The sequence below is a fragment of the Colossoma macropomum genome, unplaced genomic scaffold (assembly GCF_904425465.1).
Source record: "Colossoma macropomum unplaced genomic scaffold, Colossoma_macropomum, whole genome shotgun sequence".
Lineage (NCBI taxonomy): Eukaryota > Metazoa > Chordata > Actinopteri > Characiformes > Serrasalmidae > Colossoma > Colossoma macropomum.
Window position 1 is genome coordinate 11,945,745 of NW_023494787.1, and position 118,976 is coordinate 12,064,720.

At 37.8% G+C, this 118,976-nt stretch overlaps 5 protein-coding genes and 1 non-coding gene across 6 annotated transcripts in view; 2 read left to right on the forward strand and 4 right to left on the reverse strand.

Annotated features, from left to right (window-relative positions):
• rbx1 (ring-box 1, E3 ubiquitin protein ligase) overlaps positions 1-3,869 on the reverse strand; it is a 5,344-nt gene extending 1,475 nt beyond the window's left edge. The window contains exons 1-3 of the mRNA XM_036566145.1: positions 3,739-3,869; positions 2,090-2,168; positions 1,621-1,691 (exon numbers count right to left, since the gene is read on the reverse strand). Coding sequence (XP_036422038.1) covers positions 1,621-1,691; positions 2,090-2,168; positions 3,739-3,816 — 228 coding nt within the window. The 5' untranslated portion in view covers positions 3,817-3,869. The remainder of the gene's footprint in view (positions 1-1,620; positions 1,692-2,089; positions 2,169-3,738) is intronic.
• A 204-nt stretch (positions 3,870-4,073) lies between these two features.
• On the reverse strand, positions 4,074-4,145 carry trnaq-cug. The gene has a single exon. It is a non-coding gene; the product is annotated as a tRNA-Gln (tRNA).
• Positions 4,146-12,429: 8,284 nt separating this feature from the next.
• On the reverse strand, positions 12,430-23,605 carry chadla (chondroadherin-like a). Its single transcript, XM_036565494.1, has 9 exons — positions 23,435-23,605; positions 20,846-21,040; positions 20,211-20,366; positions 19,748-19,893; positions 18,111-18,349; positions 16,204-16,457; positions 13,760-14,452; positions 13,079-13,245; positions 12,430-12,766 (listed from the first exon to the last, which is right to left on the reverse strand). The coding sequence occupies exons 1-9, from the start codon at positions 23,603-23,605 to the stop codon at positions 12,430-12,432; spliced, it is 2,358 nt and encodes a 785-aa protein (XP_036421387.1).
• A 2,786-nt stretch (positions 23,606-26,391) lies between these two features.
• Positions 26,392-41,839, forward strand: LOC118805380 (NLR family CARD domain-containing protein 3-like). Its single transcript, XM_036566135.1, has 12 exons — positions 26,392-27,365; positions 29,224-29,309; positions 30,865-30,981; positions 31,239-31,355; positions 31,725-31,841; positions 32,183-32,299; positions 32,717-32,833; positions 34,127-35,905; positions 36,101-36,274; positions 37,146-37,319; positions 38,413-38,586; positions 38,817-41,839. The coding sequence occupies exons 2-12, from the start codon at positions 29,269-29,271 to the stop codon at positions 38,821-38,823; spliced, it is 2,934 nt and encodes a 977-aa protein (XP_036422028.1). The 5' UTR covers positions 26,392-27,365; positions 29,224-29,268; the 3' UTR covers positions 38,824-41,839.
• A 2,357-nt stretch (positions 41,840-44,196) lies between these two features.
• Positions 44,197-56,503, forward strand: LOC118805381 (NACHT, LRR and PYD domains-containing protein 12-like). The gene is made up of 10 exons (XM_036566136.1): positions 44,197-44,472; positions 44,613-44,705; positions 46,102-46,218; positions 50,710-52,494; positions 52,730-52,903; positions 54,109-54,282; positions 54,412-54,585; positions 55,136-55,309; positions 56,111-56,284; positions 56,440-56,503. The coding sequence occupies exons 1-10, from the start codon at positions 44,417-44,419 to the stop codon at positions 56,444-56,446; spliced, it is 2,928 nt and encodes a 975-aa protein (XP_036422029.1). The 5' UTR covers positions 44,197-44,416; the 3' UTR covers positions 56,447-56,503.
• A 2,759-nt stretch (positions 56,504-59,262) lies between these two features.
• Positions 59,263-80,542, reverse strand: LOC118805389 (NACHT, LRR and PYD domains-containing protein 12-like). The gene is made up of 14 exons (XM_036566146.1): positions 80,391-80,542; positions 79,934-80,024; positions 78,332-78,448; positions 77,702-77,818; positions 74,186-74,302; positions 72,965-73,081; positions 71,553-71,663; positions 66,972-68,759; positions 63,531-63,704; positions 61,973-62,146; positions 61,548-61,721; positions 60,494-60,667; positions 59,640-59,813; positions 59,263-59,515 (listed from the first exon to the last, which is right to left on the reverse strand). Exons 2-14 carry the CDS (start codon positions 79,987-79,989, stop codon positions 59,491-59,493), a joined length of 3,318 nt encoding a protein of 1,105 aa, XP_036422039.1. The 5' UTR covers positions 79,990-80,024; positions 80,391-80,542; the 3' UTR covers positions 59,263-59,490.
• Between the last annotated feature and the right edge of the window lie 38,434 nt (positions 80,543-118,976).

Here is a 118,976-nt window from a genome sequence, read left to right on the forward strand (position 1 = left end):
GTTTTGTTTCAACCTGCATCTACTATGACTCTTCCTCACCTTATGTATCTGATCCAGCCAATCAATCACTTCTGAAGAAATTAATCAGCAGGTGGGGCAGACTATGGTTGTAACAAGACTCTGCAAGAAGGTAGATCTTCAGGACCAGGGTGGGTAACCACTGGCGTAGACAGATGTAGTCTGTTCATTAATTTACTTCTAGCAATACATCTGAAGACTTTGGCTGGACAGGTGACAAATTAAACCCTCCTTTTGTTTATGCACTACTTAACAATTTTAAGTCAGTTGACCATTTAAAAAACAATGGTTGACATGACTCTCAACCCATTCTTGCTTATCAACAATCTCTGAGCTCTACTTTCTCTAAGTAACAGAAAAACAAAACAAATGTGCAGTGAGAATGGCACTGGCAGTAAATTAGTTGTGTATAATACATGTCCTCCTCAGCAAAACACTGCACTGAATAGCGCCAGTGTGAGCTTTAGCTTTAGTTCATCAGAAGAAGGCCCAATCCCATTTCACTTCTTGCCCCTACCACTTAGCCCTTAGTTTTGCACGTTCATGCCTAGTGGTAGGGTGTCCCGTTTTTTTTTTAGATACGGGTGAAGCACGAGAACGTAACTGCTGCTCCATTTAAAATCGAACGGGAAAATTCCGACAAGAAGCTGGCAAATAGCTGACTTCAGCTTCATATCACCAAAGAATTTGGGGTGGGCAATAATACATAATTATCGCATCCGCATCCCCCCCTCTTCGAAGGCATATGATTCCTTAAATTTAACGAAAGACCAGCAGCCAGGTGGCTGAACTTTACCGCTCCTCTGCTATCACTGCAAACTGGCAGGGTCGCCTACAGAGCACTGCTAATAGCCTGTAAATTATGTGTTTTTTTTTTTTTTGTTTGTTTTTTTTGTTTTTGAGGGTTGTCCCATTTCGTAGGGAAAATTCCTACAATTACCCCTTGTAACTTAGTTCCAAGGGGCAAGGTGACAAACAAGGGGTAGGGGTAAAAATAAGAAATGGGATTGGGCCAAAGTATTCGTCACTCAAAGCCTTCTCATATGACATGAATACCTTCTCAATTAAAAGATTCACAGTAAATCCAGTTTGTTTTTTAATAATAATGAAATGTTTTTCAATGTACTTCTCTTTGTGCTACTAGACTGTAGTCCATTTGACTCCTTACAGATTCATACATCGTTCTTGCAGCATAATCTGCTGGCAAAACATTCAACTTTGTCAGCAGTATTTTTAATAGGTTGGGCAATGCATCGGCAAACTGTTTAAATTCAAACTGACAATTAAACCAATCAATCAGAAAGAAGCATAGATCAAATAAGGTTTCCTTTGATTGCCTTGCGATACTTCTAGACATGAAACATCGCCATTTTCATGCAACATAATAGGTATAGTTATACATTTTATGAAGGCATATCTTGATTTTATCAATTTGACTCTTATGGTAGCAAATGTGAATTGTATTCCTGTCAAACTTCTGACAAATCACATGTATAATTTAGTGCTCTTTAGTCATGGCAAAGTGTAAAGAAACAAAACACATGAAAAAGATACAATATCATAAAAGAAACAAACAGGACAAATGTGTGAAAAGAGCCTTACATTACACACTCCCCAGGCCACTGTGCACTCCTCTGATGTAGCTGAAGCCTGGTTGGCCTGGCACTCTATACCTGCAACAAACCAAGAGAAACAGATTAGCCAGTGATAGAGTCTATTAATACAATATTCACGTATGTGCTCAAGATGTAGGTGCTCACTTTTTGCCAAAAGAAAACTGTGTGCCTATTTCAAATAAAAATGGCATGTTTAATCTTCTATGTTTTCTTCTACAATAAAATATTCCCACCAGGATACCTGAATACATTGAATACTGTTTGTTTAACAGAGATGCAAAGAGATGCAAACAGAAAAAAATGGTTAAAATAATCATCTGTGATAAAGAAACTGGACAGTATTCATGTTAAAATGTAACATTCCTTTATCTTGCCCACCAAACTACTATACCCAAGTTGCAAGGAGACAAAAATAAATAAATAAATAATACAATGAAGGGTGAGCGAGTACTTACAGAGGTCCATAATGTGATTTCTGCAGATGGCACAATTATCCACCACAATATCCCAGGCCCAGAGAGCCACTGCATTCCACTACATCAGAGAGAGACATGTTAACACTACTCAAACTGACAAATACACAGGTTAGATCTCAAGGAATTCCATTCATGTTGCAAAATTCTGCATAATTCAACCACTGATACGTGATCGAAGTCATTCAGAGTGGCCTGATGTGAAACCTTGTATTCTAGAGAAATTTAAAGACTCAGGTTTTCTTTACATTGGTGGTGATAGGAACCAGCAGGCCCTATGTCTGCAATTCAAATCTAGCTATTTTATTGATTACCCAAAACCTGTTAACCTACACATGTCTGCTGGGTTTTCATATGTAATGTTGATAGCGGTACAATAGTGGTAAACCTGAAAAAATAAGTTTCCTTTAGGCACTACTTCGCCATACAATAACCTTTCCAATGTTAATTCGTTTAAAAGGCCAAAGCCTCACCTCAAAACTATCATAAAAGAAAATCCCAGTGTAACCATTATATGTGAGGTAGCTTCTAGCATTAAAAGCTTTAGACGTCTGATTCCAATCAATCCTATTTCGAACAATTCTGATTTGTAAAGTTTCTCTTAAATGGAGTATTTTACATTAACGTTAGTCCTCGCACATCGTAATAATTAAATTATGCTGAACTTTTAAAATCTCTGTGGAATTCTCCTTTAAATTGAACCGGCAAAGACAAATGACACCCAAAACAGTACAGACTGTAAATCGGTGTCACGCTAACCTAAAGAAGTCAAAAGCAGCATGAAGATGAGAGATTTTTGGTTGTTAGGCCGCAATGTTGGATGGACAGTACGGCTATGTCCAACAGTGGAGAAAAACACAAAATGATCCTGAATGAATGAGAAATCGGAGGATTATGTAGAAAGACAGGCAGCCATTTAGATAGACAGACAGGTAGCCCAAGGACTACAACTGAAAATTACCCAAACTGGCTAAACTGTTACATTTACAGAAATGTTTCTTTTAAGTGCATTGTCCCAAGTGAATAAACTACTGCACTGATCCCGAAGGAAACTAATAGTCAACCATACAAGCAAACACAAAATGTGCACATAATAAACCCAGGTTAATCTTCAGATATGTATTTCGAAGATCTAAAACTGACAAATTTACAAAACACATTTGAAGCACTGGAATAATGTCTAACGCGTAGTTAAATGATGCGGCGCCACCTAATCGTCCAGGATTTAACCTGCTTTAAGAAACAGTTAATCCCAACAGTTCTGGAAAAGTCTGGTGTGGGTTCATATTACAGAGTTTTATCAGTATTACAGAACAGGTGTCAGTTTGACAACATCAACGAACAAATATCCTTCATAAATTAGGCTTTGGAAGAGAAAAAACAGTGCAAACTCACGCTAAAAAGCTAATGCTAACGCTAACGCTAACGTCTTAGTACAGAAAAGAGCGGCTAACGCTAACACATTGACATATAATGGAGAAGCTAGGCTAACGCTGACGCTAACGCATTCAGCCGGCAGGAAGGAACAAGGATCACTAATCGGCTGAACATACCGCTACCGCTGCTCGGTAATTTGTCCATTAGAAAAAAACTGTTCACGGTCCCTCGTTTCTTTATTCGGTATTTTTTACCTTTTTCACCTCGAAGCGCTTCTTACTGGCTCCACTGTTTGTCCCACTCGGGGTGTCTACGTCCATTGCAGCCGCCATGTTTCTCCGCTGAAATCTCGCGAGGAGGGCGATGACCAAGTTAAAGAGTGGATCTAACCAGCTCTAGATCTGACGATACCGCCAGTCTGGGTGTGTTCTTTTAAAAGATATAGATTTAAAAATATTTTCTCAAATTCTCTCTGGCTCACTTCCCGCACACTAGCTTTGCTCGTATTCTAACTGAAAAACGTTATAGAATATATTACTGTGTGTTTCAATTTTGTAAAGAAACGAGGAAGAAAAAAGTGAAATTAGTTAGGTTCCACCGAGATTTGAACTCGGATCGCTGGATTCAGAGTCCAGAGTGCTAACCATTACACCATGGAACCACCTAACACCATACTTCAAATTGTCTCTTGATATGGTTACATATGGCTTCATTATCTTTGTCTTTTTATGTTTATTAATACGCTGTGCGTCGCTGTTGGGGAGTCGAAATTCGGCATAACACCGGTTTCCAAAGCAGGAATTAAGCCACTTAAATGGAGATTCTCAATGGACAGGAACATATAAACAATGACTAGGCTTAATCAAGATGGGGGAAAACTGCGCTATATGTCCAAAAGTATATAGACACTCCTTCAAACGTAGTGAATCCTCACAGCAATGTTCCAACGTTTAGTGTAAGCCCAGAAGGTAGAGACTGTTACTGCAGCAAATGGGGACAAACTCCCTATTGGGCAGTTTATCAGGGATAAATTTTGTTGTCTCCCAATATTATGTTTACTTTAATAGTGTGAAAAATCATTTTCAGAAAAATATAAAAAAATATTGACGAATTTTATTTATTTTTTTTATTTTAACAGATCGTAAAACTGTTTGTTAAAATTTAGTTTAGCAAAGAAGTATTTCTAGGTCACTGAGTTAGTACAGTACTAAACTTAGAACAGTGTCTTACAAGGGACATATTGATCATCACAATTTTTAAATTCAGTACATTATATACATTACTACTTTATGCTTCAATAAAAGTCATAAAAGAACATATTTATAACAAAATACACCAATAGTAGCAGCCATGACGGCAGTCAACATTCAGTGTCCTTGCAGAATAAACAGTTATTGTATTGTACTACTGCTGTAGTGAAAAAGCTCTACAGCAGACAAGAGAACAGTTAGACTGAAGACGTCTTCTGTTTCTTTTCAGCTCTGAGAAACCTTCTCACTTTTCTCTTACAGATGTTTTCACTCTTTTGTATCTGACTCATTTCACCCCAGTCTCAGCTGACATACAAGACGTCTATAATCTCATCATTTTCTTTTTATTGCTCTCTTCTTCATCTCTGAACTGAATGAAATGCTTATTTTAAGATTATGATTATGTTAGATTACACTAATCTCCTTTTTTTCTACTAAGTGCGGTTTACGGCTAAATGAATTCAGTAATCAGCGATCCATCATCAATACAGTACATACTCAGCTGTCACTGTGTCTTAAGATGTCTTAAGATGTCTTGACAGTAAGAGAAGCTTTCTCCTGAGACAATACCCAGCCATCACCATGTCTTGAGATGTCTTAAGACATGTCTAAAGACACATTATGAAGACGTCTTAGGACATCTTGAGGCATGTCTTAAGACATGAAGACATGTCTTTAAGACATGTCTATAGACACGGATCTTAAGATGTCTTGGCAATAATAACATCGCAAGACGTCTCAAGATGTAGGATGTATAATACGTATTTTTAAATTTTACCTACATTTTTTTAAATAAATCTTTTACTTTTAAATATTTTAAGGGAATTTTAAAATGTAACATTATTTATAGCTAAAATTATAGTAATTTTTTTTTTCATTTTTTTGTTCTATGTAGGATGCATAATGGTATCATTTATTTTAATATATTGCATATCATTTTATAAACATACAAGCATTACATACATTAGTACATACTACATTTATACATTTCAGAACAAATTTAACAACAAAAGTAATAATAATAATAATAGGCACATCGTTCCCAGTCGGTAGCTTTCTCTACAATAAGCCATTTTATATGAAACCACTAAATGATTTTGTTTACATCGCAATGACAGAATTATGCCAAGTTTAGAAAAATGTGGAATTCTCCTTTAAATGTTTCTGTTGCATTAGAAACGTTTATGGAATCAGTGATATGATGAAAGTTTATTTGTGAGTTCATACCATGCCTTCAACATGGTGGTAGTATGAGGGAAGACTCTTATGCAACTATTTTGTAATACAGCGTTGCAGCAAAATTTAAAAATTTAATTCAGTGCTTTTAAATACCTTTTTATAGTAATTAACCCTTAATGTTTTAAAAATGTGGTAAAATGTGTTAAATAATTTTTTTTACATACTATTTTACCGTTGCTTCATTTTTTAATGAAGGTATCATTTTATCAACTTTTAAAATAATAATAATAAGGAGAACAAGAACAATAATAAGTATGCATAAATTACAGTAAAGTAATTTAAAGGGGTATGGAAAATCACTATTTTACAGTTTTGTATTTCCTTGTTAATCTGTTAAAAATTCAGAATACTTCTATATTCAAATAATTTACTCTGCAATCCAAAGCATAGCCCATGGAAAAGCACCCACATAGCTTTCAAAAAATATAGATTACAGTTATTGTTTATTGTTTTTACAACTGTGTATATGCACAGTACAATAGCGTCATCACACTTGATATGTTCTACAGACGGAGAAAAACAAGTTAACTGACTTTGTGTAGAAATATGAAATATACTGCAATAAATACACAGTTCCACAAACCAATGAATCTGATTTTAAGGTCTGCTGTTACTCCGTATATAAGTTATGCTGAGGTTATTAACAACATAGTACTATGAACAATTATAAATGATAGGAAACAATTTTAAGACAAATTAATATGGACTAAAAAGAAAAACTGACCAACAGAGTAATACAGAGGTCTGAACCCCAGCAGTACTCATAACATACCTGAGCCAGATAATGATCAGCTATCAAACAATTAATACCAGACTCAGATGTGCTGGTAGCTGGAATAGAGTCAAGCTGTGGACATATGTGGACACAGGAAACAGGACACAGATAACTCAGTGTGCATATGTCCATGCCGTAATGCCTGAACACTAACATTACTGATATCGCACTGCTAATGTTACCGATCTCTCCTTTCAGAGTTAAATCCGTGATGAGTGAGAGAACTGTCAGATTCACAGCCCATCGCTTCTTCCTCTGTTTTTTCTCAGTGTTGGTCTTCTTTGTCAGAGATATGAGGAAAATGCATCTGTTAAAAAATCAATTTTAAGACAATAAATTTGAAATTACTTTTGGATCTGCATACACAAGCAGGCTGAATTTAAATGGGACCTGTTATGCTAATTTCCAATGTTCATAAATTTATTACGACTATAATACATTTACATGCTTCAGTGTTCCAGAAACACATTATTTTTCTCATACTGTAATTGTTTACTCACCCTCTGTCTGAAACGCTCTGTTAGAGATCCAGTGTCTTTAAGCCCCTCCTTCCTGATGAGCCCAGTATGCTCAGATTAGTTAGCTCGCTCACTTGGCTCTGACTGATCAAGCACCAGAGCGGTTCCGCCAATACATGGCCTCCGGTAGATGCGTTGCGTTGTGTGAGGGCGTGCCGAGCTCGCTGGTAGGTGGGCAATAAGAATTGTGTTATGGGATTATATCATCTTGTAACAAAGGAAAAGGGCTGGGGAACTCCAGCCCTCAGGCAGCTGAGAAAAGTGGTTTCTGTGGGAAAGAGTTTCTCCCTCTGGTATATACTTTCAGCTTTGTATCTTACATGCACAAAAAGCTACATAACACAGTAAATAAAAGGGAAAGCATTATATATTCCCTTTATAAGTAGAATATAATGTACAGTATACATAATTTCACTCATCTAAAATCAACTCAGGCATTTAGTACACAAAGAAATGTGACAAGGCTTTAAATAATACCTATGCATGAACTCCAGTGTGGCACCCAGCTCACACGCATAGCTGATGTTCAGACAATGATGTTCAGTGTAATGAAAGAAGCATCAGGATGAGGCCACTTGTGTAAGAGCACAGTTGAGTGTTGAAAATGATATGGACTGCCACCATACTGGATGAGGCCCAAAGAGAGGATGTTCCTTGGGAAGGATTGAAAACAACAAAGTTGATTAGATAATTCACAATTCTATTGTTTTCATCCTCTAACATGCCTCAGTCAACACGTGACAGAAATGATCATTTGCTATTGAGGCAGGTGTGAGCTTAGTACTGATATCTGTATCTGTTAAAAGCTGTGTTAAAGGAGAATTACATGATTTTTAAGCACAATTTCATCATTAAGATGCAAAAAAAATAGTTTGACACAAAATGTTCCACTGTGGAAAAACTTACAGAGTCAGAGTTGTTCATAGTGGCAGTGACAAGAACCAGATGTTTGAAGAGTTCAATGCCTCTAATCTCTCACAGAGAACTATTACATGAAATGATTATTAATAAGAGCTGAACTCCATTAGAGCATGTTTACCACATGCTTTATGCTATAAATTGTAGGGCTCTGAGACTTGCAGTATTACACATTAAAGCACTGTGAAGAAGTAAATTCATAAATATTGACACAGTGTTGGTGATATTGCCATATCGATATTTTGAACACAGCTGTAATGGCAAATAACATTAATAAATTGAATGAACAAAGCGCAGATATTTGAATACTGTAACCCGGCTTTACCTAAACATTCTGCTCTTCTGTATTACCATAAATACTTCATGAATTATATTTGTTTGAAATACCCACCAAATCTAAACATCTGTCTGACATTCTTATAGTTTCATTTAAAAAATTAAAACTTGAGTCTCACCAGTTGCTCAGCTTCAGATGATTTCTGATGAGAAACATCTAAAACAAAACAGACACATGAGGTAAATGCAGCAAAACAACAACAGTAAGGCATAACAAGAAATAAATTATCAGATGTGGCAAGAAATAAATTATCAGATTTAACTTTACATCTTGCTGACTTTCCAGTTATACCAGGTTCAGCAGCAAAAAATCTTGGTGTAATACTCGATCCAGATTTATTATTCGATCAACACATAGGCAGTATCACTAGGACAGCTTTTGTACATCTTCGCAATATCGCCAGAATAAGAAATGCCTTATCGCTGCACGATGCAGAAACCTTAGTACATGCCTTTATTACCTCAAGGCTAGATTACTGTAACGCATTACTGTCAGGATGCACCAGCAGGAATTTAAGTAAACTTCAACTAGTTCAAAATGCTGCAGCCAGGGTTCTCACTAAAGCTAGAAAATTTGATCATATCAGTCCAGTTCTATCATCACTCCATTGGCTGCCTGTTAAATTCCGTATTGATTACAAAATTCTTTTATTGACGTATAAAGTCCTACATGGGCTCGCTCCTGAGTACCTGCAAGACCTTATTTCCCATTACGAGCCACCACGATTACTCAGATCACAGAGTGCTGGCTTTTTAATAGTTCCCAGAATTCAGAAGGTTTCATCTGGGGGAAGAGCCTTTTCTTATAAAGCCCCCAAACTCTGGAATGATCTTCCAGAAAATGTTCGGGACTCAGACTCAGTCGCAATATTCAAATCTAGGCTGAAAACTCACTTGTTTAGTTTAGCTTTTGGTAGCTAATGTTTCCCCTTGGATAAAGGCAGCAGATCCAGGGGTCCGTGGACGCAGGGAATTATAGTAAACTGAGACTGGTGCTGTCGTCCCGCCGCTCGCACGCGATCACTCAGGTTTGTGGACAGTGGAGCGGAGGGATGCCAAATTGTTTCAGGGTGCTCCCGTGTCTGTGTGCCCTTTTGGTTCGCTCCTTTTAGTTAAGCTGTTATAGTCAGATCTGCCAGAGTCGTTAGCCACACTCTGGAAATGTTTTACATACTACTATACATACACCCATACAGAACTAAACTAACTCCATTTCCCTACCTTTCTTCCGAGAAAACGACTGCCCACCTGTCCGGCCGGACACTGCTGGATGATTGTTTGTAGAGCTCTCCGGCTACCCGCTTCAGACCAGTTACCCACAACCCAGTCACCGCCACCTGCCTTGGACTGGCTGCCCACTCTACACTGAAGTCTCCTAACTATTACTACCTCCTAACTATTACTACTACTACTATTAATATTAGTAGAATAATAATTTTGTACGTAGTTTGACCAGAGGAGGATGGGTCCCCCCATGTGAGCCTTGGTTCCTCCCAAGGTTTCTTCCTCAGCTCTGAGGGAGTTTTTCCTTGCCACTGTCGCCCCTGGCTTGCTCACCTGGAGGATTTACATTTTATGTTGAAACTTTGTTCTAAACGGATTTCTGTGAAGCTGCTTTGTGACAACATCAGTTGTAAAAAGCGCTATACAAATAAATTTGATTTGATTTGATTTGATAACAATGAAAAACACAAAACAAACTGGTCATTATATATTACTAATAAATGTAGCCGAGTAAAACATAGATTATTAATCTAAAGCACAGATAATACATTTTAAAAATACTCTAGAAAGTACAAATCCACCAAGACGTTACTAGAGTAAATGTAACTGAACAAATTAAAATCATTACTACCCTCTCTGAACTACACAGACTGACGGACTATGTTCAGTTTCATTGTTGTATTGTTCAGTGCGCTGACCCTGCTGCGCTGCGATCAGTGTGCTGACCCTGCTGCACTGTGTTCAGTCTTAGGTTTATTTCTGAGGCAGTCTTTCATTTGGAGCGCGTGCTAAGCGAGATCTGACGCAGCCGCGAGGCGTAAACAGACACGCCGCTTAGCCGCTAGCTAGCTAACTACATACGCTAACCTACCGCCGGTGTCTTCACTCGGCAGATCAACCCAGAAATACAGAAACAAAATTTTACTCCAGCTGACTGTCAGTGAGGCTGCTCATCTCATTTTGTCACTACTCACCTTTTAAAAGCAGAGTGACCGCTGCAGTCGGGACTCCAGTCGTAAAACCAGTCTCCACTCCACTCGGTCCAGTCAGTAGTTATCGTTAGTCAGCTACGCAGCTGAAAATCCTCGTTTCTGGGAGCTGAAAGCGTCACCCGACAGGCGGCGCTGTCTTAGTAAGGAGTGTAAGAGAGTCTTATCAGGTTTAACACTCGCTAAACAAACTCGATAGCCCGCGGTAGCGACCTGAGAGACCCGCTCACTGTAACGGCCGCGTTTGGCTTTAAACGGAGGAACGGCGGAGAGCGCTCGCGCTTCAAAACCGAACGTCCAAGCGGCGGAGTCCCGCGCTCTGATTGGTCTAAACTCCCGCCAGTCTTTTGTTTGTCCTCCCATAGAGCTTTTTTTCTGGTTCGCACGGCTCTGCTGTACTGAATGAACTGTGCTGCTTTGTTTTTGTTTGTTTGTTTTTTTAATCTAGACACAGAGTAGAAAACTGCAAACCCTTGAAATACATACGACAGCTGTGCAGCATTATCATACAGCATCACTGGAGGCCATGTCTTAATATATTAAAGTCAAAGTATGAAGTTGGACATTTAAACAAAAATCTGTTTATTATGTAATTTTACGTGGTGAAACAATATAGATCTTTATATATTACTACTTAAATACATTTGTTTATTATTGTTCGTGTTTTCTAAGTCTAACTTTGGGCAGCCCTGATCTGCTTAAGAAAATAAACAGAAGTGTAGATGTTGAAGAGAGGGAACCAAGTGCTTTTTTTTGCATTAAGTTTTGGTGGTATGTGATCTCTAAAGTACTCAGGTTAGCTGTTAAGTACATTTACTTCCTATTAGCTCAAAGTTGTTTTATCTTGGTTCCTAGCTTGTTGTCTCTGGTTACAGTTGTACATTTGAAAATAGATCAATGTTGTTTTAATCATAGCATGTTTTCTGCAAATGAGCAAAAGGCTGTGACTGACTGTGATTATCTCCTTTGGTAAATGTTACAAATTAAAAGTTATTCTACCATGAACTTCAATGATATAAGGAAATGAGTTTAAACATTTTAAGGTAACGTAAATGGTTTAAGAATTGGTTTTTTCTTTTGCTATTTTGCCACTGTAAACACATTTCTGCAATAATCAAAAAACAAAACATACAAAAAAAAAGAATCACAAAAGTACAGCAAGTAAAACCTTAGTGAATGTTCTTTTAGTAATATCACACAAAAACCGTAACATTACAGGAGGCTGTTTCTTGAGGACATACTTATATTCTCTCTTATATAGTTATATTCTCATTATATTGTACATTGGGCAGTGCTGTGGTAATCCTGGTAATCCTCAGTAGTAATTTTCAGTTTGGCAGTATCACAGGAATACCACACTCATACCACAGGACTTTTTGTAATGGACCACTCTTTGGTCTCAACTGAACTGTCTTAAGACACAACATCTCTATGTCTTAAGACAGAGCGATGTCTTAAGTCATGCCTCGTCTTCAAGACACACAAAATAATTACTTCTTTGTCTTAAGACGTTAACTTTCATGTCTCAAGACAAAGACAATGTCTTCACTCATACGTCTTAAGACGTTCTTGAGACGTCTTGGCATAAAAAAATGTCTCAAGACATCTTATAAATACTGTCAAGACATCTTAAGACATCTTAAGACACAGTGACAGCTGAGTATGAATCTTAAGAAAGACTTTTTGTCCTTTGGAATCATTGTCTCTTCTTGTTCTTTCTCTGTGCGGTTTTCAGAGCTGATTTTAGGGGCCTGTTGGGTTCAGTTACTGATGGTTTCACCCTTGGCTTGTTCTTGGTTGGTTTAGGTTTGGATTTTTTTGTGTTGGAAGGCTTAGTTGTGGCTCCATTCAGTAGTGTGAGCATGGATTTGGAGGACTTTGGGGTCTTGATAAGGCTGGTGGAGTTGGTGATGGCATGAGGTTTCTCAGTGCTACAGTTCTTAAAGATGTCCACTTCTCTGACACTCTGACCATGAAGCTCAGCAGGGTAGCCACACGTTGCAGACATAATCAGACCAGTCTGCTCCATCCATCTGAGACAGAGAAAGAGAAAGAGAGAGAGAGAGAGAGCCAGTGTGGGTTATTTTAGCAATTTTAGTGTTGCTAGGCACCGCCAGTTGAAGTGGACTGTATCTGAGTACCTATGCTGAATTTGGGTACCCAAATATATATTTTTTTTATTCAATATCTAATTACTTCATTAAATAGACAACATAGTTTCCAAGATTTGACTATCCGTATATATCATTTTTTGTGCATAACTTAGCATTTATGACACAATGAATGAATATAACATGACTGGTGGTCCCCAAATGTTTAGAAATGGCCCAGTATGTGTGCCTAACCTGCAGAGCAGCAGAAGATTGCAGTCACACATTAGAGGGTTGTGGTCCAGTGTGAGGTGTCGCAGTCCAGTCAGAGGTGAAAGGTCAGGCAGCTGCTCCAGCTGATTGTCCTCCAGAGCAAGAGACTGTAGAGATGAACCCAATCCAGCCAGAGCCTCCTGACTCAGCTACAGTGAGAAGCATAAATATTGGAATAATGTTTTTTATATATATTTAAAAAACTGTATTCAAGATCAAAAGATGAGCATGACACAGCATCATCAAAATAACATCCAAAGAATTAGAAGACAGTCTACAGAATGCAGGGGTGAACATGTCAAAACATGTAATTTGCAGAAGATTAGAATGACTACAATAGCCAAACTACAAGTCTCACACCTCTCATCATTGAAATTCACAAAATGAGCCAGAACAGTTCTGGGGCAGCATTTTGTGGATAGACGAGGTCAAGATAAATCTATCAAAGTGACCGGAAGAACAAAATGTGGAGATGGACTACAAATGATACTAAGCACACTACTTAATCTGTGAAGCATGGAGGTGGCAGTATCATAGCTCAGGCATGCAAGGCTGTTTCTGGAACTGGCTCATTGGTCTACAAACTCCTTGTAATGCCTTTAGTTTTTTTTTACACCATTTGAAAAAGACTATATTCAGCTGTGTGTCACATATGCACCCTACCTTCTTCAGCCCCTGCCCATCCAGGTACAGATGCTTCAGACTCCCTCCCACCGCCTGAAATGCCTTTGGACCAATCCAGCGAATTGGATTCCTTGAGAGATGGAGCTCAGCCAACAGAGGGGCATGGCCTAACAAACCATTTGGCACATCTGTAAGCTGATTGGCTCCTAGATGTAGGACCTCGAGGTTTGTGGCAGGGTCTAAAGCCTTTGCTGAGACAGTGGAGATGCTGTTATTGGTAAGGTAGAGTCCTCGGAGCATGGGGATTGGTTGGAGAAGCCCTGCTGGCTCCAGCTTAGCAATGAGGTTTCTCTCCAGGTGCAGTTCTAGTAGTTTCGGAATGTGTGCTAGCGTAGCTGCAGAGGGGAAGTGGGTGAGTTTATTTCCATCCAGGTGGAGGTACATGAGCTGCTGCGCTCCAGCAAAGGCCTCCTTGTCCAGAGAAGAGAGCTCGTTGTTTGACAGGTAGAGGTACATGAGCCCCTTCAACCCACGGAAAGCTCCAGCCTCAACTTCATGGATCTTACAGCCATCCAAGTGCAGGGACACTACCTCAGGGATACCACGGAAGCTGTTGCCAGGGATATAGTGGAAGTGGTTGCCACGCAGGTCCAGCAAGTGGGTGCTGTTGGGGAAACCACGGGGGACTTTGGTGTGGCCACGATCTTCACAAGACACATGCTGAGCCTCAGGCTAGTGGAAAGAGAGAGAAAGACAGATAGAGAGAGAAATAAAGCATAGAAAGAGAGATAGAGAAACAAAAAAGCATGATTCATGGTGCTACTGAAAGTTTAGAGAAACATCTAATTTGCACAGTAGACTTGCTTATGTGTTTTCTGACACTGTATTTATAAAAAGCCTGAGTATTGTCTGTACTTTTGTCCATTTATATAGACAACAGGGTGTAATACAGAGTCAGAAACCACTCAAGCGAGTCTTTTTGTCCCTGTTTACACTTGACATTAAAGGGGATTTCCACAGATTTTTCGAAATTTCTGCAAAATTCAGGTGTAAACAAAATTATTCAGAATGAATACTCTGATGTGATATGGTTAACCACTCAGATTTCTTTACAGGGGTGTTGATAGGAACCAGGATTTACGATATCTACAATGCAAATATTTTTTATTTACTATCAAAAACAACCAGTGAAACTACGTGTCTTCTGAGTTTACATGAAATGTTAGGAACAGTGGTAAAGTTAAAAAACAATTTTTATTTGGGTACTAATTTTGCCTCCCAGTTCCCTGCTTTATGTGCTTTAAAAATGTGCCTTAAAAATATGTTTTATGTGTAATGTAAAAAAAAAGGTAAATGAGTAAAAGTACACGTTTAATATTTTTATAATACTTTTATAATATAAGTACTTCCAAAATAATATCTATACTAAAAGTACAGTTACCTATAGTATAGTAGTAAAGTACAATTACTTAACTGTTTTTCCACCTTTTCTATTTCTTGTTTTGGTGTTATAAGGGGCACTTACAAGTGCCCACTATTTGCTTTTAGTGCAGGCCTTAGCAAAGACCACATCAGGGTGAACTCAGCAGTGATTTCTCACCCTAAATTTTGTGAAATACTGGCTAGGACCAATCAGAGCACTGGGGTCTATTTACAGCTGTCTGACCAAAATGGCAGAAAAGAAGCTAATCAGGTCATTTATCTTGCCAATGAGCTGCCACTGTAGAGCTATACATTAACAAATGAGCTATTTTAACCCATTGACTTCTTTTTGCAGTAGTCAAAAAATGCATTTCCTGCTTGCTTTGGGGGTCCCACGGTCTTTGCTCTATGCATATATTTCCTTCAATAACACTGACAGAATATATTTAGAAATGTGCATGGAAATGTGATTTACTAAACGGGAAACAAACTAGATTTTCATCTTCATTGGTGATCAAGCAGGTTATCATTTATAAAAGTATCTTTATTGTGTTTAAATGGTACTGTTTTTTTATGTTAAGAAAAGGGGGGGGGTTACAGAAGCCCTCCCCTTTCACCCCATCATTGCTCACTAGCAGCCCTACATAGAGCCACAACTTTTCACATACAGAGAGCCAACAGCGTCCTAGTCAATCTAATATTCATGTTAGTTTATTTGATTATATGAATTAAACATTTCCATTGGTCACTGGGGCCTGCAGAATGAGGCAACTGTCCATATCTTAAATTTTATATATTCTTTTGGTTAATATGCTTGCCTCCACACAAATCTGAACAACTTTTGCTAAATTAATCAGATCATATCATTAAAAAGGATTATTTCTTTACTTAATTTGTTATATTAAATCTATAGTCCTTTGCGTGAGTACCAAACGCACACGTTTAAATCTAGCACCCTCGAGAACTCGACTTCAGGCACCATTCAGGAGAGGCCCATATCTTCATGCTGTCTCCCACTGAAAGCCTCACATTCTCTCTTTCCCTCTCACTCACACCCTCACCTCACACAGGCAGTTCTCAGGGCAGTTGTCCTTCCTCTTTGGCTCAGTAATGGTCACAGTCCTCTCTTCCTCCTCTTCCTCCTCTTTCATCCCTCCATCCCGTCTCCTGCAGCGCAGGTCCTGCTCCAGCACACCCTCTAGTGGCTCGTCTGAAAGGTGCGGTGGTCCAGCGCAGTTTCCTTGGAGTTTGACCCCGCCATCCCGTGCCCAGACGCGTAGGTCCAGCAGCATGCATGTACACCGCACCGGATTAGCTAAAATAAAAAGAAATTTACAAAAGCTATTGTTGTAGCAGTCTTTTTCAGTTTTTGTTGTAGTCAGCACCAAACATACAGTGACGTAAGACTGGAGGAGCTGAGGTTTTTAAAGCACGCACTATGTAAGATGAAAGGAGTAGCATTACTGAATCAGAAGAAAAAACACTCTAAAATATGGTGCGTGTGCGCTGATGCAAGTCATGTGTAAAGCCTGAAATAATAATTTAAAACTCAGAGGTGTCAAGCCAGACTTTGTAGGAGTTTTTCAAGCCTCATCATACAGCTTTACGTATTAATATCATAAGCACAGACTAAAAACGAAGATATGGTTCGATGTTTAGGTCTCTAATGCTAAATCAACATTATACTGAAGAACATATGATGACAATAGTATTCACTTACATCCTTGGCAGACACATTCTTTGGTTCTCTTTTAATATTCTAAAGAACTTCTTAAAAATCAGATTCATCCGAAGCACGACAACATTACAAAATGCTCTTCCTCAAGTTGCATGCAATTACATAGTTCCACCAAAGAGGTCTCCAAATCCCCAAAACGTACGTAGTGTAGCTTAAAGAAATAGTGGCCTTATGCTAGGAAAAAAAATGAAGCGGAGAAAAAGAAAAAGCGCCGAATTGTCACAATGCACAATTCAAGTGTTCTCAGAGTTTCTCCAGAGCCAAAAGAAGAGCTGAATGAATGTGAAATAACTGTGTTTGAATGTGTCAGAAAACAATCAGTTAACTTGTTTTACAAAATCTTCAACAGTGGAGGTGGTGGTACCTGCTCATGGTGGAAAGTGTTACCCAGTCATAGGGGTTACCTGCTAAGAGTGTAAGAAATTACTTAGTTACTTAGTGGTGGGAACCACATAATTTAGATAAAATAGCTAGTCTACTAGTTAACACTATAGTGAAATTACATCATTTTTAGTATGTGTATAATGGGATGTTTTGGCCTACTTTAATGACAGTTCCTAATACTGGGTAATGATCAAATTTGATTGATGTATCCAATGATGTGGCTACCAATTATACAGTATGCACATAGTGGTGTAAATATATGTATATCTTTTAGTTTTTTGGATGCTTTTATTACAGTATGTGGAATACCCAGCTGAAATACCCACAACTCATAGTCGTGAATACATTTAAATTTTATATTGCTCTGCTTTCTAATTTCATATAGCAGCTCTCTTCTCTCAGGTTTTGTTTCTCTCAGGCTTCCTCTCTAATTGTGGTTTAAAACCAGATGCAACACCATGTTTCAGTAAAGCAGAACATTTCCAGCACAGTTTCATTTTCAGTCAGTCGATATTCAGATTCCCACAAGGAAGCTGCATGAATAACGAACAAAGTCAAAACTAGTAGTAAACCTGGGCAAGTTTCTTGAAAAACTGGAGTTTACCATTTGTGACATATTACCACCTAGAATGTTCTCTGGTACCACATGAATTCAGCCAAGCAATGTGGCCTACCAAGTTAACAGTAAAATTGTCAATGACATTTTAACTTCTATATCACACTGTGCTTAAATGATTGTAACATTAAGCCTACCTCTACTGAATAAGCAGCCTGTATCAGTCACCAACCAACAGTAATTTGGTGTGTGGTACTGTAAGTATTAAGAAATGTATGTTGTGTTGTTACCGGTGAGGTTGATGGTCTGGAGCTGTCCAGTTCCTATCAATGGTTGGAGGTAGTGTAGCTGGTTATGACTCAGGTCCAGGCGAGACAGGAGTGGAGAGAGAGACAGTGCTGCTGCAGACACATCCTGCAGGGCCATGTGCGCCATAGACAGGTGCGTGAGTTTGGGCATTGACACACTCATCTCACCCAGGAATGTCATGGGGTTAAAGCTCAAATCCAGATGGGTTAGCCCCACTAGTCTGAGAGAAACAGCAAGAGAGAAAGACAGATAGAGACAGTGAGAGAGAGGAAGTGAAGAACATTATCTTATCTTATATATCCACATAATGGATTTCATTTTATTACAATACTTTAAGAGTTTTTTTGATGCATTTTGAAATCTCTAATTTCACCAAAATTCAATTTAAATATTTAAGTGTGATTCAGAATTAATTCAGCAGTTATCAGGTCACTGTGGGAGGAGTTACCTGGTCCTGGTGGGATTTACCTGATCATGGCAGGATGAGTTACTCAGTCTTTGTGGAAATAGTTACCTGGTCCTGGTGGGAGTTACCTGATCATGGCAGGATGAGTTACTCAGTCTTTGTGGAAATAGTTACCTGGTCCTGGTGGGAGTTACCTGATCATGGCAGGATGAGTTACCCAGTCTTTGTGGAAGGAGTTACCTGGTCATGGTGGGAGTTGTCTGATCATGGTAGGATGAGTTACCCAGTATTTGTGGAAATAGTTACCTGGTCCTGGTGGGAGTTACTTGGTTATTGTGGGAGGAGTTACCTGGTCATTGTGAGAGTTACCTGGTCACAGTGGGAGAGCTTATTTGATCATGGTGCAAAGACTCATCTGCTCTTGGGTTAGGAGTTACTCACTCATGGTGAAAGGTTTTACCTGATCATTGTGGGAGGAGTTACCTGGTCACAGTTGAAGGAGTTACTTAATCATGGTGGGAGGATTTACCTAATCATTCTGGGAGGCGTTACCAGATCATTGTGGGAGTAGTTACTTGGTCACAGTGGAAAGAGTTTCCTAATTGGGGTGGGAGGATTTACCTGATCATGGCAAGAGGACTTACCTAATCATAGTGAAAGGACTTATCTACTCATAGTGGGAGAAGTTACATATTCATGGTGGGAGAAATTAACTAGTAATGGAGGGTCCAGTTACATTGTAATGGTGGAAGGAGTTACCTGGTCATAGCAGGAGAAGTTACCTGATCGTGGTTGCAGGAGTTACCTGATAATGCAGGGATGAGTTACCTGGTCATTGTGGCAGGAGTTAGTTAATCATGGTGGGAGGAGTACCCTGATTATAGAAGGGGGAGTTACATGGTCATGGTGGGAGGAGTTTCCTGGTCATTGTGGGGAAATTTATTTGAACGTGCCAAGAGAAGTTACTTAATCATGACTGGAGATAACTGGTCATTGTGGGAGGAGTTACCTGGTCAAGCTGGGAGGAGTTCCCTGGTCATGATAGGGGAATTTACCTGATCTGTTTATAATGGGAGGAGTTACCTGATCAGGGTAGGAGATAACAGGTCATAGTGGGTGGAGTTACCTGGTCATGGCAGGTTATGACTGGTCATAGTGGGAGAAATTACCTGGTCATGGCAGGATATAGATGGTCATATTGAGAAGAGTTACCTGGTCATGGTGATAGTGGGGAAGAACTGAAGCTCGTTGTGACTGAGACTGAGGTGGGTGAGGGAGAGAAGGCTGGCAAAGGCCTCAGTCTCAAGATTATTAAGAGAGTTATGGTTCAGACGCAACGACTGTAGATTCAACAGGCCCTGAGAGACAGAAAGAGGTAGAGATGTCACTTTAATGTTACAGCAAGAAATACATATATAGATAATATAACAAAATGTAAGGGGTCTGAGGGATGAAGAAATGAGCGTAGGGTTCAAGGGGTAAATATTTTTGGGAATGTCACCAAAGAAAACACACAAATATCTCACAATTTCTTTGTTTTGGAGACCAATATCTGAATAAACCAGCCTATAAACCAGGACTGATTTTAGGCTGCACTTTGCAGCTATGCACCACTTTTGTAAGAAGCTTTGAATGAAGTGTACTGGTAGATTTGTGGAAGTATTGGAGTACATACTTGAAAGGCCATATTGGGGATATAAATGAGCTGGTTATGGGTGAGAGACAGGAGGCTCAGTGATCCCAGTTGAGAAAATGCCCCTGGTCTGATCTCATCAATACGATTCCGATCCAGGAACAACTGCTTCAGCGATGACAGGCCATCAAATGACTCCTAGAGAAAGAAGGAGAGAGAGACAAGGCAATAATGACAGAGAAAGACAGAGAGAGAGAGAGAGAGATGCAGTTTTTTGATTTGTAAGTGGAACTAGACAAACACACACTAGACTAAATAAAGTGGTATAAATTATAATAAAAAAAATTATTTTTATTCTAATTTAATTTCCTATGCTTTACAGCTTTCATAGACATTTTTAGTATTACCTAAAGCTGTGTATCATTTTGGACACATCTAGAATTTCTTAATTTTTACAGCTTCCTAGCTTTCAGATAATTGATTAAAATCTAAAAAATTGCACAGGATTAGCATAGTGAATTCATATTATACATTTATCTGAAACCAGATTGGTTTTATATTGTTGAAAACACTGATTCCAAACTTTTGAACAGTGATTCCAAACTTATCAACAATAGTGTACATGTAGAAGAAAAAACATATAGCACATACACCTTAACACCTTCATAGATGCGTACCTGGGGAAGGATCTCAATGTTGTTGTTGGTGAGGTCGAGTTGAACGAGGCGTGAGAGACCCCTGAAGGTTCCCTCTTGTATGGAGTGTATTCTGCAGCCCTGCAGGCCCAGGTGTGTGAGGTATGGTGTGTGTGTGAACTCTCCCCGCACCAACTCCCCCAGGTTGTTCCTCTTCAAATCCAACTTCACTGTTATCTGTGATGAGACTGTGATCATTAAGAGGCTGGTATTGAGAGAATTCCTTATCTGCACTTTGTGGCCAAATGTAAGTGGACCCCCTAACATACACATCCATTAGGGCTTGCTGAACATCTCATTCAAAAACCTTTGTGCTTCAGCACTCTGTGGCACCATTCTATGAACTTGTGTAAGCTACCAATTTGCAGCTAAGCTGCTGTTGCTCCTAGATGTTTCCACTTCACATTAATAGTACCTACAGTTAATTAGCGCAGCAGAAATTTGACCAACTATTGAGCTTTAAATTGGTTACAGCGAGGGAAATCAAGTGTTCAGACACTTTTGTTTTTGTTATTTATTATACTTCCAGTGTATATGTCCACTTTAAAATGTATGAATTCATAAGCATACTCATATTTACACCGATCAGGCATAACATTATGACCACCTCCTTATTTCTATGCTTATTGTCCATTTTATCAGCTCCACTTACTACTGTATATAGGTGCACTTTGTAGTTCTACAATTACAAACTGTAGTCCATCTGTTTCTCTGCATACTTTGTCAGCCCCCTTTTACCCTGTTCTTCAGTGGTCAGGACCCCCATGGACCCTCACAGAGCAGTTACTATTTGGGTGGTGGATCATTCTCAGCACTGCAGTAACACTGACATGGTGGTGGTGTGTTAGTGTGTGTTGTGCTGGTACGAGTGGATCAGACAAAGCAGTGCTGCTGGAGTTTTTAAACACTGTGTCCACTCACTGTCCACTCTATTAGACACTCCTACCTTGTCAGTCCACCTTGTAGAGTCAGAGACGATAGCTAATCTGCTGCTGCACAGTTTGTGTTGGTCATCCTCTAGTCCTTCATCAGTGGTCACAGGACGCTGTTGGCTGGATATTTTTGGTTGGTGGACTATTCTCAGTCCAGCAGTGACACTGAGGTGTTTTAAAACTCCAGCTGCACTGCTGTGTCTGATCCACTCAGACCAGCGCAACACACACTAACACACCACCACAACCTCAGTGTTACTGCAGTGCTGAGAATGATCCACCACCCAAATAGTAACTGCTCTGTGAGGGTCCATGGGGGTCCTGACCACTGAAGAACAGGGTAAAAGAGGGCTAACAATGTTGCAGAGAAACAGATGGACTACAGTCTGTATTTGTAGAACTACTGCATCTATATAGTAAGTGGAGCTGATAAAATGCACAATGAGCATAGAAACAAGTAGGTGGTCATACTGCTATGCCTGATCGGTGTGTATGTAAAGGTTACATAAAAAATAAATCAAGTTCTAGATATTGTGGCGCCACCACTGAACCTAAGGTTTGGGCCAACAGGGAGAGCAGAGAGAGCATGTAGAGGACTCACATAATGCTGTCCATCTCTCCACAGCCTTTACTTAGTTTAAATAAAGTGGGTAAATGTTGTTGATTGTTAAGCTGAAATGTGCATGCAGTTTGTTTTGGGTTTATCATGTACTGTTATAGGTTAACTAGTGTGATGAAATGTTTACCCTCTTTGTGTGGTGTTTGGGTGTTGGTGACCTTCCCCTATTCCCCCATGTGTGAGTAGTTTCTGTTCTGCTGGTCAATAAAGAGCATTTTCCCTGAACAGAAAATGGCAGACTCTGCTTCTTTTCCTCTGTGCCGAGGCTACAATATTAATGCTGCAAAACATGTTCTTGTGCAAACTGTGTCTGTTAGCATTATGAAAAATGTTACAATTGGCTGGGAAGATTTCTTGGAACAAGTTACAACTGTGGTGAAGGTGAAGAAGCTGTCTCCGTGTTGTAACACTTGAGTTCCCTGCTAAAAGAGAAGTATTTACACAAATCAGAGATCTTCTGGAACAATGTACTCTGATTATACAAAACAAAAAGAAGCCTTTGCTAATAATTCAGAACTAAAACTTCACTAAATACAAGAGCTCGCAATGTTTGTTCTATTTCAAGCTACACTTGTTACAGAATTGAATATGATTCATTCATCTTCCCACCAGCAACTGAGCAGATTCTGACGATATCAGTCCAGTACTGATACTGGTATTGTATCTGGGCTATCTCTACTGCCAGTGTTCATCATATAGAGGTCGGCTGGATGTATACTTATTTTAATGCACCTGTTAACAATGGCGGAGACTGAAACACCCATTAAGAAGGGATGTTCACATATTTTTGGCCATGTGGTGTGTCAAAGATGGTGGCCACTTTATTAGAAACCCCCAGCTTGTAGCTCCATCTTGCTAATGTATAATTAGAGCATAATTAGCATATGTACAATTAGAGCACATCAATATAGTCGACGTATAAGATAACTGGAGCACTTAAAGTGGGCAGAGAGTGGAAACACAAGGTAGGGCTTTCTAATAAAGTGGCTGGTGAGATGGTGAGAGAACAGTGAAAAGAACCTCATCAATGGTGGCCGGGACCTGGGTGAGGTTCTTCCCCGTGCATGATACAGTGAGCTTTTTGCTGTCACAGGTGCAGACACGAGGGCACTTCCCACATTGCGTGAGTGTGGGCAACAAAAGCAGCACTGCTGTCAGCCACAGGATGGCCACAGACTTCATCAGGTGCATCTATAAGCAAAAATGAGCACAACATGGATGTCGGTGAACTGTTTCTAAGTAAGAAACAGAAAATTTGTCCTTAAAAAAAGCCATTTTCAAGGGTAAAATACTGCACAAAAATGACGTCCCATAAGGCTCCAAGGTTGTGGTAGAAAGAGACCGCAAGATTGCAAACATGTTATTTTGGTTTTGCTTCTGCAGTCTTTCTTTACATATGATGTAATAAAAGTATGTAATAAAATCTTGGGCCTGCTGACAGGGCCTGGCCATTTGGGGGTTAAGGTCAACACCTTCTTCTAAGACCCTCCCACCTCACAAAATTCAGAAGCAAAAGAAAGTTTGAGAAGCAGAAGTGAGTTTCCAAATGCAAAATCGCAAAATACGCTCCTAGAAAAAAAAAACAAAAGCAAGACCTGGCAAAATGCTAGCCAAAAAAAGGAGTAAATAAACTGAATATCTTTGGAAAATGTAATTCTTATTATCTTATTATATATTTATTTGAAACTTTTGCCAAAAAATTAACTCCATAAACACTGTGGCTGGAATACTAAAATATTTATCCTTTAACATTTCAGGGAAATTATTACAACATTCATGGTACATCATAATAAGTCACAACATGATAGCTGTTCTGTGTCCTGTAGAAGGTTATGTGAGGTAATTTTTACTCTCAGTGCAGATGAGTCATTCGCTGATTTTCTTCTATGTTTACAGACAATATATTTACCTGAGCTGCAGAGACAGAAGGAAGAGAAAAAAAGAGCTAAAAAGGAGAGAGTGAAGAGGAGAAAGACCCTTACAAAGAAACTCGCAAGGAAGGCACTTCCAGGTTAAGGTTTAAAACATGAAACATCACTTGTGTTAGTGATTAATGCTAGTATAGCTCAGCTCTGCGGCTGCTAGCAAACATAATAATTGCATAAAGTATCTAAAAGTATAAAAGTATCTAAGTGAAGTGCAGCAAAGTTTACACGATAAAGTAGAATGCAGTATTAGTGGCATGTATGTGAAAGGTGGTCTGGGTTTGAGTGAGACTCCTGGCCTGAATCACTTTCCTTGTCTACTATAACACCAAGGTAACACATTTCTCAGTAGAGTGAATGTGGCTGGGCAGAACTGTGGATCTTTCATCCTGCATATCCACACAATAGGCAACTTCTTATGGAACAACTAAGTTAAAACACTTAAAAATGTGTTCTATTTTCTATGTAGCAGGACATTGGTCAATGTGAGTTAAGTTGCAAGTTTCAAAAATGAGCAGGTGAATGAAAGCCATTAAAGTGTGATCATTCATGAGTTTTAGTTTTAGTTGTTATGAAGTTCCAACCAAATCTGTTTTGAGAAATTAACAGCATTAAGGTTTAAACTCTGCACCTGAACTTAATGACCTTAATATAAGGCATTTTACAAACTCTCACTCCGTCTCTAACCTTAAACATCTTAGAAAGAGAAATATATACATACCTTTTGTGCGGCTCCTTCAGTGCTGCAGAAGTTGAATGACTTGAGATGCAAGAGAGCAAGTCAGAAAGAGGTGGGGAGGGGAGAGGGAGAGGAAGAGACCCTTGGCTTCACAAAATACCTTAATTGCCACTATTCATTCTAATGGTGTAGAGTACATGAATTCAGAGTTCTAACGTCTATCTTAAAATAGACAAATTCAATTCTATGTAATTTAAATTAATTTAATTTCAGTTTTGAAAAAGCAAGAGTAAATAAGTTGTTTATTGATTCCTTTTTTATTTGTGAACAGTCAAAATTTGAAAATATTCCTGAGTTGGCTATATGAAATCAAAATTTAATATTACTACTAAAGGACAAAGATTTATATCATATAGTTTCTGTGATTGTTATTGTGCTTATGTTTGTGAGTTTATACATAAGCTCACAGTAACCAACTAAAACACACTGGGAATTCCAGCATTGGCTGTGGCCTTACATCTTGACTGAGAAAAGGCCTGAAGAAATTACATGTATGCTAACCATACACTAGAAGACTTTGAGAAGAATTTGTAAAGACTTTTGAAAGACTAAAACCGGCCCCCCTTTCACATCTGAAGACAATGTCACAGTTTTTAGTCACAGACTATTATTTTGCTAAGATTGAGGATCTTGTAGGGTCACTATTTGCAAGACTGCAGCTAGAGTTTTGAGTCTATTTCCCATCATGCACCTGGTGGAAATTTACAAGCAGATAAACCCTTTCCTTCCACTATATAGTGATACAGATGGGAAAATACGTTGGTTGAGCATGTAAAGATCTGGGGCTCAGCACAGTTCACTGTGGCATTATATACTCTGGCAGATCATCACCCAGAATTTTTTTAACTAACCTGTAAAATGTGCAGTTACTTTTTTATTTAACATAAAGATTTACACATCAACAAACATGCAGCGATTCAGCATTGTTGATTGGGTGTCATGAACTAAACTATAAGAAACGAAATAAGAAATCAGTGTAACAGGCAGCAAGTGAAAAAAACATTGATGATTCTTCAGTAAAGCCATTCTTAAAGTTCTCTGCGCATTTCCTTACATCAATGTTACACTCAGTGAACCTGAAATACTAAAACAGGCAGTTAACAATTTTTAAGTTAATATGATTGTTGTTTTAAAGCGGAGCAGATTATTTGCCATTTTTTACAGAGATTTCAGGCACTGACACATCCATTTTCTCCCTTGCTCTCTCTCTCTCTCTCTCTCTCTCTCTCTCTCTCTCTCTCTCTCTCCCTCTCTCTCTCTCTCGACCACGGCCCGCGCATGCGCTTGCCCGCTCGCACTGGCACATCACCATTTGCATGAGCCAAGAAACTTACGATAATATTAAACGTGGTTGCTTTTGTCGCAGCGTCAAGAGGAGAAAAAGACTGATTTAAGACGGCCGTTCTGACCACCTCACACTAAACGATCGAGTTAACTCCAGCAAGCCTCTCATGATTTTATTCCGACACTGCAAATTTGTCTGCGACAGTGAAATCGCTTGAAAAGTCGTTTGGTGTAAAGCCGGATTTAGGACCCTGACATAAAATAACGGACTGTCACACAATCTGGCATTAGACGTTGTACAGAGACTGTAGAATGTGAGGTATTGGTAAAGCGCAATAAAGCACATTTTCACATTCCTAGAGTGTTTTTTTTTCCTGTTACACGTTCGCGTTACGTGTGAACGTGAAGAATGTGGCACTTTCTATAATCAGGAAATAATGTCATAGTAAATAAGCAGAATCTCTTGCTCACACTCTAGTCTCAAAGCATCAATACTTCACATTCTGTGGTTTCTGTGACGGTGTATAATTCCAGATGGAATTCAACTGAATCATATTTGTGTTTCGCAGAGACAGTTCACCGATTTCCTCCTTTAATACTGAAAGTGAAAGTTTAGTGCTGCTGAGCCGCCATTTTCTTCAGGTACAGCAAAACGTTTGTCAAGAAGCTGCTGATGAAAGGTGACATATTTTACTGATTTTACTGGTAGAGGAAGAGGAGATTCGACGTAGTGGAAAATATTTTTCTTTGTTGTGTCTGAATGTGTTTTTTTTCAACGCTTGTGAAAAAAAGACAGTACGAAAACAAGAGGAAGGGAAAAAAGGAACAAACGCAGTAACGAACGTAGTTCCTTTACATGACAACAGGAATCAGGCTTCGTTTCTGGTTGTTCATTTTCAGAAACATTTACACTCATTCAGGAGTTCTACACAGCAGTAATTCTGAACTGACGGGAACGGTTTGCATCTTCATGATAAAGTGAAGCTTATTTTTAGATATTCTGGTGAGTATTTCACAATAATTATCCGCTTACTGTTTGCTGAGTTTTAGGTACCTTGAAAATTATATATAAAATGCAAATAATATTAAAGATATAATACTAAATACTAAATATATTCCACTGATTAAAAAAAAAAAAAAATCACATAATAAAATCATGAAAATGTAAACAAAGTGTTTCAGGGTGGTTTGATGTGAAATTCTGGAGAAATGTACAGAGAATGATTCACAGTGGTGGTGATAGGAACCAGATGTCTGAAGAGTTTATTGCCTCTAAAAGCTTCATCACAGACAGTTATTACAAGAAATGGTTTTGAATACACTGCTTCTACTGTAGTTTTCAGATAAGCTATTGGCCTAAAAATCTATTTTTCTAAACATATTCATGGTGGAGAAATACATGCAGAGCATTATAAGGCAAAGTAGTCCCTAAAAAATTGTATTATTTCACGTTGACCTCTATTTTATCATTATAACCATTATAACCATTACACATAAAAATGACGTGTAGGTGCACTGGATGTTTTGGATAGTAAATTAAATGGCAATATTTGCATTATAGACATTATGTTCACTGGTTACTATCATCACCACTGTTAAGAAATCTGAATGGGAGAGTTTCTTTATAATAAACCATTTCACATCAAACTACTCACAACTGAATTATGCAGAAATTTTGAAAAGTGGGTGTAATACCGATTAGACTGTAAGACCTATACACAGTACTGTACTTCAGCCAATTTTACTGTTTTCTTCTGTATTTATTATTTTGCTTGTATTTGCGTGTTTGCATTTAAACTGTTGAACACAGCCCATATGGCCCCATTCTTCCCACAGTAAAGTGCAGATATAAGTAGATGGCGTTTCTTAAAAAAAATCATTGGAGCTTTTATTACTATTGGGTTCTACAGTCAAAAATAGAGATTTTTGGCTGTGAACATTTCAGGTGGACTTCATGTGAAATGAGGGATGGTTGTTGAGAAAAATTCTTTTCACATTATATTGATGGATATGTGGTGCTTAATGGGCTCTTTTGTTTGACACATGCTAACATGGACTCATTCCACTTTGGATATGTTAGAACAAACCTGAAGCAGCTGAAATGGGATATGCTTCAGACAATGATCCAAACCATTCCTTTATATCTACTTAAACATGTTTCAGAAATCTAGCTTGTAAAATGCACTAGTGGTTCCTGGCCTACACTTTGCTTAAAACTACGTGAGCTGAATCGAAGAGAAAAGTCCACAAGCGAGGACCACGGTTTCTGATTTATATTGAGAGATTCTGCTTGAGATTCTGGTTTAAGAGATGTCTCAGTGCTGTGCTCTTTACAAACAGCAAAGCACAAACTTGATTGGTAATGAAACAAATAACTTATATTATGATATTTATACTTATAGTAATTAGGAAACTACAGCAGTTAGTGTTCATGGATTTGATATTTGATGATTAAAATTTGTATGTGCACTGGTGGCACAGTGGAACAGTGGGTAGCGCTGTAGCCGCACAGCAAGAAGGGACTGGGTTCAATTCCCATGGAGTTTGCATATTCTCCCTGTGTCTGCATGGATTTCCTCCCACAGTCCAAAGTTATGCAGTCAGGCTGATTGGACACACTAAATTGCCCTTAAGTATGAATGTGTGTGTGAGTGTATCTGTCTGTGTGAGTGTACCTGCGATGGACTGGTGACCTGTTGATGATGTGTGTGTGTAATATGTGCACTGGTAACTAAATACTGTAAAAACAATGTTTTGAATTCACCAGAGGAGCTGCGTTTTCCCTCACATCTAACCTAATAGAAAGACTTGAAAATTGATCTGCAGGATTCGGTGACAAAATTGTTTTTGCTTTGTTTTAGGAGTGAAGTCCATTCTTTATGTGGAGACTCCACTAATATTCAAAGATGGAGACCCCTCATCAGGACTTAAATAGCTTAAGCCAGAGGTGAGCTATGATGTCATACAGATTTAAAAATGTATATCGTTGTTATATTGTCCTGTGAGTCGCTTTGTATAAAGATGTCTTAACAAAGTGTCAGAAGTTGATATTTTTATAAGCATCAGCTGTTCGCTACACACATGGTCCTCCAAAGTATTTTGTGATGACATTTGCTGATTATACTTACATGATACTTTTATGATATGTATTACTTCTGTGATATTTTCATATTTATTTAAATAGAATTTAAAGGCTAATCTAAATCTCTGAAGGAATGATATGATCCTTTGCTGTCTAATTCAGCTCTTTATACAACAGTAAGGATCAGACTCTCCAGTAGGCATATGTGCATAAAACCCCTTTTTCAAAAAAAGTTGGGACACTGTGAAAAATGTAAATAAAAAAAAATTCAACTCATTGAAAAATACTTCAAAGACAACATTTCAAATGTTGAAACTGAGAAATTTTATTGTTTTTTTTGAAAAATATATGTCCATTTTGAATTCAATGACACCAACACATTTCAAGACAGGGGCATGTTTTCCACTGTGTTGCATCACTTCTTCTTTTAACAACACCCTGTACGCGTTTGGGAACTGAGGAGAACAATTACTGTAAATTTGAAAGTAAAATGGTTTCCCATTCTTGCGCAAGATTTCAGCTGCTCAACTCATGTTCTCATGAATCATGTCTGTTTTGCCTGAGGGCCCGAATATCACAGCCATCCACTATTGGTTAACGGCCTTGTCCCAACATACAGAGATTTCTCCTGATTCTTTGAGTCTTTTAATGATATTATGCACCAAAGCTCAACCAAAGCCCAAATTTCTTTGCTATTTTACATTGAGAAACGTTTTTCTTGAATTGTTGCACTATTTGACCAGACAGTCTTTCCCAGAGTAGTGAACCCCTCCCCATTTACACTGGAAAGACAGCCTCTCTAGGATGCTTTTTTATACCCAGTCATATTACTGACTTGTTGCCAATTAACCTAATTAGTTGTGAGAAGTTCCACCAGGTGTTTTTTTTTTTAGCATTATACAACTTTACCAGTCTATTGTTGCCCCTGTCCCAACTTTATTGAAAAGTGTTGCTGACATCAAGTTCAAAATGAGCATATATTTTTCAATAAACAATACAATTTCCTACTTTTAACATTGGATATGTTGTCTTTTTACTGTTTTCAATTAATTATAGAGTTTCAACTGATTAGAACATCATCATACCTGTCTAGTTTTTTTAAATGGGGTTATACCTGAAGAGTGTTTGCTAATAATAATAATAACAACAACAAGAACAACAGTAACAAAAATAACAATATGTTTCAGGTTAAGTGTGAAAGAAGCAAATGGGGGAAAATAGAAAACCAAAAACCTTTAGGAAAAAAATAAACAATAAGAGAAAGAAAATTTTAAATAAGAGGGGAGAAATAAACATCAAGTACAGAAAGAAGACAATGAAAAAGTGAACTTAAATGAATAATTCCTAAAATGATTATATGGTCTATGTAAACAAGAAAATAAAAATAATGCAAATCACTTTTATCTGTGCTTTTGTGCAGTCTAGTCCTATTAAAGATATCAGACTCTGCAGACCCCAGCTGTGAATCCGTGAGGAGTGATGAGTCTGTGGATCAACCAGCAACATTCAAAGATGGAGACTCCTCATCTGGACACAGGTAACAACCAATCAGAGTTTAACTGTTGCTGAGAGAAAGCAACAGAGAGATGTCTCCTGCAATTAAAATGTAGATCAAACTGATTTCAATTAAGAACGATTAAAATGATGTTTTTAACAAGAACCTTTAAGAATCATAAAATGACAGAAAACATTTTATTGCCAACGAACACTAATCAAGATGCCAAAAATAAGAGACATTTACAAATAGTGAAAAGCCAATAATGAAGATTTAAATAACTAGTGTAAATTTTATAGTCCACAGCAGGTAAAGAGATCAGACTCTCCAGTATCCAGCTTTGTGTCCATGAAGAGTGATCTGTCTATAAATCATCCAGTAACAATCAAAGATGGAGACCCCTCACCTGGACACAGGTAACGACTAATCAGAGCTGAGCTCTTGCTCAGAGAAAGACTGGATTATCTTGTAGCTCTTAGCAGCAGAGATTTTTTTTATCTTTGCTTTGATAATGTAAATCACATGTTTTACCCATTTAAAATGTAGATCAAAGTGCTTTCAATTAATAATGATTAAAAATGGTGTAACTAGAACCTTCAGAAACATTAAAAACCCTGAAAATATTTAATGGGAAATAAAAACTAATCATCAATTACTGCAAAAATAAGACAAATTAAAAATAGTGATGGAACTAAAACAGAAGTCATCATAATTTTACGATGGGCTAGTTAAACAAAATTAGCCAATAATAAAGATCATTTAAATAACTTGTGTGAATTTTACAGTTTACAACAGGTAAAGAGGTCAGACTCTCCAGAACCCAGCTGTATGTCCATGAGCAGTGATAAGTTTATAAATCTTCCGGTAACGTTCAAAGATGAAGACCCCTCATCTGGACACAGGTAACGACCAATCAGAGCTGAGCTCTTGCTCAGGGAAAGACTAAATTTTCTTGTAGCTCTTAACAGCAGTGTTGATAATGTCAGTAGCATGTTTTATACATTTGAAATGAAGATCAAAGTGCTTTTAATTAATTATGATTAAAATGATGTGGTTAACTAGAACCTTTAAGAAACATTAAAAACTCAGAAAATATTTAATAGGAAATAAGCACTAATCATGAAGTGAAGCAAAAATAAGACAAAAATAGTGATGGAACTAAAATTGAAGTCATTACAATAATAAGATGGACTAGCCAGTAATAAAGATTATTTACTTGTATTTACATATATGAATTTTATAGTTTACAGCAGGCAAACAGATCAGACTCTCCAGAACCCAGCAGTGTGTCCTTGAGGAGTGATGTGTCTATAAATCGTTCCGTAACATTCAAAGATGGAGACCCCTCACCTGGACACAGGTAACGACTAATCAGAGTTACTATTGACTCTTATTTTTTATTTCTATTTTGATAATGTGAATAGCATGTTTCACACATTTAAACTAGATTAAGTGACAAAGTGCTTTCAGTTAAGAGTGATTAAAAATGGTGTGGTTGCCAAGAACCTTTAACCCCAGAAATGGCCAGGGCCCGTGGGTAGGCCAAAAGATTTATTACACACTTCTATAACCTAAGAATAACTCAGCCAGTTTCCACTGAAGCCCCTGTAGTTACTGAGTAATAAGAGTCTGTATGAAATAAAAGTGCATAAAAATAAGACAAATTTTTAAAAAGTAGTGTAATTAAAATTAAAGTCATTACAAATCATTAAGATAGGCTAGTTAAACAAATAGCCAATAATAAAAATTATTTTAATAACTTGTATAAATTTTATAGTTCACAGCAAGTAAACAGATCAAACTCTCCAGAACCCAGCGGTGTGTCCATGAGGAGGGCTGCGTCTATGAATCAGCCAGTAACATTAAAAGACAGAGATGCGTCATCTGGACTCAGGTAATGACTAATCACAACCAATTACTTATTGACTCTTATTTTTTAAATTCTGTTTTGATAATGTAAACAGCATGTTTCATGCATTTAAACTGTAGATCAAAGTGCTTTTAATAAGACGATCAAGTATGGCAAAAATAAGACAAATTTAAAAGTCCTGTTTTGCTTTCAGGGATGTTTTTTTATTATTATAACATGTCTTTATATTAGAGAATAATAAAGTTATTTTGCTATAATGCTATATTTATGAATCAGGAGCTCAAACAGGAGCTTTTAGCCACAAAGAATATGTGAAAAACATACAATCACTGACTTGTACAATGAAAACAATAGAGGAGATCATCAGAACAGAAGAAGAAATCATAACAGATCACAACCAACATACAGTGACAGCATATTGTAAACACATCTCATAACTTGTCCTGTTACATCTTCAGTTTTTACATTGATTAAGATTGTAAACAACACAAATTGGGAGTTCATTTGCAATTTCCATTTTAATGAATTTTCATAAATCATGTTTTTATTGCACATTCCAGGCAATATCAATCAAACTAAAGTTGAGTTGTTTGATTAAGTAATAATAACTCAACAAAATACAGGTAACTTCCAAAATTAAACTGTATTTAATTTTTTATTTTTATTTTGTTTTTTGGCAAAAGCAGATAACTTCAAAGGTCATTTCATGTTTCAGAGTTAAACAAAGCTATGTAATGGATACATGTTTCTTTTAAGTGCAAAATTTAACATTCTTTAACATAAAACAAGCAGGTAAAGTCCTGAAAACTGCATCAAAAACATGAGCAATGTTAAAGATCTATAAGATCATATCTCAAAAAATCTTAATCTCAAATGGCTCACTGCTCCTTGTGTAAGTGCACTATGTGATTTATGAAATTTTGGCTTTTACACCCAAACAAGACTTTACGTCTTGTATGGAATTGTCAGTGTGGAATTGTGGAAACATGGCTGATTGTCATTTAAAACTCTGCCTAAAACATTTCGCGGCAGTGTTGCGTCACCTGACCTGAATACTGCCTGCTGATTCGCTGAATGTATTTATCGGGTTCTGCTCGAGAACAGCGCTGGTGCTTGACTGTTTCTGCTCTAAAATGTTTGTTTTTTTGCTGATGAACTTTTCATATACTAGAGAGAATATACAGAGAGTACGTGATAGATGATATGTTAGTGAAAAATGGGAAGCAACTGCTTTGTTTGGGGGAAATACAAATGTATTGAATCAGCAAAATGTTCATCTTGATCCTATGACTCACCACATGTCCCACCATCTCACAGACAAGGCCATGCTTCAATGCACATCCCAGAGAGTTTCAAATTAAATCTGAAAGAGAAGTTTCAGTGTCTGAATGAGGTGACAACAAACCAGGGAAACCCAACACTTCTCAGTGAGATCTACACAGAGCTCTACATCACAGAGGGAGACTGTGGAGAGGTCAATAATGAACATGAGGTCAGACAGATCGAGGCAGCATCCAGGAGAACAACAATAGAGGAAACACCAATCAAATGCAATGACATCTTTAAGCCTTTATCTGAACAAGACAAACCCATCAGAACTGTGCTGACAAAGGGAGTCGCTGGCATTGGAAAAACAGTCTCTGTGCAGAAGTTCATTCTGGACTGGGCTGAAGATAAAGCAAATCAGGATGTCCAGTTCATATTTCCACTTCCTTTCAGAGAAATGAATTTCGTGAAAGATAAAAAACTCAGTTTGGTGGATCTTCTCCATGGATGGTTTAAGGACATTAACGAAACAGATATTTCAAAATCACACAAAGCTCTATTCATTTTTGATGGTTTAGATGAGTGTCGTTTAGATCTAGATTTTCAGAGCACTGTGAGTTTGTGTGATGTGACTGAATCAGCCTCAGTGGATGTGCTGATTACAAACCTGATCAAGGGGAATCTGCTTCCCTCTGCTCTCATCTGGATAACTGCCCGACCTGCAGCAGCTGATCAAATCCCCTCTGAGTGTGTGGATCGAGTGGCAGAAGTACGAGGGTTCAGTAACCCACAGAAGGAGGAGTACTTCAGGAAGATAATCAGTGATCAGAGTCTGGCCAATAGAATCATCTCACATGTAACAACATCAAGAAGCCTCTACATCATGTGTCACATACCTGTGTTCTGCTGGATTTCAGCCACTGTTCTAGAGAGAATGCTGGGTGAAGCAGAGAGTGGAGAGATCCCCAAAACTCTGACTCAAATGTACACACACTTCCTCATCATTCAGACAAAAATCATAAGAGAAAAATACACAAAAAAACAGAATACAGATGAAGACATGCTTCTCAAACTGGGGCAACTGGCTTTTCAGCAGCTGATGAAAGAAAATCTGATCTTCTATGAGGAAGATCTGAGAGAGTGTGGCATCGATGTTGAAGAAGCATCAGTGTACTCAGGTGTGTGTACACAGATCTTCAGAGAGGAATCTGGGCTGCTCCAGAGTAAAGTGTACTGCTTTGTCCATCTTAGCATTCAGGAACATCTTGCAGCTCTATATGTGCACCTGACCTTCATGAACCAGAAGAGAAACGTGCTTCAACAGAGTCAGTCCTCTAAACTGATGAGCCTCTTGAGAAAAGAAATTACAATCTCAGATGTACACAGGAGTGCTGTGGATCAGGCCTTACAGAGTAAGAATGGACATCTGGATCTTTTCCTTCGCTTTCTTGTGGGTCTCTCACTGGAGTCCAATCAGACTCTCTTACAGAACTTAGTGACACAGGCAGGAAGTAGCTCCCACAGCAAAGAGGAAACAGCTCAGTACATCAAGAAGAAGATCAGAGAGAATCCCTCTGCAGAGAAATCCATCAATCTGTTCCACTGTCTGAATGAACTGGGTGACAGTGCTCTAGTTGAAGAAGTTCAGCAGTACTTGCAGACTGGCAAAACAAAGAAAAGGAAACTCTCTCCCTCACAGTGGTCAGCTGTGGTTTTCATACTGTTGTCATCAGAAGAAGATCTAGATGGATTTGTTTTATGGAAATATGGCAGATCAGACCATGTTCTTCTGAAGCTGCTGCCTGTCGTTGCAGAATCCAGAACAGCTAAGTAATACTGAATATCATTATTCAACTTTATATTCATTCAAATATGAAAGGAAATTTAAAACACACAAAATCCAATTGCCAGCATATGTCAGAACATTTTGTATAGTTTGATTATTGTGTTTGCCTGTATTGGCTGTACAAGATCAGTTAGTATCAGTCAAGTTAATGTTAGAATTTTGTGTGCTGTTTTCTTCAGTCTTTTACGTTGCCGACTGACAAAGAAAAGTTGTGCAGGTCTGGCTTCATTGCTCAGCTCAGAATCCTCTCATCTGAGAAAGCTGTATCTATCTCAGAATAAACTAAGAGATTCAGGAGTGAAGCTGCTCTGTGCTGGACTGAAGAATCCTCTCTGTAAACTGGAGTCATTGAGGTAAGATTATCTTTTAGAGAGTTAGAGTGTGGTGGAGGTGCTAATCTAAAAATTATCATCATATTCAGTACTTAAGTTCATTTATGCTGAGGGGAATCCTCATTTTCAATGAAGCCAATTCTTACAGGTTGAATAAAAAGCAACAAGCTGATAACAGATAGTCTTGTATGACAGTAAATCCTTGTGAAAAAAACAAAGCAATGAAAAAAGACTGTAAAATAATATGACAATAAAATAGTAAAATAAGTCTTACAAAATAATATGGAAGATATGAAAACGCTAAAAGCAAACAACAACAAAAAAAACTAAAATAATTATAACCAGAGCAAAAGAGAATTAAAAGTAAAAGTTTAAAAACTCTAGGAGAAAAAAAGCAAGTCAAGCTTTAGCGTTGCTACTGTGAAAACTGGATGAGGTAAATCTTTGCCTAAAATATTTTATATCAACATATTTATGTGAATTTTTGGACATCCATGTATTCAAATAGCTAATTGAGATAATGGATCAGATAGCGTAGGTTTGGTTATATAAGACATAAAAAAAATTATGTTGATACTTTACATTAAATATCCTGCCACAGCCCATAAAGTCTGTCATTGTCATGTTTTTAACACATAATGCATTGTAGATAATACAGTATTCATTCATGATTTGTTCTTGCATAGTTAGTAGGTAACTGAGGAGCTGTATTGTAAAGTGTTACTGATTTGTGAAACAAAATCTTTGAGCTTTGAGCTGCTGCAATGAAAAGTGCTCTATAAATAAAGCTGTGTTTTATGACTTTAGTCAAACCTTGTTGATGAAGTTCCTGCTGAACTGTTCTGTGTGTTCTGAACTGAGAGTGAAGAATGTGTCATTGTTCTCTCTGCAGGTTGAGGGGATGTAATGTTACAGTTACAGGCTGTGCTGCTCTGATTTCAGCTCTGAAATCAAACCCCTCACAGCTGAAAGAGCTGCATCTGTCTAAGAACAAAATAGGAGATGCAGGAGTGAAGCTGATCTCTGCTGTACTGGAGGATCCTCTCTGTAAACTGGAGGCACTGTGGTAAGATCATTTCTCTGTGAGTTGCACACTGGTCCTCAGTAAGATATGTACTTTATTTGTGACGATTCTCTAATCTCTATTTGAGTCTGTAGCTTCAGAATCAATATTTTGAGGATGTTTGTTTCAGTTCTTCAGAGACTTTATATTTTCTCATCATGTGGTTTGTTGTGTTTTCTATATTCATATGTGCCATATGGGAGCTGTAACAGATGACTAAATTCATCCTTGTGATTTCAGTTGTAAATCAATTTAGTAAACACACCTACTCATAGAAAGATTTAACTTTATTTTTACTTCCACCCTGTAGAACAGTGAAAACATAAAATCTGCATATCTAGATATTTATATTGCACCCCATATTTCAAATGTAAATCATGATCTTAGAGAGTTATAAAGTAGTTAGCAATGACACACATATAACTGTGAAATAAACACTAAAAAGTAGTCATAAGATTAAAACTGAGTGCTAAATGAGGACAGCAGTAACCTGTTTTTCCTCAATAGCCAATTTGACTACAAATTCTCAACACACCGATGACTGAGTAGCACTGCAATATGTGTTGAGATGTTGAGACCAAGAAAAGACCAAGATCTTTAATTTATGGACTCGAGACTGAGCTCAAATACCAAATGTTCAGCAACTATAAACTATTCAGTGTGGTTGAAACACTGCCCTTACTAATGAATGCAGCAACAGAATAATGTAACATATAAGCCTTACATAGTACTAAAGTAACTTATTTTAATGCAATTATTTTTATATTGAGTTATGAAATATGAAAGACATTCTAACTTGCTAAAATAGTCAAACATATAAATAACCAGAATAAAAATAAAGTATTACAGTGCCCTTGAAAATAATTGACACTTTACTAATTAGAGGCCATAAAAATGCAGAAAGGCCATAAGATATTTCACTATAGTTTATTAGCTTGATCTGCAAAATAAGTGAAGAAATGTTAGACATGTAGAGCATGTAATCAATCTAATATCAGTTTCATTCAGTGATTTAAGTCTTCATCCACAGATGCATGTTCTTTTCGCTTTCTGGGCTGTATACTTCTAATCAGACACAGACATTTTCTCTCTGCAGGCTGTGGGATTGTAAAGTCACAGATGAAGGCTGTGCAGTTCTGGCTTTAGCTCTGAAATCGAACCCATCACACCTGAGAGAGCTGAATCTGCGTGAGAATCCCCAAATAAAGTCAGGACGTGAGCTGCTGTTAGCTCTTAAGCATGATGAACATTACAGACTAGACGAACTAATGTAAGTAATAATGATTTCAGAGAAATGTGTACACATAAACACACACAAACACTGCAGGCTGCTTTCCCAGACAGAGATTAAATCTGATCTTAGACTGAAATGCCAACAATCATCCACAGTTTAAAATCTCTATGATTAAGCTGTGTATAGGAAACTGGATCTAAATCTCTTCAGTGAGTAACATGGTTATTATTATTTACTAATTCTAAAGTTTTGTGCTTCCTTTTCAGAATGTGATGTTGACAATGTGTGTTGTTGATCACAAAAGAGATGACATCATGAGAAGATGGAAGTGATTTCTGAATGTGAGTGAGGTGCTGCAGCAGCAGAGGGAGACACAGGGGGCCCGATATATAAACTTTTTGAGGCAGTTTCAGGTGCAGTTTGGATACATTTTGCCTGCATGTTATGTGTGATACTGGAGCCTGAACGTAAACACAGTTTATGGGCTGTGGGCATGGAAAACCATAGGATGCACTTCCTTCTCTTCCTCTTGCGTATGATTTTGAGGGAGGGCCATGCAAAACGGGGGAGGATTGCACAGAAAATGGGGAAGATGTTGGATATGTGGCTGATTATATATTCCTCTCGATTTACCAAATTTTGAGCAGCTCACAGTGGCCAGTTTTGCATGTATTTATCTCTATGAGACTCGTACTCGACATGTACTGAATTCATATCTATCAATCCAATAGCATTATTTAAACTGTCAGGAACAGGTGCTTTTTTCATTATTAACTCATATATTTAATGCAGCACTAAGACTCTTTCTTATGTAAATCTATTTTTACTCTGACGTGTTGGACTACTATAGACAATATGAAAATGAATAAAACAGCAAATAGAAAAACACAGGATTTGACAAGTGAATGCAGTACCTATGCAAATCTAACCTTTATTCAATTTTACTGTGCCACACTGAACCTGACTGTTACAGACCGTTTAATTATTGACTTCAAATCTAAAGGCCTACATAGCCTAATGAAGAACCTGACTAAGTATATTACATTTTAAGTATAGGCCAGTTGTATCATTTCAAATGTCTTTAAAAATGCCTATTTGGTTTGTAGTAGCTTTATGAACCCTGCAATATGTGTTCATTGCTAGGGCTGCAGTTTCTTTGTCGCAAAATTCATGAAACAGCCTCCAGATGTACCTGAGAGAGAAGACAGGCAGTGTGTGCACAGTCTTTGTTTCACAAAGTCTGTTTGTGTAGCCAGAGTGAAGTGACACCACTGTAGTATGTTTTGGTGGGAAATAACTTTATTTCAAGACTCGTCATGATTGAACTTTCAGTTTCTGTTTGTTGATGGCCCCGATATTTTGCCTCTAGAAGAACACACACTTGATACACAGGATATTTCATGTTCAGTGATAAACGTCATGTAGTAAGTTCACCGAAGTTTATTTCTTTTTAATGTTGAAATATTAAACATATATGTTTTGAATATGTGCTGTTCTAACACTGCGGCCACTCCACCATACTTCACTCTTTAAGTACACATATTTTGTTTAGGAGTGACAGACTACAAGATCCTGTCTCGCGGGTTTTTATACATTTTATACAGAATTTAGTTCTACACTGCAAAAAATTGTTTATTGGCAAGTAGAATCGTCTTAAATCTAGTCAATATGTCTAATTTTCCTCATTTTAAGATGGTTGTAGGCTTATAATTAAATTATTTAATTTATGTATCAACATTTTTTACTTGTTTTGAGTAATTTTATTAAGCAGAATCATCTCACTATATTGGCAGATAATTTTGCTTATTTTAAGAAATATGCCTGAAACCTGCAAAATCATCTGCCAATAAAGTGAGATAATTTTACTTAACAGAATTACTTTAAACAAGCAAAAAATATCTAAAAATAAGTTTCAGAATAGGATAATATTTGTACAACTGTCTCAAAATAAGAAACAACACATATTTGGACTAGGTTTAGACTGATTACTCTTTAGATATCATTTTTTGCAGTGTAATTTTTTTTTCATTCTTTATAACTACTAAAGTGTGTGCAATTACAAGTTACTTTTTTAGTATAACTATATACATAAAAGTTTAAAAGTTTTTAATTTTTGTTTTATTTTGCTTTAAAATTTGGGATTGATGGAATTGATTTCATATCCACTTTTGTTGAGAGTCTAATTGGAGGTTCTTTAGCTTTTATTGGAACAGTGTTGGGTGTGATTTTCAGATGTAATTTCAAATTTGTATTTCTTAAACTTTCTTTTCGGATTAAAAGTGATGAAGACAGATGTTTGGAGAACTGGAGAGGTTCTGACTGTTATCAGTTCTGAGCTCATACAGGGAGAACATGAGCATCAGTTTCACTCTTGTACTCCGAAGATCTCTGCCGTTCCTCTCTGTGCTCTAATTAAGCTCATTTGATTAGAAGTCTGTCACTGCTGCTGTGTCTCTTTATTACACTGAAACAACTCTTTCTTTCTGATTTGGTCGTGAAATGAGGAAATAATTTTTTCTGCTGTAGTTTAGTGCTGGAACTTTGAAGCTAATGTTGCTAACAAATAAAGAAGTAACATGAGAACTAGTTCATTAAAAGTGTCTTAATTAATCTACTCATTTACTGTTTGTGTTACTTCTGTTAAAGCGATAATTTCCATTATTAATTATACTGCAAACTCATGACCTGCTCAAAGAATTAAGTATGTGGCAGTTCGCCTTCTCTGTTCTATTCTATCCTTCTTTGTTCTATTATTAATTAAATATAGGGTTTACATGATTTGTACATCATTGTGCTTATTTTTATTTACATTTTGGACAACTTTTGTTGTACTTGTTAGTTTTCAAGTTAAATATTACATGAGTAAACACAATTATCAGTTAATTAGCAGTGTAATGACTAATCAGTAATTAAGCTATGAACTAATATTAAAATAAACTGTTAGTCAACAGTGCACTTAATTACTCATTACTGAATACATAATCAGTTATTCAGTAATGACTAATCCTTAATGAACACAATATATAAATAAGAAATCTTTTAATATTTTCAAAATCTTAAAGGTTTACAATAAAATACTTTAAATTTGTTGTAACACTTGTTGTACAAATGTACACAAATGTATTAAACTCTCTGTAGAAAATGCCAAGAAAGTGTAAAACTGCATCAAGACAAAGTTGTGTGTGTGTGTGTGTGTGTGGTGGGGTACTTTAAATATTCTAAAGTATAACATTTTTATTATCATTATAATATAGGTTTCAATTCAATAAACACTTTTTTGATCACTGTATGATCCCATATATGTTATAGTCTTCATTATTCTTCTAAAATGTAGTAGATAAGTCCAAACTTTTGACTAGTAGTACATGTGCTTCAGATTAATGTATAGTTATACAAAAAGAGTGGCAAAGAGGTGTGTTACAGCTGAATGTGAATCTAGAAGTGTAGGTCTATGAAAACTGACACCAGGGTAGAGAGAGCTGCATTATATTTCAGGTAAAAAAAAAAGCTCAGGTGAAAATAAATGTGTTTCCTCAGTATCAAACTCCACTTGGTGACATGAGAAGGATACGACAACATTATATTTGATTTGTATCACACAAATGGACAGCAAATTAAATTAAATAACATTTTTCTAGGATCTCGTTTGTCGAGGTAAGAGCTTTATTTGAATACTTCATTAGATTTTATGAAGAACAAGGAAAGAGTAGTCCAAATTAATCTGACCCTACTTGATTTTCAGGGAGTTTCTTTTATATTCAGCAAAAATATGAAACAAGTCAAATTTCATATATATACAAAGTTAACCCCTTAAAATCACAGGCGTATTACATATGGCTTATTATTCAGTAATTACAGCAACTTTAATGCAAACTGGCTGAGCTATTCTTAAGTTGTAGAAGTGTGTTGGGCCTGCTGGTGGGCTCTGGTCATTTAAGGAGTTGAACCAGAAAAGCAGGATGAGTGTGAGGAAGAAAGTTCTTCATTGTTTAAACACTCAGAGTAAGTAACAAGAAGATTCCTCATCTGGACACAGGTAATGGCTAATCACAGGTCAGCATTATTAAAAGCTCTCTGTAACGTTGATCCATCTGACATTTTACATGCTAATTATTCTAACCATGATTGTGCTTTGTGTCTCTGTTTATGTCAATAATTGTAACTAATAAGTTACTGCCAACTAGCAACTCACAGCTCACTAGCAACTAAATGAGTCTTTTAAAAGGCTAGTATCAGAGAGCATAACTCGCAGAACTCCCCAAATCTGAACCTCTGATCACTATGCTGATGATTAACAAGCACAGTCACTTTAGCATATTGTGAAATTGTTAAATAATTAATTGTTATTGAAATTAATAAAATAAATAAAAACTTTGTTAATGAGAAAAATGTATATAAACTGCTATAAACCTAAATCTGACTGGGTAAATAGTACTTAAAAGTTATTACAACACTATAGCTTGAGACTACTTAAGCATTGTCTTTTATGTTTAAAGACTGCATGTCTTTAAGACACTAATGAACTAATGAAGCAGGTGAAAAAGTAGAGCTTCAAAACTCTTCATTCATTTGAGGTTTGAGTGTCAGCGTTTAACTTACCAGGCTTTACAGTTCACAGTGCACTTGTTCTTCAGTTTCTGTGGTCATGCATGTTTGTTGTGGAATTTGGAATTATTATTTTATTTATTTACTTTTAATTATGACAGATGTTGTTTAAATCGAGCTAATATTCTTGTTGCTGCTCAGCTTAAAATAAAGTATTGCATATTTACACAACACAGGTCTAGGACTATAAATTTACTCAGCAACATTTTAGATCACTCATCACAAATTAAAGATGAATTGTTTTTAGTAAGTCATTAACTACTTGTTATTTCTATATTAATTAAGTGTTCTTTGAGCACTAATAATTTCTTGGGAACTGATTATGTATTTAGTAATTAATAACTAAGTACACTATTAACTATTAATAATTTGAAACTATTAATAAAATAAAATTGTAAGGTTGTAGCGTTCAGATACCTTTTTAAAAAAAAACAATCATATTTTCTCCCATAGAACAACATTAAATAATGTGTTAGTTTATGACTGGTTGCACTGAAGGAGTTTATAAGTGGAACTTATTCAGTACAGTGGCTTCAGGTTAGTGTCTAATAAACATACCGTGCTTACATTGGAAAATAACTTGATGGTCATTTTAATATGGTTGTCAGTCAAAAAAATTCTGAGTGGCAGAGAGATTACAAAGTGTTAAAGCTGAATATAAAACTAAACTGTAAATCAATGCAATGTGACACCAGTGTGGAGAGAGCTGAAGCATTTCTCAGGTAAAGAAAAGTTCAGGTGAAACCGAAGGCGTTTATGCAGTGCCTGAAACCACTTGGTGATTTGAGAGGAACAATATTGTTTTTTGGAAGCCATGGAGACATAATGATATGAGATATAACACATACAAAAAGACAATGCATTCAGTTAAAGAGACTTTTTCTAGGATCTTGTTTGCAGAGGTAAGAGCTTCATTTGAATGCATTAGTAATTTTCATAAAGAAGAAGGAAAGAGATCAACATCCAAATCAACAGCTGCTGCATTAACCTGACTCTCATTAAAGATACTTTTTCTTCTCCATGAGTAAAAAGAAAGATGAGTGTTCTGACTCTGTGTTCTTTTGCATCATCTGAGCTGCTGCCTCTGTGAATGTGCAAATTTTAAATGAGTTTAGCTGCTTCTGCATTTTAATTTACTGCTAATTCATTATGTACACAATTTTGTTTTTCATTATAGCTTTAATTCTTTTTCGCTACTCTTTTCTGAGCTTGCTTGTTGCACTGCGTTGTCTGACAGGTTTTGTAAAACCAGAAAAACAGGATGAACCCCGCTGAGGAGTGTGAAGAAGAAAGCTCCTCCTCCATGAAACACTCACTGTAAGAGATTAAGATTTTTTTTCTCTTATTTCATTATAGAGCTCTGTAATTCTTAATTCGGTGAGATAATGTAATATTTTATTATTTTAAATGGAAAATATAAATGGCTGATGCAATGTTTCTATTATGTTACATTCCAGTTCAGTCCAGAAGGACAGATCAGACTCTCCAGCACTCAGTGACTGGTCTATGTATCATCCACCAGAAATCAGAGCCTCCTCATCAGGACACAGGTAATGGCTCCTCAGGTTATGGTTGGTTTTTAGAGTTTAAAGGAAGCTAAAGTAAGTTAGCAACTGACTATAGAGATTGGTGGACTTTTTGGCTCTTGAAAGAAAGGAAGCTTCTTGAGTGAGAAGGCTAGTATTACTGTGAATTAACACCAGATGTGACACATCTGCATCATGTAAGTGAAGCACAAGTGAAGCAGTCAGTTGTGTTTAGAATCCACACTGCCTCCAACTCTGAAATACCAGTTCCTTTTTCCTCTTTTTTACCAAATGAAACATTTTTGGCAGATTTAAAGTTTGACAGCACAAACAGATCAGTTTTTATTAGTTGTTTCCAGAGAAAGGTCTCCTCATCCCCCCACTCCACTCTGCAACTACGAGACCAACAATACCATCATTGTTTAAATAAATTAATATTTGAAATATATTTTACAATGCTGTAGATATGGGGAGTGTGTGATTTGACTGGATCACTGTGAAGTTTACGCTTTACTCTAACAGTACTCAATGTAGAAAAAAGCAGGGCATGTCAGAAGACCTACCAGATGTGAGATGCACATCTAGCCAGTGTAGACTCAAATATGGATTAAAAAAACATGCCTGACAGGCCTGACAAAATATAGAGTAAATATTTCTTGACGTACATCATCGGGGTGTTCAGCTGGTTTTATTAGCTTTAAATGAGTGAATTTTTAGGCACACTGTAAAAACAATTTGGAGATTTAACTTTAAACAGTCAGTTTTGTTGTGTTGTGTTTTGTTCTGTTAATTTACTATTACATATTCAGTGAACATGACATTTTGAAACAAATTGTTTTATAGTGGTGTAGAGTTGCCTTTTTTACAAATATTTCAGACATTCAGACATTTTTTCCTTTGCACTCTCGTTCTCTCACACTCTCTCTTGCTCTCTCTCTCTCTCTCTCTCTCTCCCCATCACTCTCTCTCTCTCTATTGTGCCACACTCTCACATGCACACTCCCTTTCTTGCTCTCTTTCTGCCTCTCACTCACTCTCTCTCTCTCAGAGGAGAGAGGAGTTTGAGGAGTAGGTAAATGTGACCATGGAGGATGTCCAAACAAGCCAGGGTGAAACGTGTGACAAGTTAACCATATAAGACCTGGGGCTGGTTGGAAAATATTCGGGTCCAGGAGTGTTTATGTTGTAAAACTACTCATAATAAATTGTAATTTAATCTACCAAAGGAAAAGAAACACAGCAAATTTAAATGTTCAGTTTATGTTCTGTTCTTATTTATGTGCTCAACTTGGCAAATAATCTCTACCTTTTGTTGAAAGAAGATTTCATGACTGTAAAATAATGTGGCAGCCATTGACAGTGATGAATTTAAAGGCCGTATTAAATAAATCACCGGAGTGATTTCTATATTCTTTTGTAGTCAGAGCCGGGGAAAGAGGTCAGACTCGTCCATACCCAGCTGTCCATCCATGAAGAGTGACAAGTTTAAGGAAACCTCACAAGTGTTCAAAGATGGAGGCCCCTCATCTGGATACAGGTAACAGCTAATGATAAATTACTGATTGAACCCGCCTGAACCCGCTTTTGCTGTTATGAAGAATGACAGACATTTCTAAATTGATGGCACTTTTACATCTAGAAATCATACAGTTTCTCAAGGTTAAAATACACCCACTCTTGCAAATGTATTGTGTAGAATATTCACTATATACTGCATATCTGTGGCAAACTGTGAGTTTTAGAGCTAAGTTTCAGTTTGCACCATAAATGTCAAAACTCGTCAAAATGTCAAAACAATGAAGAAAAACACCTGTGTATTAGAGGTATTTTCTGCTAGCACCCCTTTGAGATTCAAATGGTATCTTAATGCTAAGCTAAATGCAATGCAACATCTGAAGCTTGTCACAGGCATGCTAGCAAATGTTTTACCTTGTGTGCATTAGCCTTTTCAGTAAAGAGCCCTGGCATAGCGCTCCCACCACTATCTTATATTTCTAAAAACTGACTGAATTGTCTGTGTACTGTTATAAATTAATAAGTAGTTATTTTCTATTTTATGTATTGTGATGCATTAGCAATTCCCTTAATGAAGACTTCATCTTTTTTAAGTGATTATTACAAATGTTTTCAAACATTAATGATCAGAGACAGAAGGATTGATTGGTTATGTATTGATATCGGCCGATTTCAGCCCAAATATGCAACTGGCTAATATTTCTCTAACTTAGCCAATCATGAGAACTGATTAGGGATGTAAAACATGTGAGCCATATTTTGTGAGTTAAGGACTGCTACAGCCCTGCGCGAGGCCCCTAGGTCACGGGAACCTGAAGTTCCTCCTTCAAATGCTAGATGGAAATACAGACCTTTTGACTAAGCCTATTAAGTTAAGTGTCCCTTATTAGTCCCACAATGGGGAACCTCCGCATTCTAACTGAAATGCTATGAATGATGGTGAGTATGTTACAGTGACTGTATTTAATTGGACTTCATTCACTTATTTTTAACAAGCAACAAGCAGAAGCAGAACTTTGAATTTCCTCACTGACCTGTGGAAATACCTCAGAATTACTCATTACACAGCTTCAGCTATCTCTTGTAAGAGGTGTGTTTATGCATCATTTAGATGCAGTGCTAAAAAGATGAAAGTTCAGAGTGTTTAGACAGAAAAACACCTTAGACTTTGTGTGAAGGTCCTACCACATTAAAATTGCTTCTATTTTTTGTCTGAAAAAATTGTACTTGATGTGAACAGTCCTTAACAGTCTGTGCTGAAAGGTAATCGGTAATTGCTTTGGGCCAGAAAAACTCTAACTCTATTAATAATTATAAAATAAAGTTGAAACTTTACTATGTATTTGTAAAGATATACTCTGTTTCTTTTTAGAATTAAATATAATGCATTTACAGTATTTTAATAATTTGTATGTCACTAGGTAAATAGTGTAGCGAACACTGCCTGAAACTTTACCCCCAAGCTGAGTGTTTACCTAATTTATTAACAACCTAAAAGTTAAGGGCCTTTTGGCTCCAGCGAGTCTGGAGTTGAAAGTGTAAAGTGTAAATCTGTCGACTCAACACTCCCAACTCCAAACTCAGTCAAATTTACGACTGAACCAAGAACCAGCACCCCTCTCCCTCGACCCAGGGGGCAACAGAACAGCTCCCTGGAATATTGGCCACATGGCCCTCCAAAGTCCTGTGGACAACTTTATCTTTAAGTAACAGAAAGTACATTTCTAAGGTATATGTCCACTCCAAACTGCAACCATTCGTTAGAACTCTTTTTAATTAAACTAGGCATACCAAGAACGGAACTGATACGACAATCTGGACTGCAAATTTAAACTTTCTAAATTCCCTGGGGATCTCAAGCATGGACCCATGGCACCCCCAAGGGGTGAAAACGAGAATTACCACATCACCACTGTAAGGACATGTACTTATAAGGAATCCAAGAAACTTCTGGCTTTGTCAGCTTGATTATCAACATTTATATAATCTGTAAGCAATACTACTTGTTGTATTAATCTTGTTGTTGTGTATTACCTAAATATTACCTGTATCATTTTCTACTATTAAGTGCTAGAAATACGTAGTGTATAACTTTGATAACAGACAGACCCAACCATTTAATTGCTATGAGTTTAGACCATTGACCAATATGTATCCTGAATGTGGTTTTCTTTTCTTTTCTTCCTTTGTTCCTTTTCTTTTATTGTCGATTTTATTTCTTCATGCATTGGGTCATATTCAGATATTATAGGCAAATATTACTTGTGTTCTTTAGCATATGTTGTGTATCAGGTAACAAGGGTTAAACTCTCTCTTAGAAACATACCTGAATATCCTAGTTGTCCATTCCTTGATTTTGAAAGTTAAACCAATTTGATGATATAGGAATGTTTCTTGTTTAAACTAGCTGAAACAAAGGAGGCAGTGATTCTGGGGAAGGCATTCCTAAAATTATGCACCACCAATCAGAGTTGGAAACAATGGGTAGCTAGCTAACCTTAGGTGAGGAGAACCTATCAGCACTCTGGCTCCACCTCCAAAGGTTAGGGCCTCCAGCCGAGCAAAACCAAAGTGCACCGCAAATTTCAGTAGTTCAGTTCAGAGTCCTGCGTTCTCAACAAGAGGATAGCTAAATTTCTAAGTTTGTGCTGGCCTTGGTCAGAAAGACAGCTCAGAGGAATTAGAACACTAAATTTTCAGATCTGAAACCTTTGTTTGTTTTGTAACTTGCCTGTTCATCTACACACCTTAAGTTTAAACCACCCTCAGAGAAGGAAGGTGGATATTTCTTGTCTGGCCAGGGAGAATATATCCATAACTTTCGATTCTGCTAAAGAGAGGTAGTTAGTTAAATTAGTATCACCAGCCTCAGAACCCTGATTGCAACCTGAACCTCGCCAGTGGAGTGGGAGCGGTTCTGACGCCACGGAGACCCAGCATCACACCCAGAGCCACGCACTGATCTGTGAACAGATCGACCATCGAAAAGCTGCCCAAGCTCCATCCTCAGACAGCCACGAGACGCCTCCGCCCAATCACTGACGGAAAGGCGCGTGCCCGCACGGAGATGCAGTACCCACGGCCAGCGAGGAGATTAACCACCGCGTGAGTTCCAGCCTTTGATCGAGTCTGTCCTGAGACGACCCCTCCTGAAGTCAGCCTCTGACTCCAACGTAAGCTGATTCCATCAATTTGCAGTCAGGGCCCTGACGCCAATTTATTTAATAAGAGAACTTTTAATAGGTATATCCAGCCATATAGTTATTCCCGTCCATGCTTAGGTTAATTCTCTAGAGGCTCTCCCAAGCGAATTCCCAAAACCACACTGCCTCATAACATTTAGCCGTGAATCACTCTAACTTACTCGAGCTATTTTGTCTTTCATTACTATCACTTTGTTTTGTTTTGTTTTCTTGTTTTATTTTCTATTGTTTATCATTGAATGTAGTCCAAAAGTAGTTTGATATTTAGCCAATAAATTCCCTTTTCTGAAGCATCCTTGGTGCGAGCATTTCTTCCTCTTGCCCTGGTCTGTAGACTTCGAATAAATCTGGGTTACCCCACACCCTTATATAAGGTTCTAGCAATAATAACATTAAAAATTGCAAAACCCGTTACAATAGTTAATAATTAAAATGCTAGCACTTATTAAGGCACAAATAACAACTGTATAATTATTATGATAATATTATTAATGCCAGGCATTCCTCCAGCTCTAATGTTTCTTTGAACCTCATCTCTCAGAATACTCTGGGAGATCATGTGCCTGTTGACCCTCCACAGCACTCTAATCATTGTTCACAGTTACCTGAATACTAATCTGGTTGACCTATTCTTGTTGTCACATTACTAGAGGTAGTTTCCCTGTGAGGTATTGTTTCTTCTGGTGAGAACGAGTGTTTTTTCTGAATGCCTTTTGTCATGTTCTGACAATGGATTCTGTGACTTTGTCTTTTTGTCTTTGCTTATTTGGATCTGGTTGCCTGGTTTCGTTAGTTATGGTTGTCTGTCTTTATTTTTCATTTTTTATTGTGAGCGTCAGGCTGGTTTGGTTTTGTTACAATTAACTGTCATTAACAAACCATTACATAATGCATGTGTTGCAATTTATAGGGACCCATATAAGGCCAATGAACATTTCTATGTGTGATGTTTTAATAATTTACAAACTTGAGAATTTAACCATAATATTTGAGAGCTTAAATACAAGAAGCATGAAGTCTATTGAATAAAGACAAAAAAAGCCCAGAAGTCCCTGAAAAGGTTCTGAGGATCCCTCACTTCTGTACATACAACAATTTCTGAATTACTGAAACTAGTAAATATGCTATGCAACAATACATAGATTAATTTCATTAAAATCTGAATTGTCATCTACTGAAAATGTATACCGAAAGGTATACTCTGATAAAGGTAATGTTCACAGTATTGCACATTATTTAAATGGAGCTGTACCTGTCTGTCCTGTTCCAAACAAAATCAAATATTCCTTGTGATGGCTTGTTTCTTACAGATTTGACCCTGCATATACTGGATCTAAACTTCAAGCGGACTTTAAATTGACTCTGAAACAGCAGTTTCAGTGTTTAAGTGAGGTAATAGTAAATACCAGAAACCCAAAATGTCTCAGTGAGATCTACACAGAGCTCTACATCACAGAGGGAGACAGTGGAGAGGTCAATAATGAACATGAGGTCAAACAGATCGAGGCAGCGTCCAGGAGAACAGCAACAGAGAACAAAAAAATCAAATGCAATGAGATCTTTAAGCCCTTATCTGAACAAGACAAACGCATCAGAACTGTGCTGACAAAGGGAGTTGCTGGCATTGGAAAAACAGTCTCTGTGCAGAAGTTCATTCTGGACTGGGCTGAAGGTAAAGAAAATCAGGATGTCCAGTTCATATTTCCACTTCCTTTCAGAGAACTGAATTTGATGAAAGATAAAAAACTCAGTTTGTTGGATCTTCTTCTTACATGGTTTACAGACATTAATGAAATAGATATTTCAAGATCACACAAAGCTCTGTTCATTTTTGATGGTTTAGATGAGTGTCGTTTGGATCTAGATTTTCAGAGCACTGTGAGTTTGTGTGATGTAACTGAATCAGCATCAGTGGATGTGCTGCTGATAAACCTGATCAAGGGGAATCTGCTTCCCTCTGCTCTCATCTGGATAACCTCCCGACCTGCAGCAGCTGAGCAAATCCCCTCTGAGTGTGTGGATCGAGTGACAGAAGTACGAGGGTTTACTGACCCACAGAAGGAGGAGTACTTCAGGAAGAGAATCAGTGATCAGAGTCTGGCCAAGAGAATCATCTCACATCTGAAGAAGTCAAGAAGCCTCTACATCATGTGTCACATACCTGTGTTCTGCTGGATTTCAGCCACTGTTCTAGAGAGAATGTTGGGTGAAGCAGAGAGTGGAGAGATCCCCAAAACTCTGACTCAAATGTACACACACTTCCTCATCATTCAGACAAAAATCATAAGAGAAAAATACACAAAGAACCAGAAGACAGATGAAGACATGCTTCTCAAAATGGGACAACTGGCCTTTCAGCAGCTGATGAAAGGAAACTTGATCTTCTATGAGGAAGATCTGAGAGAGTGTGGCATCGATGTTGAAGAAGCTTCAGTGTACTCAGGTGTGTGTACACAGATCTTCAGAGAGGAATCTGGACAGTTCCAGAGTAAAGTGTACTGCTTTGTTCATCTGAGTGTTCAGGAACATCTTGCAGCTCTATATGTGCACCTGACCTTCATGAACCAGAAGAGAAATGTGCTTCAACAGAGTTTGTTCTCTAAACTTAACACCCTGATGAATAAAGAAATTACAATCTCAGATGTACACAAGAGTGCTGTGGATCAGGCCTTACAGAATGAGAATGGACATCTGGATCTTTTCCTTCGCTTTCTTCTGGGTCTCTCACTGGAGTCCAGTCAGACTCTCTTACAGGACTTAGTGACACAGGTAGGAAGTATCTTCCACAGTAAAGAGGAAACAGTTCAGCACATCAAGATGAAGATCAGTGAGAGCCTCTCTGCAGAGAAATCCATCAATCTGTTCCACTGTCTGAATGAACTGGATGATCATTCTCTAGTTGATGAAGTTCAACAGTACCTGCAATCTGACAATCTAAATGAAAGAAAACTCTCTTCTTCACAGTGGTCAGCTGTGGTCTTTTTGCTGCTCACATCAGGGGAGAATCTAGATAAATTTGTCCTACAGAAATATAACAGATCAGATGATGTTCTTCTGAAGCTGCTGCCTGTACTTGCAGAATCTAGAACAGCTCAGTAAGTAATACTGAACAAAACTGTTACACTCACACAATATTAGAAATGTAATGAGAATCCAATACTTCTCTGTTGCTCAATTCTTTATTCATTCAAATTTTGAATATAAATTTAAGTAAACAAAATCTAACTAATTTTGCATGATTTGTTCATCTTTGTTTGCCTGTATTTCCAGCATCGTTTAGGATCTCATATCAGTCAAATTAATGCTAGAATTTTCATGTTGTTTCTTCAGACTTGCGCATTGTAATCTGACAAACAAAAGCTGTGCAGCTCTGGCCTCAGTTCTCAGCTCAGAATCCACTAGTCTTAGAGAACTGGATCTGTTTATGAATAATCTAGGAGACTCAGGAGTGAAGTTGCTCTCTGTTGGACTAATGAATCCTCTGTGTAAACTGGAGACACTGAGGTAAGATCATCTGTCTGAGAGATACACATAACCTGGTCTTTAGTTAAGACATATTTTCTAACAACACTTTCATGTTTGTTAATAAAGTTTTTGTAAACATAGTACTTTTTTTTTTTTAAATATTAGTGTCCTATTTTCTTGAGCATCATGCAGTCCTAAGGTCCTGAAGCCTGGATTGTGTAACAGCCCAAGCTGCAGCTGAACTTTTCCAATGTCAGGCAGTGTCTGAACATGTCTATGATAACATGTTCACCAGTGTTTCCCATGCACATCTTGGGAAAACTGTTTTGGAAAACAAAAGAATCACATTTTTAAGGCTCAAAGTGGCCACAAAGTGAGAACCTTACTCCGGTTAATCCATCATTGTGGATAATCAAAATTAAACCCAGATCAGGGCTTTAATCACAGATTTGATTATCCATGTTTAAAATGCATTGGTGCTGCACAGTTTGATTGAAATTAAAAACCTAGACTAACAATGTGATTTACTTGAAACTGCTTAATTTAATCCTTGTAGGTGCAACCACCTTAAGTCAAATAAAACAAACGAGACTAAAGAAATAAATAACAAACATCATACAAAGCTTAAATAAAATAAATAAAAGCAGATACAAAATAGGTTATACTTTATTTTAAGGTTTGCTTCTTAACAATTTATAAACTGTGAGTAAGCAATTAGCAATACTCCTCTAAACTGAAACATCATTTGTAAGTTAGAAATGTGATATAGATTTATTTATATGATGTTTGAAGTTATCTCTTTATATTATAATGAGTGACATGTAGAATGTCTGTCAACAGAACCACCTTGTCAGAAATGGGAGAGAACATTTTGCCTTTGAGTATATCCTAAGAGTGAGCCTGGGTAAAAACACCACTGTTTGCAATTTTGAATGCCATGCCTCCTCCTCTTGTGCCACTGTATGCATGCTAGCACAGGTTTGTTAATTTTTGACCACCAAAATAGCAACTGGGCACAAACAAATTAGTGATACACTTACATTGTACCACTAAACTGTGATTCTGCTTGCATGAAAACAGCAATATTCATGATTACATAAAATTAATAATCTGCATGTTACAACATTAGTACATACTTTAAATAAAATGTATTGATGTTTCATAAAGTATTTAGTTTGAATATTAAACTGACCTTTGTGTCCTGAACTGAAAGAGTAAAGAATGTGTTGTTGTTCTCTCTGTAGGTTGGAGAATTGTAACATGACAGATGAAGGCTGTGCTGCTCTGGCTTCAGCTCTGGAATCAAACTCCTCACACATGAGAGTGCTAAATCTGTCCAATAATAATCTACGAGATTCAGGAGTGAAGCTTCTCTCTGCTGCATTTAAGAATCCTCTCTGTAAACTGGAGACACTTAGGCAAGATAATCTCTCTGAGTGCCACAGATGCTTTTTAACTGCAGTCAAACCTTGTTTATGAGGTATATGCTGAACCGAACTGTGTATCCTGAACTGAGAGTGAAGACTGTGTCTTTGTTCTCTCTGCAGTTTGTGGCATTGCGAGATCTCAAATGAAGGCTGTGCTGCTCTGGCTTCAGCTCTGAAATCAAACCCATCAAATCTGAGAAACTTGAATATGTCTCTGAATAATTTAGGAGATTCAGGTGTGAAGCTGCTTTCTGCTGGGCTGGATAATCCTCTCTGTAACCTGGAGAGACTGAGGTAAGATCATGTCTCTGAGATGATCTGAGGACCAGGACATGTACATTAATATTGCCTAAAAGTGAGATTGTACATTCGTTGTACATGACAGATTCAATAATATTAGTTTTTTTTTTTTTTTTAAAAAGATGTGAGCATTGAATATTAGCCCCCTTTCACAACGCCCAGAGGACTACCAAAGAACAGGTATTCTTTGGTGCAATGTTGTATAGGTAAACTAAAATTATAATGTTAAGTTACTTTAAGTAAAAGTTAGCCATCAGGAAAATATTTACTGTTCCCTCTAAGCAAAACATAATGTCTTACTATTCATGCCTCCTCCCATTGCTCTATGAATGAGATAACTGAGGAAAAAACAATTATAGATGGCCAGGTCAGCTAGACTTAAACCAACTTTAATTTCAACTATTACTGCTAGCTACCACATAACGCTAGCTACCATAATAAATATATACTTAATGACTGTTGTCATGTTAATAAAGTTCCTGCTGAACTGATCTGTGTGTCCTGAACTGAGAGAGTGAAGAATATGCCAATGTTCTCTCTGCAGGTTGGAGCAATGTAATATCTCTGATGAAGGCTGTGCTGCTCTGGCCTCAGCTCTGAAATCAAACCCCTCACACCTGAAAGAACTGATTCTGTCTAAGAATAAGCTAGGAGATTCTGGTGTGAAACTGCTCTCTACTGTACTGGAGAATCCTCTCTGTAAACTGGAAACACTGTGGTAAGATCATCTCTCTGAGAGTCACAGATGACCTGGTCCTCCTTAAGACATATTCTCTAGTCATGAAGACTTTTCATTCTCTTATCATGCTGTTTATTATGTATACAAACAAGGCAATGGTCATAGACGATAAGGCAAACAGACAGATAGAAGGCTCAGTAAGGCTCTGAAAACAAAGACAATACTTCACAAAGAAGCTAGACTAAAGCCTGGGTTTATATACTAAACTCACAAACATGTGAACAAGGAACAGTTGTGCGTAATCACTAGTCAGGTGAAGCAGACTGGTGGAGAGTCATGTGAGGGAGATCAGTGGAGAGTCATGTGAGGGAGATCCAATGTGATCTGGAGTGGGGTTCTGGGTAATGGAGTTCAGAGGCTGGGAGGCAGAGACAGTGGGAACGGAGGGAAGCGTCACATCCTGGCCTTTAGACTGATTGATAACTTAATTTGTAAGCCTTATATAGTACTTTAAATGGATTTCAGTTTTTTACATTAAGTAATGAAACATAAAATGTATCCAAAATATTCAAACACATAAATAACCAGAATAAAAGCATTACACTGTGCTTCAGAACAATTAACATTTATCCTAAAAAGGCCATGGAAAATGCCTATTTTCATTGTCATTACTGTCTATTAGCTTCATCTCCATAAAAAGAAATGTAAAAATTGTAGAGTGTGTAATCAACCTGAGATCAGTGATTGCTTAGTTATTTAATTCTTCATCAACAGAATCATGTACTTTTAGCTTTCTGGTCTGTATACATCTAAGTCAGATAGACACTGTTCTCTCTGCAGGTTGTATAATTGTAATATATCAGATAAAGGCTGTGCTGCTCTGACTTCAGCTCTAAAGTCAAACCCATCACACCTGAGAGAGCTGGATCTGTCTGAGAATTACCAAACAACAACAGGACATGAGCTGCTGTTAGCTCTTAAGCATAATAATCATTACAGACTACAAGATCTCAGGTGAGTTAACATGATTTATCTGCATGTGGGAAACTGGTTCCAAGTCTTTTAAATTAGGAACTTGGTCATTATATTCAATAAATTAGTGTTAAAAATATTGCTTTACTTTTGTATTGAAATTTATTTTTTTGTTTCTTACTTATTTTTTTTTACAGTTTCTAATGTGATGACGTGTTTTACTAATCACCAAAGAGGCAACATCATGAAGAGATGGAAGTGATTTCTGAATGTGTTTGAGGAGCTGCAACAGCAGAGGGAGACACAGTGTGTGAAAATACCGCATGAATGTGTAGACTAGATGGAGTTGTATGTTTATGTACAGGATACTTCGTGAGAAGAAAAATAGTACTGTGGCCTTTAAACTGGTCATCTATTTCAATTTAATTCAGTTCAATTCAGATCAAATTTATTGTTGTTACACCAATACAAGGCTGTACATTAAAACAAATAACTGTCAGGTGTAAAATAGTGCAAATAGAGTGAAACAGCACAAAGACAATAGACAGAAACACAAAGAAATACGTGCATAGATAGTAAATACAGAATATGTAAATCAACTGTAACTCTAGAGCAGATATTATAGGTAGAATTCTAAACTATAGTTAAGCCATAAATATGTAGTATTTGATTGGAAGTGCAACATTGCATGTTGAGGTAAATGAGGTCAGGTGTGAAAATTATAGTAAGTATTTGTAAACAGCATCACAGATGTTATATTTAGAAAGCGTACAGGTAAATTACCATTAGCAGAGGGGACCTATTATGCTCATATTCATTTTTCATAATTTTATTTTTGGGGTCTACTAGAACAGATTTCCATGCTTCAGTGTTCCAAAGACACATTTTTTCTCCTACTGCACATCTCTATACACTCTCCATCTATAACACTTTATTAGAGCTCCGGTGTCTTTAGGCCTCACCTCCCGATGAGCCCAGTGTACTCTGATTGGTCAGCTCACCCACTCTGTTTTGATTGGTCAGCCGCCCCATTTACCGCCCCTGTCTTGCAGTCTGGATTCAGACCCTTCTTTCATGAGCAGCTGTAAATAATTGTGTGGCTGACTTCAGCTCTGAAATCAAACCCCTCATTCCTGAGAGAGCTGAATCTGTCTGAGAATTACCAAACAAGGACAGGCTGTTAGCTCTTTTACATGATAACTATTACAGACTACGAGATCTGGCAAGTTAAAATGATTTCAGACTGGCAGGCCAGTCTAGCAACTGCACTATCTTACTACAAAGCCACACTGTTGTAATACATGCAGAATGTGGCTTGGCATTGTCTTACTGAAACAAAGGAGGTCACTGAAAAGACATTGTCTAGATGGCAGCATATGCTTCAAAATGTGTATGTACTCCTCAGCATTAATGGTGCCTTCACAGATGTGCAAGTTACCAATGCCATTGGCACTAACATATCCCCATACCATGATAAACATTGGCTTTTGAACTTTACATGGGTAACAATTAGGATGGGTCTTTTCTTCTCTTTCTCACAACATCCATTATTTTAAAAAACACTGTGAAAGGTGGACTCATTTGCACTTTGTGGCAGTCCATCTCAGATGAGCTTTAGCCCAGATCAACAGCAAACACTCAAATTCGTAGATGCAGCGGTGAACTTTATGCTGCTTTTACTGACGATGTTTTTCCGAAGTAGTCCTGAGCCCATGTAGTTGTGTTCATTACAGAAGAATGTCAATTTAAATGCAGTGCTGTCTGAGAGCTCAAAGGTTCCAACCTTACTCGTCGTTTTATTTATTTATCCTCCTCATTCCAAAGAATATATATTATTTATTTAATAATTATTAGTATACTGGACATTTTTCCCCCCAGGTATTCTAGGTCTACAGAAGCAGGTATGTCACCATACTCATTTTATGTGTTTGTACGTGACACATTCTGTATATTGGTATTTAATAGAATGGTTAATTTTTTTTTCTTGTCATAGACAAAAATCAAATATGGCAGCTGCCAAGATAGATGCTTACCACCTCCAAGACCAAATCAAACACTGTTTCTGATTTATGTTGTATTTGTTTCAAAAAATGTTTTTGTATGGATTAATGTCTTGTAATCTGGATTCAGTGTAGTAAATTATGCGTTGATTAGTGTAATAGACAAATGTATTACAAAACTCAGTTATTTAAGATTTTTGTTTATTTTGTAGAATCTTATGTGTATTTAGGAGTGACAGTAGATGATGTTCTGCAAATCTGGTTCTAATATCATTTCTTGGAAACTTCAAATGATTTCACTGTCCAGTACTTGGGACATTAGAATTAGGCATTTGAAATCTGCATGATTTTGATGTATGGACACATTTATTATTATCAGAATAACAAATCCAAACAAAACACTTAACATTTCATGTGTTTCAGAAATATTTCTACAACACTGGGCTAGCACATAAAATGTATGTAAAATATGTAGTATTACATATAAAGCTATGTAATATATAATGTTAGTTGTGTAATATTGTCAGACTTTTTTTAATCAATTAACTCAATTGTTTCAACCATTTGTTCAAGTTAGATATAGTAATGTAAATCAGTGCATGTGCTTTGTGTTTAAAAGCTCTTTGTGAGTTATTATGATACAAAATTATTATGAAAGTGATTTAATATTTTAGGAGTCATTCAGGAAGAAGTCCAGGTAGTTCCAAGGGATCAGAAACTTTTTCATGCAACTGTACATACAGTGAACACAGTAAATGTTCTGAAATGCTTTGGGTCTTGCTGTTGGTGATAATAAATTTATTAACAAAAAAAAAATACTCTCACATTTCATTTCCATGAGTCCAGATGTCCAGCATATTGCACACTGAATATTATGTTTCCCAGTAAAAAAGATAACAATAATAACATCAATAATAATTCTTGTTTTATATTATTTAGTAAGCAGCAGAGAACATGATTCATAACAAAATATTTTAATTTCCCTCTGGTTTACTACAGAAGGAACAGAAAGTGCTGTAACTAATAAACATAGTATAGTCTTAAACTCAGTATAGGCTTTACTGTAATAGCCATGTGTATTTAGTCAATTTTTATCACAAAATTCACAAAACAAGACTATAAGATTCTCCATGGTCCACACATTTTAATTTTATTTACACAGACTTCACATTTCCTTTTCTACCAGAACACCTCACACACATTCACAAGCTACTTTCTTGTTTTTGTGATTTGTTCTTGTCAACAATGTTAATCCACAGGATTAAATATCAATCTGAAAGAAAATGGAAACAATCAAAAAGTAACTTTCAATGCAGAAGAATCTTTCTGTAGTTCTTGTGTAGAAATGAACTTTGTTTTGTATTTTTAATCATTTATCAGAAATCACTATTACTCACCTTAGGTCTTGTAGCCTGTAATGGTTATCATGCTTAATAGCAAGCAACAGCCGACATCCTGTCTTTATTCTGACATTCCCAGACAGATCCAGCTCTTTAAGGTGTGAGGGGTTTGACTTCAGAGCTGAAGCCAGAGCAGCACAGCCCTCGTCTGTGATGTTACAAAACTGTAGCCTGCACAGAGAACAGTGACACACTCTTCAGAAGACATAGCTCAAGCCAGCAGCAATGTTCACAAAAAAGTAACTACAGTATTAAGCACAGAGCACTAATGTATGCACTGTTAATTTGTATAGCATTAACACATTGTCAAATAACTACTTTCTCTTCAACTGCATGACATGACAATTAACTGCATGATGACATCCACTTTTGTTATCTTTATTACCCCAGTGAAAACTTGTAATATATAAAAACATATGAAATACATAATTATTTGTTGGAATTATAATGCTTTATTATCATGAATGGAAAAAGGGAATGTGGAAAATATGTAGAGATTGTTTTTGAAAATATTTTTATTATTTCTATACTCATAGCATCAGAGTCCCTGGGAAGTAAAATTAATATCAACAGAACATGTGGGTTAAACAACAATATTCTAATATGGAATCTTGTATTACATTTGGGCAGTTCTTGGCCTTGTGTTTCACCTGATGTTCAACTGCAGCTTTCATGTATTTCACAAATCTGTATGAAACTGTGTTTGTAACTGCTCGTCTAACATTTCAGGTTCAGTGTTCATTAAATGAAAAATACAATAATTATATTGCAAGTCCTTACTTCAGTCCCACTACTATAGAATATGCTGTATTGATGACCTGCTTGTATGACTCACAGAGACATGATCTTACCACAGTATCTCCAGTTTACAGAGAGGATTCTGTAGTACATCAGAGAGCAGCTTCACACCTGAATCTCCAAGTTTATTCCCAGATAGATGCAGTTCTCTCAGGTGTGAGGGGTTTGTTTTTAGAGCTGAGGCCAGAGCAGCACAGCCTTCATCTGTGATATTACAATAGCGCAGCCTACAAAGTGGACATTAAAAAATACTACATTCTCTCAGTTCAAGGCTTAGAAGACAGAGAAGTACTGACATTTTGAAATATATATATATATATATATATATATATATATATATATATATATATATATATATATATATTTGTTTTTGCAAAAATGCAAGACTAATGTTACTAAAAAATAAACACAATTGATTTGATGCAGTTCAGTGTGTGTATTTGTGCATGTGGGTACAAACGAATCCAAAATTTAAATAAAAAATTATCTACTTATTATCCACAGAGTTTTGATTGATCTGAAGTTTGTTAGTGATTTTAGACAGACCAGTAAAAAGACAATTACAATAATGAATTTGGGATAATATGAAGGCACAAACCAATGCTTTGGCATCACTAGTGGTAAGTGGCCAAAGGTGGGCAATGTTATGGAAATAAAAAAGAAACTTTAAAATTTGGGACATAGACTTAATATGGACTTGGGATATGGACTTAACAAAAGGTCAGTGAGGAATCAAATATTACTCTAAGATCAAGCAATTATGGAGGATTTCATTGCATACACCATTATTTTCTCTGAACATTGTTACATTACTGATGGAAAGACAAATTATCCAAAGTACAGGCAAATCCCTGAGAATCTCAGTTTGGGGCAAAGGTTCACTTTACAACATGACAGTGACCTAAAATGCACAGCCAAGATAATCAAGGGGTAGCTTCAAGACAGGTCTGTGAATATCCCTGCCAGAGTCAAGACCTGCACCTGATTAAACATATCAAGAGATACTTGAAATTAGTGGTCTAATCCAACCTGACAGAGCTCAAGAGAAAAAGGAATAGGAGAAGATCCCCAAAGCCAAGTTTGTAGCATCATTTGTTCTTATCTTACCACAGTATCTCCAGATTACATTGAGGATTCTCTAGTTCTACAGAAAGCAGCTTCACTCCTGAATCTCCTAGTTTATTCCCATATAGATTCAGCTCTTTTAGATGTGAGGGGTTTGAAGCCAGAACTGAAGCCAGAGCTGCACAGCCTTTATCTGTAATATTACAACACTCCAACCTGTAGATAGAACAATGACACACTTTTTTCTCTCATTTCAGGACATACAGCTCAGTTTAGCAGTGATGTCATCAAAGTATCACTACAGAAGTCAATTTTCCAGTTTTCACTTCCATTTTTGCTTTATGTGTACAAAACAGACAAATATCATCCATGGGATATTGGTGTTGAACAAACAGCTTCAGCTTCCCTCCTGAACATTTCATTAGAGAACGTCAGGTAATGTGTGCGTCTCAGAGAGATGATCTTACTTTAGTGTTTTCACTTTACAATGAGGATCCTCCAGTCCAGCAGAGAGCAGCTTTATTCCTGAGTTTCCTATTTTATTCCTAGACAGATCCAGTACTTTCAAATGTGAGGGGTTTGATTTCAGAGCTGAAGCCAGAGCAGGACAGCCTACAACTGTGATATTACAATCCAACAACCTGCAGAGATAACAATTACACACTCTACATTGTCTCAGTTTAGGACATACAGCTCAGTTTAGCACAAATGTAATTGTCACAGTCTCCTAGGTTGATATTCTACCCAATTTTTGGAGGACATTTTGTTTTAAATCCATAATTAATTGTATTTTCGCTCACATCTCTATGTCCAAGCTCAGAGAAGTTGGTACATTTGGTAGTGACCTTGTCTGTCATATCTAGGTCTAGTATTATTTTCATTATGAGATTTCATTTTCTATTTTATCAACAAAGAACTTACCTTACGGGAAAAAAACTATTTGGTTGAAAGTATATTGTATTAAATACAATGCCTTCCTCAAATATTGGCACCCAGGGTAAACATGAGTGAAAAAGGCTCTAAAGAAATTGTTTTTGCTCTTTCATTCAAAATTTTAACATAAATTGGGGGTTTGGGTCAGGGGGCTGGGGTGGCCATGGCAAAACCTTAAGTCTGTGGTCAGTGAATCATATTTATGTCGATTTTAAGATATGCTTTGGATCGTTGTGCTGCGGAAAGATTTAAACTATGGTCCAGTTTAAACTTCCTGGCTGAGGCAGTCAGGTTTAAATTTTATTTTTGCTGGTACTTGATGGAGTCTGTGATACCATGTATCCAAATAAATTGTCCAAGGCCTTTGAAAGAAAAACAGCTTCACAACATTTCAACTTCTGTATATTCCCCACTGAAACAGGAAGTCGTGGCTGACCATTTATGTGCTCCTAATCACTCAGGTGAACTTGAAACATAAAATACAAATGGGAATGTTTCAGTTAGATTTCACTCTTAAGAATTTGTAGGAGTGCCAATAATTTTGGCGTACATAGATTTGAGAAAAATATTCATTTCTTGACAAGGTTTAGTTTTTTTCTTTCCTTCATTATACCTTAAATAAAGATTTTGTGCTAATATTTTGAATGAAAGATAAAAAAGAATAAGCAATTACAATATTTTTTACAGCTCGATTTGATTACCAGGGGTGCCCATATTTGTGGAGGGCACTGTAAATACAAGGCTTTAGTGCATGTAAATGTTTCCATTGCTGATGTTGGTGGAAAAAGCTTTTACTAATGACACTAAAAAAATGCCACTACACTGTCATAATGCTGCATTATAATTTTTAATTGTTCTAGTGGGAGAGAGATTGATAATGCAGAATGTTTGTTTAAAATAACAAGTAATTTTAAGTGTTTGAGGTTTCAGAAGAAGTTCTGCATATTGAATAAACATTAGCTTTTTCTTGGTGTAACATAACTTTAAGATTATATTTAGCAGAAAATCAGATGATGGAATGAGGATTTGGGTGATATTAGCAGTGTGTCTGCCATTCAATGTTGAAATGAACCCTAAGCCACTGGATCTTACCAAAGTGTCTCCAGTTTACAGTGAAGATTCTCCAGTCCAGCAGAAAGTAGCTTCACTCCTGAATCTCCCAGTTCATTTCTAGACAGATGCAGCTCTCTCACACTGGAGCATTCCGAGCTTATCACTGAGGCCAGAGCTGCCCAGCTTTTCCTTTTCAGATTACTATTTGTAAGACTGAAACAAAATAACACAATGAATGCTAACAAACTTGACCGACGTGATCTCCTCTTATAGACTTATTCAAGCTGCTAACTAGTACACTGTATGTTCAGAAGTTTGTCAGCATCCCCTCCAATTTTTCTTCTAAAATCATGCGAATTAACAGCCTTTACCTTTCTGTAGGATTTGTGAAGAGTTGATTGCATTCAGCCACAAGACCATTAATAAAGATACGTACTGACATTTTATGATTAGTTCTCGATCACAAACGTCCCCCTGCCCCAACACTCATCACTCCAAAGAATACAATTACACTGAGGGGTAAACAGCTCCCCAAGATTGGACTGTGGTTCCCAAACATTTTACAGTCCTGTACCCCTTCAGACATTAAACGTTCTGCCGCGTACCCCCTCTTGCTCCTTATATAAACACACTCACATATTCTCCATATTGACTTCATGTTTTGAACAAAAATTAAGGTTTTAATATGAAAACCTTAATATCTGCTCATATTGCTCGTGTTATTATTTTGCTAGGAGGATGGGTTCCTCTTTTGAGTCTTGGTTTCTTCCTCTTGATCTTATGGGTTTTTTTTCCTTGCTACTGTTACCACTGGCTTGTTCATTGGGGCTTGGACTTGAATTTATCTGTAAAGCTGCTTTGCTATAACGCCTGTTGTAAAAAATGCTATATAGTATAGTTTCACTTAAAAAGTGAATGTAGTGTACATTTAAAACTCATTTAAGGTACACAATTGAGTCTTAAGACCATTACTGTACCTTTGAGAGTTTATTACTTACTTATACAGTACATTTTTCTGATATTGCAGAAGACGTTTTTGTTTTTTTTTACCTTAAAATGGATAATACTCAGAGGTGTATGAATTACATTTACTCTTGTTACTGTAATTGAGTACAGTTTTCCCTGTAATGGTACTTTTTGGAGTAGAATTAAATAATAGTACTTTTACTCTTACTTGAGTTCATTTTTAATAAAATATTCTTCTTTGGTACTTTAATTTTCATAACATTACAGAGTAAAAATAAATTACAAAACAGCAGCTTTGGCAGGAAAAACACTACAGAGATCTCCAGATTAGTGGAAAGGGAAAGAGGAGAGCTTAACCAGAGCACACACGAGGAACAGACTGCGTCCTGAATGGTCTTCTGTATTTATTTTCACATGAACTAAAGAAAAAGGCGCCATTATCAGCGGCCAAAAATGAAACCCGCTGAGATACGCTTTCACAACTCGACTCCAGCCTGAGGGAGCATTAGCCGAGCTAGCTGATCCAAGCTAAACAGGTATCGTGTTTACAGTTTTCTTCTTTCTTTTATAATGATTCTGTTTATTAAACTTGAAATCCGTTGCATATATTTTATTACAAGAGCCTGTCAGCTGCTTTATTTAACAGGTGTCACCCACAGCCTACAGTTTACCCATTTATACAGCCTAGTTTAGCTTCTGTTTTAGAGATATACAGTCGTGAACGGCTGTAAGACAAGAAATCCAGTCTAATACAGGCGCTTCATAAACTCTGGACAGTGATTCTGTCGCGCTGTCGTTGACTGGCCTGATCTGATTACTGCCCACCCGCCTTCTCTCTCTCTCTCTCTCTCTCTCTCTCTCTCTCTCTCTCTCCCTCTCTCTCTTCCTCTTTCTCTCTGTCTGTCTCTTCCTCTCTCTCTTCCTCTCTCTCTCTCTCTCTATGTTTGTCTTTAACTGTGAGATGCTGTGTAGCTGTTTAACTGTCTAATGCACTAATAATGTTTGATTCTGTATGAAGTGATCAGCATGATTACTGGTGAAATATATTACAGTAAAAATCAAAGCTGGGTAAATTGCTGATGTTGCTGCTGATTTTAATGGTAGAAATGTTCTGAACAGATATCAGTGAAAATATACAGTTTGAAGGCTTTGATTGTGTTTACTGTCTGTAGAGGTTCACACCTATTAACGTAAGCTAGAGTCCAGGGAGCTGATGGGCAGCAGGACTCTAAAATTACATCATTAATTAAGCAATCTACTCATAATTTTGACTCAAACATCCTCCACACAGTCTTTCAGGGATTCTAAAATACTTTACTGGAAATAGATAAACTAGGATGCCTTATATTATCATCTAACCTTGAAATGCATGCAGTTTAATGTAAACCTTGTTCCTTACACAGCTCACAGAAAGGTGTGTAAATGTGCACTAGCAGAGAAGAATGTGATCAGTCTCAGCTCTCAGAACCTTTTTCCCATATAATATCATATTTTGCTTTAGTGTTTTTCTGCACAGATTATTTCCAATGATGTTGCTGAGTCAGCTCAGAAATATGTTCAGATTGTGACAGCAGAAATACGAAAAAGTAAGTAAATAAGTAACTGAAGTAGTTTTTCAAAAAACTACTTATTTACTCTTACTTGAGTAATTATATTTACTAATGCTTTTACTTGTACTTGAGTAAATTATCACTACAGTAACATTGTACTTGTACTTAATTAGGGATTTTCAGTACTCTTTACACCCCTGATAATACTTAATAATAAATAAGCAATAATAGGTTTACACTTCTGTATTACTGTACTATATGAGTGGGTCAGTCTTGTGTTTCTGTCAGAGCTCAGGGAGAACAGGGAGGAAGATGACTGAACATTTTTTGATTTGTTATCATGAATGCTGCAACATCAATATTAGGTCACACGTGTGCATGTGAAAGTGTGTGGGTGTAAAATGAACAAAAAGTAACTAAAGGTTCACTAATCTGAACCACAGATCGCATGTATCAAATCATAATTTAACAGCGCAACAGATCTAAACCGCTTCTGCAAAAGTGAATGTAACTCAAGTACACAATTAAAAAGCATCGTACAGACCTTAATAACAGTTAATAAAAGATACTTCATTTACTCAGTTTGGGAACTATGGTATGCATACCCTGTTCTAGAGCCTCCCATTCTATTGTCAATGCCTTTTTATGGATATAATAAACTGTGCATGTGTGTTTCAAGGTCTGTGTCAGCAATGGATGCACCTTAGAGAAGCTGAGAAGCTAACTAGAAAGAGGGTCTGGACACATTTGAACATAGAGTGTATAAAGCAACAAAAATTAATAAAATAGGCAAAATACGAAAGTCCTTAATTATGCAAATGGATTCTGTGTATTTACATTAATGTGGTATTAAAATTAATTAGAAACTGAATCCTGAAACTTTCTTGAATACAATAATTGACTCCAATTTCCTGTGTGATTCTGATGTTGTGTCAGTGTAACAGTTGTGTTCAGCAGTACTTACTGCACTGTTCTGGATGCTGCAACCACAGGTAGTAGCTTCAAAAAAACGTCTTCCGAACCACTGTACGATTTGGTGTATTTATGCAGATCAAATACGTCAATCTTCTGTGATGATGTCAGTAACACAAAGACCACAGCCGACCACTGCGAAGAAGAGAGGTTGCCTGTTTGCAAATCTCCAGACTTCAGGTACTGCTGAACTTCCTCAACTAGACCATGGTCATTCAATTCATTCAAACAGTGGAACAGATTGATGGATTTCTCTGCAGATGAATTCTCTTTGATCTTCTTTTTTATGTACTGAACTGTTTCCTCTTTGCTGTAGGAGCTACTTCCTCTCTGTGTCACTAAGTCATGTAAGAGAGTCTCATTAGACTCCAGTGAGAAACCCAGTAGAAAGCGAAGGAAAAGATCCAGATGTCCATTCTTACTTTGTAAGGCCTGATCCACAGCACTCCTGTGAACATCTGAGATTTTTGTTTTCAGGCTGTTACGTTTAGAGAACAGACTCTGTTTAAGCACATTTCTCTTCTGGTTCATGAAGGTCAGGTGCACATATAGAGCTGCAAGATGTTCCTGAACACTCAGATGAACAAAGCAGTACACTTTACTCTGGAGCAGCCCAGATTCCTCTCTGAAGATCTGTGTACACACACCTGAGTACACTGATGCTTCTTCAACATCGATGCTACACTCTCTCAGATCTTCCTCATAGAAGATCAGGTGTCCTTTCCTCAGCTGCTGAAAAGCCAGTTGTCCCATTTTGAGAAGCATGTCTTCATCTGTCTTCTGGTTCTTTGTGTATTTTTCTCTTATGATTTTTGTCTGAATGATGAGGAAGTGTGTGTACATCTGAGTCAGAGTTTTGGGGATCTCTCCACTCTCTGCTTCACCCAGCATCCTCTCTAGAACAGTCGCTGAAATCCAGCAGAACACAGGAATGTGGCACATGATGCAGAGGCTTTTTGATTTCTTTAGATGTTTGATGACTTTACTGGCCAGACTCTGATCACTGATCCTCTTCCTGAAGTACTCCTCCTTCTGTGGGTCAGTAAACCCTCGTACTTCTGTCACTCGATCCACACACTCAGAGGGGATTTGCTCAGCTGCTGCAGGTCGGGAGGTTATCCAGATGAGAGCAGAGGGAAGCAGATTCCCCTTGATCAGGTTTATCAGCAGCATGTCCACTGACGATGGCTGAGTAACATCACAGATATTCACTCTGCTCTGAAAATCAAGAGGTAAACGACACTCATCCAAACCATCAAAAATGAACACTGGTTTGTGCAAGCTGGATATTTCCATTTCTTTTGTCTCCTTAAAACATTTATGAAGAAGGTCCAGTAAACTGAGTTTTTGGTCCTTCATCAGGTTCAGTTCTCTGAAAGGAAGTGGAAATATGAACTGGACATCCTGATTTGCTTTATCTTCAGCCCAGTCCACAATGAACTTCTGCACAGAGACTGTTTTTCCAATGCCAGCGACTCCCTTTGTCAGCATAGTTCTGATGGGTTTGTCTTGTTCAGATAAAGGCTTAAAGATGTCATTGCATTTGATTGCTGTGTCCTCTGTTGTAGTTCTCCTGGATGCTGCCTCGATCTGTCTGACCTCATGTTCATTATTGACCTCTCCACAGTCTCCCTCTGTGATGTAGAGCTCAGTGTAGATCTCACTGAGAAGTGTTGGGTTTACCTTGGTTGTTGTTATCTCCCTTAAACACTGAAACTTATTTTTCAGAGTTAATTTGAAGTCCTCTTGGGTTTCTTTTTCAGCATATGCAGGAACAGACCTGTCAAATGGCAATACAACATGAGTAACATGTTTATTTAAACAGTAAACCGTATGTATAATTTTACACCATCCTTAATAAATCCTACTTTATTCTTTTGCTTTGAGTACATTTTTTAAAATTTGTTAATATTTTTACTAAATGTGTGACTTCCTACCAGTTGCACCATTCACATGGGTTATAGTAGTTAATATGCCCCTAGGCAGCAACTATAAGTGGGCATTGGGCCATTGGCCGTCCTCAAAATTAAACAATCTTAATGCAAAGCTTGAGAAAAGTCATGGTAATGAAACTGCACAGAACATTGATTCGTTCAGCTGCTATAGTGAAACTGATTTTTATCATATTTTTACTTGATGATGATGCTATAATTTACATAAATGTTCACCTTCTCCATTTTCCCAGTATGCAATCTGCTCATAATATTAAGAGAAATCAGTAATGCATAGTGATTGCATTATCTACTTTATCTATTGATTTTTCTGTTAGTTTATAAGCACTTCATTAGTAAATTACAGTACCTAATCAAAGTTGACTGTAATGTACTTTGAATTACTCTGTTAATGGCAGAAGTTATAATTCACATTTGAGCACAATAATTAGGTTTCTTTGCTAATCTTTAAAGCCAGTGAAAGTCCATTTTATAGCCAAAAGGATGAATAAATAGGGAGACAGAAAGTAAAGCTAAAATGGTGCTGTTTGTAGAGTAAAGGTGAACATTGTGTAGACCGGAGAAATCAGGCCAAAGCTGAACCTAAACTAATGTGCGCTGAGTTCAAGGGGCAGTTTCTCTTCATATGGGGTGGGGGTGATGGGGGGGGCTTAGGACATAAGGTCAAATTTTCCTTACCAATGTTTAATTCAAGTCGACACCCATGTACACACCTACACTAAACTATGTAAAACTATGTAAAACTATGCTACTCCCACTAACCGCAAGGATGAGAGAGCCCTTATATGTTGTTTTGTTTGGTCCCAGTTCTTCTACACATCTGGCTCCTCCACCAAAAGCCTTTTAGACTAGCAGAACAAACTGAGACAAGGTCATGCTTTCAAATGTGAAGGAACATTGTAGTGTTAACCAAGGAGATCCCCCTGAAACATCAATACTAGAGTCTTCAGATGGGACAAGTGACTTAGGTTTGGATTTTATTGAACATAAGATCTCTCATTTAGAAGATGATTATTTTATATGATTTGTGCAGTTGAAATGTTCTTTGTTCAACTGAAATGGCTAAAACCGCATGATTACAAAGTACAAAGGTTATGACAACTGGAACGCCCACTGACTTTCCCACTGATCGTGAACATGTAGAAGTAGTGCACAGCTTTTGCTTATGTGGATCAATTATTAACAACAAAGGATCTGTCAGTCAGAAAATGCAACACTTGACAGAGCAAGAGTGAAGGAACTTAAAATCTTCAAATGTAATTACATGTCTCTACAAACAAAGACCAGGACTTCAGGCTGTGGTTCTGCATAGATGTGAAAACTGGGCAATAAAAAAGGCAGAAAAAATATTAATGCCTTTGAACTTTGGTGCTGGTGAAGATTTTTGAGGGCTTCTTGGACCAGTCAAACCTTACCTTTCACTCAAATCAAATGAATTTGATTAATGAATAAGAATATAATATAAGAATATTTGGTTGTCTGAATAATACAGAGTCAGCACTGGCTAAAGCGTTCAGTGATTTACTGGTTTCCTCTGATAGTGAAGTACTGCTGAATTTGCACAGCTTTCAATAAAATCAACCATGATATTTTGATAAATACACCCAACCTTGGTTTAGATCATTTTTAACAGACCACTACCAATTTGTTGGTGCAACCAGGGGGTTTTCAAACATAGAATATAATTTGGTATTTATTAAGACTGTTTTCCATTTCTTTACAGCCTCAAGGACATGTAATTTGCAAACAATGACATCATATGGCACCTAAAGCCTTTAATGACCTAACTCCATATATCTTGTCCATCATTTGAAGCGATGTCTGCTCCAGAACACTTTGGTCAGCTGAGACAGGCTTATATATATATATATATATATAGAGAGAGAGAGAGAGAGAGAGAGAGAGAGAAAGCGATAGGGGCTTTAAAACCCAGATTAAGAATTTGTGTCCCCTATAGACGATCTACGGAAACGTATATTTTTAGCAAACTTTCTGGGTTAGGTTTAGGAGTAGGTGTAGGTTTTGCCTTGAGGTTAGGGTTAGGGTTAGGTTTAGGGTTAGGGACAAATTTAACAGAATCTTTTACACGCAACTTAAAGTTCAGTTGCATTTAATAGATATTTAGTTGAATTTTAGTTAAAAGTAAACTGAGCAGCTACAAAACATTTACAGTGGACCGTCCAAATTAAGTGTTACATCCAAATAAAGAACTTGTTTATCTAACATATGCCTAAAGCTTTGGCTTTCGTTTTCTATTGCACTCCGCTATGACCAAAAGTATGTGGACATCAAACATTTGAGAAAAACATTTTACATTTCTTTTCCATCTGGGGCTTGTTATTTTAGAAATTAAAACTTCTTAAGAAGCTTCAGTGTAGAAATTGTATTGTAGTTTGACGCTGGTCTGCATCAGTAATTGCTTGTTGTTGCTTATCGTCAGATGAATCCTTGTAGCATGGCTAAAGAAGCTTTATGTGACTGCTCTAAAAATGTAACAGTTAGAGATGATGAGTCTGATCTGAATTAAATTTCACGGTTTGAGGATAACATTAGACTAGCCTGCTCTGTAACAAGATATAGTTGGGGACTGGTGACTCTAATAGACTATAAGAAGAAGTTACCCATGTCCAGATGAGGGGTCTCTATCTTTAAACTCAGGATGAATACATGCATCACTCTTCACAGACACAAGGCTGGGTGTTGGAGAGTCTGATCTGTCCTGCTGTATTTGACTGGAAAACAACAGAAATACTACATCAGCTATTTACAGTTTGCTATGTTTTATATCAGTCTCAAGTGTTCAAATACAACTCTCTTCAATTTTATCTGATCTCACAAATTTTAAAACAGTGATTTCTGTGAATTTTTATACGCACCATGTGCTCTAACCTTAACCACAAAGAAACCTTATAAGCCTCAATTATAAACCTTACTTATTTGACTCTTTAGAAGAGTTTCGAAAGCACCTGAGGAAAAAAAAAATATTTGCAAATGCAGACCATGCTTTGAGTAGAGGGAAATGATAAGAAGAGAGAAGGGGAACTCTGAGGAACTTTAGCTGGAGTTCTGTGTGGCCTCTGCAGGTTGCTACAACGCCGACCCCCACTGGAGATGTGCGGGAGTGGAGAAAGAGGAGGAGAAGGGGAGGTGGTGGGCTGCGAAATTTCATCATGAGAAGGAAGAGTGAAGAAAGAGTATTTATAGGGTGTAAGATGTGAGAAGAAGATGTTTCAGGTGTGATCTTTCTTCAAACTTCAGTTCCATAACTCCATTTAGAGACGGCTGAAATAAAAAAGGATCTATAATGCTTTTGCTGGTCGAATCTGGGGTTACAGAGCTCTGAACCGCTCATGTCAGAATTGTTTACAGCAATGTTTAAAGGAATCAGGGTTTAATGCCTCCAAAAGCATTAAACAAGTAAAATATGTTGCCATTTGTACTTATTTAATGCCAGTAAAGCATTAAATAAGTATAAATATGTTGCCAAACGATTAAGACATTTTTTTATGTTAGACAAACAAAACATTTTTCAGATCATTTTTATATTTGTTTCATTATTATCAACACTGTATATAAACTCTCAGAAGACACAAGTTTAGTGGTCATTTTGCATAAAAAATAAAATGGATATATTTGCTATGTGGGCATCACAACCCGAATTACTATCACCATCATTTGTATGCCAATTCTATCAGTTCTGTTTTATATCAGAGAATTAAAAATCTATACCTGTCACATAATTCATTAAAGCATTTGTATCATCTTGCAAATGTGTGTAGCATAACATCATACTTTAAATAATGTTAATGTTATATGCAATGATGTGATAACATCAGTGATCTATATAGTTTAGTATGTATCTCAGAATAGAATCTGACTTAAAACAAAGCTAAACAACAAAAAAAATGATTTACAATAAATTTCTTGATTAGAGGTCAGCAGTAGGCTGCTATACAGTATAAATCCCTGCACAGAATACATGATAGAGCTGAGAGCTGGTGAGTCTGATGACTGAGCTGTGAAGAGCCATTACCTGTATCTAGATGAGGGGTCTCCATCTTTAAACTCTGGTGGAGGATGAATAGACCTGTCACTCTTCAAGGACACACAGCTGGGTTCTGGAGAGTCTGATCTCTCTTGCTGGATTAAACTGGAATACAATACAAATATTAGATCAAACATTTATATTTTGTGACATGCATTGAAACATACATTTACATCTCAAACTTATTACAAACAGTTAACTACTACAACAACCTTCATAGACACAAAGTTTGAATCGCGACTGATCTTTTCTGCCGGAAATTACTAAAAATGGCTTATACCAAACTGACCACTAAACTTACCTTGGGCCTGAAAAGACTTACATTGTTTTTTGTTTGTTTGTTTGTTTGTTTTTTTACATTAGTTCATATTATTTTCTACATATTTGTAATTTTCAGACCATGTTCTTGAGTTTAGGAATCATTTAAAGAATAAAGTAGCCCATTTGATCTTCAGTAAGTGAAAAGATTGTATTTGCAGCATTTAGTAAACTTGGATGGATTTTGGTAATAACAGATAATAAAACTGCTTTATCTCTTGAGCTATTTATATACAAAAGAATGAATTAAATGTTTTAGTTTGTAACATGTACTTTCACATGCAAAAGTTTGGGTACCCTGGTCAAATTATTTTTATTGATTTTTTAAGTAAAAATAAGTCAACATATCCTCTACAGTGAACATACTTTTGCACATTTTATTGCACAATTACTGTTTATTTGCTGATTTTAACCTACTGGAAAATAATTTAAAGTCTGCAAATAAATAAAAATTGTGCACTAAAGTTTGTTCCCTGTAGAGAATAAGTTAACTTATTTTCACATAGAAAATCAACAATGCATGTCATCTGAACAGGGAATGTTCAAAGTTTTGCATAAGACTGTGAGGGAAAACTAACTGATTTACTGTATTTGTTGGTCAGATCATATCTAGGATACATAGTGGACTTTATAGAGTTCAAAAACGTTCACAGTGTTGCTTATAATATAAAATACTTAGAATGTTTTTTTCTTAAGCATCCTTTTTTATGCAGCTTCATTCAACACAATTCTTTTGGATCTAATACTTGATCACATAAATATAATGTTTTGAAATAGTTTTAATAATTGGAAGACAGCATAGAATGTCTATGCAATTTAAGTTCTTGCACGGAATACATGACAGAGCAGAGTACTGGTGAGTCTGATAGCTGCACTGTGAAGCACCATTACCTGTGTTCAGACGAGGGGTCTCTGTCTTTGAACTCTGGTGGAGGATGAATAGACCGGTCACTCTTCATGGACACACAGCTGGGTCCTGGACAGTCTGATCTCTCCTGCTGGATTTGACTGAAATATAGCAAGAAGATTACATCAGCCATTTATGTTTTGTTATTTATGCAAAATAATTAAATAAGCACTCACATTGTTATCTCATTTCTTTAACAATTACAAAAAACTGGACACATTGTAAGAGTGCTGAGTGTTTTCTGCTGGAAAGAACTACAATATAATGCAACTATTTTTATCTCTAGGTGTCAAACGAGTCATGATCAGCAGAGCATGCTTGCACCTACACTGTTAGAAATAAAGGCTCTGTGCAGGTACATTTTTCATTCATCAAGGTACAAACAATGTAAATGTTCCCTCAAAGGTACAACAGTGGTTTTAAGGTCCAATTGTGCACCGTAAATAGGTTTTTCCCAGGTGAAACGTACATATTTGTACCTTATCATAACCTAATGTTTTAAAACAGAGCAATGAAATAAAAAGCCTGGAGACAAGATGGGGTGTGTGGAGTCAATGCAACTTAGAAAATATAATTTCACTGGCACAATTATGTTCCCTGACTAAAGATACTGAGATGTACCCAGTGACAAGAGGGGTGACAGTTTCATATCTTTATTTCTGAGAGTACACAGAAGAGTTGTTTATGTAGAACTGTGTGGTTTTGCTATTCATTGCTAATGGTGTGTTGTAGAGATGTTACGCTCGATACAGTGTCGGAGCAACGGAGCAGTGTCAACACGTTGTGCTAAGAATTGAGTCGATACAATGATTCTGTGCCACGCTTCAGACGCTGGAGTCACGTGATAACGAACCAGGTGTGAAATGCTTCAAAACTCTGAGCCATTTTCCAATCCAATTGGTTCAACTGTGCTGATGCTTTGGAAAGCTTTGTAACGGCCATCACTACTGTGTTGTGCTTGGTACAGCTTGCATACTCACTATCAGGGTTTAGAGATTCAAGGTTTTCCCAACAAACTGGACTCATTTGAAAATGCTCTCTGAGAAAAAATACAAAGTTTCAGCTTCTGGTGAATGGTTTTAAGCAAACTTTGGGTGGGAGATTTTTGTTGAATCAAACCTTAAAAGCATAAGGAAAATAAGACAATAAGATGACATATCTGGAAAGGTGTTTGCCAATTGCTGGTTAACCCACCATACCCTCTCGGTAAGGTCATCAACTAGTAGAGCATAATCCAGATGTGGACTCAGCAAAGGATTTAAGCAGACTAAACAAAGCTTTGTAAAAAATCTGTAGCAAAGCCAGAGGACAGATCTAAAATGACCTGGCCTTAGTTGAGCTACTGCAGTTTTCTAAACACGAGCCAGCATGGCTTAAATAGCAGAGGCTCTTTTGTGTCTTTTTCCAATGAGATGCATTTATGCAAATTATTTAGCAGAAGCTGCCATTCTGGACACATTATGTCAGACACAAAGATTATTTAGCAACACTATGCCTGAAAAACACTTTTTCATATATTTTAAATTTAAAACTGATGATAAAAACAGGGCTTTTAAACACTGGTGGGCCAAGAATTATGCATTTATTCTTTTTGCATCAGTTCCAAACTAGTCTCATCTGTACAGAGACCACGGTGCAAGCTAAAAGTGATAAGGTGAAGTGCCACAAAGCATAATCATAAGGAAATTTTAGTATTGGAAAGTAATACTGATAGTGCCAGGTGCTCATCCCCCAGGCCCTGATGATGGCCATGACAGCCAGCAGGAAGGCTGGGCCGAACCCTGAGTGCAGACGACAGCCCATGAGGACTGCGGGGGGAGGGATGATAACCGCGAAGGCTGAGGGGACAGCAGCTCTGCCTTAGCTCTGCCTTGTGGGCACCACCTAAATTCCCGCACCGAGGCAACTCTAATGGACCTTATGTGTGATCCCAGCAGCTAAGCTGCGGAGCGGGGGGCGGGGCCAGTGGGCTGTCGTTACCGCTCAGCTCAGGTGTTGGCGCTGCCCTTAATAAAAGCCAGCTGATGCTGATTTGGCTTTGGGCAGCATGGGCGCCTTTAAAAGGAGAGAGAGAGAGAGAGAGAGAGAAGAAAGAAAGAAAGAAAGAAAGAAAGAAAGAAAGAAAAGATGGTGGAGCAGGGATGAGCAGCAGCAAAAAGGACTGGTGAGATGAAAGACTTGCATGTAAGAAAAAGAGACTGAAAGTGTTTGTGTCGGTACCACAGAGAGGTGGCCAGCTTTGAGCTTTTGGTTTCCTTTGTGATTTTGTTTATGTTTGCATGTAAAATAAATCTAAAATCTTCAGTCCACAAGTGTCCGTCTGTCTACAAAATCTAGGTCCCATGGTCATATTACCACATTAACATGAAGAATTGAGGAAACAGCTAAAGAACTGAGGCACTAGACACTAGGACAGGCTCAGCTGGTTGTGAAAGCCATTCAGAGCTCACCATGCCTCTCTTTATCAAAAGATGAATCAACAGATATCAGTGATGCTGCCCAGCTTCTGGGATATGCAAGATTTTTTAAGAAAGGAATTCTGAGAGGACCTGTTAGGTTTGACATGTACACAAAGGGGGGAATTATACTGTACATTATACTGATAGTTCACTGCTGTGAAACAATGTGAGAAGTCTGAGGAAATGTAGGGTTCATTTACATGTATGGCACTTTGGCAGACACACTTATCCAGAGCAATTTATAATTTAATTTTACACAGATAGGCGAAGGTAGTGTTAGGAGTCTTGCCCAAGGACTCGTATTGGTTTAGTGTAGGGTGCTTACACAGGCAGGGATTGAATCCCAGTCTACAGCATACAAGGCAGAGGTGTTACCCACTACACTACACCACTTGAATAGTTTTGGATTGTGAAATGTCATGGGGTAACTCAATTTACAAAATGCTTGCACAATCGGAAAAAGACGCTAAAACACATCAAGCTACAGGGAACAAATAACTTGCAGCTGAAGTTTTCAAAACTGATTAAATGTATGTAACATAAATGTATCAATATATTTCAAATATGTAACATATTTCAGTGCCTGCTTCAACCTCAAAAACAACTCATTCTTGCCATTCAGAATCTATTTCTAGGCCCATTTCCAACCATTAAACGTCAGTACCTGACATCACTAATGAATGCAATCAGATCCTCACAGTAATGGTCCAATATCTAGCACAAAGTCTTCCTAGAGGGTTAAAGTAGTGATTCTCAAACCAGTGCTTAGGGACCCCCAGATGATTCACATTTTTGCTTTATTCCTATGCATTGGAGCAAAAATGCGGATCATTGGGGGTCTCTGAGGACCAGTTTAAGAACCACTGGATTAGAGGATATTACTGCAGCTAAAGATGACAAACTCCATGTTAATACCCTTGATTTTAGGAGAAACAGACAAGGAAGTGCCTACAAAATTTTGAACATGTAGTCTATCCCACATGATACATGATAAAGCTGAGTAGTGGTAAATCTGACGGCTAAAGTGTGAGGAGCCATTACCTATGTCCAGATGAGGGGTCACTATCTTTGAACTCTGGTGGAGGATGGATAGACCTGTCGCTCTTCATGGATGCACAGCTGAATATTGGAGAGTCTGATCTCTCCTGCTGGATTGCACTGGAATACAACAGAAAAAAACAGCTAATACCTGCCAACAGCTATGCATGTTTAGTTACTATACATGTAATTATGTACTTTGTACATTGTATCGTTAATGGAATAATCATTAACCATTATGTTGTTTGGGATCCATAGCCATTAACAAACTACATTTTTTACCAGAAGGATTATTTAATGTGATTATTATTCACAATAATGACATTAGTATATTTTATCATATTGTATTTTGTTGTTGTTACACTGTTGCATATGGCCTCTCATGGCTTATTTTATTAATGAATCTTTCAAAGATTTGTCACTATCAGTAGATAATGTTAACAATTTAATTCATATTTTCTTTAATGTTTGTGCTATATTTTCAACAAATTGACATTTATTTCTCTCTCAGTAGTGTGATGACCCCTTGCACACCATCCTCAGTCAACATCATGTCCTCTAGCAAGGCAGCCAGTGGACTGCATCGAGAGGAGAGGCAGGTCAGTACCAAGCTAAACTGTGAGAAGCCGTTACCTGTGTCCAGATGAGGAGTCTCTATCTTTGAACTCTGGTGGAGGATGGATAGACCTGTCACTCTTCATGGACATACAACTGGGTATCGGAGAGTCTGATCTCTCCTGCTGAATTGGACTGGAATACAACAGAAAAAGCAGCTAATACCAGCAAACACCTATGCACATTTAGTTATTATTCCAAACAATTAAATTACAAATGATATGCAATGCTCTCACTTCATTCACAATTACAGACACATTCATGGGCACACAAATTCTATGGACATTAAATCCAATCTATGTGCTTAAAATCAGGTTTATACAAATCCTTGCTTTTGACCATGTTGCTCAGTTTAGGAATCATTTGAGGAACAATGTATCCCATGTTAGAAAATATTGTGTTTGTAGATATGAGTAAACTCATAAATATGCAGAATGTCCAAAAGGTATATAAGGTGTATAAAAGGTATAACAGCATATGTTCTTAATGTTCTGTGTATGCTGTAAAATGTGTATATATCTTTCAGCATTAATGCTGCTTTCACAGATGTGCAAGTTATTCACTAATACTCCTCCATACTGTTACAGATCCTGGCATTTGAACTTTAAACTGGTACCCATCTGGATGATTCTATACTTCTTTGGCCCTCAGAACACAACATCCATTTTTCCATGAACAACCTGAAAGGATGTCAGTCCGTTTCAGAAAAGCTCAAGCCCAGAGAAGTCGGCGGAGTTTCTGGATGTCGTTGATATATGTGCATACTATACTTGCATTTGTGGATGTGGCAAAAAACGATGTTTATTGAGAATGCTTTGTCTAAATATTTTCAAGCCCATGTGGTGATATTCACAGAAAAGTGCTGCTTGTTAATGCACTGCCATCTAAGAGATAACAGGTCATTGGAATTTAATTGTAGCTTTTGGCCTTCCCCTTTACACACAGAGATTTTTCTGGATTCCTTGAATCTTTTGATGATATTATGTACAGTAGAAGGTAAGACACCTTAAATCCTTGCAAACACTTATTGAGGAATGTTTTTAAACAGTTAGACTGTTTGCTAATGCATTTGTAGTGAGCCTCGACCCACCCTTGACTTGGCCTTTCTTGGATGCTCCTCTTAAGCCCAAGCATGATTACAATACCCTTCTTAAAATATTTTCTGAATATTTAGCAAAGCTGATAATCTAATTGCTCCTGTCCCAATTTCAGAATTAATGTATATTTACATTAATAAAAAAAACATGAAATGTCTTGTTTTTGTATGATTTTGTCTAAATATGGGTCAAACTGGATTTACTTATTACTGCTTTCTGTTTTTATTTGCATTTCACATACTGTCCCACCTTTTTTGGAATTGTGTTTGTAACCTGTCGTGCCATAATGTTTACTATCATGATGGCTAACTAGAGTATGCATAGCAAGTATGCATAACTAGAGTATGCATAGCATACAGCATTTGCATGTGACATAAGCAGTCGGGACATCGAACATTATGGCATCTGTCATGACAGAAATAAATGACAACAAAGGAATGTGGTTTCAAACCTTATTCCATTGACACTGGCAAAGACCTATTATAGCATTAGATATGTGTTGCTAAGAGACAAATGCTCTTACCATAAATGCTTTAAAGAGGTCAAACTGTCTTCCTCACTCTCCTCAGAGAGGTTCATCCTGCTTTTCTGGTTTACCAACACCTGTGACGTGCCTAAAACATCAACAGCTCTGCATAAAAGTCAAGCTGAATAGTATTCACAACAACAGCAATGATAAGTTCTAGCGAGAAGAAAAGAACACATAAATGTATCCACACATTTATGAATTAGCAGTAGGAGGAAATACTCTGTACAAAAGCAGTGAAACCCATAAAACGCTTAAATCTTCACAACAGGGGACTCCCATCAGGATAAACAAGGTACAAATACTTTGAACTGTTTTATGGTTTGAAATTTTACTGAAGAAGGAAAATCTAATGAGGGTCAGGTTAATATGGACTAAAGCAGCTGTTGATTTAGAGAGATCTCTTTCTTTCTACTTTATAAGATGTACTTAAATATTCATATAAAGCTCTTACCCCTACAAACGAGATGGAAGAAAAAGATTCACAAACTGAATGTAACATCCTTATGGGTGAAATAAATCTCTTGGTAATCAGTCACTTTGTCATCATGGATCCCAAAAAATAATATTGTTGATCTCGAGCCAGAAAGTGATGTCGAACGCTGGAGCAACACTTTCAGTTTCACCTGAGCTTTTCTTTGGCAAAGAAATACTTTAGCTCTCTCCTCCCCGGTGTCACATTTCATAGATTTACATCTAGATCTACGTTGCACACGCAACTGTAACACATCCCTCTCAAAGTCAAAGGTTACTGTCATTTTTCCTCACCGTGAGTGTTTAGTGAGGAATGTATAGTTCCTCCAGAGCACAGTTCTATCTTTAACACAGCAGCAGCAAGAAAACAGATAAAAAATACAATAAATACAGAAAATAAACTATACAAACATTATACAATAAACTACAGTACAGTGCAAAAGTCAGAGGCCACCCATTTATTGAAATTTCAGTGCAAACTGCCATAAGTACAAGTCATTTTTCAGGAGATATTTCTGATGAGATTAAATAAGATAATGCATAAACAAAGGAAAAAAGTCAAAAGAAAATATGTTTAAAAACAAATAAAATAATAAAAAAAAACAGTTTTCCAAACAGAGTTTCTAAAACTGGAGGTCAAAAAAGGTTAGGTAACACTTTACTGAAGGGTGCTATTCATAAGGCTACATGACACCTACATAAGCTTGTCATGACAACTGACATAACCCTACATAAATCTATATAAATGCTTATTAAAGTAAAGTGTTACCAAATACGATTTTACCCTTTAAATGGCTGGGGCCCACCTGTAGGCCCAAAGTTTTATTATACACTTTTATAACCTAAGAATAGCTCAACCAGTTTGCATTGAAGCTGAATAATAAGCCTGAGTATGTATTAATCCTGGGATTTTAAGGGGTTAAAAATGTAGAAATAATGGGACTCCTAACAACCATGCAGCCCCAAGCAGACCTTCACAACTGTCCCCATTAAATAAACAGTCCTTATAGCTTTTGTCTTTGAGAGACAGAAGAATATCAAGCTCCACTTTTGTTTCAAAATCCACAGGTGTTTCTGTCCATCCATCCACTGTGCAAAGACAACTCAATGCTATGAAAAGATGTGTAACTCTGAAGAAGCAGTTACTGAGAAAAGGACAAAACCAAGAAGCTGCTGATGTTCTCAGAACAATGGACTGACCACCCCAGAGTCCAGACCTCAAAATCAGTGAATGTGTTTGGGATTACTTGCAATGTGAGAAGCAGAAATGCAACCAACTTCTAGGACTGAACTCTGTAGGTGTGTAAAGGTTTTCCTGCAGATTTCTTTAAAAATCTTTAAGCAAGTCTTCCAAAAATATGGAAGTTATAATGAAGGCAAATAGTGCACACACCAAATACTGAAAAAGTTATTATGCTTAGTTGTTGAGGCTTCTGAATAATTAATAATTGAAGAGTGATCTCTGACTTTTGCACAGTACTGTAACTGTATATAGAGAACCATAGAGACTAAAAATTACGCAATGGACAACAGGAAAGGGGGAAGATGAAATAAACCTATTAGCCATTCTTGATGTTTTTTGACTGATAATCGTGTAAAAAGTACACACAAACAAAACGCATACATTTCCAGTAATTATTACAAAGGTTTCACTGGTTTCAGTGTGACATCAGCTAAAGAGCTGTGCTTTTTCTGTGTTTCAGTCACATTTACATTAGAATCTTGATAGCATTGAATTATGACCAGATTATTCATTTAAATGTTTGAGGGAGGGAAAAAGTTTTTACATTCTATGTCAGGCAATCAGCATGTCAGGTAATACAACTCTTCACTAACTGACTAAGCTCTTTCTGAAGTGGGATTACAGTAAAAATTTGGATTGGCTGGTGGTCCCCAAGGAATGGATTGATAACACTTGACATAGTTAATTAGACTTTTTCCATCAATAACTTCAACAATGAAAATCATCATAAAGAACAAAACTGGCTACAGTGATTATTGATTGGCAGGGTTCATTTAAATCTTCAGACATCACAGAGAAATGTTTTTTTCTTATTAAGTCCATAAACATATAAAAACCTGCTCAAAAACAGTGTACAATGGACCTGCTTTCAGAGAGCTTAGACTGGTTACTTTCCATTTTCCAGTTTTGTATATTTGTTTTTACTGGTAAAAACACACCTACTGCTGAGATAAATTAAAAAAGTGTTAAATGTATAAACCATTAAAAAATAACTGCATACATTAGCAAACTAACATAGCTAGATGCTATAACACTGCAGATGAGCTTAGCTGAGAAGCATTTTAATTCAACATATTCACATCAGAATGTTAAAGTACAGATTTGTTATAACACAACAGAACATTTACAATAAAAATGTTGACTTCACTGTTTTAATTCACCACCTCTGTATTTATGTAATGCTTTACAAAGTGGTATGTATTAATATGGAATTTTAAAAGTAAAGCTCACAAAGTTGCTTCAGCTTAGAAACACTGCTCTACTTACCAAAGTCAAGGTGTGCTACCACTGTGGGACAGAAGATGGCACCAATGTACTGTAGGAGCTTTTAACCCATGGAAAAATAATTTGCTTATAGTGTTTTTATGAAGTCTTAGTGAAGTCGGGATGATAACGACTCTCAATTACATTAATGAGCCATTGACACCAATTCTTATTGCAGTCTTTTCCGAGGGTATTATTCTTCTGAAATCACTGAGCAAAGTTGGTAAAAATGACATTACCTTACCTTCTCATGCAAAACTATGTCCAAACAGACTCAAAAGATGTGTTTAATATGAATTGGTTTCATTTATAAGAAGCCAGTGGGGGTTATTTTGTAGGTACAGTCGTATGCAGAAATTTGGGTGCCCCTTGTCAAATGACATGTTTTGTTGGATTTCTAACTGAAAATAAGTGAACACATCCTCTACAGAGAACACACTTCTGCGCATGCACAATTACTGTTTATTTGCTGAATTTAGCATAGTGAAAAAAAAAAAAAACATTAAATGTAGCCTATGCAAAAACATTATATTGTTTTCCACTATGTTAAACTCAGCAAATAAATACAAATTGTGCAATAGAATTAGCAGAAAAGTGCTATATTATATAATTTCCCTGTGGAGGATGTGTAAACTTATTTTCACTTGGCAAATCAACATGTCATATGACCAGTGTGTTCAAGGATGAAGGATGTTCTGAAGTTTTTAGCCAAGCTGTTGATGAGTGTGACCTTCACTGCCGCTGAGTCAGCGTCATCTGTTCCGCACTGCCATATGACAGGTAACCTGCTGACCTTTACTGTGAACTTTCTAAACTGTGCTGTTGAAGTTTGTACTGTTGAATCTTTAACGAGCTGAGTCAGGAAAATTTCACCTGATTTGCACTGCAGCATCACAGTTAACATCAGTGTGTACTGAGATGCAAAATTGGGGGGAGGGGCGGAAAGCGCGGGGGAGTGGGACATGTCCACCATGCAAGAAAATTTTGGGAGGTTTCAGGATGGTTGTTGCATTGCACAATAAGATGTGGCTAAAAAGTCTCTGGCAGTGTACACCAGTCTTTAGCCTAACAGCTAACTCCACTCCTTATAGCTGTTTGAGTGCTGCATAATTATTGTCTGTCTACGCTAAAAGCATCTACCTTTGAAGTGTTAGCTTCTCAGAAAAACTTCTTTCAAACCTTTTAGTTACCTTATATGAGAATGTATATCTGCCCATTTGCAGTATTCTGTTTATTTTGCATCATCCAGAACAAGTGAATTGCTAAAGAGCTGTCAGATATTTGGAATTTCTGCTATATATTTTAAAACTTAAAACTGACAACTGCATGCCTAAATCATCATACATCACACTCAACACTCAGGATCTGTGCTGAGTTGTTGGGTAATTTCAAGTAGACATGTTTATATGGTTCCTAATGCAGTGTCATGTACTGTTATCTAAAAAAGTAGATACAAGTAGGGACAAAATTGAGGCTTCAAGTTGGCTACTATTGTTTTTAGCTATGCAACATACTTTTATCCATTTTTATACATAATACAGCATGTTATAAGGGGAAAACTGTAAATGTGATGTTTCTATTATTCCTTTAAAAGGCAGTTTCACAAATTTTTCTAAATTTCTACATACAGGCATTTGAAAAATTTGTGAAGATTTTTCCTAGATTTTCTAAGTGAAAAAATTGAACACTACCAATACCAGGGTTCGGCAACATACGGCACCAGAGCCGCATGTAGCTCTTTTATTGCTCTGTTGCGGCTTTTAATAATAAATGGTCTTAATGTATAACTGCTAATTCACCTTTTAACCCTGGTGACTGGCATGCAGGCTGCTGGTCACACTGCAACGCAGACAAGAATCTTACCCAGCTAGTAGCTAACAAAAAAAGCAAAGAGAAAGATTTAAGACAAACGTGCATAAGTTGGAGATGAATAGACTTGGACTGGAATCTCTCCAGCTGGTTTGCTGACATGTTTAATCTGCATTGAGAAACTGTCACATACTAAAAAATTGAATGTTAAGAGACATTTTACAAGAAACTATTCTACTTTCTGGAAAAGTTTCCTGCTGGAGATGCGAGAAAAGCGGCTATAGCTGAGCCAAAGCTTAAAGCAGAGCAAAGTAAGTCTGCATTTTCATTTATAGAAAAGTTTCAGTCTATACGAACATATTAGCACATACTGAGACATATTTACAGCCAAGATGGTAAAATAAACATGAAACATTGTGGCACCCAAGGTGGTTTGATTTTGTTGGAAGGACCCCTGACTTATACAGAAAAGTTGCGGGGAGTCAAGCTGGATAGTAACGGGGAGAGAGCCGCGAATTGGTGGGGGACGGAGCACAAAGCCCGAGCTCTGAGGGATGCAATTGACAGCGGGAGGAGGAGGACGACGGTGCCCGCAATGAGAGGCACGAGGGTAAGGAGCAAGTCCCGAGCTCCGCCGCCCGGGCCCCGCCCCCTGTTACGCAGCGAGGCCGCTTTACTACACCTCGCGTTCGACCTGGGCGGCCGAGCTGTGAGCTGGGGGCGGTGACGAGGAGGCGGAGCAGCGAGCTCTTGTTCCCTCTCGGCTCGGGTGCTCACAGCTGGCAGCGTGAGTGCCTTTTAAAAAGAGCTGAGAGGGAACAGAGTGAGAGAGAGGGACGAGTAGCAGCAACAGAGACTGAGTGAAGAGCTGAAAAGCTGAAGTGATAAAGAACTGAAAAGTCTACCTAGTTGAAAGCCACTGAAAAGTGGCCAGCATAGCGTTGGTTTCGTTGTGTTTATTTTGTGTGAGTTTCGAGCAAATATTAAAGGAATGGCTGCTGCAAATGCTTCTCCTGTCTCCAGCGTCCTCCTTGAGCCTGGGGTAGCGCATGACGTGCTACAGTAACATATTGAAAAAGCATAAAATATAAAATCTGCCATAACTTTTGCACACAATCCATTTGTTTTGTTTGCACCAATATGTTAAATTAAGCAAATATACAGTAATTGTGCATTACAATGTGTAGAAGTGAGTTCTCTGTAGTCGATGTGTGCTTATTTTCACTTAGAAAATCAACAAAAAAATAATATAACTAATAGAACTTAAACATTTGGGTAACACTTTATAACAAGTGTACATGGACTGGCAGTAATTAAGGAATTTACTAATGAATAACTAATCAGAAAGTAATGAGTCATTAATCAGGAACAAATGACTAAGTCATATATTAACAACCACAGCCTGGGGTCATAAGAATCCTTAATTGTATGCACATGTTTGTGCTTTCCTCATCTAGTACACCTGATTGAACTCAACTGCTAATTTACAAGCTCCTGTTGTGCTGGTTGAGGTGTGTCAGAGTGAGAAAAATACAACACTATGCAGTGTCAATTCTCAATTCACTATAAAGAAAGCAGTGATTACTGATAACTCATGATGAATTCATGATGTTTGTGCCCCCTAAAGTAAAGTGATGAATCAGTCACACTTTTTACTCATTAAATAATGATTCTTCATAATGAATTCATGTTTGTGCCCCTGAAAGTGATGAGCGAATCACACTTCATTACTGATTATATACTAATTTTTTGTGATGAGGTCATGAGCTAATAAAATAGCAGGGGTTAATCATTTTACTTACCAAAATGACAGTCATTCTTTTGCCCTCTCAAGAACAGTGATGAAGGATAAGTAGCTACAATATGGCTCATATGAAATTCACAGGAATAAAAAAACATATTTTATTATCATCTTATGACTTCTACACAATACACAGAACTAGAGCACGTGAATCTGTCACTGTAACACGGAAAATGAAGAGAAACCAATACATACTGGTTCTGTAGTTCCACAAACATCTGTAAGGTGGACAGAACTGCTAGCTAATTAAAGTCACAAAGATATTCATACTGCAGCGGTGTTTCCAAATAACTCACACAAGCTAAAGATCGAGTCTGTGACTCAGCTTTACTGAAAAACTCAGAACGGAGTACAAAAGAAAGGGGAGAATATGGCACTAGGTTAGCGCTCGGCTAAGCGCAGTTAGCGTGCCCTCTCGCTGTCTCGGCTCAGTCTGTTTACTACTAGGCCCTGTGAAGCAATGCCACTGCACACATAGCCCTTCACAATAAGAGTCCCTGTCAAAGGAGGAATAACAAATGAAGCAAGCAGCATAAAATTAACACGTGATTTTAACCAGACAGAATAGACGTGCCTGACGCCACATATTCACCACAGATAACAGCTGCATGTTTTACACGTTAGTCTAAAAAGAGGTGAGGCACGAACATACATACTAGCACTCACAGCACTCAGACAACAATACCACGTGTAAATGTTATATCTGCGATGCAAATTACGTATATAATACAGTATGCATATGCATAACTCACCTTTAAAAGTAAGAACAATACGAATTATTGCAAAAAGGCGAAAAGAGAAATATTGAGGTTTTTTTTTGTTATTTCAATTATTTTCATTCGCTTCTCTTAAACGTACTAAAGATAGTCACTCAAGTCTCTATGGCTGCTTGACATATAGCATTTAACGCAATTACTGCCATTTACTGGCAAAGAAAAATAGCAGTAATTTCCAGCTGCGGAAACAGTTGAAGTGTTACATTGCAAAATGCTGTGTTTCCATTATTAAAACCTTTAGATATAGCAAATGTTTAAAAAGAATAATAGATGTATAATGGGAAACATATTTTCATTTTCTGAAGGTGGTATTTCTCAGAATAACTGTGGCATATATTAAGATCATTCACAGTTTTAATTAAATCAAATGCCTATTTTCAGTAAATAAACTAGTTCACAGTTTATTAAACATACAACAGTTTATGTTTATGTTGTAACAGTATGACATTTCAGTATGACATAGGTAATCATAAATTGCATGAATAGAATGAAACTAACAAAGCTTCTGGCAGTTCACCAGTGAGTACTAACATTCTTTTTGTATGCTTAATTAACACATGAATTCCTAATTAATTCAGGCACTGAATAACGCCTTTATTACCTTCATCTTCATTCATTAGTACATGCGTTAGTAATTTAGTCCTGTGGTTGTTAATATATGACTTATTCATTTGTTCCTGATTAATGACTCATTACTTTCTGATTAGTTATTCATTAGTAAATGCCTTAATTACTGCCAGTTCATGTACACTTATTAAAGTGTTACCAACATTTGCATACAAGTGTAATTAAATTGTTAATAAAGAAACAAAGTCATTCAGAGTGGTTTGATGTGAAATCTTCTGTTCTTCTTCTTCTCCTGTAGATGGCTTTCAAATGCAATCAGTCCTTTAAACACACCACCACAGTCTCTCTCTCTCTCTCTTTCACACACACACACACACACACACACACACACACACACACACACACACATTCACACAGCATTTATTATCTTTACCTGCAGCACTTAAAGAGGTAAACCCACACACTGCCTCACTCTTTTACACTTCCAGAAAAAAACAAGGCTGCATTTTACCCTGAACTTCCAGAGAGACAGCACAGAGAGTTTGAAAGTGAGCCTGTAAGCACTAAGTGCGAAGTTTATCAAAATAGAGTGCTAATTGTGTTAGTTCAAGGATTCTTAAACTTTTTTTTTAGAATGCACCCTTTTTAGGCCTAAAAATATTTTGCGACCTCACCCTCCTTTCCCTCCATACACACACCAGTATTAATGGGATGACTGAGCCTGCATTCCTTAGCTAGCACTTCGACACGAACCACAAATCTTTAGCCTTGCACAAAAAGGGCTTCAAGTTTAGCATTCAGTCAACCTTTTTTCAATCAAAACCTTCAGTAACAAGCTCAGCCAATAGAAATTTGTAATCAATCTGCAGCTGCAGTCACAGTCTGCTGCCTCACTATTTTCTTTCCGGGGTGGAGCAGAAGGTAGGTGAGTATGACTGGTCCTGGAAGATGCCACTGCTTGCCATTTTTGTTTTATGATGGCTGACACTTTAAGGTTTCTTGAATTTGCAGGGTTAAAGTTCACTTCAGTGCAAAACTTAATTTAATGCTACAAAAATGCAGAAAAAAAACAAATTAATTATTCATGTTCTTGGATTTTTACCAGCCACTCATAAAAATTATTTTCTCTGTGTTTCCTAACGTATTTATCTCTATAGCACCACTCTTATCACCCCCAGGAACCAGCACAAAACTTGCACCTCAAAACTTCACACTAACTCAAAAACTCTGGTTAACTTATCTAAACCAAAGAAAAAGACAAACTTCAGACATAAAACCCCCAAACCCAACAAAAATAATAATCTGTCTTGCCCTCTGTGGAGACTCCATTTGGCCTAGCCCAGCCTGGATCTCTTGGCTATATTTCCATGACTTCTGAACCGTTTCATGTGTTTCCTTGTTTATTCCTGGTTGTTGCTGTTTATTTATTTTTTTCCCTTCCTGGATCAGGGCCTTGCTGTGGCACAAGTGCTTGTGTGGTCTGAGGATCTCGTCTGAAGCAGTATGCTGCTGGTAGGGTCTACCAAAGCGAATAGGTCTGGAGTGAAGACCCAGACTAACTCGATCCAAAAATCCTCCATGATGATGGGATGCAGAAAATTGTGTACCCTGCCTGGGAGAGGGTTACCAGGACCTACCCCTGGAGCCAGGCCTGGGGGTAGTGCTCCTCAGCAAGCGCCTGGTAGCCAGGCAGCCCTTGTAACCCAGCTGAGCTCAGCCTGAAAAAGCAACGTGGTGGGACCATGAGGGCCCACCACCCACAATGTCCTGCATGGGGGATACTCACGAGTCCCTGGCTGGCCCCCGTGCAGTTGGAGTTTGTCCCGGTGGATGAGAGGGTCACCTCAATGCGAATTAAAATTGCAGAGAGGAAAACTCTGACTATTGTGTGTGCTTATGCACCAAACAACAGGTTGGTGTATTCAGCCTTTTTGGAGTGAGTGGGCGGGGATCAGGAAGGGGCCCCGCCTAGAGACTCCATAGTCCTGCAGGGAGACTTCAGTGCTCATGTTGGCGATGATTGGGAGACCTGGAGAGGTGTGATTGGGAAGAACAGCCTGCCTGATCTAAACTCGAATGGTGAATTGTTATTGGACTTCTGTGCTAGGCATGGATTGTCCATAATGAAGACCAAGTTTGAACACAAGGAATGTGCTGAGCTGTCAACCAATTATCATCTAGTGATGAGTTGGATCAGATGGCAGAGAAGACTGATGGTCAGACCCAGTAGGCCCAAGCGAATAGTGAGGGTAGAGGTCACTGAGGTGGTTGGTAAGCTCCTCAGTGGCAAGGCACCAAGGGTGGATGAGATTCATCTGGAAATGCTTAAGGCTCTGGATGTTGTGGGACTGTTGTGGCTGACATGCTTCTGCAATATTGCATCGATCTTGGGAACAGTACCCTTAGACTGGCAGACCGGGATGGTGGTCCCTATTTTTAAGAAAGGGGACTGGAGGGTGCGTGCTAACTACTGTGGTATCACACTGCTCAGCCTCCCTGGGAAATGTTATGCCAAGATGCTGGAAAAGAGACTGGAAAAGATTCGGTCCCGGCCGTGGGACAATGGACCAGCTTTTCACCCTCTCACAGATTGTTGAGAGGTATGGGAGTTTGCCAACCCAGACTTGGAGAAGGCTTACGACCATGTTCCCCGAGATATCTTTTGGGAGGTCCTCCAGGAGTATGGGGTACCAGGGCTACTGCTCTGGGCCATTCAATCTCTGTACTCCTGGAGTGAGAGTTGTGTTTGTATACTCGGCATTAAGTCAGTCACGTTCAGTGTTAGTGTTGGACTCCGCCAAGGTTGCGCCTTGTCTCCACTCCTGTTTGTGATATTCATGGACAGTGTGTCAAGGCGTAGCTGAGGTCAGAAGGGCATTATGTGTGAAGGCCGGAGGGTGGCATCTCTGCTATTTGCAGATGATGTTGTTCTTTTGGCTGGATCGCATGGATGCCTCCAGTGCTCACTGGAGTGGTTTGCAGCTGAGTGTGAAGCGGTTGGTATGCAGATCAGCACCTCCAAGTCTGAGTCCATGGTCCTAGCCCGGAAAAGGATGGCATACCCACTCCAGGTAAGGGGAAAGAACCTGCCCCAGGTGGAGGAGTTTAAATATCTTGGGGTCTTGTTCACAAGTGATTAGATGAGGGATCAGCCACAGGCTGGGACAGGTGGCAGCAGTAATGCGGTCAGTGTACCGGACTAGTGAGGTGGTGAAGAGGGGGCTGAGCCATAAGGCAGAGCTCTCTGTTTACCAGTCGGTCTACATCCGAACCCTCACCTATGGTCATGAGCTGTGGGTATGACCGAAAGAATGAGATTGGGAATGCACGCGACAGAAATGAGCTTTCTTCGTAGGGTGGACGGCTACACTCTACTTGATAGGGTGCGGAGCTTGGTCATCCAGGAGCTTGGAGTAGAGATGCTACTCCTCTGCATTGAAAGGAGCCAGTTGAGGTGGTTTCGGGCAACTGATCCGGATGCCCCTTGGACGGCTCCCGGTGGGGGTGTACCAGGCACTGCCTACTGGGACGAGACCCCGGGGTCATCCTAGGACCTGCTGGATGGATTATATCTCCAAGTTCCTGGGAGCCGCTTGGGGACCCCAGGAATGAGCTTGAGGAACTTGCAGGGGACAGGATCGTCTGGGTTTCTCTGCTGTCCCAACTGCTACCATGACCCTATCCAGATTAAGCGGTTAATGATGATGAATGAATGAATTAATGATCATTTTTCTATTTTTGGGGGGGATTTTGAACCTTTCTGGATCATGGACTTGCTTGTTCTGAAGGTGTAATAATGTAGAAACCAGTCAAAAGGCTAAAACAGTCATCTGAGTACAAGAATGAAAGGAAAGAGCAAAGCAGCCTGTCCCACATATGCTTTTCTGTTAATGGTCCAAGTATGTCCCACATCCACTATGTGCAAGACCACACTAAATGCACACTAAGTGCACCTTTTTCCAAATACTACATCAAAGCAATATTGGGCAAAAGATATATCTCACAGTTTAAAGCATTGGTGGCATTCCAAGATGCTGTTTTGGAAATATCAGGGATGGTCTTAACAAGTACATGTGTACTTTTGATAAAAGTGGAAATATGTGTGGAAGTGTACACTTGTGTAAAAGCACAAACCACAAATGGCCCGTAGTAAATGAGTCATAGCTGCGGGTTGAGCTCAAGTGACATCTTTTGTTCCTTCCTGCCAGGTAGCGTAACAAGTGGTAAATACTGAAAATATAGACTGAAATGTTGAGTGATTCGAGTTGGAAGATCAGATCATGAGTTGATCTGTTTATAAACATGGGCTTCCTTCACTCAGAAGAAACATCAAATAGCCACAAACACACCAACACAAAACATAAGCAGAGTGCATCAACACACATACATGCACCCCAAGGGTGCACTTACAGAGCTACAGGGGAAACCTACGGGGGCCTAGGACCCATCACTTGGAAGACAACAGGAAAAAACTGAAAATATTCTTGTAATACAGGGTTAACCCAAGGCACTGAGTTCTTGCTGAGGTTTTTTTGGCAGATGCTATCACTATGTTTACACAGTTGCATGTGGCCACTGGTGGTGTGACATCGCAGTTTTAAATCAACTCTTCAAGAAGACACAGAACATATTGTATTTTTTTTTTTAATCGCCATGCTGCATTGACTTATATCCTCTATCCTATATCCACATAGACACACTCACAGACACTAACTATCATCGTGAGCCATTGAACTCTTACAAAATCCTACCATTCTCTCTCTGGAGGTCTAACATAATTGGCTGCCCCTGTGTGTGTATAGGAGGGAGTATTGATGTCACAGAAAACATGGCATGACATCAGCAGTGTGTATGTGTGTGTGTGTGTGTGTGTGTGTGTGTGTGTGTGATTTTATCAGTGACACCAGAAAGAGTTTTTTATTAAATATAAAAGTAGAGCAGATTTTACTCTCACTGTGTGCAGAGTATCATGTTTAAAATGTAAAACCGATTACATTTGAAATACACACACACACACACACACACACACACACACACGCACATACACTCTCTCTCTCTCTCTCTCTCTCTCTCTCTCTCACACACACACACACACACACATACACAAATGCAAACACGCACAGTTCCAAATCCATCTAAATTAGTGTAATCTCTTCTCAGAAATGGAGTGAAAGTCTTTGATTCCAGCAGGACCTGAATATGCCAGTATGTGTGTGTGTGTGTGTGTGTATGTATGAGAGAGAGAGAGAGAGAGAGAGCGTGTGCATGTGTGCGTGTGCCACAGCAGACAGAAACACACACAAAGAAAAGAAACGAGCTGAAAATAGCAGCGCTCCCATTAGAGCTGAGAATGCCTACCTGTCTCGCCAGGGTGTGTGTGTGCGTGTGTGTGTGTGTGTTGAGGCTGAGATTATCCCCTCCTTCATTAACAACTCACAGATAGGTGTGTGTGTACAAGCTTGTGCATCTATAAGTGTGTGTGTGTGTGTGTGTGCGCGTGTGTGTGTGTGTGTGTGTGTGTGTGTGTATGTATGTGCTACGTAAGCAGTTGAAGTGTGAGCAATGTAGGTCAGTCGCTTTGCAAACTGCAGAGTTCTTTTGTGACAACCGCCTGAAAGCTCAGTGAAACACACACACACATACAGATTTATCTGGGGCAGCCCAGCAGTAGAGACACTGACCTTTAGACAAACAAATAAAATGAATTTGACTGTGTTTTTGGGGGCTGACTGACTGTGTGTGTGTGTGTGTGTGTGTGGTGGAGGAGGGGTTGCGTGTGTATGTGTGTGTGTGTGTGGCAGTTTATTTAACAGTATGAATCTCCACTATTATATATTATTATCTCAGGCATCATTATATTCATAATAAAATAATAAAAAAAATTATATAGTCATAATAACATAATGCCATGAGCATTAAACATCATTAAACATCATACATATAGTCATTATAGAATAATAACAGAGTTAATCATTATTTTAGTCACAATATCATTTACAATTGTATGCAATCATGCAGTCATAATAACAACATTACAATATAATAACATTGTTATTAGAGTTATCTTTCTGTGTTTGTTACTTTTCACTAACATTTTTTGAAGCAAAAGAAGAGAGATTGAGAAAAAGAGAAAGAGAGACTGTGTGTATGTGTGTGTATGTGTGTGTGTGTGTTTCCTGCTTTCTGTGTGTGATAAACAGTTGAGACAGTATCATATGGCAGGTGACAACTTCAATTTGTTTAGTACATCTCTCACAAAAGAAACAACCACCTCAGCAACACATACACATAAGGCCCAGTGTGCTGCTGAAAGTATCTAAAAGCACAGTGTCAGTGTGTATCTCTAGAAACATACTGTCACTGTCAGATCATAACTTTGGAAGTTATTTTGTTTGGTTTTTGAAAACACCAGCTTTTGTTTACATTGTGTGACCATTTCCTGATGAGTGGCCTAAAAGAAGTGATCCAAAAATAACTTGTAACATTAATGTACATTGAAGTTAACAATGGTTTCTTATAACAGTGCTGAAATAAAGATACTGAACGAAGTTTCTCCACAAGACTGAACTAAATCCATGGTATAGTTTACTAAACACTGATCAGGCATAACATTATGACAACCTCCTTATTTCTACACTCATTGTCCATTTTATCAGTTCCACTTACTATATATGTGCATATTGTAGTTTTACAATTACAGACTGTAGTCCATCTGTTTCTCTGCATACTTTGTTAGCCCCCTTTTACCCTGTTCTTCAGTGGTCAGGACCCCCATGGACCCTCACAGAGCAGGTATTATTTGGGTGGTGGATCATTCTCAGCACTGCAGTAACACTGATGTGTTGGTGGTGTGTTAGTGTGTGTTGCGCTGGTCTGAGTGGATCAGACACAGCAGTGCTGCTGGAGTTTTAAAACACCTCAGTGTTTCTGCTGAACTGAGAATAGTTCACCAACCAAAAATATCCAGCCAACAGCGTCCCGTGGACAGCGTCCTGTGACCACTGATGAAGGACTAGAGGATGGCCAACACAAACTGTGCATCTACAAGGTGGACTGACAATATAGGAGTGTCTAATATATCTAGTCTAATATAGTGGACAGTGAGTTCTTTGTGTGATATTGTAAAACAGAGCTTTCCAGTTTTATCTGATCATATTTTCATTCCATCATATCAGGATCAAATGTGATCAACTGGAATCAGGTTTGATCCTGCTTGTTTGGAATGAGCACCTGCAGCCACACCAGCCCAGGGTTCCTCTATGACATCACTCAAAAACTCTTTGTAGCACCTTTTTTAAAGAGTGTACCGTGTATTATGTTGCTGTTTGCTGTTTTCTGAAATCAATAAGCCACTTGAGGTCATGCATACAGTGATTTCAGAACAGGTGGAGGTTTAACTCAAATCCGCAGCAGTCTTTTAGAGTAAGACTCGAGATTTATACTGAAACTGACTGTGTCTATCTTGTTTCCACAGTGCAAAAACAAACCCAACCCTGAAAAGGAATCACCAACAAACTGTACTGAGTCCACCTCAGGGGGGAGTCTGAGTTTGGTTCATTTACAGAATTCCTTTGACGTGTTCACATATGTAAAAGAAATCATGATATGAGACACTTATATAATCCAAGTGTAAATATGGCCTTAAAGTAGCTGAATTCACTAATCAGAATTGTGTCTAGGTACATTTGGACGTGTGGTTTATCTTTACTTAGTTTTTAAGTTTGGGCTGGAGCTTTGTTGAATATTTTAACATTGTTTCTCTTTAATGTTTTTTTTTTCTCTGTTTGTCTGGAGAGAAAACCTGAAACCAGAACTGCAACCTCAGCAGAAAGCAGAGGAAACTACAGGGCTTCACTGTTTATACATCTAATAAAATTTAGTGGGAACTGCTATGAATGAATGAATTAAGCTGCAATGTGTGAATTTTAAACATATACGCTTGTCAAACACTTGGGTGCTCCATGACTTAAAAAATCCTAGTAATGTTTTTTACTGTTAAATAAGAAAAAAAAATTGTTTGTTTGTTTGGTTGGTTGGTTGTTTGCATATAATCATATCTAAATTTTAAATAATCTTAGTCAAATGACATATTTGTTTGAATTTCCAAGTGAAAATGAGCAAACACCCCCTCTACAGACTTCAACATGGCATTTTTCTGTTCATTTTAGTGTACAATTTCTATCTATTTGCTGAATTTAACATGTTAGCAAAAATAAAACAGAGAATTTTGGTCCATGCAAAAGTTATAGCATGTTTTATGTTTGCATTGTGTGTGTGTGTGTGTATGTGTGTGTGTGTGTGTATGTGTGTGTGTGTGTGCCCAATAAAATTTGAAGTAATAAACAATATTTAGGTTTGTTCCCTGTGGAGCATGTGTTAACTTTTTTCACTTAGTAAATTAACAAATCATTTGCGCATGACTGTATGTGTTAAACTGAAATGTCATTTTGATGGTTCTGTTTAACATTATCTGGCACTTCTTAAATGCTGACCACTCACACTTTCCCTCTCTCTCTTTCTCTCTCTCACTCACACACCCACTCACCTTCTACATCCCTGTACACACATAACCACACACTCATTTTTCTTTCACTCCCTCAGGTGGTTTTGTACTGAAAGCCCTGGAGCTCCAGTATCTGCTGAGTGTGAACATTTTAAACAGAGTAACAGATCCATCCAGATGTAAAATTAGCTAGGGAATTTGTACCAGTATGTTATGTAACATATATAATTAACAAGTGAGGGCGGCACGGTGGTGCAGTGGGTAGCGCTGTCGCCTCACAGCAAGAATGGCCTGGGTTCGATTCCCCGGCTGGGTGACCGGATTCTGGGTGGAGTTTGCATGTTCTCCCCGTGTCTGCATGGGTTTCCTCCCAAAGACATGCAGTCAGGCCAACTGGACATGCTAAATTGCCTCTAGGTGTGAATGTGTATGTCTGTCTGCCCTGCGATGGACTGGCGACCTGTCCAGGGTGTATCCTGCCTTCCGCCCAATGACAGCTGGGATAGGCTCCAGCACCCCACCGTGACCCAGAAGGATAAGCAGTTTAGATGATGATGTGATGATATTTAACTAATTGGTTATCATGAAGTTAAGAGTTATCATATATGTTATCGTCTCTTTTGCTGACATTTTGCTTTGTTTTCTTTTCTTTCTGTAAATGTCACATCAACAAAGCTCAGTGACTGAGAGAGAGACAGAGAGAGAGAGAGATGAGCAGTGTGAAAGTCTGCAGGGTGGAAAATGAGGCAGATTATCACCACAGAGCAGACGGTGAAGCGGTAAAAGTGTTTGGAGGTCAGTGGGGTAACAACTACAGTGGGTGTGCAAAATAACAGAAAGACCACATGGAATACTTACACTCATTGACCATTTTATCAGAAACACCTACCATCAGTGAGAGCAGATTTGGCTCCGACACCTTGGGTTTGTGTGAATGGCAAACAGAGCTTCAGTTTCGGTACTGGAAGTTGAAATTTGATGGAAATAGAAATTGTTTCTAATAGAGTCTTTTTGAAATCCATTTAATTATCCACATGATAAAACACACTGATAAAAAACCTTTAACCCATTAAAGTCTCAGGCTTAATACATAATAAGGCTTGTTATTCAGTAACTACAGGGACTTTAATGCAAACTGGCTGAGCTATTCTAAGGTTATAGAAGCGTGTAATAAAACTTTGGCCATTTAAAGGATTAAACTGTTTTATGACCAACTCCCCACATAGTTTGTGTTATTATTATAGTAGGTGACACGCATTCATATCCTATTCTACCAGTTTTCACAAGCATGTAAGTACATATTGAATCCTTCCTGAAGTTTCATTAAGTTTTAACTTAAACATAAATACCTAAACTAAATAAGTCTGTTCTTTATGCCACACCGTTTAAGAAGCCTAGATTATTAGCTGGTATTTTAGTTATTTCAAAACATTTTGTCATATAGGTTTCAACTATGGAAGCTAAATAGAAGATTTGTTCATACAGTAGACCTTTTCCATGTAAATAAAAATTTGACAGCCTTGCTTAACTATGATGTTTAGACAACTGTTGTTAAATGTACCTACAGACACACATTTGGACCTAGTTAGCTAATACAATTATAATGAGCTCCATCAATTCAGCAATAGTTAAATAGGTTAGTTATGTTACATAGACAGGCAGGGGGTTTACATCAGTTAGAGAAGAAAGTTTTCAAACCTGATTAGATGTCATTGAGCACTTGGCAGTAAAGTGCACAGACATTTTAGGATAAAATGTATTGTGTCCACCAGTCTGTTAAAAACAGGAGGCAGCTGCTCCATGCATATGGTTAAAAAGGTCAGGAAGGGTTCTTGACGTCAGATTGGTGGCATCATTACTTGCAACAGTTCATTTTAGTGTGACATTCATCACTGTCATATACGAATCCAAAACTGACCAATAAGGAACACCAAAAACAGCAAACTAAGTAAATCAGTTGACTCAATTAAGCCATTAAGACAGGAATAGAATGGCTAGTAGTTTTAATCACATTTTATAATATCAGTGCTGAGAACACTATATGATAACTCCAATGTTGGGGACAGTCATGGAAAAATAGGGCTCCCCCGACTCAAGCGTCAGTAGCCAATCTGTTGATGCACAATTTATCAGTGTTCTACCCATTCATCTATGGAGAGACCACCACACGACCACCACTGACCAGATATTAATTGATTAGTGCACCACTCAGTAGTGACACTATAGTAAATTTTAAAATGTGGTGGGATTTCCCTTCAAGCCAAACCTTAAATTAAATATCATTTTATAAGTGAAATACATTCATTGCAACTCAGACAAAGAAACATGCTCTTTATATTATAGAAGTGAACAGTGTTAATGATGCCATGCTGACTATGTGTGTGTGTGTGTGTGTGAGTGTTTTGTGTCTGCATGTGGGGCATTGTGGGTAGTGCTGCACTGCAGATACATCCAACTCTGCACTATCACACACACACACACACACACACACACACACACTATGATGAAGGCCGGTGTATATGAGGTGGGACAGAGAGCAGATTGGACGTGTCATCAGCTCTATGAACACTGACTTCTCTCAAACCACAGGGGAACTCTCTATCTATTCGTCTACTCATCTCTCCATCGCTCTCTATCTTCATCCACGCCAGCATCTCTGCTCTGTAACAGAGAGAACACGCTCAGCTCTGATATCACACAGTGTGCAGTTTCACTTTGATTCACCCGCACACTCTACACACACAGGAATGATCACAAGCTGCTTTTATATTTAATTACATCACCTGAAAGCCCACAGGTGGGACACTTGAAGATACACTAATACACTAACACAAACACAGCATCAATTTTTCCTGGCTAATAGCCCGTCAGCATCAGTTCTCACTGACATTCAGCATCAATATGTAAAAGAGTCAATCAGCATCAATATTCACTGACAACCTGCCAGTCAGCTTCAGTAGCCACAGAAAAACAGCCAATCAGCATCCCAGTCCACTGAGACTCAGCCAATTAACATCAATATTCACTGCCAAGAAACCAATTAGCATTAATATCTACTGCCAATCAGACAACCAGCATCAATATCCACTGCCAAACAGAAATCTACATCAATATTTACTGCAAACAGCCAATCAACATCCACTGCCAAACAACCAATCAGCATCAATATCCCCTGCCAAACAGGCTAACATCTGCGACCAAACAAATAATCAGCATAAATATCCATTGAAAATGAGCAGCAGTATTTGTGATATTCATGAAAACAACAGCAGCTTCTGCCAATCACTGACTTCAAATGCAAATTCTCTATGATAAAATCAATGCATTGGTTGTAATAGATTTGTAAAATCTACTTAAACTGATTGTCTGGCTCCTTGATGAGACAAAAGTTTCAAATCCTATCCAATGTGTAAAATCTGATTAAAAACTGAGGCTATTACTGTAAGCTGAATCTGAGAGATGGGGAAAAAGACATAAGCTAACAGACACACTGGAGCAGGGTCCAGCTGGGCTGCAGTTCTGTTCTGATTAATTTGTAATTACCTTACGACCTTTGCACACTGGTGTTTTTTTTCCCTTGTCAGCAAGGGTGTCCATCATCAGGAAATAAAAACAACAATGGAGGTAAAATAGAGAGTGATCATAGTCCCAGAAAAAGCACCATTCCTTTCCAGTCTGCTGGAACACAGCCCAACGCAGAATGACACAAGTAACACATTTGCACATCTTTAAGATAACATCAACTTATTTTTCATAATTGTAATCCTACCGCAAATTCAGCACTTTTTCCAAAAGCCTCTTTGCACAGCCACTCTGCATGGCCATACCTCCCATGCTCTCACAGCAGTGTGAGCCAATCGCTACTATATATAAAAAACAGAGGAACATATACATATACAAGCAATACATAACCTTTTAGCAACAATATATATTAGATATACTAGATACACTAGATATTCATGGTGACAGTTGAAATCCTCTGAGAACTCAGACTCATTGACAGTGGAGCAATACAACATTTACAGTTCATAGCAACAAAACTATTAAAAAAATCCATATTATTCTGGATATTTAAGTACTGAAAATCTAGTAATCTACTTTTTAATCAGTTTTACTGTAGTTCTTCACATTTAGTCCATAATTAAGTTAAATTACACAAACTGACAACAGTATCCATCTTATGATTTGTTAAGCTCTTAATGGCCTCTGGTCTTACTGATCTATTGAAGCATTAAAGGCCATCCAGACCACTTCACTAAGCTGACTTAGGCTTACTGCAAACCCCTAGTATCACTTACAGCTCAAGTGGTGGAAGAACTTTTTCCTATGTATCTGCCAAACTGTGGAATTGCATTTCAGAGCATTTTAAGGATGCAAGCTTGATAGGTGCTTTTAAATATGAGTACTGTGTTTGCTGTGTAAAGCATTCCAAGATTTTGTAGCTATATATGTAGTGCTATATTATTATTATTATTATTATTATTATTATTATTATTATTATTATTATTATATTTTAAAACAAAATAATCCTAAAAGAGAAGTGTTGAGCCTATCAAACTTCTGTGCTGATGGATCCTGTAGTTTTATCATTATATTGCAATAACACTTTTTTTTTAAACCTTTACTATGTGTGAGAGCATTCAGAGTGTATGTGTGTATGTATGTGTGTGTAGGGGGGTATACTAGCTTGAGATGTTCATGTGTGATGTGCCTGTGCACTGATTTCCAATACATGCATCAGCACCATGGTGTGTGTATGTGTGTGTGTGTGTATGTGTGTGTGTGTGTGTGTGTGTGTGTGTGTAGGCCAGGCAGAGACACATGCACACACACAGTCATATTGTGTGCTTTTGAAGTCACAGAAACTCTACTATCGCCACACCCCTCATTCTGATTATTCCCATGGCAACAGCACAAATAACAAACAACAGCAAGACAAGAGCTACACCAATGCAATCTGCTTCCCTGCGTCAGCCATTAAACCTTTCAGAGAAAAATGTGCTTAACTGACATTTGCAATTCTGGCAAGGAACAGCCTGTGGTAACAAGTCCTGCCAGCAGAGGGCACATTGTTTTGTGAGGGGTTTTAAAAAACAAAAAAACAAAACAAAAAAACCTAAACAAACAAACTAACTAACTAACAAAAAACAAACGTGCTTTTGAATAAAATTTGTCACATTTTCAGATCTGATATTATGTTTATGAACTTATATCTTTTAGTGTTTAAAAGTGTTTATTGAGGTTGCTTATGTACAAATATCTCATATTGTAGAGTACACGAGCATTCATTGTTTATTGTTTATGGACTAATATTGCATATTCTAGAGTATAGGAGTGTTTACTGAGACTATTTATGGGCTAACATTCATAATACACTGTCCAAAGAAAAACATAAAATCATAACTAAAAGAAAAATGCAAAAACATTTTTTATTTCACTGTAAGTTAATGTAAAGAAGTTTTATTCCAAGTGATTTTATAGTATTTCTACTGCTCCATTCAACATGAATTTTTCACAAAAGGACAGCTGCCGAGTTCAAATGATATAGAAAAAAAATTGACAAAAATGGAGGTACATGTTTTTCTTTTTTGTTGTTGTTTTTTGGACAGTGATGACATAATTGAGGTTCTTTATGTACTAATATATCATATTCTTGCATGTAAGGTTGTTTATTGAGGTTATTTATGGACTAATATCTCCTATTCCAGTGTATATAAGTGTTTTTTTTAAGGTTTTTATGGAATACTCTCATATTCTTGCATATAGGATTGTTTATTGAGGTCATTTATGGAGTAATATCTTTTATTCTTGCATGTGGGATTGTTTATTGAGGTTATTTATGGACTAATACCTCCTATTCTAGTGTATAGAAGTGTTTAGTGAGGTTTTTATGGAGTAATATTCAATAGAATGGGAATGCTTATCAAGGTTGTTCATGGACTAATATCTCTAAGTGTCTAAGATTGTTTATGAAGTGTATCTTATTAGTTGAGGCATGACAGCATGATCATGTAAAACACAAGCAAATATAAAAATAGAAAGGCCTTAAAGTAAGGATGAGAATAAATGCCACAAATAAAGGTGGATTAAAACTGATCTGTACACAAAATGCAACAGTAAAACAGTGCAGCAGCCAGCAGGAGAAGCTAAACTTTTTTCTAGAATTTAGCAGTTTTGGAGAAATTATCCTTAATGACAAACTGGGGCTTGCTAGTTAAGCCTAATACATGTAGTTTTACAGCAAACTGCATCTTTTTCACTGAACACGGTTAAATGCCAGGCAGTTAGAACAACAGAAGTGTTTGCTTATCATATTGTAATGTAAAGATAATTTTCAACCCATTTTAACAACCAAATACAGATAAATTCAACTTTTATATGGAAGAGTTTTCAGTGTTTTACAATCAAAATATCATGAACAGGTACTGAATTTGTGATGTAAATTGACTTATTGAAAACTTGTTTAGCACTTTTTAGCCCTTTAGTGAGGACTAATAAAATTTTAATTCTAATTAAATCTACCTTAGAATATGGAACACACCTTAAAGTATTAGGGACTTATTAAACTTTTATTGTCTAATACAATAAACTCCAGAAATCGCCTGACCCTACCAAGAATGTATGTAATATACATTATAATGAATTTAGGACAGCATTTCACACTCAACAATTTCCATAGCAAGGCCTTGATGGAGTGTTTATTGTGCATTACAACTATTATTACAACAGATACTGCAATTATTAATGGTTTCCAAATATGTATTAATAAAGGTCATATGAATAAAGCTTTATGCACAGTGAATTAACAATTTAGAAGTGCCTAATTTGGACTTTATTGAACAAAGAACAAAGCATTAATAAACCCTCAATATGTATTCCTTAAAATAAAGTGTTACTAAAAACTGTAATTACATCAGAAACAAAAGTGATTATAGGAAGTTAAACAGCAATCTGTTACAGTACTTCATTACAGGAAAAAGTAATTACTTTACTGTGCTTTGTACCGCGTTACCCTCAACATTGGCCATAGCTCACACACACACACACAAAGCAATGACCAAACAAATGGCCACAATATTGACAAGAACAAAATCAATGCTAATCTAGGAACTCTCCTCTGCAGAGGAGCACACACACACGCACACATATACACACATCCACACACATGCATTGCTGACACACACAAATGCAGACAGACAGTCCCTGAACACAAGAGCTGAAACTCATCAAAGCAATTTACATCACACTCACCCTCAACACAACACACATAAACATGTGCACACACACACATACACACACACACACACACACACACACACACACACACACACACACACTACACACAAGGAACACAGCACACAGTTTCAGGCAAAGCCCATACACTTGAAAAGAACAACCTAGACACAAGTAAACACAAACATACATTCATTACCAAAAACACACACCTATTCACACACAGCACATTTAGTAATAGCAGTGTAGAGGAGCTATCAGTGGAGTTTAGTCTCATTTGTGCAGTAAGCATCACTGGCACTGTGAAGCCCCTCTTTACTGTGGATTTAACACATAACTGTATAGCACTATACAGAGATCACTTTTACATAAGTATGTTAGATGACACTTTATTTTGAGTGGTCCTTTTAGATTAAACAAACACTCAACAGACTCTCAGTAGCATGTCAAAAACATAAGAGGGTTAGGATTAGGTTTTGGGTTGAGGTTAAGGTTAGGGCTAGGATTAGGGCCAGGGTGAGGGTTAGGTGTTGGGTAAGGTTGGGTAAGGTTATGTTTTGTGTAATGGAAGTAAAATGTTAACAATCTATCTATTTAATGTGTGTAATGTATCAAGAGAACATCTACAAGATATTTCTGAGCTGAGTGGTCTTTAGCCCAGAGGACACAATGTTCATGATTTAAAAAAAAAAACTTCAAATGTTGATTCATCAGACCACAGGACACTTTTTCACTTCCCCTCAGTCCATTTTAAATGAGCTCAGGCCCAGAGAAGGTGGCAGAATTTCTGGATCCTGTTTATATATGGTTTCTTGCATTTGTGGATGCAGCGATGAACTTAACTTGCATTTGTGGATGCAGCGATTCATTGTTGATGAAATGAATTTGCAGAAGTGTTTCTGAGCCCATGCAGTGATTTCCACTACAGAATCATGTCTGTTTTTAATGCAGTGCTGCGGTCCCCAAGATCATGGCTAGAAAATACTGGTTTTTGGCCTTGTCCCTTGCATACAGAGATTTCTCCAGATTCTCTGAATCTTTTAATGATATTATGTACTGTAGATGATGAAAAGCAAAAGTTCTTCGCTATTTTATGTTGAGAAACGTTATTCTTGAATTGTTGCACTATTTGATCATGCAGTCTTTCACAGAGTGGTGAAACCCTCTTCATCTTTACTTCTGAAAGAGTCAGCCTCTCTGGAATGCTTTTTTATACCCAGTCATGTTAGTGTCCTGTTGGTCACCAGGTGTTTTTTTTAGCATTACACAACTTTACCAGCCTTTTGCTGCCCCTGTCCCAACTTTTTTGGAATGTGTTGTTAGCATCAAATTCAAAATGGTCAAATATTTTTTCAAAAAGCAATCAAATTTCTCAGTTTCAACATTTGATATGTTGTCTTTGTAATATAGATATAGGGTATATAAAGAGAAACTCCATAACAACATGAAGAACCACTGAGAAGAACCAATTCTCAAAAGAAAAACTGCCTAAAGCATCAGGAAAAACCACTGGGAGGACCTAAAACTCAAAACAGAAACTCCCTAAGAACATGAAGAACCACTGAGAGAAACCAAAACTCAAAAGAGAAACTTCATAAGAGCATGAAGAACCACTGAGAAGAACCAAGACTCAAAAGAGAAACTTCGTAAGAGCATGAAGAACCACTGAGAGGAACCAAGACTCAAAAGGTAAACTCCCTAAGAGAATAGAGAACCAAGGAGAGAAACCAAGACTCAAAAGAGAAACTCCCTAAGAACATGAAAAACCACTGAGAGGAAACAAAACACAAATAGAGAAACTCGTTACGAGCATGAGGAAGAACCACTGAGAGGAACCAAGATTCAAAAGAAAAACTTCCCTGGAGCATGAGGAACCACTGAGAGAAGCCAAGACTCAAAAAAGAAACTCCATAAGAACATAAAGAATATTTGAGAGGAACCAATAATCAAATAGAGAAACTCCCTAAGAGCATAAAGAAGAAACTCCTGTCCAGAAGAGAACTATGTCCTCATGTAGAAAAGGTAATTGCCTGTTCCTGATGATGTTAACTGCTGATAGAGAAAATCTACTGATGTATGTTAGGTTTTACTGCCCATGTAATTCATTAAAACTCTTAAATTACTTGGAAACCTTTGTATCACAGTGGAGACAGAGTGAGAGGGAGATATATTAGAAACTCTCTCTCTAGCTCTGTATTGCAGCAATGTTTCATGTTGAGTGCTCGACCTTATCTCTGTATGATATATAGGCATGGCTTCATTGTGCAGCTGAATAAAAGTTTGCCACACACACATGGCCAGTCAAGCTTGCCTAATTAGATCACCCAGGATTTACTCCAGCATTTCTCCATCTCTGGTTCCTGCAGTATTTCTTTCCTTCTGCACTTCTGATACATGTTTCTGTTTTTCAGCTACGTTTGAGCACTGGGGGTTTAATCAGATTGGCTGTCCTGCCTGCGGAATGAAACTCCACACTGAGTGAGAAAGATACAGTTTTTATCTGTGAAAGAAGAGATCCTGGGCTAATTAGCAAGCAGAAGGTCAATGTAGTTCATTTACAGGGATGTGGGCTTGAATCATATGACTTGGCCTTGAGTCACAAATTACTTAAGACCTGACTCAACAAAATAGCAAATAACACTAATAACTCTTACATATAAATAGAAGCTCAAAGTGGAAGACACTTTGACATAAATTAAGGACCAGAGTCCAACACAGTTTGGTAATTTTCCAGTTTCTATTAGTGGAATCAGGTGTGCTTGACCAGGAAACTTACCAAACTGGCCTTTCAGATTTCCCCACGCTTGCAGTGATGCAAATCAGTTTGTCAGAGTATAGCAGATACATAGTTAGCTACGTAATGTATCTGACCTATAGGTAGAGCTGGGTAGTGCTAGTAAGCTAAACTGTTAGACACCTCTGTTGATAGCAAAACAGAGAAGTAGATTAGGTGCTCGTGAGACAGAGAAGACTAATATCTCATGTTCTAAAATATAGCAGTGCTTCTTTAAGTTGTTTATGGATTAATATCTCATGTTCAAGTGTATATGGTATTTATTGGAGTTGTCAATGGACTAATATCTCCTATTCTAGTATCTAGGAGCATTTATTGAGGTTGTTCATGGATTGATATCTCATTTTTCGTGTATATGATCAAGAGTAGTTCTAGAGCAGTATCTCCAAGTGTATATAAGCATTTATTAAGGTTGTTTATGGACTAATATCTCATTTTCTAGAGCATATGAGTGTTTATCGAAGTTTTCATGGACTAATATCTCATAGCATTTAGAAGTGTTTTATTGAGGTTGTTTATGAACAAATTTCTCCCATTATAGGGTATAGGAGTATTTATTGAGGTTGTCTATGGACTAATATCTCCTCTTCTAGAGCATAAGAGTTTTTATTGAGGTTGTTTATGTACTAATATCTCATATTCTAGAATACAGGAGTGTTAGTGAGGTTATTATGGACTAATATCTCCTATTCTAGATTATAAAAGTGTTTGTTGATGTTTTTCATGGACTAATATTTCCTAGTATTTAGGAGTGCTTTTTGAGGTTGTTTATGTACGAATTTCTCTTATACTAGAGTATAGGAGTGTTTATTGAGGTTGTTTATGGACTACTATCTCCTATTCTAGTGTAAAGGAGTGTTAATGAGGTTTTTATGGACTAATATCTCATATTCTAGAGTATAGGAGTGTTTACTGAGGTTGTTTATGGGCTAATATCTTATATTCTAGAGTATAAGAGTGTTTATTGAGGTTATTTATGGATTAATATCTCATACTCTAGAGTATAGAAGTGTTTGTTGAGGTTGTTTATGGGCTAATATCTGATATTTTTGTGTATATGAGTATTTATTATAGTTGCTCACAGGCTAATATCTGTTATTCTACTGTAGGATCATTTACTGAGGATGTTTATAGAGTAGTATCTCCTCTCCTAGTGTATAGGAGCATTTTATTGAGGTTGTTTAAGGACTAATATATCATATTCTAGTGTTTAGGGATGTTTATTGAGGTTGTTTAAGGACTAATATATCATATTATTCTGTATAGGAGCATTTACTAAGGTTGTTTACAGACTACAGTTTTCTATTGTAGTGTATTAGGGAGTTTATTCAGGTTATTTATGACATATCCTATTCTAATGTATGTACTGTTTATTGAGGTTTATATTATATAATATTTTCTTTTCAATAGTATAAGAAAGCGTATTAAGGTTGTTTATGGACCTAAATGTACTGGTCCATGAGACTTATATTAAGGAATATATCTTATTAACTATTACATTCTCTTATAAGATAGATTTATACAAAAGATTGAGCAGTCACAGACAGACACACACAGAAGAAAGAAAGATTCCTGCTGTTTGGTCAGTAGAACTAGTCAGTTGATGGTCAAGCGTGTAAAGTGCACATGGTTCAGGCTTTATGCATGAATAGACACTCAAAAACTCCCATCTGTCTCTCTCTGCTGATCGAACACACACATGCAGAGAGTTACACAACCAGTTTTTACATGCTTCTCTGCTTGTGTGTGCATGTATGTGTGTGTGGGTGTGTGTGTGTGTGTGTGTGTGGGTGTGTGTGTGTTTGTGTGTGTGTGTGTGCATGTGTGTGTGTGTGTTTAACAGATGGTTATTTTCAATTGCATATTTTCCGTCAGATAAAACACATCACCAGCATGGCGGCCTACGAGCTTATTCCAGTACAGTTTTTCCAATACCATAAACAACACTCAAGACAGAGATGTCTGTGAACACCAGAAGGATTTGATGATTGCAAATTTGTTAGAAATGGCATGAACCTACATTGCGTGTAAAGTTATGAAGAACTACTTATATCGAGACTTCACAACATGATTATTGAATTATTGATTATTGATTATTTTTTTTACTTTAGAAATGGACAGAAAACATCATCCTCTACTTTGTCAGGTCTGTTAAGCTTGACTGAAGGAATACCAGATAGCAATGGATGTTAAGCAGTGTTTGAGGAGCTAAGTTAAGAAAATAAGGTAAGACAACCTCGCATGTTCAGGAATGATGCAGAGAATGTCAGGATTTCGAGTGGCCACAATACAGTGACAACGAATGCTCACTCAAGTCACTCTGATGGTAGGTCAGGCTACCACACACAGTGGTGCTTAAAAGTTTGCGAGCCAGGAATTCAGATTCAGATTTTCACACAAGTACTAATAGTAAATAAAGAGAACCAAATTTAAAAAATGAGACAAAAATATTAGACTTTGTCATTTATTTATTGAGGAAAATGATTCAATATTACATATCTGTGAGTGGCAAAAGTATGTGAACCTTTGCTTTCATTATCTGGTGTGACTCCCTTGGGCAGCAATAACTGCAACTAAATGTTTCTGGTAACTGTTGATTAGTCCTGCAAATTGGCTTGGTGGAATTTTAGCCCATTCTTCCGTACAAAACAGCTTCAACTCTGTTATGTTGGTGGGTTTCCTCCCATGAACTACTTGCTTCAGGTCCTTCCACAACATTACCTGATCGGATTAAGGTCAGGACTTTGACTTGGCCATTCCAAAACATTAAATATTCTTTGGAAGAAAGGGTCGTTGTCTTGCTGCATGACCCACATTCTCTTGAATTTCAGCTCATGGACAGATGTCCTGACATTCTCCTTTAGAATTTGCTGGTATAATTCAGAGTTCACTGTTCCATCAATGATGGCAAGCTGTCCTGGCCCAGATGCAGCAAAACAGGCCCAAACCAGGAGACTACCACCACTGCAAACTGCAGGCGGGTGGCAATGTTCTTTTTGGAGAGTGGTGGCTTTCTCCTTGCAACCCTGCCATGCACACCACTGTTGTTCAGTGTTCTCCTGATGTCGCACTCATGAACATTAACATTAGCCACTATAAGACAGGCTTTTAGTTGCTTAGAAGTCACCCTGTGACCTCATGGTCTGTTACACACCTTGCTCTTGGTGTGATCTTTGTTGGTTGACCACTCCTGGGGAGCATAACAGTGGTCTTGAATTTCTTCCATTTGTACACAATCTGTCTAACTGTGGATTGGTGGAGTCCAAACTCCTTAGTGGTGGTTTTATAACCTTTTCCAGCCTGAAGAGCATCAATAACTCTTCTTCTGAAATCTCCTCTGTTCGTGCCATGATACACTTCCACAAACATGTTGTGAAGATCAGACTGTGATAGATCCTTGCTCTTTAAATAAAACAGGGTGGTCACTCACACCTGATTGCCATTGCATTGATTGAAAACAACTGACTCTAATTTCACCTTCAACTTGGACTTGTCATCCTCAAGATTTCTCTCCAAAGCAGAGACAAATCACTCCATCAAAGCTAAACTGCTTTAGTGTATCAAACCCTCAAGAGATAAAGAGACTGGTGACAGTGCTGTGATGATATTCAGTTTTCTGATGACATTCACCAGGACAAAGACACACACACACACACACACACACACACACACACACACACACAAAGATACTGGATCCCCAGAGCCCAGATGAGCCATTTAAGCCAAATGGCTCCAATAAAAGTAACACTAAAATAAATGAGGCACACACACACACACACACACACACAGAAGGAAGCCCAAGGCCAATGCTTCAGAGCAGCACTCGGCAGGAGGGAAACAAGCAACATACTGCAAATAGAGCCATGTTTCTGAACGAGCGCTATTTATACTGTAATGAGAGAGAGAGATGATAGTGATAGAGAGAGAGAAAGAGAGAAAGAACAGTGCTAGTGAGAATAGACAGGGTAAAAGAACATGCAGAAACAGAAAAGAAAGAAATAGAGATAAGAAAGATAAAACAGGGAAGCTGAGCGTAGAGAGAAACAACATTAAAAGCTTTTCCATCCACCTCTTTTATGTGAGTTTTGAAAATGCGCCTAAAACTTGGACGGAAAAGCCAGAAAATTAAAAAAAGGCCTAAATATCGCAAAAGATGTTTCAAAGCTTGGATAAATTGGAAAACTTGGTTCTGGATAAAGGAAAAATACAAAAAAACGGTGATGAGTGAGACTCTTGTCTCACACTGCAGCACGTCACATCATCTTTAGAAAGATGTGCAAGAAAGAACTTTATGGAATACTGGGTAACCCCTTAAAACTGTTATTACACACATCTATAACCTAAGAATAGCTCAACCAGTTTGCACTGAAGGCCCTGTAGTTACTGAGTAATAAGCCATAGTATTTAAGAAGCCTGAGATTTTAAGGGGTTCATTTAAGTTTTCTTTTACTGACTTTTCAAAAATTCCAAAACATTTGTATGGAAACCACAGTAATGACTGGGTTAGTGACAGAGGAACTGAGAAGGTGCATATATACTAAGAACAGACAGAGTGAAAGGAAATAGAACAGTACAGGAAGAGTGTAATAACAATAATAAGAAGAAAGAGAGATAAAGATAAGAAAGATAAAACAAGGAGGGGCAAAGAGTGCAGGGAGAAACAAGTCATAGAGAATGAACAAAGGGAGAGGGAGAGAGAGAGAGAGAGAGGGCGAGAGAGATGAAAGACAGGAGTGCTAAAGCAGAGAGGGGGTCTGTAGGGAAAGTGCTGAGATGCTATGATGCTTTCACATACTCACATGCAGATGCTTTCTCCCTCCATAATTAATTCAAGCCTCTGCCGCTAATTAATTTGGCTCTGCTAATTAAACAAAAGAGGCACCTTGGATTCCACCCCCAACCCCCAACAACACACACACACACATCGCTACTGTTTTCTTCCTTTTGTTCGCTCTCTGGCAGTTTGACAATGCGTTGCATGTACAGTCGGTGTAACTTGAAGTATTAACGCAGCCGTCCCAGGCCGCTTTTACAGTCCTGCACTGCTGTTACAGATCATTATTGCTTGCTATTATGAAGTCACCATAATAAACTGTTAACTCTAGTCATATGGTGTCACTGTAGCATATCATTGCCTGTTACTGCTATGGTGTGACTACTGAAATGAACTGTTAAATGCTACCCATTACAAAGACTTGTGGTGTAGCCATTACTGCTACAAGTGCTTAGTTCTAGTCTTCTGGTGTCACTGTTACACATGGTGAATACTGTTGTCTTCCCCTATTAAGGAGTCACAATGAGTAATCAGTACCCAGTTAGCAAAATTTGTCTGGCCCACTTGTGGGCCACATCCTTGGTTTGTTCTGGCCCAGTATATGGCTGGGTCCTCTGCCCAGATCAGGCCCGCACATTGTAAAATGAGCAGAACTAAAGGATATGGCCCGAATCTGGCCCCAGTCAAGCCCAACTACATTGTTAGTCCACAACTTCCATGCCAGAATTGTATCACAAATGTAGACCTGAGGCTATCTGGGTAATGATTGACGACTGCCATTGTGTTGTCACTGTAACATACATTATCTACCAGTTTACAGTGTCATTGGTATATACACCTAAGTACAACTGCAAATGCTTAACTCTGCTCTAACTGAGACCTTTTGAAATATTAAGCTCTGCTACTATAATAATGTCCCCATTATAAAATGGTTAACCCTTGTGCCACCATTACTGTTAGTGCTATTACAAAATGATAAACACTAGCTGTGTGGTGTCACTATTACATACCATTATCTCCAACAATTATGGTCCACATCTGTCAAACTTTCAATTTAGTCTACTGGTAGCATCTGTAGCACTGGTACTAACACAATAAGAGCACACAAAGGAGTGTGTCTGAAACATTTTGAATTCAAAATGCTTTACAACATGCTTAGATGTTAATATACATGTTATGATTATTATATTATATGATTGTTGGCCAGTTTGAAGCACACAAAATAAAAGGAATCTGGAAACCATGTTTACATTAATTAAACCATCTGGCATTAAAGGTTTTCACCTCTAATAAGGAGGAGTTTTTAACAACAGAATCTACTCCTAATGATAAAACAATGGTAGATGTTTAGGGAGCTGGTCATGCTGAGGAGGACTCTCTTCTTTTACACAAGATCTTTTAGCAAAGTTGGACGAAACAATACAAAGAATGGCAAACATAATGTTTTGGTAATGCTTTATAATATAGTCTATGTTTAGAGTGCAACTTCCTGCCATTTACCATGTAACTTACATTAACCCAGATACAATTTACCTTATTATAAATCCAGAATAAATCTGCCTGATAACAGTTTGCCATTGAGTTGTGAGTTTGGTCTTCCACGTAGACTTATCCAAAACTTTTTCACCCTCAAGAGTGAAATAAAAAACAGCACCATCCACCAGATGATCAGGATAATGTGTGGCAGGCATTACATGTTCCTTCACTCTCAGAAATAAAGGTACTAACCTGTCACTTGGGCAGTACCCCTCTTGTCACTGGGGGTGGTACCCTCAAGGGTACATCTCAGTAGCTTTAGTCAGGGAAGATAATTGTGCCATAATCCACTGAAATTATATTATAATTATATTTAAGTTGTATTGACTCCACACACCCCGTCACGTCTCCAGGATTTTTGTTCTGTTTTAAAACATTAGGTTGTGAAAAAGGGACAAATATGTACCTTTTACCTGGAAAAACCTAATTAAGGTGCACAATTGGACCTTAAAACCACCATAGTACCTTTGAGGGTACATTTACATTATTTGTACCTTGATGAACAAAAAATGTACCTGCACATCACCTTTATTTCTAACAGTGTTAGCAGCACCTTTCCACAATTTTTTAGCCCAAAAATTCTGACTAATTTACTACCACCACCATTCTCACTGCAGGTTTGTTCTGAGGGGCTCTAATGGAGTTTTTCCTTCTCTTGATGGAGAAAAGAATATTTGGAGACTCTTGTGATTGGCCAAGAGGCACATCAATCATAATATTTGAAAATGATAAATAACAGTTAAAAAAATTATTAACTCTGGTCTCATAATGTTATTACATATTGTGGCATACACTATGGTCCGTGCTACTGTGGGGAGCTTGGAGGGTAGGCCATGCAGAATGGCTCTCAGAGACGCATATCTCAGTTTGGACTCTTACTCTAGACACTCTAGACTTGGACTTGCACCCCAAAGACATGACAAAAAAGGGTAATTATTGTTGTTGATTTTGTTGTGTTGTTAGAGTAGTTGTGTTTGTTTGTTTAATCCTGTTGTTGAACAGGGGTGGACAGGTCAATGTGGAATCTCCCAGAAGGGAGAATGTTAGATGCTGTTGATGCTTTACACCCCACTAGCAGCAGAATGGTGTGATTGATTTACCCTCATTGCCGTGTTTGTTTGGTGATTAGTTTTCTATTTACTGAATCTGAAATGTCACTTTGACTCATTCTAGGTCAACTGCACACCCCCTGAGGTCAGCCAGTTACCATGGCAATGTGATGGCTAATTGAGTAATTGATAGCATTGTTTAATGGCTGTTCGGGCATAAATGTTCAGCAGATGCCTCAAACCTCTGTGAACCCTGACCTCAGTGACCTCAGCCAGACGGCCAACCACAGGTGCCCAAATGTTCAGAGTTGGCCTGGAGGCAGAAATCAACACTGCATCCCAGAGACTCAAGACTCAACTTGGACTCGCACCTCAGAGACTCGAGATACAAATCAGACTCGAGACTCGAGACTCGACTTGGACTCACACCCCAGAGACTCGAGAACTGACTTGGACCTCAGAGACGCATATCTCAGTTTGGACTCTTACTCTAGACACTCTAGACTTGGACTTGCACCCCAAAGACATGAGACTTGACACAGGCTCACATCCTGGAGACTTGAGACTCAACTCAGACTCACATCTCAGAGACTCAAGGCTCAACTCACACCTCAGAGATTTGACTTGGACTTGCACCTCAGAGACTTAAGAGTCGATCTGGACTTGCACCTCAGAGACATGAGAGTCAACCTGGTCTCGCACCTCAGAGACTTGAGACTTGACTCAAACTCATACACTGGATATTAGAGACTTGACTTGCACTCGCATCGCAGAGACTCAAGACATGAAATGAATTGAATATTTTATAGCTCATAACACCACCTGTACATATATTCAAGCAGATTCACACACACACACGCACGTCAACAGATTATACTGGTATATCCGGCAAATGGTTGCAGTTTCAGCAGTTGATACTTGATATTTCTCCATAAAATGTAGGTCATGCCCTTCCTGTGTGTATTCTCCAAACAGAAGAGTGAAGCCCCTTATAGCAGGATTGCTGACCTGGCCTTCGTTTTTCCGACTCCATAAACACTGGATGACTCTGACCCTGGGTCAGCAAACCTTTTCTGAGATTCAGTATGAGTACTGGTCCTGGACTTATTCTCATCTTGCAGATGAACTTTTTGACACACCACACAGTGCTGACGCAGCAGCTGTGACCTTCATCACAATAGCGACATTTCATCCATAGAGCCACAGTGGCTCAAAATCCTGCAGCCCACAATTCAAGCTTCTTAAGCCTTTTTCACACAGGAATAACATGACTGAGGTCACTGGCAATTATCTCCTTAATGCAGAGGCAAAAAGCCACTATTTCAGCCTTTAATGTACTCTTCTCCTGTAATGAAGTGATTTTATTAATGCTGTTGGCACATTCATTTTGGTATGTAAAGAAAAAAGCTAGAAAAGCTAGAACTTTTTATTTTTGTTTGTCATCTCTCTCTCTCTCTATCTCTCTCTCTATTTTCTCTACCATTTTCCATTCTTCACCCTCTCTTTCTCTCTCTCGTTTGCCCTCTCTTTCTCCCTATCTTTCTCATTCTGTCTCTCTTGTTCTCCCTCTCTTTTCTTTCTCTCACATTCACCCTCTCTTTCTCCCTCTCTTCCTCATTCTGCCCCCTTGCTCTCTATCTTTTTCAATCTCTCTTTCACTCTCCCTCTCTTTCTCTCTGTTGCTTTATCCTTTGTCTTTCTTCTTCTCTCTCACTCTCTCTATCTCTGTGTCTCTTTGTCACTATCTCTCACGCTGCAATGGGACTTACTTTTATGTTGTTATTTTCAGGAGACCACAGGCTATTCAGATATGTCATCATTTGAAATGCAAATGGTAACAGAATTTTGATATCTTGAATTTGGCCAATGTTTGACCAAAAATGAACTTCTTTCTCTTTTTGCATGTACAGACTATCAAAAACGTTCAGATATATTTTCAGACATTATTAATCTGGAGCCTCAGGGATCTGAAAATGCAAGACTTTTGATGGGGGTTCATTCTATGGTTATTACTTTGAAAAAATTATATGATTAGCATAAGGCAGACGCGTTTGCTATTTTCTTTCCTCTTGGATCCATGTTGAGTGCTAAACCTGCGATATGTACCAAAACAAGCTTGGAATGTTTCCTCAAAGTTATCTTTTGAAATGAGTTTTATTATTCAGATCAATTTGGTTATTTACTATCAGCTGTGTGACAGAATTTTAATTGGCGGTTATAATCTTCCATTACATATAAGCACAAACATTTTCTCACCTGCTGTCTCTCTTATTTTTAACATCTCCTCCTAACACAGGTGTCTCGCTTAAAGATGAATGCAGCACTCATACTGAAGTGCAAAACTGCCACCATTAAATTAGCTCCATTCAAACTGAGATAGTTTAAAAATGGAAACATCATGTCTTCATGCCAATTCTGCCAATGCACGGAGAGAAGAAAGTGGATCAAATGGAGGAGAGGAGAAATTAATACGTTTGACTGGCAGTACAAAGTGAGTGTTGCGCTGCTGGGTGTTACGATGGCAGTGACATCAGCAGGCAGTGTTTAGTCTATACTGTGACACACTCGTCTCAGTGTTTCTGCAGATAAATTATGCAGCAGAGAAAAGATCTGGGACGCGTTACAGTCACAGAACCATACAGCTTAATAAACCACGCGTCTAAACCATCCCTCTCACTCTATCTCTCACACTCATTCTCCCTCTCTCTCTCCCTCTCTCTCTCACACTCGTTCTCCCTTTCTCTCTCCCTCTCTCTCTCACTCGTATTTCTCTCTCTATCTCTCTTTCTTTCCCATACTGACTTTTTCTCTCTTTCCATCACTCTCTCCCTCTCTCTCACCCGTTCTCTCTTTATTTCTTTCTCTATCTCTGTCTCATTCTGCCTCTTTCTCTCTTTCCATCTCTCTCTCTCTCTCTCCATCTCTCTCACACTCATTCTCCCTCTATTTCTCTGTCTATCTCCCTTTCTCTCTCATTCTGCCTCCTTCTCTCTCTCCATCTCTCTCTCCCTCACTCACACACACTTGTTCTCCCTTTATTTCTGTTTATCTCTCTTTCTCATTCTGCCTTTCTCTCATTCCCTCTCTTTCTCTCTTTGTCCTTTATTCTCTCACTCTCTTCCTCTCTATCTCTGTCTCTTTGTCTCTCTTTGTCTTTATCTCTCACGCTGTCTCTTTCTTTGTCTCACTCCCATTCTCTTTTTCCTCTCTCTCTCTCTCTCTCTCTCTCTCCATTTCATTTTCTTTATCATTTTCCATCCTTCACCCTCTCTTTTTCTCTCTTGTTTGCCCTCTCTTTTTCCCTATCTTTCTCATTCTGTCTTTCTTCCTCTCTTCCTCATTTTCCATCTCATTTTCTCTCTCATTGTCCCTCTCTTTCTCTCTCTCTTGTTCGCCCTCTCTTTCTCTCTCGCATTTGCCCTCTCTTTCTCCCTCTCTTCCTCATTCTGCTCTCTTGCTCTGTCTATTTCCATCTCTCTTTCATTCTCCCTCTCTTTCTCTCTCTTGCTTTGTCCTGTCTTTCTTTTTCTCTCTCACTCTCTCTATCTCTGTGTGTCTTTGTCACTATCTCTCATGCTGTCTCTCTCTCTTCCTCTTTGTCCCACTCTCTGTCTCCTATTCTTTTCCTCTTTCTGTCTCTCTGCCTCTCTCTCTCTCTCTTTGAGGAAGAAGCCACCCCCCATGTGAGCTATGCAGTACATAACACTAAAATTGATCTTTCATAAAAAAAAAACTCATAGAAAAAAGGTAAGATTAGACTCTGACACTTTACCACATTTAAAATCTGTTTACAGTGAAGTATGAGTGGATCTTTAGTGACTGAAGGAATTTATTCAGTTGATTGTAAGTCATCATGCTTCGCAGAGAAATATGCTTTTGTGCAGTTTGTTTAATGTTTTGTGGGGGTTATTTTAGTCTGCAAGTTTCTGTTTAGTATCATACACTATATGGACAAAAGTACTGGGACACCCCTCCTAATGATTGAGTTCAGGTGTTTCAGCCACACCCATTACTGGTCCATTGGTGAATCAAATTAAGTACATAGCCTTGCAGTCTCCATAGACAAACACTGGTAGTAGAATGGGTCATACTGATCAGCTTAGTGACTTTAAACATGGCACTGTCATAGGATGCATTTTATAGAGTGATGAATCACACTTTTCTATCTGGCAGCCTGATGGATGAGTCTGGGTTTGGCGAAAGCCAGGAGAATGTTACCTGCCTGACTGGCTGGAGTGTGGTGGAGGAGGGATAATGCTATGGAGTTGTTTTTTCAGTGGTTGGCCTAGACCCCTTAGCTCCAGTGAAGGGAAATCCTAATGCTTCAGCAGACCAAGACATTTTGTATTCAATTCTATTCTTCCAACTTTGTGGGAACAGTTTGGGAAAGACCCTTTTCTGTTCCAGCATGACTGAGCCCCAGTGCACAAAGCAAGGTCCATAAAGGCATGGCTGGGTGAGTTTGGTGTGGAAGAACTTGACTGGCCTGCACAGAGCCTTGACCTCAACACCATCAAAAACCTTTGGGATGAACTAGAACAGAGATAATGAGCCAGGCCCTCTCGTCCAACATCAGTGTCTGACCTCAGAAATGGTCTTCTAGATGAATGGGCAAAAATTCTCACAGACACACTCCAAAATCTTGTAGAAAGCTTTCCAGAAGAGTGGAAGCTGTTATAGCTGCAAAGGGGGTACCAACTCCATATTAATGCCTATAGATTTAGAATGGGATGTCATGAAAGCTCCAGTGGGTGTAATGTGTAGGTGTCCTAATACTTTTGTCTGTGTAGTGTATGTTAACTGTTTTGAAAATATATCTTCTGAATGGACAACAGGGTTCAAACAACTGATTGAAACTGTAATTGTGATAATCACATTTTTTGCAGCTGATAACGTTTAATATGTATGATTTTGCAGTGAGATTGTGGTGGCGACACATGCTCTCTACCCTAAAGAAGAAGTTTTCAGTCTTCTGTGTGAGTTTTAAGATGTGATTTGCCTTTCAAGATGAATATTTCACAGATTTTAATAAATTATTTGGCCTCAGTCTAAATATTTTACTGATTCTGGCAAACAGATGAGCCATTAGAAGGTTTTTGGAGTGTTTTTAAAAGTTTGTCCTTCTAAATGGAAATATGGAAAAGCATTTCCTGTTTGACATCTACACTTCACTTTATTAGAACCCTGTACTCTGTAGCTCTGTAATGAGTTAGACACT

Excerpts from the sequence above, each read along its gene's own strand:
- LOC118805380 (XM_036566135.1), top strand. The coding sequence starts at position 29,269 with ATGGAGACCCCTCATCAGGACTTAAATAGCTTAAGCCAGAG. Across the intron at positions 32,300-32,716 it reads GACCCCTCACCTGGACACAG|TTCACAGCAAGTAAACAGAT; the intron begins GTAACGACTAAT and ends TAAATTTTATAG. Across the intron at positions 32,834-34,126 it reads GATGCGTCATCTGGACTCAG|ACAAGGCCATGCTTCAATGC; the intron begins GTAATGACTAAT and ends ACCATCTCACAG.
- chadla (XM_036565494.1), bottom strand. The coding sequence starts at position 23,605 with ATGCACCTGATGAAGTCTGTGGCCATCCTGTGGCTGACAGCAGTGCTG. Across the intron at positions 16,458-18,110 it reads CCAGACCATCAACCTCACCG|CTAATCCGGTGCGGTGTACA; the intron begins GTAACAACACAA and ends TTTTTATTTTAG. Across the intron at positions 14,453-16,203 it reads CTGAGAACTGCCTGTGTGAG|CCTGAGGCTCAGCATGTGTC; the intron begins GTGAGGGTGTGA and ends TCTTTCCACTAG.
- LOC118805381 (XM_036566136.1), top strand. The coding sequence starts at position 44,417 with ATGAACCCCGCTGAGGAGTGTGAAGAAGAAAGCTCCTCCTCCATGAAA. Across the intron at positions 44,706-46,101 it reads GCCTCCTCATCAGGACACAG|TCAGAGCCGGGGAAAGAGGT; the intron begins GTAATGGCTCCT and ends ATTCTTTTGTAG. Across the intron at positions 52,904-54,108 it reads TGTAAACTGGAGACACTGAG|GTTGGAGAATTGTAACATGA; the intron begins GTAAGATCATCT and ends TTCTCTCTGTAG.
- LOC118805389 (XM_036566146.1), bottom strand. The coding sequence starts at position 79,989 with ATGAACCTCTCTGAGGAGAGTGAGGAAGACAGTTTGACCTCTTTAAAG. Across the intron at positions 78,449-79,933 it reads ACCTCTTTAAAGCATTTATG|TCCAATTCAGCAGGAGAGAT; the intron begins GTAAGAGCATTT and ends GTTGTATTCCAG. Across the intron at positions 74,303-77,701 it reads GACCCCTCATCTGGACATAG|TCAAATCCAGCAGGAGAGAT; the intron begins GTAATGGCTCCT and ends GCTATATTTCAG.